Source organism: Barbus barbus (genome assembly GCF_936440315.1).
Source record: "Barbus barbus genome assembly, chromosome: 31".
NCBI lineage: Eukaryota > Metazoa > Chordata > Actinopteri > Cypriniformes > Cyprinidae > Barbus > Barbus barbus.
Window position 1 is genome coordinate 9,973,457 of NC_136759.1, and position 140,110 is coordinate 10,113,566.

Sequence of the window (140,110 nt, forward strand, 5' to 3'; positions counted from 1 at the left end):
GGTGCCGCGGGTTGAACAGACGCTTGCGAGCTATCTGTCTCCCTCCACGGCATCGCCTTTGAAGGCTCCTGCTCTGCTTACAACATCTTTGGTGGGCAGAGGGTATGCACGCTCTCTAAACTCAGGTGGCTGCTGGGCGGGCGCAGCCTCCTCCGCATACCAGCTCCTCGCGCAAAAGGTCCTGACGGGCGAGCCCCAGGACCGCGGAGGGCGACCCCTACTGGGGTGGAGTGGCTTGCACCGCCGCACTCGGTGACCACTTCACCTCGGTGCCCTCCAGGGACTTGTCTGCTGACCCTGCCGCTGTTCCAGGGCACGGCCGGTCCCAGCGAGTATATTTCAAAGGTTTGTCCGCCCGGCAGCGCGGAGCCGAGAAACTCGCCTCAGCCGCCAGATTACGCGTCTCATTCCGGTGCGCCGCATCGAGACAGCGGTCTGGCCGCTTCTCTGAACCCAGAGGTCAGTCTCGAGAGACTGATTCCCTTAGAAGATCATTGGGCAGCGAGCTGCCGAATGTGTCTCTTTGGGTCCTGCCTTGCAGGGTCTGGTTTCGTTCAGAGGTCCTGACGGGTGAGCCCCAGGACTCCGGAGGACGACCCCTACCGGGGTGGAGCGGCTTACACCGCGGCACACGGTGACCGTCTCCCCTCGGTGCCCTCCAGGGACTTGTCTGCTGACCCTGCCGCTGTTCCAGGGCACAGCCGGTCCCAGCGAGTATATTTCTCAGGTTTGTCCGCCCGGCAGCGCGGAGCCGAGAAACTCGCCTCAGCCGCCAGATTACGCGTCTCCTGCCGGTGCGCCGCTTCAAGACAGCGGTCTGGCTGCACCAGAGGTCAGTCTCGAGAGACTGATTCCCTTAGTAGAGCATTTGACAGCCTGGCAGCGGCTGCCGAATGTGTCTCCTTGGGTCCTGCAGACCGTAGCGAAAGGCTATCGTATTCAGTTCGGCGGGCCACCCCCGCCGTTCTGCGGGGTTGTTATGACTGCGGTCCGCCCCGGGCAGGCTCTGGTTATGGAACAGGAAGTTGGTACTCTGCTGAGGAAGGAAGCCATCGAGTTGGTTCCTCCTCACGAGACCCAGTCCGGTTTCTACAGCCGGTACTTCATTGTTCCGAAGAAGGATGGAGGGCTGAGGCCCATACTGGATCTGCGTCTACTGAACCGCTCAGTCAGAAAGCTGAAGTTCAGGATGCTTACTATCAAGCAGGTCGTGACTCAAATCAGGTCCGAGGACTGGTTTGTCACGATAGATCTCAAAGACGCATATTTCCATGTTTCCATCCTTCCTTCTCACAGGAAGTTCCTGAGGTTCGCCTTTGGGGGGAAAGCGTACCAATATCGGGTTCTTCCCTTCGGCCTAGCACTTTCACCCCGCACTTTCACCAAGTGTGTGGATGCGGCACTGGCCCCGTTGCGGCTTCAGGGCATCCGCATACTCAATTATATTGACGATTGGTTGATCCTCGCTCAATCAGAGCGGTTGGCGGTTCGGCATCGAGATGTCGTTCTCGCCCACATGAAAGAACTGGGGTTGAGACTGAACGCCAAGAAAAGTGTGCTTTCTCCGGTTCTGAGAATCACTTATCTAGGCGTGGTGTGGGATTCGACCACGATGCAGGCACGATTGTCCCCTGCTCGGATCGAGTCGATCCTTACTACAGTCAGGAGAGTGCGAGAAGGCCAGTCACTCACTGTCAAGCAGTTTCAGAGACTGCTGGGGCTCATGGCAGCTGCGTCCAGCGTGATACCTTCTGGCCTGCTGTACATGAGACCCCTACAGTGGTGGCTCAAGACCAAGGGGGTCTCCCTGAGGGGAAACTCACTCCGCGCTGTCAAAGTGTCACGCCGTTGTGTCCGTGCCTTCGACATGTGGAGGAATCCTTGGTTCTTGTCCCAGGGCCCGGTGTTGGGAGCTCCTTGTCGCCGCGTCTCGCTAGCGACGGATGCTTCCCTCACCGGTTGGGGTGCGGTCATGAGTGGCCACCCTGCCCGTGGTCTGTGGAGAGGTTGCCACCTGACGTGGCATATCAATCGGCTAGAGATGTTAGCGGTGTTCCGTGCACTCAAGCACTTCCTCCCAGACCTGAGAGATCACCACGTGCTGGTGCGCACCGACAGCACGGCAGTGGTCTCTTACATCAACCACCAAGGAGGTCTGCGGTCGCGCCCCTTGTACAAGCTGGCACACCAGATCCTTGTGTGGTCCCAGGGCAAGCTCTTATCTCTGAGAGCTATGCACATACCTGGGCATCTCAATGTGGGAGCAGACATCCTGTCGAGGCAGGGGCTGAGGCCCGGGGAATGGAGGCTTCACCCCGAGGTGGTGAAGCAGATTTGGGGTATTTTCGGCCAGGCCCAGGTGGACCTCTTTGCGACTCAAGAGTCAGCACAATGTCCTCTCTGGTTCTCCCTGACCCCTCCAGCTCCTCTGGGACTGGACGCTATGGTACAGACGTGGCCGAGGCTCCGTCTGTACGCCTTCCCCCCCGATCGCTCTGCTCCCTGGAGTTCTGGCGAGAGTGCGCCGGGACGAGGTCAGTCTACTGTTAGTAGCACCGTTCTGGCCGGGCCGAGTATGGTTCTCGGACCTGATATCTCTCCTTGACGGCACTCCGTGGGAAGTGCCCGTCAGGAGGGACCTCCTCTCACAGGCCGGGGGCACCGAGGTGCACCCTCGCCCGGAGTGATGGAAGCTGTTGGTGCACAGCTCATAGCTTCCGGTCTGTCAACCGAGGTTGTCGAGACCATCCTCCAATCCAGAGCTCCCTCTACGAGGAAACTGTACGCCTTGAAGTGGAGGCTCTTCACTTCTTGGTGCGGGGACCGCCAGCTCGACCCAGTCAACTGCCCCGTTGGTGCAGTACTGGAGTTCCTGCAGGCCCGTTTCTCCGCAGGGGTAACCCATTACACTGTTAAGGTGTACGTGGCAGCTATTTCGTCATACCACGCCCTTACCGGTGGCCAGTCAGTGGGTAGACACCCCCTGGTTACACGTTTCCTCCGCGGTGCGCTGAGGCTGAGGCCTCCGGTACGATCTCGTCCCTACGTGGGATCTGGCTGTGGTTCTGGAGGCTCTGTGCAATGCACCTTTCGAGCCCATTCAGGAGATAACTGAGAGACTCCTCACTATCAAGACCGTTTTCTTATTGGCTATCATCTCTCTGAGGAGGGTGAGTGACCTTCAGGCCCTGACTACGGCCTCTATTCACTTTGCGCCCGGTTCGGCGAAAGTATTCCTCTACCCCCGCGTGGGGTATGTTCCGAAGGTCCCATCGGTCGTTCCACAGCCGGTCGTACTGCAGGCCTTCTGTCCTCCTCCCTTCGGGGAGCCAGACCAGGAGAAGCACAACCGTATGTGTCCAGTGCGAGCACTAGACGCATACATCCACAGGTCCTCCCTGTGGAGAAAGCGGACCAGCTGCCCGTGTGCTATGGTCCGCCTAAGAGGGGTCTTCCTGCTACGAAGCCCTCCTCTTAGTAGGTGGATTGTGGGTGCCATGGCTTTGGCATACGAGGCCTCTGAGCTCCCCCCGCCGGTGGGAGTCAGAGTGCACTCAACCCGAGGTGTGGCGGCCTCCGAGGCCTTCTGGGCAGGTGTTCCATGCAGGACATCTGCAACGCAGCTGGGTGATCCACGCCCCTGACTTTCGTTAGGTTCTATGACCTCGACATCCGAGCCACTCCCGGCTCCTCTGTCCTTTCGTCCTGACACCAGGCAGGGACTTGTCAGTCTGGCGGCGTTGGTATCTCGTTCCCATATGCGTTTTCGACGCAGCTCGAAGTTCCTGGAAGGGAACGTCTCAGGTTACGTATGTAACCATGGTTCCCTGAAGGGAACGAGACGCTGCGTCGCGTTGCCACACTTCCGGCATCCCTGCCAGCGCTTGCTTCATGACTTGAAGCTGAAGCCGGCTCCGCCGCACGTGCTTATATGCTTCCTGGTCGTGACGTCACCCCGCCCGTGACGCCTCGCCCTTGTTTGACTGATTACACATCATATTCAGAGCCTGGTCACGCTGAAGGCGTTCCCATATGCGTTTTCGACGCAGCGTCTCGTTCCCTTCAGGGAACCATGGTTACATACGTAACCTGAGACGTTTATTTATATATAAATATTGGAATGGATTACTTCAACAATAACTATTTATGAATCTTGAAAATACAGATTATCTAGACTCTCAATGGATTAACAAAAAATTATGAGAAAATTTAAAATATATTCATTTGCGTTGTAAAGACAGACAAAAGTCTTATAGGTTTGGAATGACATGAGGGCAAGTAAATTATTTTTTTTGTGTGAACTATTCCTTTAAGAAAGGAAGACCAAGAATGATGACTCTCCAAATCAGACATCTCCAAAGTTGGTTTGAGTTCTGCAATAAAAAACACAGACATCAATGTTTACATAAAATATGAACACGTAAACACACTGTTGTTGCATCCAAATGTGAAATAAACAGGCAGGAGACAACAGAAACATTTATTTTCTAAAAAATAACTTGCATCAATCTCAAAAGAATGATGCCTCTGGCTTTCAACATCTACAAAAAAACAAACAAACATTATTTTACTCTTAGATTAAAAAAACAAACAAAAAAAAATGTTGATAACATAGGATTGTGAAGTTTACTTGCCTTATCTTTCCCTCTCTTCTGAAGAAGCTGAGAATATCGCGTCCTCACACGAGCAGGCCTCGGTGTCGTTAACTCCCGGAGCGGTCATTAAGACACAAGCTCAACAAGTCTGAAATATTACATGAAAAACATTACTTATAACAATTATCACTTCATCAGCCTCAAAATAATTAAGATAGTCTTTATTACATAACGCCGTTTCCTTTAGGAAACTAATTTACATTCAGTTTAACCGCGAAAAATAAGATAACGAATTAACATGTAAATGTGTTAATAACAGTCTATTAACACCTCGAAAGGTGCAGATAATGTAAAATTGTATGTAAATATGACATAAGACACTCACGGACGTTATATTAAATGCATCTCTTCCATTCAGTAAGTTAAAAAAAAGGTTGTTAGACCGTTTCTGAGGCGAAAACCGCGTCCGCGTATTTTTCAATATAAGCTCTTTTCGGACTATTTCCGCCTTCCATGAAACCTCAAAATACTCCCGGACACAAACTATGATTTATGACTTTACATTTTTAATCTTTACTTACCATAACGTCTTTCACTCGCTTCTCGCTTCTTTCAGGCGGAGAAAATGGCGGCTTCTCGTGCTGGTGTCGTCCGACGTTAACGTGACGTGCGTGCTCTCTTTCACGTCCGCGTTCCCAACCCAGCACCGCTGGGTTATGTTCAAGACCAATTTTCAACCCAAAACTGGGTTAAAACAACCCAACGTCCTACACAGCGGCCTCAACCCAGCGTTTGGGTTGAAAAAACAACCCAGTATTTTTTAGAGTGTAGCATCAATGACAACGGCCAACGTCTCCTCGAGTTGTGCGCTGCTCATGACCTATGCTTACCGGGTTCCTTTTCATCTGGACCTATTAGATCCAAGGTTACCTGGATGCACCCCCGGTCCAAACATTGGCACCAACTTGATCACATTATTGTCAGGAGGCGCCAACTCAACACAGGAGCATGCACTCTGCAGACTGTGACACCGACCATGCCCTTGTCCGCTGCACTCTAAAACTCACCCCAAAGAAGATTCACAGTGCCACTCCAAAGCCCACTCCAAAGCTAAACATGGAGCTGATGCGGAAACATGAATACGTGGCAAGATTCTGTGCGCGTATGGAGGGCCTTCACTTCAGAGTTGACGACACTCCTGAAAACACCTGGGCCGAGCTAAGAGGTTCCATGACGGAGGCTGCATCTGAGGTCTTCGGCCTTTGTAGAAGGAAACAGACGGATTGGTTCCCTGCAAGCTCTTCTACTCTGCTCCTGGAACTTGCTGACAAGCGTGCTGCCCGTCTCAGTGTTCTCCAAGATAGAAACGACTCCACCATCGCTCACTATCGTAAGGCCAGGTATGATGTGAAGCATCTCACACGCCAGGCCTACGAGCAGTACTGGTAGGACCTTAGTGAGAGGGTAGGACAGTGTGCAAGTACTGGGGACATGCGCAGCATCAATGAGGCACTGGGTCGTACAGTGAAAAAAACAGCACCTTTGCGAGCCACTGATGGCACCATCGTCAACGACCTTCCAGGCCAGCTTGGTAGATGGGTTGAGCATTACAGCTTGCTGTATGGCACTCCTGTGGGCACCGATTTGAACGCTGTTTCTGCTGCTGTACCTGTCTTTAACAAGCTGAATGCGGAGATCTCAACAATGGAAATCGAGCGTGAAATTGCAGCTATGAAGAATAACAAGTCACCGGGTAGCGATGGAATTCCAGTGGAGCTGCTGAAGTGTGGCGGGGCAGTGTTGGTCAGACGGCTTCACTGCTTGTTTCGACGCTGTTGGCAGAATAAATGCATCCCTAGCGAACTCAAGAATACCAACATCATCACTCTTTATAAATATAAGGGTGACAGGCAGGACTGCAACAACTATCGAGGCATCTCGCTCCTTAGCCTTCCGGGAAAATGCCTTGTCCGTGCAATTCTACCAAGACTGTAGCGCGTTGCTGACCAGGTGTTGCCGGAGAGTCAGTGCGGTTTCCGTGCTGGTCGCTCGACCTTGGACATGATTTTCTCGGTACACCAGCTTCAGGAAAAGTGTGTGGGGTTCTGCTGCACACCAGGTGTGATGGCAACTTCTTCAACCTGGCTCGTCTGAGGGCCAGAACCAGGGTGAAGCGCATCCTTGTGCACGCGTTGCTCTACGCAGACGACGCTGCCTTCGTGGCTCACACTGAACAAGAAATTCAGGAGATGTGCAATTTCTATTGCCGCTGCCTGCACAGAGTTCGGACTCACCATAAGCCTCAGGCTCAGAATGTTCCTGCTCCCCCTCACTTCACCATCAACCCTGACCGATGGCATCACATTGCGGAAGACCGGGCAGCTTGGCGGTCTGCGCTGACAGAGGGCACGACTCTGTCATGCCAAACTTACATCAGCTTCTGCACAGAAAGACGACATGTTAGACACCGTTTAGATCGGCGCTTGCGCTGCGAAAGGGCTTGATGAATTAGCATTTCAGCTGTAGGCCTACACATTCATTATTGTTATGCAAATATCCAAATCTCAAGAAAGTCACATACAAACCATATCCTATCGTAATCGTGTGTTTATTATCTTATATAATCTATAGTGACTGTTGTCATGTTTATTTCTGCTGTAAGCCTTAACATGTATGCTCTGGCTGAAACTCAAACTGAATGTTTGTGATGTTACAAATGCCTCTCCATTCTTCAGTTGCCAGGTATGCATTCCAGTATAATACACATTAGTAAAAGGTTCTATTTTAATTTTTATTTGTCTATAGCAACAACTGAACAATTTGTCTATACAATACAATTTGTATTAACAATTTGTCTGAGCAACAACTGAAAACTCATCTCTTTCGGCAGTACTTGACTTCATCCTAAACTCAAAAAAAAAAAAACTCGTTCCCTCTATCTTTCTCTCCGCTTACTAGCTTGTACTTATTTGAACAATGACTGAGACTTGGTGTTACGAGCACTTCCTCTGTCTGATTGCCTCTTCAAGATTATTGTATTCTTTTTGTCACCGCTTTTTGTATTCCCAATTGTAAGTTGCTTTGGATAAAAGCGTCTGCCAAATGACTAAATGTAAATGTAAATGTATATACACTTTGGGCGGCCGCGGTACATTATAAAAGTAGCCCAAAAAACCGCAACCCACGGCTCTGTAATTTTTCCCGCTACTGCATTTTCAAAATAGCTCAATTGTGCGTGCAAACCACAACCATGGAAACACTATTCCCTGTACCCTTATCACACAAAGATAGATAACCTGATGACGGCAAGAAGTTGGGCTTAAACCTTATCAAACGATTAATTTAGGTTAAAAAAAATTAACGCGTTAAATTTTTTAGATTAATCGCATGCGTTAACGTTGACAGCACTAATATATATATATATATATATATATATATATATATATATATATATATATATATATATATATATATATATATATTACGTATATATATATATGTATATATATATATATATTACGTATATATATATATATATATATATATATATATATATATATATATTACGTATATATAGTGAAGTACAAAAGACAATAAAATATATTTTTTTTCTTTTAAATCTAGTAAAAAGAATCCTAGTTTCCAGATTTTAAATGGAAAAAGTGTTCTGTAAATGCTATTATTATTACTTTATTATTATTCGGTCAGATGTTCTTGGCACAAAAGCACAAAATGATCTTTGAAAGTTCTTAAATCCACTGCAAAAAATGTGACAAACCAAATACTTGCCAATGCAAAATAAATTCATTTTCACTATAGTGGTCTCAGACTTTTGAATATTTTATAAAAGTTTTTGTTTTCCGATATTCACTGTACTTTTTTTTTTTTTGGAGATATTTGACACTTGCAGTTCTGAATAGCGGCTAATGACTCACTATATCCACATCCCTTTCTTTGTCTCTCTGAACTCCTATCTTTGCACTCGGCTGAGAGACTGTGAGGGGTTGTGACCTCTGTGGCCTTTTGTTCCCTCAGTGAGTTGGGTTACAGACAGTGCCTCATCAGCCATGCTGTAGATGACCTTCTGTACTCCTGTCCCTCAGAGCTATGTGGGGCCATTGGCCTCTCTGCCTCAGTGTTAAAGCTGCCTTTTATAGAGCAGCCTGCCCCAGCAGTATGCTGGGAGACAAACAGAGACAAATGGGCTTGGGTTTTTTTCTTCAGAATAGTTAAATCAACAAGTGCAACAGAAAAAATGAATGCAAGGTGAATATATATCAGTGTAATCAGGGTCTCCGATATCTCAGGCTTTCTTAAAAAAAAACTTTGCTAACTTTAAAATGATGGCTGTGCTGCTAAAGCTTAATGTCCTCTGTAAGAAGCTCTTAAAGCCATTCCAAGACCTTTCGGAGTCCCAGGAAGTATTTAAAGCTCCGACGTGATGCTGTAAAAATAATTCAAAGAGCAGGAAGAGGAGTTATTAAACTGAAAGGAAAGTAGCAGAAGGCGGGAGGGGTGTTCAGACAGCAGGGGTCTTTGATGAGCGTATCCGGACCGGGCCGGATGAGAGCTGAGTAATGTGGGGGAGCTTTATCCAGGTGCACACATTGTGCTCTTGAGTCTACTCCTTTCTGCCTTCATCCGTCTCTCTTTCTTTCTCTTTCACTCATTTGTTCTCGTTCTCCCCCCTTTTTCCTTCTCTGTCTATTCAGCTCAAGTGCCGAGAGTCAGATAGATGGTCCAGCTGCATCCTCTTGGTCACTATGTGCCAGTTTATTTAAGGTCTTCTTGGAACCGAGACCTCCCGGTGAATGTCTTAATATATAGCCTGTGTGTTCGTGTTTGTTCTCGGGAGAGAAGTCACAGTCCCTAAATACATATGTCCCTAAATACATCTCAGAGTCGGTTAGATTTAGAACGCTGAGTAAATACTACACTGATTTTTTTTATGAGTGTTTGCATGAAAAGGAGTGTTATCATGGCTTTCTCATTATGTTTCAGACCAAGGAGGTCTGTAGCACCTGGAGAAAGCCATTCATTAGCATTCTCATTCATCTCAATGGCAGTTTCTCAGAATGGAGCAAGAACAAGAAAGCACACAGTCCCACAAACATCACTTGTGACTATCTGGGATGTGACGTGAAAGGCAACAATGTAAGGCTGAATATAATAATAATGATAATTTATTTTTACTGCCATTCAAAAGTTTGGTGTCAGAAATTTCTTGTTTTTAAAAAAAAAGTCTCATGCACACCATGGCTGCACTTATTTGATCAAAAATACAGTAAAAACTGTGATATTGTGAAATATTATTACACTTAAAAAATGTCTTCTATTTGAATATATTTTAAAATGTAATTTATTCCTCTGATGGCAAAGCTGAATTTTCAGCAGCGATTACATCTTCAGTGTCACATGATCCTTCAGAAATCTGATCTGCTGCTCAAGAAACATTTATTCTTGTTACCAATGTTAAAAACAGTATTTACAGCTATTTAAAAACAGCTATTAATATTTTTGTGTAAAAATAGCTTTAACAGGTGCTTCTGACTGGGCATTTTGAGTAGACTCATTGAAATATTCTATATAATATATATATATATATATATATGTATATATATATATATATATATATATATATATATATATATATATATATATATATATATATATATATATACATTAGAATAGAATATCAAATAATATTGTTACACAGTTCGTAGATTCGCGAAGAAGGAGGCGGGAACCGGCAAACATTTAAAGAATTTAATAATAACAAAATAAACAAACACAAAAGTAAAGTGGCAGCACCTCACAGACGACTGCCACACACAAAACACAAAATAAAATCCAGGCCTGGTCCTCTCTCGTCTGACTGTCGTCACGCCTCCTTTTATCCTTCCGGAGCTCCTCCGTGGGACTCGAGACCGGTGAGTGGTGCAGGTGTTGTTCATTATCATTAACTCCACCGGCCTTGTTCCGTTCCCCGCCCCACTCACTACAAATATATTTACCCCCCCAAACTGTCTCACATCAACACATTTTTTTTTTTTACACAATTTCACACTTTTTAACTTAATGTATGAAAACTGCTCTCTAATACCCAGCGTGGTCACTTCTGTCCTGGATTGGCCTTGTCAAATGCATAGTCAGGTTTGCCATTTTTAATTTTGAATGGTCAGTCACACCATTTCTAATAAGATTCCTCATGCAATTTTGCCTTCAAAGCAGTACAGCCTGCATTGTTCTTTTTTTTTTTTGGTCCCTCACCAGTTTTCAGCTGCTATGGGCCATCCACAGGCCATCAATATTGATCACCTTGCTATATGAAAAAACCCTAAAATCCCCTCCATCCTGATGTAAATGACTTGAACTATCGATTAATTCATTTAGATGTTGACATCAGCAGCATTAACATTAGAAAAATGAAAGATGTTGAATTTATTCAAGTGAATTAATTATTCATTTCATTAATGTATGCATACTTATATATTCATTCATGTATTAATTTATGCAGATTTTTGGAAGCTGTAAAATGCCATATTCCTTCAATAGACATATGACTTCACATTATACTAACAGCTCAGCCTGTCCTGCCTAGGAGGAGGTGATTCACAACTTTTATTGCACCAATACTGCCTACTCATCTGGGCTAACCCTGAGAAGCCTGCGCTCTCCCGCGTCATACAACAGTGTCCTCCCTGGGACCTTTAACTTCTGATGACCCCTGAGGGGTGGAGCTCTTCATTTCCTGCCCTGCTGGCAACTCACACCCATCAATGAAGGTGTTTATCAGTCTGACCTTTCATGACCTCTCCTGTTTCCTGCTGATGACTGGATGACCCCTGTGGGTGACCTCTTGTTGATTTTTATCTGCTTTTAACACACATCCAGTTTATGCCTCAATGCATCTTGTCAGAAGTGTTGTGCTTGTTCATGATCCAAGCTTGTTCAAACTCATTCTTAATCCAAGTCGATATTTAAAGTCACTTAATATAAATAAAATTTAGGGTAATTGGGGCAGTTTTTGCCATTGAAATGACTGGAAATATATATATATATATATATATATTTGCACACTATATTGACAAAAGTATTGGGACACTCCCTTGTAATGAACATGTTTGACTACTTTAGTAATTTCCGTGAGAACAAATCTTAATGTTTAAGCATATAACGATATTCAAGGGAATTGTGTGCTTCTAATTTTATTCCAACAGTTTGAACCCTTTTCTATTCTAACATGACAGTGTCTCTGTGTATAAGGCACGGTTCAAAAAGACATGATTGATTCAGTCAGTGTGGAAGAACTTGACTGGTCTGCAGAAAGCCAAGTCCTGATCCCAGCTGAACACCTCTGGTGTGACTTTAAATGCAGACCTTGAGCCAAAAACTCATCACCAAACACCAATGACCTGTATATGGGTACAGACATTTTAGACACGTCCAAAACTGTTGCAACAGAGATGGAAATACAGTTTTTAAATACGTGAATTATGCTTCCATCTTTGTTGCCACAGTTTTGGAAGTGCCTTCTTCTGTTCTAAAGAAGGAGGTGTCCCGATACTTTTGTCCATATAGTGTCTATACAAATCATTGGTGTTTGGTTCAAACTGTTGGAATAAAATTAGAAGCACACAATTCCCTAGAATATCATTATATGCTTAAATATTAAGATTTGTTCTCATGGAAATTACTAATGTAGTCAAACCTGCTCATTAGAAGGGGGTGTCCCAATACTTTTGGCAATTTTGTGTGTGTGTGTGTGTGTGTGTGTGTCTGTGTCTGTGTGTCTGTGCATGTTTATGTGGTTTATGAGGACACAAATTTGTATAATGACATGGGTATGACAGAGGTATTACAATAGGAAGGTGGTTTATGAGGGCACTGCCTATGTCCCCGTAATTCAAAAGGCTTAAAAAACATACTAAATGGTGTTTTTTTGAAAATCTAAAAATGCACAAAGTCTCCTGTGAGGGCTAAGTTTAGGTGTAGGGTTGGTGTAGGGAATAGCACACACAGTTTGTTCAGTATAAAAACCATTACGCCTATGGAGAGTCCCCATAAACCACAAAAACCAACATGTGTGTGTATACCCACAAAATAGATATATTCTTGCCTAAATGAGACTAATCTGCCAAAAAATAGATGCACAATGATGTCCCTGCCTCTAGCAACTCATAAATGTGTCATCATGACAGAGTATAATAATGTTTGTGGAATGCATGTACATTTTAATTGCAAATAGATTTCTTTTACATGTAAGAGATCCATAGGAATTCTAAATAAGAATAAGATAAATGTGTGGATTATTTGTATGCGACACATATTAGTCCCTTTATGGGTGTTGCATACAACTAGAAATTTCTCTTTAAAGATTTTTTGGCTTCCATCACATATAATTGTTTCATTTCATCTAAGCATATGGGACTGTAATCGTTGCTTTTCAGGCAGCAGAAACAATAAGCTTTTTGATTAAGGATCCAATATTACCAATTACCACACTGTAACTAGCCATGTTGGCAGAATGTGGATGACAGAAGATCTTTAATGGCTTGTACATTGCATAACTGCATGAATGAACAAAATCTGTTATCACCATATTAAAATACAGGATGCACATATTTATCACCACAAAAATGAGTTTAAAAGCGTGGATCGCTTGGCAGTCAGCATCGTCTTGCTAGAAAATTACAGATAAAATTTACAAGGTGACCCTTAAAGCATCATTTGTAATGTTTTCCAGGGAAACAAGTTGCAATGAAAAAGTGCAAAATATGTCAGATATCAGAGTTGTGTATGTGAGTTTGCTGTGTATGTAAAAATAGCATGTACTGAGATTTGTCTTTAAAATATAATAAACATTATAGAGACATTACAAATCATATTATAGTATAATTTATATTATATATCAATATTTTTATGTCTGAGCATAGGCATGTGTTTGCCAAAACACTTGTTAAATCAGTTTAAATGCAGCTTAGTCTTGTGGAAAATAAACAAGTAAGAAAAGCTTTTTAATCCATGGCCACAACAAAAGGTGCATCTGCAACTGTTTGGTTCAGTCTACATGTCCTTGTGTTTTTTAAGTTACCTCAAAAGCAAGGCCAAGAGCACGGACTAGAGATGCAGGAAGAGGCATGGGAGGGGCAGAGCCTTCATTGTCTCCTTGAGGACCTTGGTACACTTCATCATACATTCCTTTTCATCTCCACGTCCTCAACTTCCAACGGTTTTCCGCATCGTCGGCGCTGGAACGCACGCTACGTGATCAGGGTGCACCTACCGGCTGTGGGAATTGACCCGCTATCCTCAGTTTAGATGTCAATAGTGGGCAATTTTTTCCAGCTTGCTCAAGGTCATTGTGACCTGGAGTGAATCCATAAGAGACTAGCCTAATTACTGAGCAACAACAGGCAGTGCTGCAATAACCTAATTATTCTCGGCATATATTAGATAAAGGGGCCTATTGCTGGCTTTCCTGCAAGGGGCCTATTGAAGAGGAATTTGATTTCCCCAAATACTTCTCCACCAGATCGTTCCTTGTGTTAACTGGGCATTTTAAAGCAATGAGGGATACCTCTTTCTTGCAAGCTGAGGCGCTCTTGGAGGTAAAGGAACAAAGCACTCAAAAATTTAAATTCTGTTATAATTTACTGACCCTTGCATTGACTTTTCTTTCACTGAAACACAAATGCTAATTTTTGTTAAAGAAATTTTCTGCTTGTTTGTTTTTCATATAATGATATTGTCATCACAGGATTAAATTAGATTTCAAAATATATTAATATAGAAAACCATAATATTTTTTTTAATAATATTTCACAGTTTTTACTGTTTTTTATCAAATAAATGACATCAAAACATAAAATCAATGTTATTCATGTAAATTATTCCAGAACAGTAGTGTGTATAAATTATTATTATTATTATTATTAAATAATATATAATTATTTTAATAATAAAATAATTATTTGATCGATAATATATATGATCATATATTATACACTGTATATATACTATATATAAAAATACATGCATAAATAAGTTCAATTATGAATAAAAAAATTTAACTCGCAAATTCCATAATTTATTTATTTATTTATTTATTTAATTTATATTTTATTTTTATTTAAACCTTTATTATCAGTACCAGAATATTCTTAATAATAATAATATCAAACACTTAACCTATTAGCTTGCAAGATTCTAAGGTCACTGTGCAAGACATACATTTTTGGAGCTCTCAGTTTGAAATGTTTTCCGCCCCAATTTGCTTAACCCCCACTAAAAGCTGACTTTTGGTAGATGTTGTGATAATAAAGTCAATGTTGAGTGGATCTATGTAGTTTTATTTATGGATCTGTTTCTCATCAGTCAGTCCTATAACCCCCTGAATAAGACACATTGTGCAGTGGACAGCAAACTAATGCAAGTTTCCCTGCAGGCCTTACCAGTGTGATCCTCATTGACCATGTCATGATGAATTAGCTTCAGCTATAGGCAGCTGGCTTTCTTATAATACACCTACAGGTCAGCAGCCAGAGTTCATCAGTTTGTTATGGCCACAGTAAAGAGAAAGGTCTTTGGATGCATGTTCTCATAGTGACTCACTATCTATAAACAGGCAATTAAGCTGGAACTTAGAGGACACGGTAGCTTATATTTGGATGTGCGCTGTCAGAAATAGAATCAGAGATATCACACGGTATTATTTGTTCTGGTTTAGACGATTAAAATGTCTGCCAGTGTGTTTACGGGCATTTTATCCATCCATTAAATTAACAGTACATTTGGACAGTACAACTTGGTAAATGCCATGCTCAAGCGTACAATGAAGATGATTCAGTTACTTGGATTCAGTCCTATAACCTTTAGCCATTAGTGGTTCTCATAGTTTTGCTTCAGGACCCAGATTTTACATTAGACCCAATATCAAAAAAATAAATAAGTAAATAAATAAAATGTATTTTTGTAACTGTGTGCATTCTATTTATTTATTTATTTTATTTTACCCTTGTGATGTGCTGAAAATCTTTTACCAAATTTGGTACTCCCAGTCAAAAATGACTGGCTTTTAAAAAAAAAAAAAATTCAAATTAGTACAGGTTTTGTATTTCTGTTTGGAACTAATTTATCATAGGCCTCATTGATCTGAGTTAATGTTTTGGAGAGAAAAAAGCATTATTTGTGTATAATTTTGGCACTCATGTTCACTCAAAACTGAGGTGCACAATCTAAGATCTGTGAGGCTAATTGAAAGAAAACAAACAGACCAAAAGACTGAATTTAATATTTGGTAATAATATAGAATAACAAGATATTTATAAGCAATTATTTGTAGGCTGGTAATATTTCAACAAGTGTAACAAAGTGAGAACATTTTTTACTTTTTATTTTAATTTTTTTTTGGAGGAAGTTGTTGTAAGTCAGTAAGTTTGAGTTCAATGTGATATCATTAACTAGCATTTTTGGGAAGAAGAAAATCCCCTCTGTGTCAAAATGACCAAAATACAACATTAGGGTTAATATTACTGAACTGTTATTTATTTCTTTTTAAATTTATAATTAAGAATTTTTAAATTAATATGACTTATTTTTATTAGTTGCATTTATCATTATTTTTTCCCTACTGTCAGACCCACGACCATTTTTTTTTTTTGAGTCTCACCTCACAAGTTGAGAACTGTTTCAGTGTGTTTATATAAGTGCATACCTCTGTCCTGTTCTGTAATGTCTGTGTCAAACTGCTGTCAGAGTATTAACTGACAAAGGCTGAATTATTCTTCCAGAGAGGAATGCTGCAATGTTTTCATGGAAGCACTGTTGCAGCAAGACTTCATATTCAGTAGATCAATGTGGCATCCAATAACATGTTGTGTTGCCTTCTGAATGTGTCTTGTGTCTGCATGACTCTGTGTGTGTGTGTGTGTGTGTGTGTGTGTATGCATACTGTGCATACTAGTGTGAGGGAGTGCGGTGTTGAACAGCAAAGGCTGATCATGGTGTTTGAGCTTGTAGCCGCTGATGCATGAAATGGAACTCAGACAAGCAGTCTGCTTAAGTCTGTCCCCATGTCCTGCTCCAGATACCTACATCACTCCATTGATTTTGCAGCAAGAGATGGAAATGGGGGTAGAGGTAAAGCTGGCCTTGAGTTTGTAAGTCCTGTAATTCAGACACAGACATGTTTACAGTCCAGAAAATGCTACACAAATTCTCTAATTAAGAACTTAATAAAGGAGGCCAGCAGGTTACGAAGGATCAGCCGTGATAAATTGAACAGCTTTAAAAAAGTCTATTTATTAAACAAACACTGTTGTTTAAAGCAAATAGAAATGTCTTTAGAAATATTCAGCTTTAAGTTCTAAATGTGGGTAATTTGTAGAATATATATATATATATAATATACAGTATTATACACACACACACACACACACTGTAAAAGAATATAAACACTATACATGTAAACGTTCCTTATATATATATATATATATATAGAGAGAGAGAGAGCGAGAGAGAGAGAGAGAGAGAGAGAGATAGATATAGCGTGAAAACTGTTTTCACTTAAATTGCTAGTAGATTCTTTTACAGTGTACATACAACGATATGGAAAATATTAAAATAGATAATCAACAACCTTTTAAAATGATCTTTGGTTGATTTGATTGCTTCTATATACAGTAAATCTATCATTAAATAAATGCAGATTTCTCTCTGTGGTGCAATAATGCCAAATTAAAGGTTGTTAATTAGGAAACTAGGTCAACACTAGTTTAGCATAATATAATAATGTTTGTTAATGTAATCAATCAAAGTTAATATACAGTGTTTCCAAGAAAATCTGGTATTTTCATACTAGGCTCAGAGTCTTGAAGGTGGTCCTTGGGACAAAAAACATCAACAACCACTATATTTAACATTAATTCTAATTTTTAATTCTAATAATAATTCTCATAATTCTTTTATACTTCTCATACTTTGTATTTCTCTGTCGTTCTGCAACTAAAAACTGACTTGTTTATGCTTATGGATGTGTTGTGTAATTACATACCAAAAATAACAGATTCTAAAATGTCGTAAAATAGGTGCAAAAGGCTACAGCCCTTGGGATTCTGGGATCTGTCTTCTGACCTCCAAAAGCAAAGTAGCAAGTTAATGAACACCCATTACAACAAATCACACATAAGCTTGGAATGCTAATCGGGTCTTAATTGCAAACCCACTACCAATGGAAAGTGCACACCTCTGCAAATGGCAGATGCTTGATCCTGATCAATAGCAGGCATGCAACTATCAATTGCAAAATCAACACTGTTGTATTTGGTTCTCCAATCTTCTGTCTTGTTGGAAATAAGGGCTCTAACAGAGTGGCCAAGGATAACGAGCTTGACCACTGAGACCATTGTCTTTATCTGTCAATGGGTCAATCCTCAAGTCTCCAGTGACCTGAGGCTGGTGTGGTCCCTCACCACATTATGTATCTTTTTTTCATTGCTTAAATGGTCAGTGCACCTTAAAACACAACGTCATTGTTCCAAATCTGCATGCATTTCTTTCTTCTGTGAAACACAAAGTAAGAATGACTTGATGAAAGCCAGTTTAGTCCAAAACAACATCCTAAAGTCACACAGGTTTTCAAATGACAAGAGGGTGAATAAATGATGATAGAATTGTAATTTTTTGGTGAACTGTTCCTTTAAGATATCTGATGACTTCAATGTTAGCGTCATAAATACCTGAAGGCCTACGGTGTCTTATTATTTCACAGTGCACCGAAAAGGCTAGATATTTACTGCTCTGTGTTAATAAGGAATATTTAATGAGACAACACAGGTCGTAAACCAAGCAAATGTTCATTTCTGAGTGCTGTCAAACACCAGAAGTGTTCCCTCTTTCCCCATATTTCACATAAGCCTATATATTAAACGACTTTCAATGCACCAATTTGTCTTTGGCAGATGAATGTCCTTGTTGGCACAAGATTGCCTTAGTCCCTGTTTTAGCTAGTAAATGCCATCTGTGATTGACAGAGAGATACGAGACAAGAGTACATGCCTGGGCAAATGGTGTCCAGTAAATGCTAAAGCAACATGGATTATGGTTTGATGCATTGAAGGATGATGTTTACTCAGGATTTCACATCAATTTTCCGACACTACTAATGTTCGACTAATGTTTTAAACCCTTAGAGGATGAAATTTTCATCTGATCTTTGAACTTTAATGCTCCATGATAACTTAAAAACAAGCATTACAGTTCAGGTCACACTTTTTGTTGGCATTCATAGTTCAGAATGATGCAGTGATTTGACATTAGACACCGTTAAATTGCTTGACGAGGGCAAATGAGTTAGGGCAGAAATATCCAATGGTTTGATGCTTGTTTTTAAATGGCTAGTCGGTTTAGAAACAATGTCATGCACCAAGATTTGATACTTGCAAATTTTATATATATAAAAAGTGAATAATAAATAAATGTTTGTTTTCTACATCATGACAGTTATGACATATTTTTTATTTTTCTATTTTGATTTTTCATTTTAATTTTAGTTTGCATTTTAGTAATTTTACTGAGATTTGTCATTTTAGTTTTTGTGTGTGTTAGATTTATTACTATGTCTAAAACGACATTTTCAGTCCAACATTTTTGTCAACAGAGCTTTTAACATTGTAGCATAAAAATGACCTCAAAGCGAACTGACTAAAAAGGCCCATTCCTGTAGCTTAGCTGGTAGAGCATAGCCAAGATTGTGGATTCACTTCACAATCGAAATGCAGAAAGTCACTTAGAATAAAAGTGGCTGCTAAATGCATAAATGTAAAACTCACAACCCCCAATTTTGATATCATGGAGCCTTAACTTCCTTTCCTAACTAGCTTACATGTACAGCAGGCGTATGAATCCATGAATACTCAAAAAACGCTGGCGACTTGTGAAGAGAATTAAAAAGTGAGCCAGCTTTCACAAGGCTTTGTTCACCTTGAGCACAAAGTTATTTTCAGAGAATAATAACGAAGGGCGTCGTAGATAAGGAGCTCGGCGGACAAGGACAAGTGAAAATCATGCTGTGCAAATGCGCCGCAATTGCGGAGGCCCTTTTGAGAGATCACCGGTGGTTTAAATTGCAAAGATGAGCGTCAAAATGGATGAGGCGTCTTCAGGCCGGCTCTGGCGCTCGCCTTTGCGATTTGCAGTAATTACTCATTGAATGGGGGACATCAAGAAGCTGCTGACGCCGTCTCGTTTTTCAGCAATAACAGAGCGCTTTCTACATCGCTCTGCGTCACAATCATTCAGTCACCTGGAAATGCGTGTCCCTCACCGCACAACAAGGCATACAAGCAAAGTTTTCACGTGCTTCTACTGTGTATTGATCAATGCGGAGGAGAAATGCAACATAATACTACATGACCTCTGTTGACATTATAATGTTGCATTATTTGGTAATAGTGAGGAAAGTGATGACAGCTTAAAAAGGCCGCTGCATGAGTATAATAGCTGACCCGTGTAAATTTTGCATAGACAAAGATAAGGAGATAGAAACCCCCACGAGGGGCGAGAGAGACAAAGAGAGCGAGAGAGAGAAGTGTGGGAGTGAAGCGAGAGAAAAGAGAGAGAGGAGAGAGTGTGGTCTGATAATGGAGGGCAGGGGAAGGTTGCTGACCTGCAGATCATTCTAGGGGTTGTGTTACAGAGGCAGGACAAGGTCAGCCTCCTTAGTTTACCACTGTGGTTTCATCATCTGTGTTTTATTTAGTATCACAAACAAATTCGGAGATACCCTTAAATAGACATTACAGATCATCTGACCCAAATGGCATTATTTCTTTTCTCTGTGATGAAAGGCGGATGTGGACAAATAACCAAGCGCAACAAAAAGCAGATTATTCATTCATAGCTAAATTTTAAATCAAAGTTGATTTCATTTATGTACATATGGATATGAATGCAATGGTACTGGAATGTTAACAAGGGTACTACCACGATCAAGGCCCAGAAACGTAGTAAGGACATTGTTAAAATAATCCATGTGACAGTGTAACGGTACGTCGTTCCAGGAAACACAGAACGAGGGAATATACCAAAAGGGATATTAATTTCTTTAATTTGTGTTCTGAAAATAAATGATGGTTTTACAGGTTTGAAATGACATGAGGGTGAGTAATTAATGACAGAATTGATCTATCCCTTTTTAATGGATGTTTCATTATAGACAGTACTTATAACCCTTATAGCTTATTTTTTGTTTTTTTTTTCAAAAAAATTTGAATTCAATCAACTTCAAATCACTTTTTTCAAAAAAAGTTTGAATTCAATCAAGTTCAAATCAAATTAATTATTTTATGTAATATTGCAGTATTTATTAGACAAGATTTTTCGATGCACATCACTACTTTTTCAAAAATATATATTTTTTAAATTCTCTATATGTTAAATCATTATTTTTGATTTAACATATCAGGTCATCGGATGCCCATTTTCCACAGTTTGATATGATTCTTTAGGGTCTTAATGAAAAGTCTATAACATACTTTGGTTAAAATTTCTCAATGGTATTGTAAAACCACCCTTTTTACCCTGTCTAAAACAGCAAGCCGTTTTGCTGTATGTTCCTTTAAATGCAAATGAGCTCTGCTCACCCCACAGCTCTCTTCCAAGCCGCTTTCTGAGAGACTGTAAACTTTAGCCGCATTCATCGTGAAACTTGCTAGCACATTATTAGGAAAGGTGATTTGCAGAGATTCATAAAAAAAACCTTATACTCACTTCTGTAGGTGAAGCTGGATCACGACTGATTTGCGCGAACATTTAGGTAGAACAGACGAATTTAGGTAGATCGGGGGCGCATTCCCTTCAGAAACAAAAGTAATCTGCTGCCTCTTCAGCAGCTCGGATATATACAGTATATATGTATATATATATATATATATATATATATATATATATATACTGTATATATATACAGAAGACTAACCAATCTCAAATTTGAAATTGTATTATTACATTTTATTATGACTTTAAAACCAACAGATTTCATTTTTTCTTTCGGTCCCACTTTATATTAGATGGCCTTAACTACTGTGTACTTACATTTAAATTAATCATTTGGTACAATGCACTTATTGTATACATTCATGTTTTTACATTTGTACTTATATTTTTAAAAATACCTATATGTAATTACATCTGTAATTTCTGTAATTACATTTATGATTACACTGTCGATCCATCCCTTCCACCGTAACCCACTCTTAAACCTGCCCAGACCACCAAACCTGTCCCTAACCTTACTCATATCCCACCTCAATAGCAGCAAAAATGTTTTGCAACACAATATGACCACAATAAGTACATTGTACTTATTTTTTTGATGCAAGTACATAGTAGTTAAGGCCACCTAATATAAAGTGGGACATTTCTTTCTTTTTGATATCTGATGGTCAGATTAAAACTGATAAAGGAGCAAAGCATTTTATTACAAAAATTATTAAAATTACATTTTCATCACAAAATGTTATCAAATAGAATAAATCACAGTGATGTGAAAATTACCAGAAAAAAAAAAAAGGTTTAGGGAGGAAAAAAAAAAATCACAGAATGATCAATTCTATATTATTGTCAAAATAAATAAACTCTCTAAACAGAGAGTGTAAAAAATTTACTGCAAAGGAGTCTCATTTCTAAACGTCCATAGATTCATAGCTGAAGAAACAGCCAGTTTCTAATTTCATTGTTGTTTTGAGGATTTCTAATCCAATCTTATAGTTTCATAATTGGATCAGTTGGACTCAAGATATCTACTTCCATTACTTCCAGTTCATAAAGTAACTTTATGAAGCTTGTCCCTTTCACTCAAGACCATTTTCATTCACACATACACACACTGCCACAATTTCCCAAGAGCCCACAAGTCACAAACCCCCTATTCCCCACAAAACATATTCTTCTTGCACTGAGTCACCAGCAGCGTTGCCCTTAACACTGAGAATCCCAGACAGACGAATTTTCAGCCCTGTGTTCCTTTGTAAGCGGTGTCAGTATCACCACAATGACTTGGTAGCAGTGGGCAAGGGGTCATTGGCCGTTAACCTTTGGACCTGTAATAGAGAGTAATGGGATTTTAGTTATGAATGGTAGGGCCTGTCCCGTATGCCAGGGCACGGCAGCGCTCTGTGCCCCAGACTACCTCCTGCTGTTATGTAATGAGTAATCAGGGCAACAGCATGTCAATAGTTTGCTGTGAACTGGACTGACCCTGCTTGCGTTTTCTCCCTGGTAGCTCGGCGGCAAGAGCTGGTAAGCGGACAATTTTTTGTTACATCTAAGCCATATATAATTAAACAATAAAATTATAAATTATAATTAAATAATTAAATTAAACTAAATTGTTGATTTGATTCAGTGTCTAAAATTGGAAAACAAATGCAACATTATAATCTATATATTATAAATGTATTTTTTATGTTATATCATTATTATATAATATCATAGCTTTGTGTACTAATTGAAATGACACGAGGAAAGTCTGATCTCCAATCTGTGGTGAAGGACAGAGGGTAAAGTCCTAGAAAACAGTGTGAGGAAGCAAAAACAACATTGCTGGGTAAATTCCACCAAGGTGCCCTCCCCGTCCTCTCTGTTAGTCCTCTCCCTCCTTTGATTTTTTGGCTCACTGAAAGAGAAAATGATGTAGGAGAAGACTGCATTGGCCACAGCTGGATAATTGTTCTCTTTGCCCTAATTAAAGATCCTTTCTGTAATTATGCTGGTTGCTTTGGAGTGGGAAGGGCCTGGGCAGGATCCAGTTTATTAACCAGGGACTCTGGCAATCTAAGAGGGATAATAAAAATCAGAACGATGAAACTTTTAATGTACATAATCAAGAAATCGCTCTGATCTGTTTGGAAGTTTTACATAAAAACACACTGAGCTTGTATTTTGTTCATAACTCAGTTAAAACATGCTTTGCCTCGTAAACATAATGAACGTTATGTGAGTAGGCATTAGTCAAAACTAGCATAAGATTACAATGACTTCACAATCTAAGAGCTCTAAGTAAGTCTGACAGATGAATAAAACCAGCCCAGATTTAAAAGGGTTATATTTAATTGAACCCTACACTGTAAAAAAAAATCCGTAATATTTACGGAAAAAAACTGGCAGCTGTGGTTACCAGAATTCTACCGTAAAAAATACGGTAGCAACGTTTTAGGTTTTACTGTTTTAACTTAATTTTACAGTTAAATACCGTAATTTCTTTAACTGATATAATCTTAATATACCAACCTATTAAAGTACTGAAATCTGTTTTGTTCCTTTGAAATACACTGATAACCACCAAATGCAGGTGATGATGAGAAAGTCACATGATGAGCCAAAGCCCATCACAAGCAACTTTTAAACAATAGCATATACAGAAGGTGCACAGTGTCATTCACACAAGCACTAAACACCATCATGGTGAGACTCATTAAACTGAAATATGCTATAAACATTAATTTAACAACATTAGATGTAACATACAACCCTAATAAACATAACCGATAAGAAAAAACTAAGAAGAAACAGTTATTTCAAAGAAAAAAACGTCAAATTCAAACAGAATTTGAAATGGAATGCAGGGAATTCTGGGAACGTCAGTTTACGGTTTTTCCCTGTAAAGTTTACAGGAACTTTCCGTTAACCATGTAACAGGTTTTTACCGTAGCATTTTCACAGTTTTTTACCGTTAAAATCACGATCATTTTTTACAGTGTACAATGCTGGGGACCAACTCATAGTCTTTCCTCTAAGAATAGTTAGCCTTACTCAAAAGCACAATGCATTGACTCAGAATAGTATTCGCGATTACAGGCCAAGGCCCTGGTAAATGAGTTCAAGCCCAGGCCCTTGAGACAATGCACATAACGGCCTTGTGCTCCACTTCCAGACAGTCCTTGATGATTTTCCTGTTTTTTCTCTCTCTCTCTCTCTCTCTCTCTCTCTTTTTTGGAGAGACCTTCTCCTGCTATCTGATATTCTAATGAGCGAAAGGCAAAGCAAAGTGCTCCACCCCAACCAGTCGTGGAACGAGCCAGGAGGATTACTCCAAGAGCGCAAAGTAGGTCAACAAGATGTGAAAACAAAGCATGCGAGGAGAATGAATGGCACGCCACAAAAGAGCGAGCAGGTCTGACACATCGCCGCAGAGCTTTGGCGGGGCTCCACTCCCCCTCAGCACACATCCACCACGACACATGTGGATCAGCGCCTGACCTGCTTCTCAGCTCCCCGTCTGCGCGAGCATCGGACAATTCTGACATATTTTTGAAAGAATATAGGACATGCCAGAAAAAGAAACTCATTAAAAAATAATAACAAAAAAATGAGCCAACTGTGGTAGTAATCTTTGGGACTCAAAGCCTACATTGTGTTGTTGACTAGTAAGATGACTGATTTTCACTTGCCACTGCCACAGAGCTGTCAACTTAATATGTTAATTAAATTAATACAATTTAATAGGCCTATACAAACAAAAGTTTTCCTTCTGAAATTATCATAAATATATGATGATTAATCATATGATTATCTTGATGAATATCCAAGTCAAAATTATAAGTTTGAAACACTGAACTTTTTGTGTGTTCAAATTCTTCTGGTAATTTTTGGGTTGTAATGTCAGGTGCGTTCAAGTCATTTGATCAGGAACGAGATGGCAATGTAACTTTTTCAGCAACATTTTTAAACTTTATTTTTTACAAAATAATGAATAAAAATGTGCATCAGTGTTTTTTCTTATTCTGTTTTTTATTCAATTTATGAAGATACTGTAAATTGATTCATTATATTTCATAATTGTATGATAGTATCATAATTTGCACATGCAACTTAGACGGTTTCATTGTAAATTAAATAGTAATAATACTTTAATTCATACAGACTCTGCATCCATTGCATACTAGGTTTTCTCACTGACACGGAAACTCAGGAGTCAGGAATTAAGTAAATTTCCTAATTTCCCACTAATTACGGCTTTACGTTAGCATTCATGTGCGATTAACTCGTAAATACGATCTTTCCAACATTAACTGAATGCACCATTTCTTTATTACGAGTGTCCAATTTGGGGGCATGTCAATGAGTGAAAAAGTTTTTTATTTACAATAAAACTATAGCTAAGTTGAATGTACAAAATGCGATAGTAAGGCACAACTATGCTATAATGTATAACAATTAAATTTTCAGCACCATTTCATTTGGATAAAACCATGAGAAAACAACACATCTGATGCACAGCCTTTATTCATCATTTTATAGAAGTAGTGTAAAGGTACACCACATCTGATGTCGTAACTTCCCTAAATATGAACTTCCCAGGATGACTTGAACACATCATACTACTTAAATCAATTGCGGAAATAAAACAAACAATATATTGTTTTATTTTTCTGCCAAAATAATTATGTAATGTTTTGAGCATACCATTTAAGTAATTTGATTATATTTAGCGATATATTACATATTAACCATCTGACAGGCCTAACTGGATAATAATTTTCAGACATTTGAGCCGAAAACATTCAGTGCCGCAAAGCCCTTTAACATTGTTATGAGAACTGACTATAGACTCAGTGAAAGTCTGGGAGTGAATAGCTAGATCTGGGATGTTCGCCGGTGACATTTACCCAGCGTTAAATCACACAAAGGGCTAAGATGACCCTCCACCTGATGACTTAGCAGCCCTGGCTCTGAGCACCTCACCCTGCGGTCCTATTCAACTCCAATCCTCATTCGGTCGGCTTTCCTTTAGCATGTATCCTAAATGGAAGGAGCGCACAATGAGAAATTAGATACTTGCTCCATTCAACGTGATCTGTGGATTATAATGTGAGATCCTTCACATGGAGGAGACAGTCGCCCAAGGCTAAATAAATGTGGGACCTCAGCACATTGATAAGAGGTATGCTCATGTAGAGATTAACATAAGCAATTTGTCACGGAAAAGTCCAGCTTTTGACATGGTTACCCCATTCAAATGTAGGATTATCACATGCCTTCCTCGGGACAAAGGAGAAATATTAACAATTTGTGCCACCGAGATTCAAGGGAGATTTACTCAAATTACATTTTTTTGCTAGGAGGAATCAAAGCATCTTTTGAGAGTGGAATGGAATGCCGATTAATATATTCAACATCAACGTTTTTAAAAATGCATTTCGGATTTCATAGTTTGACTGTTCGGTGCATTTGATAAACTGTGAAGCAGGTTATGCGCAGCTCATACATCCCTAACCCTTTAGATACCCCAAAGCTAGGTCAGTGATTTTCCATGCTTAAGCATTCGGATAAAAAGGGAACAAGGCCAATGAGAATTGGAAGTCCCTTTGGGAAAAATTGGGAGACTGTATATGGGTAAGATGTGAACTGTGGTGATGCCACACATGGCTGCACAATGTGCACACAGTGAGGCCTTTCCTCTGTAAAACGCCAAGTCTTCCGCCCCCGCTCTCCGTTCTGCCACACAAGCGCAGAAAGCCACAGTGTGTCACAACCCTGCACATAATACACTCATGGGGTTATTTCCTTTTTTCTCCATCTCTTTCTCCTCCACTTCCCTCTCATTTTCTGTCTTGAGATCTTTGGCCGCATTGCTCTGCTGCAGCTAGCCTGCATCTGCGATGTCTTGTAAACATCTGATTATTGTTCTCTGTTATGAATAATAAATGCTTTATTTGAGATATGATTTGATAAGTTCTCTTTTTCACATAGAACAAACAACATAATGCTCCCTATCCACTGAGGTAGGACGTTTGTCTTTTATTTTCACTGCTTCTTCTTTGGATGCTGAAACCGTGCCAGATCTTAAGCAGCCATAATAGCAACCTTACTTTCTCTGAAATGTAGTGCCGTATATGTGGGCCGCATGCATAAAAAGCAGTTATTGATCTGCATCGCTCAGGGAAATAACGAGGGTTACATTACGATACAAGGCCTAAATCCACAGGGTGTCTCACCTCAAACAAGCACACATCCAAAAGCCGCAATGCTTCCCCTGGCCAACACATCAGAAGATGGCGAAACCAACTAAAAGCCACTGTCTAAGTATTATGTCCCATTAACCAGCTAGTAGGGATATTGACATTCTCTAAACAAAAAATAAATAATTGACACTTTAATGGACAGGAAACACTCCAGTATATATGGACGCCAACCACAGGCTAAAACAAGCAATTAACACCTCGGAGCAATCTGAATGCTTTGCCAAATTAGTTGTAAATGCAACATCCTAGCACTTAAAAGTGATTGTTGTCACATTTTTTACTTCACTGAATATTTCTCAGGGTTGGTTTAGTTTTAAAAGTAAACACAATATCGGCACAAACCTTAAAGTCTTGGCTGCAATAAAGCTACTGAACATTTACATTATTATTAACCATAAAACATATTCATCAATAGCCAGGCATGTTGTACCACTACATGGGGTAAGTTGTCACAATGGAAACTGCAATTAAACCTAGACTTTTCAGCAATAATTGAAGCTGTAAAGTAATTATGAAATGCTATTTTTTTCTTAAAACTCCAAAAATATAATACACAAAAATCACATCATTATTCTGGCTGTTCTTGTTTCATTGTCTTCACTTGTTTTCTCAAAAACTAATTCTAAAATCTGATCATATCAGATTTTTTTTTTCTCCATATTGGGGAAAAAAGACATTGACGTATTTGGCACATACTTTTATCTGAAGAAACTTCCATTGCATTCAAGATATACTTTTATCAGATCTTCCTTTTCCTGGAAATCAAACCCCTGTGTTGCTAGAATCATGCTCTATTTTTTTAGCTACAGGAAGGCCATTTTTTGTCTGAAACCTACATATAAAACCACTGCTACAAAAAAAGAGAAAACATTTGTGTATTTGGACCTAAATCTTTTGCTGACATTGTGACCACTAGCCCTAGTTCCCCTATGCACCCTCAAAACTTTAGCCTTGGTTTGACCCAGTTCTAGTTAATTTAAAAAAACTTAGCGTGACAAAACATCTGTGACAGACATTAAAAGGCTACTGAATAATGTTTTGACAGCTTCACTGAATTGTTTGACTTTTGAACATATTGCCTGAGGAAATGTACATTGTCTTATGAAGATAAAGTGACAACCTCATCATCAGCATTTCAATAGTAACCTATCTCGCAGCTTGGTTCTGGGCATCAATTAACATAAGTTATCACGTAGCAATTTTGTGCTCTGTTAATGATATTAAATTGTCAGCTACAACTGACGTGGGGAAGACGTGGCCTAATGGTTAGAGAGTCGGACTCGTAATCGAAAGGTTGCGGGTTCGAGTCCCCGGCCGGCAGGGATTGTAGGTGGGGGGAGTGAATGTACAGCGCTCTCTCCACCCTCAATACCACGACTGAGGTGCCCTTGAGCAAGGCACCGAACCCCCAACTGCTCCCCGGGCGCTGCAGCATGGCTGCCCACTGCTCCGGGTGTGTGTTCACGGTGTGTGTGTGTGTGTGTGTGTGCATTTGTTCACTACTCACTGCTGTGTGTGTGCACTTGGATGGGTTAAACGCAGATCACCAATTTCGAGCATTTCGTGAATGCTCTCACTTCACAATGCCTATTTTCAGTGACTGTGTCAATATTGTGTTAAACAGTAATTTTCCTCTCAATGGTGGCCTCTTTGGCATGACAAGCAACCTTTGTATTTGAGTCCAAAGGGGAGATGGCAGTTTGCGCTTCTCACCCCATATCCTTGTTTGCACCTGCCTGCCCAGAGAGCCTTTGCTCTTCCTGGTCATTGAAGGTTCAAGGGAAATCAGCGGAATCAAAGGTCATTGTCTCCTGGCAGACCTAATGTTTCCCTTTGTGACCGTCACATGCTGAGGCCAAAGTCTCTTTGTTTTTGCCTCTGCTCTCTGGTCCGGGATCAGTGTTTGAGCCACTAGCCATTTCTAGAATCACACAGAGGAAATAGATGTGTTATTTAAACCCATTATTATACTTTAAAGGAAGCATAATTGCATGACTTTGATTTCGCTGTGATAAAAGGTTTTTGGTATCTGAGTGCTGGTAGAGTATTCTATAAATATACACAACTGAATTACAACCATTTTTTTTTTGTTCAAATAAAATGATACTCCTATAAATTTTGGGGGAAGTGCTTTGAGCATCTCATCATTTAATGTTCTAAATTAATAATAAAACCCACTTGGTACACTATAATGTCGAAAGTATATTGTCGCCCAGTGAAAAAAGTTGGAGATATAGTATATTCTACATACCTTTATACATACAGTATACTCCCATAAAGCAGTACAGCAAATCTCAGTTGCGTGTTTGTATTTTTGTAAAATGTAAGCTGTATTATCACATATCAGCATACATACAGTATACTCACATAGTGTGATATAGCAAATCTAAACCACTATTGCCCAGCACTTTATGTAAACTTGGATATGTATACATACGGTATATACTTCCATAGGGTGATATATAAACTATATTACCAACTCTAATCTGCTAAATGCTACTATAAGGCATTAAGCTATTATAATCATTAACATCCTGATTTTCTGTAAAGATGCTTTGAAACAATGTGCATTGTGAAGAGCGCTGTACAAATATAAAGACTTTATTTGGATAGTAACTTAACATTTCACTTTAAATCTTTATCTTTAACCATATCTAGTCAGCGAGCTCTGAAAATGTGTAAACATCACACATGAGCAAAAGGTTTTTCTCACAGCTTGTCACACAGCAGTGAAACATGTGACTGTCTTGGGAGGGAGAGGGAATCTACCGTAGTAAGGAGGGGCAGCTGGGATGTTAACATCTGTTTGTATGCAAGAGAATAACTGTGAAAAACTTGATGGCTGATATTATGTCCCATCAGGATATAGCCCATCTGTAACCCCAGCGGAGCATGTTTACTCCAGCCAGAACTGTTGACTGGTCATATGGGGTCCCAAGAGGTGTGAACTTGGTGTAAAAGCTGTGTCTTCTCAAGGCACAGAAAGGCTGAACTGCAGGCTGTGACATAAAACATAAAACGCTTTTCTTTTTTAAAGTTTAATATTTGTCAAATTCATTTTTACTATGACATACAGATTTTAGACTATATTTCTTCTTTTAGATAATGTTTTTTTTGTAATATCTATGAATTAAATTGAATTAAGAATAACATAATGCGGCATTTTCTGACACATTTGCAATAGATAGATAGATAGATAGATAGATAGATAGATAGATAGATATTGCTTTATGCAAATTGGAATGGGAAATGGGAAGGAAAAAACACTTATGGATTAAAGGATTGCAGGCATGAATTTACATCTGAGAGTTCAATCTGACAGTCATGTGTGATCCTTCTCTGCTTACATGTGATCATACAAGCCATGAGCTGATTTAATGCACAGGGTTAGCAAGAAACAGATAGTTAAGCTGTGGCTTTAAGGGTGGCGTCCATTAGCATTGGGAAGTCCGATTCAACTCAGCGATTCGATTCGCTCGGGTGATTCTTTGTAGTGAACCGATTAAAACAATTCAATAATTAATTTGAGTCATCACTCAAAAGTCTTCCCACGAAGTCAATTTATTTTTTTGTTATTGTTATAAAATATAGTTAAATATGGGTAAAAATTAGCTGTTTATAGCAAGATTTGTTATTAATTAGATTTAATGTGTCAAATGTTTGTGTTAATGTAATCCACCCCACAAATTTTCCATAGTGAGCAAATGGAAAGACGTGTTTCTTTTCCTTTCATTTTCTTCTCTTTTCTTGTTAAACAGACCACTATAATTAAAATTAAGTTAATTTAATGTCTGCGACTATAGTGTTGTTAAAAATGCAAGAAAACATAGCTACAGAATCTTTTTTTTTTAAATTTTTTTATACCTTTTTAGCTATCTTGAAACTAGCTATCCTGAAACCTAGCACAGCATGAATGTTAATTTACTATTTAGTAAGAAATGCTAAGGAATTAGGGTATTTTGTTGCAACTGTGGTTAACATAATAGATCTTTTTTATACACTTAGGTGATATGCAAACGAATCGGTTCTGCCGAATCATTACAAGAATGATTCTCTCGCGAATCGGATCTCACTAGAGTCCATGAGGGTAGGAGGAGTGAACATGGCATTGCAGAGTGCCGGGGATACCTTGAATAAACAATTCAGTCAAGCGACTGACTGCAGGACTCAAGAGCACTAGAAAACCGCACATGTGGGGAATAGACGTTGTCAGCCCCATTCACCTTTTTTTTTTTTACATCTCAATTGTTCGTAAAGAGAAATATCATATACGCGTATCCCACTATTCCCTGAATGCAGCATAATTTTCAACGGGATTCTCTCTTTTCAGCATCCGCGCAGGTAAGGCTGGGTGTGAAAATAAGATTTCTGGTATATGTATTTATTCGTTTGTTTTATCCGTGCATTAGCAGCGAAGCCAGAATCCGCTGTGTATTTGAATGGCTCGTGCGTCTATAAAATAAACAGGGGATATATGGGGTGGTGGGAGCTGACGTTTCCATTTTGAATCTTCATTTATTTCATTGAATGTTTACATGCGGGCATGCGCGTATAATATGTGCGTTATTTATTTATCTAATTTCCTCTATGCATGTGATCAAACGATTAGCCTACATGAAAGCGACAAGGACTTACTTAAGAATTCAGAATTCAAGTGATACTTAAGATACCAGAATTCAAGTGCATTTCTAGAGGGTGCTGGCAAGCACGTGAAATGTGATATAAAAGAGTGTTGTTGTGCTAATAGCAGCCGAACCGAGTTAAAGCATTAGATACATTGTTACTGTCGCTGTGATAAGAGGATGACTCTGGCACCATGCTTCCCTCATGTTTAGTCTAACCGAGACTCTTCGAAGTGTTTGTGTGAAATCTTTCAAGTGCTCCAAGATCTTGTGAACATCAACTTATCTCAATCTTTCTCATGACATCTAGTGTTTATTCTTTCTGAAAATATTATTGTGTTTAGTGGCCTATGAGATGTGTAAGAAGAACATCATATGATTAATTTTACTTTTTTTGAGCATGTGGATGGATAGTAGCTACTTAATGTTTTTGGATTTAAAGGTGAGTATTTTTTTTTCTCCATTTTGCTAATTACCAAAGTTATACAAATTAACTGAACTTTTGAGAAATAGCTTTAAAATTATGTACACTGATATGATGCTCTAGTCATATAGTCTATGCCTTAAAGAAAATGCAGTTTTATTCTATGTTGAGGTGGTCGCCCCAATGGGCGCAGCCATGTTGATATCACATGACCCACTGTCATCTCATGCAATTGAGTTATTTCTACTATTAATGATATTTACTTTATTTTACACTTTTAAAAAGCAGGTGTTTTGCAACGCATAGACATTAAAGAAAAAAAAAAATACGCTGAAATGCCAATGTTGGCCACTGTTCCATGGAGAGAAATCACAATAGTTTGTCAGCTGTTTTACAGCGTGAATCACCAACAACGCACGCACATGCATTGTGATTGAATCCAAGAATATGTATTATAAGTATTTATATAGTTAAGTTTGAAACAGAGAAAAACTAAAGATAAACCGATTTAGTGTAGCGGCAGCAGTTAGTAAACATACTACACTCCTCCAGGCCAGTGTAGGTGTCAGTATAATGTTACTGAGTGTACCTTTACATATTATACATTTAGGCCTCTGGCTTTTGTTGTGTTTCTCAAATCAGTGTGGAACTGTGAACAACAACAGGTCCTGAAGTATATAATGTTCAGGTTGTTGACTCATAGATATACCTCATGACATTTGACCGTATTGAATGCGCATGGTGCTGTGTCATTAGCCCAGCTGTATATTATGATCTGTAGAGACACTGACTCATTTTGAAGCATTTTTTTATGTTCACTTTTATGTTCGTGTAAAGCATGACTAAATAAAAACCACAGAGGTGGTTCTCTTTTTACATCAGACCTTACTCTTTGTTTGCTCTCGCCTTAAAAAGTCCCATATGTTTGCATTTCGGGAGGAACAGCTTGCTTAAGATCATGATAACATGTAACCCAAAAACCAGAGTACCCACTCACATTATGTTAAAGCTTACTTTATTACGTTGTGTGGTTTTGTTTAAAATGTTGCTCTTAGCCTTTCTTAAAAGGCTGTGAGGAAAGCTTTTGTAAACAATCTTGTCACTGAAGTCTAGATTAAAAGAGGTGAATATCTTGGATAGTGATAACAGCCAGTTAATACTAATATTTGTGGACTAAATTCCAACTCAAGTTGTCTGTATTTGTAAATGAATCATTGCTTGTAACATCGCTTGTTATTCAAGGGCTAGATAACCCACAATTGAAAATCTTTCAACATTTATTTACCTTCACGTCATTCCAAGACTTTCCATTTTCTGTGGAACACAAAAGATTTAATTTCATACAATGAAAGTCAATGGCATTCCATGTTGTTCTTGACCCCATTTACTTTCATTGCATTGACAAAAGCTGTTCTTTAAAATCATTTTTTTTGTGTTTCACAGAAGAAAGTATAAGTCATACAGGTTTGGAACGACTTGATTCGCTAACATTCCTGTTCATTCAAGTTCATTTTTGCTTAGTTTTGTTTTTGATTATGCATAGAAGTGCTTGTGGTCTTTTCTGTATATGGTTGGACTCCCAAATGATGCTCACATGTCCTTACGGAAATGTTTGCCAACTCTTGCTTTGCTTTTTTGTAGTTCTGAATAATATTATGATGTCAGTTCATCGCATTACAAATTCGCATGGACTTTGACAGAGTATGCGGTTGGCGTAGAGAGACAGAAATACTCCTGTCGCTTTGCACAGGGCAGAACAGTATATGCCATCTGACCATGTGGAAAGAAAGCCAGGATGAGGAGGGATGGAGTGAAAAGGTGAAATGTTTGTGTGTGTGCGCGTGTCTCCGTATGGATTGCTGGAAGGGGTTCATTGTTCATGAGATAATGACAGGATCATCTACCAGACAGGAGGTCACCACGCCCCTCAATCATAACCCATAATTGATTGACCATAATGGAGATTGAAGTACATTATTCATAGTTTGCGAGGAAAAAAATTACAGCCAGCCCACTGTGAGATCGGGGTCAGATAAATCAGGAGGAGAGGTGCGTGCGCAAGCAACGGCTTGTTGAAGAGACAACCAGCTGAACGTGATCTTGTAAACATCAGAGATCAATGAGATCTCAGCAGTGCACCAGCTTTTAAGAAAAATACATTTACAGTGCCTCTTAAATTGGCTCGTGTTGTGGTCCGTGAGGAGGGGGGGTGGTTAGAAAAAAGACAAATGCAAGCAAAGAGTCCTGTATTAAACTAATGGCGTAAGCAAAAGTGGAGTGCAAAAGGAATGAAGCATCTTAAATCATGTCTCCGTGTGCCAGCTCATCTATCAGCAGTACACCACAGAAATGATTTTACCATCTGTAGAATAGAAATGTCAGCCTGAGGCGAGCGATGTGTATCAGTGATGTTTTTATAGAGTAGGCCAATATTAGGTATGCAATTTATGACATATGTGCAGCTAAAAAATGCTCGCCCGTTTTGCGATACATGGTCAATACGTAATGGCGTTGAAAAGGTCACGCTTGACGTAGGCTCCATCTCATCTTCTCCAAGTTCAAAATCGTCCGACATCGTTGTTTTACCTTGTAAACTCGTTGAGTTGTAACTCCCTTTTTTTGTAAACTGCGTTTGACTTAGTATTTGCACGTTCAAATTGTAAACACTCGGATACTGCATATACTTTTTTTTTTTTTTTAAATGACCGATCGTTTCGATAGATAAGACCCTTATTCATCTTCTGGTATCGTTTATAGCCCTTTGAAGCTGCACTGAAACTGTAATTTTGACCTTCAACCGTTTGGAGTCCATTGGAGTCCTATATGCAGAATATTCCTGGAATGTTTTCTTCAAAAACCTTAATTTCTGTTCGACTGAAGAAAGAAATACATAAACATCTTGGATGACATGGGGGTGAGTAAATTATAAGGACATTTTAATTTGAAAGTGAACTAATCCTTTAACTTTAAAGTCTGCATGAATACTTAATGCATATGCTCACATTTATTTTTGAGTGTAACGCACACATCTTAACATCCAATCAACAACTAATGCATAGAACCAAGTCTCTGCCCTACATTTTACATTTTTTATAAACATCTCTCGTGTGTGCATCACAATACATAAGAAACGATCGTCCACTTCCGTTTCCTCAATACTTTTACAGTTTTAGAGGTATTGTAGTATGTCAATGTCCCAGAAGTATTTTACAGCAGCTACCCATATACCAATAAAAGCTCCGTTAAACACATTTTTACCATATTAAAATCCATAGCACAGAATTCTGCACCTTTTCCTCCAAAATCACTGTAGAAAGCGTGAAAAGCTCCTGCAGATTGCTACTTATAACTAAATGTCACAGTGACTTTTAGAACTTTCACTCTTTTAGTTGTTTTGGATGTTGGCTGATTCTGCAAATATTTTCCAGAAATATTCACCAAAACCACTACATTTTGGTTCTGCAGTCAATTTTGAATTAGAACGGCGGGTTGAGTCGATCATTTCCAACATGCATTGCCCTGGCTCCTGCGTCTAGGTCTCTAGACAGCTTTAATGGCCGTGGGGATAAAGGTTTTCGCAGGTCACCGTGTGGCAGGATCAGCATAATTGAAGGCTTGAGAGGACGCAGTAGGGGCGATAGTTAAATTGGACTTAAGACTGCTATTCAATGGTGTCTTAATTTAACCACCCTAGGTTACATGAAGCAAAGCCCACTGAGAAAAGTGGCTCACTCGAATGCCAATCATTCCTCACCGATCTTGAGACTTTTGAAGGTTACAGGGCTGTCTGTGGCTGGGCTGACGGATTGATGTATGTCCCCTGTCGAGCATAGAATTCAGAGTCCAAGGCCGCCGCAGTGCTGTCCTATTAGGGGGGATTGTCCTTCACAACTTCTTAGCCGCCTCCCCTTTCTGGAGCCTACAGAGCTCAGGCAAGGGCATTGTGTCTGCTACAATAAGCCGAGCTGTGGAGTGCTTCACCCTCACATAATTATATGGCTTTAATGCAAGCATCTTTCACCGTTCATCCACTCACACCAGCAAGCGCAAAAAGAGCGGTGTTATCAGAGAGAGTCTCTGGATGTATCCCTACTTCATTATGACTTGCTCTTCAGAGTGCTTTTTTAGAAATTAAATTGCTTTGGCAATTAACTAAAAGGGGATTTTTAGAATTTATGAATTACTGAGAAGATTGATATATGGCCAGAGAGGACAGCAGCATGTGAGATGGACGTGAGGCTGAGGTAATGGATTTATCGCCACGTTGAGAGCCACACGAAAGGAATCACCGTACCCACTTTTTGGGACCATGACGGTCTTATGATCGTACTCTTTGTGTTTGAGACTGGTTTCTGCCAGGTACTGTGAAAGTAAAGTATTTCCAAGGAGCTCTGTGGCGACATTACGACGCGGGTGATTTCACCGGCTGCATTTTTGTGTACCCAGTTCGATAAGATATGAGGTCGTGCTTGCTAGATGTCGTTAGGAAAATCTAATCCAACGGTTGCCTGCCGAGACAAAGACGGCTCTGTCGTGAGCAGATCAAGAAAATAATGCACAGCTTGAACTTAGACCTTCAAGGTGTTTCTTAAGAGTTAATTAAACTGAATTCATTGCCTTGTAATCTATAACATATGGTGAGAAAAGATTGTGTCACCACTTTGAATACAAACATTGGGTATTACCGTCTGCTCGTACAGTGCATTGGCCTTTTCAGAGTTTAGATTAGAGAAGGATGGTTTGATGATATATTATGTGCCACGGTGGAAATGTGTCAGCTGGTAGATATTCTGCTGTACTGTTTATACTGTGATTATATCCAGCCTGATTTTAAACCGATATATGTGCATATGTTTTATTTATCATTTTTAAGACTTCAAATGTGGCTCATTAAGTCATAGTTACAATGTAATATTCTTGTAATATTCAAGTGATAGATTTTGTAATTATTCCATATTATTTATTATTCAAACTATATTTAGCCTATATTTCTCCATTCTTGACAGTCACTCTGTTTTCTCAAATGCGTCTCTCTACAACTAGTAAATTAACTTCTTATTGCCAGAGGCACTGAGAATGAGAGGGAACACCATGTTCAGCCAAAATATGTTCTTTAAAGACATTTAATATTTTCTTGTATGCTTTGCTCATTTCAGAGTTAAATACCATGGCTGTTATTTCCGAAGGCGGCTGAAACTGTAAAATAGATGTGCTGTTATCAAGAAATATATCACTTGAGATATTATATTAAGTTCTGTGGCAATATGGGCATCACAGAGAAGTGTTCAAGGTTTTTGAAAATGTTTGAACAGTCAGACAGTTCATGGTCAAGGACTGTTTAGCGTGAGTGTCTGGAAAGTCCTCTGGCCATGATTTGGCAGAGAGCGAGTGGTGATGGGCAGCGGATCCACCGCGCTAAAGCATAAACTGGGCTAATCTGTTACTGAGCAACAGCAGGCACCCCTTCACAACATGTTGTGGGTGTGTAGTTCATGCCGTTACCCGGGGATGTGGTTTTGTTGAGTTCAGCTCATGGCACATTTTTTTTTGGCGTAGTCTGGTTGCCCTCCGTGTTTGGACTGTGGAAGGAATGAGTGATTGAGAGACAGAAACACGAGGGACAGCTGGGTAAACATTACAGTCCTGTGTTTTCAACATGCCACTTTGATATGTTAATTCTTGGTGCTTTTGCATCGCTAGAGAGGTGTAGTCTTTTTGTTGTGGTCATTGGTTTTATTGGTGCTTTGAACAAAAAGTGTCACCTCATTCATCACAAAGGGGCAGCTGTTTTTCCATCTGATAGTCATCAGTAAATCAGAACATTACCCTTCCCCCAAGTAGCGCATACTAAAGACAACAGCTCTGCGAGACCTTGGAAGTGGCGGACATGTCTTGGTCACAGCGTTGAGGATGACACTATCGTCACCCTCGTGCGCGGCCTTAGACCTGACCCAGAGGTCCAGATTGTTTCCCACCAGGCTGAGATAATTATCATCAAGGCTGCTTTGGAACAGCACTTTACTGTTCGTTGGTGTATTTTTAGTGGGCATCTCCAATAATGGGGGCCGAAACCTGATCCAGCCTGCTCTGTTGAGTGGATTAAGGCCGTTTGGCTGTAGTGTGTCATCCACAGTTCAAGGTTGACATCCACTTTAGGAGTCGCACCAAGGTTAAGCACGGTTTAATAAGCTGTTTTGTCAGGTTGGGACACATGATCTTCCCTCGACCAGTGATTTGGGTTAATTATGAACAAGGAGCTGAGGTGAAAACAAGGCTCCAGGAAGAAACCTGTGTGTGTCAGATCACCTGAACACATGATTTGTTATTTGTGGAAGGTAATAGCCTCAAGTAAAACGTTAGGCCAGGCTATTTAAGAGATGTATTGTACTGAGGTGAAATTGATCATTATTATCATTTAGAGGGGGGGGGGGTGATTAGTAAAGGTGCTGTGTTTATTTATCGCATCCAAAATAAACATAGACACACATGCATGTATATATTTAAGAAAAAAAAGTTATGTTTATATTTTAAATATATTTATATAAATATATAATATGAAATATATGAATATAAATATTTATATGTAAATATTTTTACATATATACTGTATGTGTGTGCATACATAAATATACACAGTACACACTCATATCATGTAAACAAAGTTTTATTTTGGATGTGATTAATCGTTTGACAGCAATAATTGATAAGAAGCAAGCAGCAAATCAACATATTAGAATGATTTCTGAAGGATCGTGAGACACTGAAGACTGGAGAACTTGTGCTAAAAATTCAGCTTCGCCAATAAATTATGTTTTAAAATATATTACAATAGACAGTACATATTTTAAATTGTAGTAATATTTCACAATATTACTGTTTTTGCTGTATTTTTTATCAAATAAATGTGGCCTTGGTGAACATAAGAGACTTCATTCAAAAACATTTAAAAAGCTTACAGCCCCAAAGTTTTGAACAGTAGTGTATGTTTATTGAGAAATCTGCAATATGTTAATAAAATATTATCAGTTTGTTATTGTTATTATTATATAGGCCTTTAAAGATAACATTATTCATATACTGTTTGTTTAGTATATATTCTATAACCATATGGTTCTATAACCATATAATGTCTTTTTTATATATATATATATATATATCTAGTGACTTCCTCATTATTTTGTGTGTGAAATAAAAATTATATTTGTATAATATGTTTACATGTATTTGATTGGGTTTCCACGCATTCAGAGTTGAGGTGACCAAATGTAATAATTTATGAATCAGCTGTCGAAAAGCCCATATTGGTAGTTAAAGAAGTTGAATATTCGGAAGGACATGTCCTCTGTACATGATGAGAGCCTGGCTATTTAAATTCCCCTGCTCCAAGACCAATTAACATCACCTTATGTGTTTTATGATGTATCCCACCAACAAAGTTTTGCTATAAAATGGCATTACAGAAAGAGGATTTTCTAAAACCTCCTATTGAAAACTGAGAGAAAAAAAAAAAAAAAGATAGATTTGGTCCTTTCTTCACCATGCTAGATGGGCAGACTGATGTGATTGTTCTTAGCACAAACCTCATGGTAACTTTTTTGCTGTGCTGTGTTCATTTGTGGCATCAGCAGAAAGGAACTAGAACACAGAATCAGAACTGCTATGCTAGGGTAGAATTATTTGGGCCAAAGTGCACAAAATGGAGGCCACTTGTTGGATTGTCGAATTTTGCTGATAGCAGAACCTTATTGTTTTAATCTGCGCATAGGAGTTTTTTGTAGGCGTAAACATCTATATTTTGACACACTATTGACTAAGTTCTGGTCTCACTAGCACAGTATGTTACATAAGATGGGATAAGTTGTATTAGTAGCCCACTTACAATCGATCTGTTTTCAGAACAAATCTAAGGGGATTTACGATAATCTATAACGACAGTTACTAAGTTTAGAACTCAACTCCGGTCAACTGCAGTGACACAATTTCACACATGCTTCAGTTAACCTCCATTTTATGCACAGCAGGCTGACAATTTTCATCTTTTATGTGCCATTTTGTTGCTTATGCAATTGTGGTTCGCCTGACATTCGCAGCTAGACGCCTCTGATTTTGCTGGCCTGTTTTTTGAAGCGATATGCACTTTTTTGTGGTTTGACCTCGCTGATTAGGAGGAGATTAGAGCTGACCTGAAAACATTTGAATGGCGTAAATAAGGGCAATGACATAATTGGCGCTCGGGTCTGCTCATCCACCATCCGCCCGCTTGGTTTGTGTGGGTGACGAGGCTTGCAAGGAGAGCTGAAGGTGATAAAACATCCAAGTTGCCTGTAAATGAGATGAAGACTGGTGCAGCACCGGGTTCAGCCATTAAAGATGTTTTATAGCAGCCCTGCGTACTCTTCCCCCCCCCTGAGGTGCACACACGTAAACCTATCTATCAAAGGGAATTGACCTGCCTTTGAGTGATCACTTCATAAGACCTGCTGTTGTCATGAAAACATTCGCATGTCCTCCATGTTCACGCCCACACCCCTAGTTTGCGCTAAAAAAGGGTGTACCTCCTTAAAATATGATTACGATTGCTAAAATTTCGAAGTTTTGAACAAATGTGGTGCTTGAAAGTTACCTCATCGAAAAGCGATACTATTATAGCGTATAAAACCCAAAATACGTTCATTTTGCAAACATTTTGTCGTGGGCTAGCATCCAACAGGCTATTAGCATGCAGAGCTGCCGTATTTCACGTTTGAGTGGCATTTATTTGTCTTTAACGCAATCTTCCACAGTGTTCCCAACCAGTTCGCCTGTATTCGGCGGATGCCCTTGTATGCCCTCGGTAACAGCGGATAGTGAAGCTGCCCTCTGAGCTCGTGGAACAAAGCAGAAAATAAAGTTGCTGCCTGCAAAGTGCTGCAGTGGGTGGCTTTAGCATTCCCATCCACTTTCAGCTCCCGCTAACCTTGCTGAGCTCTGACATCATCCTGGAACAACGTCAGATCCATGAAGATGAATATAATTAAACAATCGCTTATCATCCAGCCAGGGAAAGTTTAGTGGCAGGTCAACCATGTTTGCTTCTCTCTCGGCTGAAGGTCGGACGAGGGTTAGACGGGCAGTTTGCAGGCTGGAAGGTATGTGAAATACGCAAAACACAGACTAGGCCAACACAAGAACATTTTCCAGAGCAAAAAAAGCCTATTTTTACACTAGCTCGTTATTTACATTGAGCTCTGTCGGGCCAGACTATAATGGAAAGTGAGTACCAATGTCAAATTTACCACAGGATCTAAAGTTTCCTGCAAAAATTCCACACTTATAAGTATAAAACCAAAATAAATTAATGTGATCTCTAATATTGTTGTATTAATATAGTTGTAACAATAACTCAAGTCATCGTGTATTTTAGTGAAATTTATGGCATTTAAAAAGATTTTAAGACTTAACAAATTATATGGTAAATCAAGCGAATTAAGTAGCATGTATGTAATCATATTAATTACCTGATAGGAATGAATCAAATTAATCAATATTTGCTAAAATAAACCACAGTCAAGGTAATTCAATATCATTGTTTTGGCAGTGAAGGCATTGAATAGATATTTCATAAAGTGTTAGAAGTCAATATTGTTTGTTCTATTTCCATATCTGTGAACATAAACCAATCACTGGCTCTTGATTTAGTTGTTCTGCCCATGGTAGACTTGGGGTGTTTATACACTAGACATGTTTGTTGTATTCTGTCTGCTATGTTTTAAAATAGATGGTCTATGTAAAGTAGCGTCTTTGGTTATTTAGTTTCAAAATTAGTTTCAAATCCTCATCCATGCTGTTTCCACTATATTTTAATGTGAATTAAAATAGACCGCATTAACATATAGGTAACAATTGATGTTGATGAGTTGAAATTGAGAATTGTAATAACAAGCACCATTTGCTACCTAACAAGTGAGTAAACGTGTGACTCCAAAATGAGGCAACCTGTCACAGCCAAAGCCATGGTGTTAGGTCTCAGCTTTGAATTCTAGCGAGTTCCAGTGAAACCATTTGCTTAAGATAGCATGAGGCACAGTATGTTACTTAATAAGGCAAGGGATTTTTAGAGTCCTCCGCCATTAGCCGCTGAAATAATCTCCTCCCTGAATGGGAAAAGGCAGCAGTGAAGGGAGTAAAAACGAGTGCACTTCATAGCCTTTGGATAGGAGCAGTATTTAATTAAGATCAGCCTGTCTCACATACATGCTGGCTGATAAGGGCTCCAAAGCACATATGGCAATATGAGCGCTTGATCTCTCTTCGCTGGGGTTAATGAAGGTGGTCTCTGCTGAGTTATGTGATAAAACTCAGCTGAACTTTTCTTTTGTCCAGTCAAAAAAAAGTGGAAGACTATATGTGACCTATTTTCTCCAACACAAAGCAAAGAGTCCCAGTGAAATAAGTTTAAAGGGCTTGGAATGGAATTCGGAATCTTGTGGAATAGAATTACCTTGATCTGAAAGGTTATTACAAATATAAAAATATGACATTGATTCAGTACCGTCTACAGGAAATATTTCTAGAGTGTAAACCACACTGACTGGGCAATGTATTTAATATTCTTTTTTTTTTCTTTTTTTCAATGATTTTGATGATTTTGCTAGGTATGCAAATTATGATTTTGTGATGATTTTAATACACTTATGACCAAAAGTTTCCTAAAGAGCAAGTATGAGAATGTTAAGACAGATGTTTTAATACTTTAAGATACTTCAATACTTCAAACTTGAGTAACAGAAATATCTTAATTTTTATTTTTTAAATGCTATTGTCATTCTTCAGCCCATAGAGAAAATGCATAACATAAAGAAATTAAAGGTATATGACAATATATAAAATATTCAATACATATTCTTTATTTTATTTTATTTCATTTTTTTAAGCTTTGTTGCCCAGCATTTTGGGCTGGTTCTTTGTTCTGTGATGTTGCCCTTAATATTAAAGGGGAAGACAGACTAACTAATCAGCCTTTCTATTTTGTCGGCGAACATAACCTCTGATCTCAGGGTCACCTAGTCTCAGTTCCTTATCAGGACCCCTGGCAGTTGTTCAGCCCGTTGCCACATGAGAAATGGATACCACCATGCTCAAATAACCATACAGCATATTCCTGTTAAGAACAAGGATTCTTGCCTACGTTTGCCAATTTCAACATTTAACGAGCTCTGTTTTTTACTTACTTGTCACGGTATGCATCTTGAGTGTTGTGAAAGGCAAATGTGTCCTAGCATTCCACTGACTTGTGTAAACTTAGCTCCGCAGGCCAACCTGCATGCATAGTATTTTCAGATAAGATATCTGGCAACATGTTTTCAGCCATACCAGGCTGGGATGATGAACAACGCTAAATTCCGTCCCCTCCTGATCACCCTCTTGAGGTTAAACTAAAAACCGCTCTATGCAGGCTGAAGCACACCCAAGTGCAGGACAAGAACAGCTGGGTACCAGTGCGGCCACGATTGGCTGGGTGTAGGGTTTCATCTGCCGAGGGGGTCAACTCTACTTCCTCAGAAGGGGGCCCGGGCCTCTGAGAATCTGTCATCGTTCACATTGTAAAAGCTCTGCATGTATCTGTTTTTGACCTCCCAGAAAAAGCCACCTATCTAGGGTGAGCATCTACGAAGTGTTAATGCAATAGCGTTCAGAGTAGTTCATACCATTCTTTGAGGTGGGAGGGTGGAATTATGAAAATGGTGTATATTTAATTAGTAAAAAAAATGAAAAAGGGACATTTCTGAGCTGAAATTAAGAATTCTGAAGGCTTTTTTTTTCACAAATATTATAATATAAATATTATTTAACTTTTTAATTGTCAATTTAAAGTAATTCCTTTTAAATGCAGTTAGTATTTTGATGTGCTTTATTTTCTTACCAAAACCAAAAATAAAATTTTTAGCCATTTTTGTAACATGCATTTCACTGTTATGGATGGCAATCTAATTAGGTGTAATTACATAAAATGGTTTACATTTACTTAAAAATATACAATAATTAAAAATAAAATTTTATGGTTTACATAAATTCTGATTGCAGTATTATTTTAAATTAATATTTTAGTTCATTATTAACAATACATTTTAAAATTAGCATTTTTTGAAAAGCCAATGATTTTGATATTTATTATTATTATTATTATTATTATTGATCAACATTTTTTTTTTTAACCCAAACCAAAAATATTTTTATCAGTATTTAGTATTTTTTTTTTTTTTTGCCATTTTTGGCCAAAACATTGCAGCAGAAAGGCATTTCCGCACGTCCTTTATGTAATTGGGTGGCATGGCATGCATGTCCCTGTTATTGATGGCATTCAAACTGGAGAAACACTACATCAGTGTGCGTAAGCTATCTGACCTCCTTTTAAGCTCCCTTATACTTCGATTCCCTTCCGTGTGTCATCTCTTAGACGATGCACTGCCTTCATATTGCAAATCGTATCTTTGGCTAGACAAGCAGATAACTCTGCGATTCCTCTGTGGTGTGAGGTTAGAGGTACACGGGCTCTATGAAATTTTTCATCACAGGGACTGATAGCGAGAAAGCCAGGATATTTGAGATATCTATCTGGGTACCGTGAAGGTTTTTTTTTTTTTTTGTCTTGCAGATGCAGTTCAAGGACGCCTGTAGGCAGCACGACCCTCGCTGTGCTTCTGACGCGACTCAAGGCCATGCACACTCACCCTCTGACATTCACTCACTACAGACAGTGAGAGAGAGAGAGAGAGAGAGGAAGAGTTTGTGTTACTGAGAGAGCGAGTGGGGGAAGGGAGGGAGCGAGGATGGGGTTGCAGTAAAAGTCATCTTCCCCTGTGTGCTCTGAGTAAACCGTTCACTTTGCTCTGTGTGAGCGCAGCCAGGGCCTCATTTGCTCAGCTGGTTTTACTCATCTCTCCCATTTGCCGACAACTTGAGACATGCTGTTCTCTGGCTGCCTCTCGGTAGGACCATTTGTCACGTCAGGGGGTTTTATTTGACTTAAGTATGAGTTATCTCAAACTCGGCTCCGAAATTAATGCACCTTTAAATTCTGTGCTGTTTCAAGCCTTTATAGTCCTTTTATGTGATCAGTGCTGAGCACTCAGAATATTGAGATGGCATACGCTTACATTCTCTGCTAAACGGATGCTATTGTGATGTACATACAATACCACAAATGATATATTGATATTTTACCCAAAATAGAGGTGGGCAAAACAGCAATTTCTTTCATAGTCGACTAGTCAGAATAAAGATTTGTATTAATGGCCTGATTTAGCATGTTCACTACATGCAATTCTTAAAGGGATAGTTCACCCAAAAATGAAAATTCTGTTAGTAATTACTCACCCTCATGTCCAAACTCGTAAGATCTTCGTTCATATTCGGAACACAAATTAAGATATTTTTGATGAAATTCGAGAGCTTTCATAGACAGCAATGCAAATGACGCGTTCAAGACCCATATAGGTAGTAAAGATTTAATTATAATAGTCCATGTGACATCAGTGGTTTAACCTTAATGTTATGAAGCTACGAGAATTCTTTTTGTGTGCAAAGAAAACAAAAATAATGACTTTATTCAACAATTTCTCCTCTTCCGTGTCAGACTTTGATGCATGTTCACGACAGTACCGCGATATTTGGTGGGAAGTCGTGGCCTAATGGTTAGAGAGTCGGACTCGTAATCCAAAGGTTGCGGGTTCGAGTATCGGGCCGGCAGGGATTGTAGGTGGGGGGAGTGAATGTCCAGCGCTCTCTCCACCCTCAATACCACGACTGAGGTGCCCTTGAGCAAGGCACCGAACCCCCAACTGCTCTCCGGGCGCCGCAGCATAAAATGGCTGCCCACTGCTCCGGGTGTGTGTTCACGGTGTGTGTGTGTGTGTGTGTGCATTTGTTCACTACTCACTGCTGTGTGTGTGCACTTGGATGGGTTAAACGCAGAGCACCAATTTCGAGTATGGGTCACCATACTTGACAATACCTCAAAAAAAATAGTGATGCTCCGATCAGCATTTTTGGGGCCGATCACCGATTACCGATCACCAAAATCATGATCTGCCGATTGCCGATCACTGCCGATCACAGAATGGCAGGGGAATGGGAATCTTTTATCAGTAGAAATATGCTAGAGTCAATCTTAAAGAGCCAAAATCTTAAAGAACCACCAATATTTATTTGATTGTAGTTAGAAAACAAGATAACATAAGGCTACTGTATGCCATCTTTTCCAAATAAGGCAGATTAACATTTTTCAAAACAAAGACATTTTTCAAAACATTGCGTGGATTTTCTCTTTTTGGATCCCCCATGACTGAAACATGCCGCTAAATGCGTTCACCAAAGCCTCCGCAGAATGTGACCCCGTGAAATCCTGACAGTGTAGCACAATGTTGTGTCTTTTGAAGTTTGAGTCAATAAAGTGCGCTGTTAAGCTTAGCAGGGACATTGGACAGGCGTCTGCACTCCATATATCGCTTGTGAAGCTAATATGTACGCTATCATTCAGAAGCTTGTCAATGTGTGTGTGCACAGATTTGTACAACGCGGGGAGACACACATCAGTTAGATATTTCCTGCCTGGGGGGTCGTATCGTGGATCAAGGCATGTTAGCAAGCGACGGAACCCTTTATCCTCCACAACGGATAGAGGTTGTTCGTCGAGGCAAATGAATTCCATGATTCTGGACGTGATGTCTTTCCATCTCTTACTATACCGGCTGTATGGTTCACGTCTTTTAAAGGCATCACTCACAGTCGGCTGATTGAGGGATGGGGATGTTTGCGTCGGCTGGTTTAGTCTCTCATACTCTGCATATTCAGCTGTTGTATGGCGTGTTCGAAGATGCCTAATCATGTTGGTTGTATTAAAATGCCGTTTATGTATTCCACCTCGAGGGATTTCAGCACGACATGTATTGCATATGGCTAATTTTATGTCTTTGTCTGACACTTTGAAAAACCTCCAGACGGGAGAAGGAGAAGTCATTTTGCTGCTGTCTGGCCAGCTCTGCTCTGCTGTTGTGTTCCCGCGCGCCACATGCAGAAAAGTTGCGCAAGTTATTTACGTCACGTGATCGGCTTTTTTGATCGGCGTTTTTGGGGGTTGCCGATTAAGCTATTTTTAACCAATATCGACCGATCATGATCGGCGGCCGATCAATCGGAGCATCACTAAAAAAAAATATATATATATTTGTTGTGCATGTGTTGCTGTCTATGCAGGCTCAGAAAGCTGTCGGATTTCATCAAAAATATCTTAATTTGTGTTCCGAAGATAAACGAAGGTTTTATGGGTTTAGAACGACATGAGGGTGACTAATTAATGACAGTATTTTCATTTTTGGGTAAACTATCCCTGTAAGGGATGTTCATATGTACATTAATCAACCAGTATAATTGTAAGTACTAATATAATGTTAATTGATATTTTAAATTGGCTTTTATTTTTGTATTTTTCAATTTTGAAGAGTTTTAGTTAATGATAACAATGCTTTAGCGATGAATTGGAGACTTTTAGAAAATAGTTTGATTTTGTTTGGGCATTGTACAAAGAAACAAATTGTAGCCGTAATGTTGTTTAACGTGAACAGATTTGCATACAAATACAAAAAATATTTATCAGCACAGCTGTTTTCAGTGTTGATAAGAAATTTTTCTTGAGCAGCAAATAAGCATATTAGAATGATTTCTGAAAGATCATGTGACACTGAAGACTGCTGTAGCCGTTCGCATTAAACAGTGTCTTGAAGAAAAACAAGTGGAAGCTTCTGGCACCCAGTGCTGGCAGTGGATTAAACGAATACGCAAATGGTAAATGGTAATCATATCATGGCTAGCACCAACGTAATTGCCTTTCAGAAAATGTGTTCGGATAACTTAGCGATCTTTGTCACCTAATTAATATTCATGAAGCAAGCCCAGTGTTTATATTATATTCCCACCACTTTTCAGATCATTCCTACACCCCTGATTATTAGCATGCTAAAGCAAAGCACACGTTAGCACTCTCAAGAAGGTTGTGTCCCATTTCTGGTGCCACTGTAAAAAATAAAATAAAGGTTAAATGCGAATCAAATAGTCGGTTGTTGGATGACTAGTCACTCTAACCCAAAGCTACCAGCAGAACATGGATTGGTGGCAGACATGAGCAAGGCCATGTTATCATTTGAAAGTGTTTCTGCTACTGTTTGACGCTCATTAATAAATAACAAAACAGAAAATAGGACAAGAGGATAGAGGGAGAGAAAACAACTGTGTAAACGTTGCTTTTAAAGAGACAGCCTGTCAAGGGTTTGCTGACTCGTTTAGCTTTGCATCTTGCTTTATCACCCCCCCCCCCCCCCCCCCCCCCCCATTAAGTTTTTAATCCAACTTCATTTCTGCTAATTAGCAACTGTAGAACTGACAGGCCTCGCCATGTCCATCCGTCTGTGTCAGGACAGCGATTGCCTCTCCTGAGTTGTGTTCATTACTTTTGTCTTTTTCAAGTCCTTCAAAAGTGCTTATTATTATTTAAGTCAAACCGATGGAAAGTGTACTGTCAGCTCTTTTGGGAGTGGGGCGTAGTACAGAGCGCAGGCCAGGAACACAGGAGGGACAGTTGGAGGTACATAAAAAGCCCATGTGCGGTGGAGGCCTACTGCTAGCTGCTCCGTGGGTAGCCGCTGCGCTGTTTAGATGCTGGGTTACCATGACGATCAGAAAAAGTATAGCTGCTTCCTGAGGCTTTATGATGGTACTGTGGTACTTTGATATATACTGTATGATCATATTCATTGTATTTCTATAGTACTCCAAAGCACTTTAAAGAATACCAAGGTATAGTGTTGGGGTAGCTACTTTGAAATTATATATAAATTATATATATATATATATATATATATATATATATATATATATATATATATATATATATATATATATATATATATATATATATATATATATATAATATATATATATACACACACACACACACACACACTATATTGCCAAAAGTATTGGGTCACCCCCTTCTAATGAACATGTTTGACTACTTTAGAAATTTATATGAGTACATATCTTAATGTTAAAGCATATAATGATATTCTATGGAATTGTGCGCATCTAATTTTATAGCATCAGTTTGGACAGGACGCTTTTCTATGTCCTAATCCCAGCTGAACACCTCTGGTGTGACTTTAAATGCAGACCTTGAGCCAAACACTATATAGACACTATAAGGACAAAAGTGTTGGGACACCCCCTTCTTTAGAACAGAAAAAGTCACTAACAAAACTATGGCAACAAAGATGGAAACATAATTCATGTATTTAAAAATTGTATTTCCATCTCTGTTGCAACAGTTTTGAAAGTGTCTAAAATGTCTGTACCCATATACATGTCATTGGTGTTTGGTGAGAAGTTTTTGACTCAAGGTTTGCATTTAAAGTCACACCAGAGGTGTTCAGCTGGGATCAGGACTTGGCTTTCTGCAGACCAGTCAAGTTCTTCCACACTGACTGAATCAATCATGTCTTTTTGAACCATAACTTATACACAGAGACACTGTCATGTTAGAATAGAAAGTAATAGACTTTTTCTGTTCTAAAGAAGGGGGTGTCCCAACACTTTTGTCCTTATAGTGTCTATATAGTGTTTGGCTCAAGGTCTGCATTTAAAGTCACACCAGAGGTGTTCAGCTGGGATTAGGACATAGAAAAGCGTCCTGTCCAAACTGTTGTTATAAAATTAGATGCGCACAATTCCATAGAATATCATTATATGCTTTAACATTAAGATATGTACTCATATAAATTTCTAAAGTAGTCAAACATGTTCATTAGAAGGGGGTGACCCAATACTTTTGGCAATATAGAGTGTGTGTATGTCAGTTTTTTTTTTTTTAACATTTACTCAGCTAAATTTATTAAATTGACATGAAATTGATTTAGAAGTTAGGCTATAATGTTAAACTGTAGTGTCTATTTCAAATAAATGTTGTTCTTTATATTCATAATTGTCCATAATAATACATTTTTTTTTTGCACAAGTACACAAATATTAATCAACATAACTGTTTTCAACATGGATAATAATAAAAATCAGCATATTAGGTCATGTGACCGTGAAGACTGAGTAAAGACTGCTGAAAATTCAGCTTTGCCATCGCAGGAATAAATTACTTTTTAAAAACTTTAACATAATATATGTTTTGCATGCACTGACATTGTAATATGGCGATTTACTCAAATGTATTACTGTTTGATATTATTGCATGAACAATGTTTTGAAGAAAGCTAGCAGGAAGTTTTTAAATTTAGCAGATGGTTGGTAGTGTATTATTCATAGCACCTACATGACACAAAAAGGGAAGAAACTTGCTTATGTAACTTGTCAACACATCTACAGTACATCCAGTTTTATTGCAGTGTCAGCTTGTAGTCCTCACAGAATTCCCTATAACAAGACCTATATTTGATAAGCCCCTGGATCTCTAGACTTAAATCTCATGAAATATGGAAATCCCTGTAGGGATCAACTTCCCATCTAGTTGTGTATATATCATGGTTTGTTGACATGCTTTTAAATGAAACGCATACGCTTTTAAATGAACTGCTTAGATCAGAAATACTACATCAGTGGTACTGCATTTTCACTGTACTGGTTACATACTGAATTAAATCGTTTTGAAGCTTTGCAATAAAGCTGCAGTTTTGGTCTTCTAAGGAGTTGCCTTGTGTACCTTGTCTTAAGTTAACAGTTGTCTCTGTCCGGTCACATCCTTGAAAACTCTCTGCCCCTTCTCTAGACTCATGCGCTTGGCTCTGATGACTGCAGAGACTTTACTGTGTTAATAACTTTTCTCTCATCTAGGGAAAAGGCAGGGGACCGAGGCACTGTCTTCCTTTTAATGTGCTGGCTTTTCTTCAATCATTTAATTAAGAAAAGGAGCGATTATTCAGCCTCAAGTCAGCTCCTTCTCCCTTCCAGCGCCTCATTCATCTCTGATTAAACTTGTAGCATTCGGTAACTGTACTTGCCTGCTCTTTCTGGGGCATGTGAAACAGGAGGAGATTGTGACAGTAGAGAAAAGAGGAACCTGAAATATGTTAGCGAGTTGCAGGATAAGAAAATGGTCCCCTTTGGTCTCTTCAACTTGATAAAGGCCGTGCTTGCAGCTGTGTTATCTCTTTTTACGTTTAAGTTTGGGATATCTCTTTTTAGGCAGCATAACCTGTCTTAGGGTTTCGCTGCATAGTTTTACCCCCTTAATTAAGGGCTGACCCCTTATGGGAATTCACAATAAAAGGCTCAGTAATTACAGTAATCAAAATAGTTGACAATTTTATGTACAAGATTGCATTTATTTTCACTCGGTGCAAAATAGGCATTCACAAACAGAAGATGCAATTATCTGAGAGGGTAGTAGATGATACAAAACATTGACAAGCATAAAAATACTAATTATTTACATTTCCGTTCAAATGTTTGGTGTCAGTAACATCTTTAAGAAATTACTAATTTTAATCAGGAAGGATGCACTAAATTTATCAAGTAAAAGTGTAGACATTTATAAAATTAAAAAAAAAAAAAATCAGTTTATACAAATAATCAAGCAGTACAACTTTTTTTAACATTAATAATAATAAATGTTTCTTGAGCTTCAAATCTTCGTATTAGAATGATATGGGAAAGGTATTCGAGCTCAGGATGCCTGGAGCGCAACGGCGCTATGCCGACGCAATGCCGACAAGGCTATTGACACCAAAAACATTTTAGGTTTTACGGATTTAACGTAAATTTACATTTAAATATGATAATTTCTTGAACTGATAAAATGTTAATATACCAACCAATGGAAGTACTGAAGTATCTATTTTGTACCTTTGTAATACACTGATAACCACCAAAAGCAGGTGGTGATGAGAGTCATATGACGAACAAAAGCCCATCTCAAGCAACTTTTAAACACTAACATATATAGAAGGTGCACAGTGTCATTCACACAAACACTGAACAGCATCATGGTAACACACAGGAAACTGAAATAATGCAATAAACATTAATTTAACAACATTAGATGTAACATACAACCGTAATGTACACAACTGATAAGAAGAAACATAGTTATTTCAATGAAAAACCATCAAATTTTAAATGTAATTCTGGGAATGTCAGTTATTCACTGTAAATTATACATTTTTTTCATTCCCAAATTTGTACTACTGTAAAGTTACATGTAATGTCCAATACAGTTTTTCACCATATATAGTAGGGGAACTTATCCTTAACCAATTAATATATTTTTATTATAGCATTTTTACAGTCTTTTACCATTAAATTCACGGTCATTTATGTTTTTTAATTGTGTGGAATTATTTTTATAAATGTTTTGGCTGTTATGAAATGTAGACTTTACCTATAACCTTAAGTTGACAGAACATTTTTTAAAATGGCATCTAAACTTGAACACTATTCATTTTCGCTGTATGGAAAAACGTGAGGAAAACTCTTTTACTAGTATACTAGTTTTGAGCAAGGTTGAGCTTGAGTGGTTGTCGAATATCCACTTGGCTTGAGTTTGAATGAGCATGATGCTTTCATTGACAGCTTTGTCTTCATTGTCTAGATGTATAGCAGTATCTCTTTGCACTACTATAAAATGCATTACTGTTTCATTAACAGAGAGGGACACAAACACACAAATACAAAAGATATACAGGGAGGCGTTTCCAGCTCAGCACTATTAACAGTTGAGGTGCTATAATTCGAGTCAAGTTCCTCATCCGAATGTGACGGCGGTTGTAAACATAGACCCCACGAGAGGAATTCCACCGGGAGACAAAGCAAGGGTTAGAGAGCCTTGTTCCCCTCTCCCTCTGCTCTAGGGTGGAAATGGTTAACATATCACTGTAATTGGCACCCGCAGCTGCTTGCCCTCTCCACAAACAGAAGGGGATGATTTTTTTCCCCCGGTCTCCCCCTCTCGTTCTCCCTTCTCCTCTCTCACACTCTTTCTGCAGCCTCTGCTTTGTGTGACAGCTGCCTAATTGGGCATTCTCCCCTCGTAGCGAGGCTGCCTCCTCCGGCCTCGACTGCTGACGAATGGCAGCGGATTACAGATGAGGACACGATGACCTGTTCGACCTTCCCGCAGCAGGGGGAACAGAGGGAGGGGCCTGACGGGCCGGGCCCAGAGCCTCAGGTCACTGGAGGATGAGGTCGTGAGAAGGTGGAGGATCTGCCAGGTGGCCAATGACAGAGTGTCACATGACAGTAGCTTGATGTCAGTGTGTCAAGGCAAGGGTAGACCGGTGGCACAGCATCCTCAAAAACACTTGCATGGATGCACGGTAGCTTTTGCTTTAATCCCCAGCTCTCAAACTGATCGAAAACATCAGAAGGAGAGGCAGTGAGATATATATATATATATATATATATATATATTTTTTTTTTTGTTTGTTTGTTTTTCCTCTCATTTACATATGATTTATCTTCTGCTGGAATTGTAATGATGCTCATTATGCTCATAATGGTCTCCTGGGTCGGGTATATAATTATATACAGCAGACGGATATATTAAATACATTTTTTATATTTCTAATACTTAAAGATTCTAATGCTGTTGTTGATTAAAATTGATTTGTGCCTGTTACATATGTATGTTGGCATTGGTTATTTAGCATTTAAAGTTAAGAGCGACAGTCCTACTTTAATAAAACTACAAGTAAGCCATTTGTAGTTAAAAAAATGTAAAAACAAAGGATTTGTGGTACTAGATCTGTTTAATTGAGCATCCGGACCTCCTCGACACAGCAACATTAGCTCAACCAATGATGTATCTTTGGGACGGAGCTATCTGTTTGTTCAACAAATGGGTCACAGTGGGCGTGTTCTGGGAATGTGTTTGAAAACTAACTCCAAACATCATTTCCAAACACTTTAAAATTCAACAGCCCTTCCAAGCTGACAAAAATAAATTATATAAAATATGACTGGGGTTATTTTAGTATTTTTTTCTATACTGTTACAGCATTTATTAATATTTAGAATTTGCATAGTTTAATTGTTCATTTTCATTTTTAGTGTAGGTTTGAATATTTTTTATGCACTTAAGTGTAGGTATTTATCTAATATATATATTTTTTCATCTAATACTTTATTTAAATGAACAAAAATGATTTTGAATATTTTTAGTTTTAGTCAACAATAACAACACTAGATTATGGGTTCACAATATATCCGTGACCAAAACCTCTAGTACTGGCAATTTTTTTCCTTTTGGCTAATTTTTGAAGCAGATCAAACAATGCCATACAAAACAGGCAGAACATTCTAGATTATAGACTTATAAAATATATCATGATCTTATCAGGCATAACATAAAAAAAAAGTGTTGGTTAGCACTTTTTAAAATCTTGTTTTTATTGTTTATTGACTTATTTTTCTGTATCGCCTACACATTGCTGATGCAGTTGATTTTTTTCTGTGCACTTTGCCCAAGCAAAATTCTTAAAATATAATATTTATTTCCCGAAGTAAAAATAGTTGCTAGTGCGTATAAATACCAAAACAGCAGCTGGTATTTAAAGGCGCTAGGCTAATGACTGTATTTTTCTTAATGCCAGCACCTTCAGAATTTCACAGCATATGTGCAGCAGACTAATGATCCAAATGAGCCCTTTTTTCTCCAGGTCATTTACTGCACACATTGGAAAGCCATTGGTTAAACTTTCTCCGTTAATAAAGAGGAGGGGAAAAAAGAAGAAATTCTATCACTAACCGCTGCAAGGCAAGTTCAAGCCGTAAAGGTCTTGTCAGCATTTCAGCTTGACTTAGCTTTCTTAGCTGACTGTAGTAGTCATGAAGCCATGACCAGTCTCTGCTCCACTTCACCCACACACACACACACACACACACACACACACACATGCTCTCGCACTATAAAATCAAGCGTGCGGCGACAGAGCGGAGCATCTTCTAAGACACAAAATGCAGGCTGTCAGAAGGGCTGGCACAGCCTTGTTGCTGTCACGCTGCCAGGATGCAATATCACTCAGCTGAGGTAGAAAGCCGTCAGTTGTAAAATATGATGAATTATCCCTATTCGGCAGAGAGTGGGCCGTCTGTGGGCGTGTGCCTCTCTGTGTGTACGCGAAAGTACGTGAGGGTGCATAAAGAGAGGCTATGCCTGTGTGTGTGTGTGTGTGTGTGTGTGAGAGTCTGTTTTGTGTGACTGAGCACTGACGGTGTAGTTACAGCACACATAAGAGTGTGTGGGTGAGAAAAAGAGTGAGAGAGACCAGCCACGGGGTTACTACAGGTTTAATGGTGACCTTGTTGTACACGCTCTTAGCTGCTTTCAGTGTTGATTTGCTCAGAGCGAGCGTCTAATCCCCCACCCGGGTGCTCACACACTTGATTAGTGGCCTTGGTTATCTGCCTAGAGGACAAGTCGCTGCCCCCCTCTTTCACTGGTCAGGGCTAGGGCACTGAGGGTTGTCAACCCCAAAGAAAGAAGAAGAGAGAGACAGAAGGAGAGAGAAGAGAGGGGCAGGATGTTGTTTAGGTGTATTAGTATTCAGACAGAGCCTTACAGCCTGCAGAGCAAATTGATTACTACACTGTACCTGTTCTTGTGTCACAGCTCTGGATGAAGGTAAGATCGTATATTGTATATCAGTGTGGGCAAGGCAGAAATATCTCCTTCACATTATGGGACCATTATGAATTTGAGCTTTCTGAAGTTGTGAATGAGTCTGATTACTGTCTGATTTAAATAAGCAGTTTCATAGAGTTCTGCAGCGATGACATATTTCTGAAGGCCAACCTAAAGGTTGCAAAACCCTGGTTCCCTTGAAGAATTGGATTTTTATTTTGGCTTTTGGATTACTGCAGAAAATAAGATCTGTGGCCAACAATGGTTTGAGATTCTTACTCAACTTGTTCATCAAGATAATTTTCTGACCACAAAGTTCATAAATTTTGAAGCCTAAATACAGTCGCCGGAAGTAAAAAGCTGAAGTTAGCAAACAAACTACACCATGGTCACATGACTTTAGCATCACCCCCATCACCCCCCACTCTGACAACTCTTTAAATATTTATGTAAAATCCAATTCAAGTTGGAAAGTTTCAGTTATTCTGTATGAGATTTTTTTTTTGTCCTTATCCATAAATTCTCATCCAGTAAATCATGAACATATGGAAAAGTCATGGGGCATTTGAATATTGTTGTGGACAATGGGGGTCCGTGGAGTCAAATTGCTGAGATCCACTGGCCTAGGCTCATTGTGCATGACATTTACCGTGTATTGCCAGTAACTTATAATGATCTCACATCCTGGAAAAAGTGGAAGCTTGTCTTTTTTGGATGAGGACGTTGCTGAGTTATCTCTAACGACTCAAACAAATGATGTGAGGGTCATGACGCACATGCTGACCCTTCATTTGACCCTTAAGGCAATGGCGCAGTGAATGTTTATTTGTTTTATGAATAATAAAAGTGGTCATTGCTTCCCCCTCGATTTGGACCATTAGACCAATGGAATATTGCACTTTAGACTGTGGCTTTTGTTTATTTTGTCATGCACTTTTTGTGTTTGGCTTTGCAAGTACAGATGTACTTTGCTTTACTGGCAGTCGATGTGCTAAACTTGGTCAGAGCTGTTTACATAATGACTGGCATAAACTATGATCCCGATAAACATGATCTCTTGAGTTAGGGCGAAGGGTGACTTTTAAAAAGCCATGGGCTCTCGTTGTATAACTATTAGTTTCTAGCAGCCTCTTTCTCACAGAAAGTCTTCTAATGCAAATTATTTTTTTCCCTATGTGGAGCCTAAAAAAAGGTCACAGCACTTGTTTTCTGAAGGTTGTGTAGAAGTTCACAAAGCCAAAAACTTCCACTCAAGTACTTGAAGTGTTTTTTGGTATTTTCATGATCTGTTTTTTTGGGCACAGACTGATTCCCATGCTCACGTTCCCCAAGTCATTTCCAGCCCCGGAAACTGGGCCATTTACCACAGTCAATTAGGAGTACAAATATTTAGTTTGTTCCCATTTCCTGGTTGTGGACAGTAATTACATTTTTTTTTTTTTTTTTTTTTTCCTTGATGAGCTTTAGCACACTCAGTATCACTTCAGTATGTCATTTGTTTTTAAGCTGAACCGACAAAGATACATGCAATTCTGTAGCTGAAAATGAACCAGCTTGGTCTTCTCTAAGTGTTCCTGTTAACATTACTCTGCCATCATAAATCTACAAGTCTAAGGTCAAGACTATTACTTGTGGCAAGACTCTGGAATTATGTTTGGAGTCTTGTGACAGTACACGCAGGGGCCCCCCGTATATATTTCTGCTGTCTGCTGGGAAAGGGTTCCTTCTGCTTGGCTAAAACACTCTGGTATCACCCCGTGCTTGCCCATGTGAAAAGGTAACTCATCTTAGGGTCATCATAATGTAGGTTGGACTCATGCTTTTACTAAGAGTCAGAGATTGCACTTGGCAACGCCCTAACTAAAGGGGTGTGCCTCAGCTGGGAAATGTCAATGCCTGATGCCCATAATGCTTGTTTGGAAGTAGGTCACAGTGACCTAGTTTGAATGGTGCATGGCCCTGATTGACTGAGTCACCACCACAACATTATCTTAGGAATGTGTTGTTGTAGTTCCATGGGCTTTTGTGCCTACGTGTGCAACCAAAGGATAACAACAACTTAGCAGTTGCAGTGGCACAACTATGTCCAAAATTCTTTTTTTATTTTGAGAGCTAGACGGCGGGTATGAACGCACATCGCAAGGGCAGCTTTGTTGCTTTTTTTATTAGGACCTAATGCTTTGTATGGACGCCAGCTGTTGCATCAACTCAAACGGCCCCGGCGGAGTGAGTGACCTTGACTTCAAACAGGGCATGCGGCAGGTTTTGCTCCTTTTGCCTCATCATGCATTTTAAATAGCCTAAATGGATTACAGTTTCTGGACAGTGGATGTAATTTATGATCTGGTATTTTTTTGGGAGGTCAATTAATCTTCCAGCCTTGCAGTTGAGAAATGAGGGATCCAGTCCAGATATCAGATCCTCTCCATTTATATCAAGCCAGCCGTTTTTCAGGGATTTATTTCTCGGGTAACTCATTCAGGAGCCTCGTCACCCTGCACTGATGGTGATAGTATTGTGACAAAAAACTCTGAAAAGAACTGAGAGAATAGGCTCATATATAACCGTTTTTTTGTCAAAGATAGGCTACTACAGTCACTTCTTACACAGTTATTCTGAAGCTCATAGCTGTCAGAAAATTTTAGCTTTTTCATATTTGCAAAGCTTTGATTTGAAAGTTTTTACTGAATACATTATTAAAACAGCTGATTTCTTTAAAGATTTCTTTTCTCATGTAAGATACTGAATATCTCTTCGGAGATGAGATAAGTGTGTTAAAGTAATTGTTTATCTGTTTAACCAGGTGAAGGCGTTGTCAGTATTGTTTCCTCTTTTCATTGGATTAGGACAACAAGCTACTGTGGCCTATTGACAGAAGTATAGGATGAAGTGTTGTTGTTGTTGGCCCAAATCAATTACCTTCTCCCACTCTTTGACGCATTAGATATAATGCTTTGTCAGACAAAACGTACATTTTCACAGTCAGATTCAACTTCCAAACTATTTTCATGAAATTCCTCAACTATTTCATTGACAAATATTATTATACTATATCATTATCATAACGTCCATACATTAGAGCTGAAATATACTTACATAGGCAATAGACATTTTATTTTATTAAACAGTTCCATTAATGTTTAGAAGTCGGTTCTATAATGATTTGTCTTTAGAAATAATATCCAGATTAGAGCTATTTTGATTGTGTAGTGGCATAGGAGTTTCTCAGGCCTGTCACTCTCACACCCCTGTGACCGATATCTTGATAAGGTCATCCCGTACTGTCCACCCCCTGTCAGCCCCAGCAAAGTAGAGCAACCAGGGGTGCCAATTAGGAGCAGAACAAATCAACCATAGCCATTGACCTTCACTTTGACTATAGAGCACTGACAAGGTCAGCCTTGTGTGTATGATCAAGTACTTACAATTCCATCTTATGTTTTCGTTTTCCTATGAAGTGCAGACATTATTGTGACATTGGTAGTGCTGTACCAAGAGGCTCGAGTTGTGTTGGGAGTATAGTGTTTAGCAGGCTTATACACAATAAATGTGTCAGTCTGCAGAGCCAATGGCACTGTGTGATCCAGAGGTGGTATATTTTGAGATAATGTAGTGAGAGCAACTACGGTAACATAGAAGTGAAGGATTAGGCTGCATCATGTGGGCGTTCATTCTCCAGGCACTGACACTGACTGCAGAGAGGGTGAGAGAGATACCTATGTCTGTCAAACCAGCCAGCAACATCTAGGCCGAGTAAATGTTTGTCAGAAATCATCAGAAATGAACTTTTTGCACCCTGAATAAATATATAAATTCATATATCAGATACTGGATTTAATATAAAATTGGTCAAATGTAAGATAACATAAAACAGAAATATTGTTTAATAATAACAGCCATTTTCGTCACTTTTGCTCCATTTTTGCTCTGACACCTGTTCAATTTCTAAACCTGCCAGTTATTATAGATAATTAGAAAAACCTTTTCCAAATACATGTTAGCTTTCTGTGGTTGTCTTACAAAGAACTGAGTTCTCAACTGGCAGTTTTGTGGGTCTAACTTGGCAAGAGTTCTGTCAAAACATTTAATCCTCTTCAGGATAGTGTTTTTTATTTTTTACCTAATATCTGTCAAATCAATCAATTAGGGTAAACGTACCTATTAAGCTCACCAAAATCTACATTGAGACATTTTTAGTGCACAAGATATTGGTTTCAGTACAAAAAGTTAGGTTAAAATATAATATTAATCTCTCTCACAAAAATATTTAATTTTATTTTAAATGACAAAAACATTTCAATTAAGATCATTAAATACAAAAAGTCTGGCTGTGCTTAATGGGTTCCCATTAAGCTCGCATCATATTTTATTAAAAATTCTTGCTTATTTTAAGGAAATTTTTTAATGAATAATTGTAAAAATATATATTTCTTGAAGGTACAAAGTCAATCACAAAGCCCCCCCCCCCCCCAAAAAAAAAAAACAGAACACTAAAATCAAGCAACAAGGCATTCAAGTCGATAAGTTTATATATTCATAGTGAAGTGTCATTTAAGCACATTGCAGCATCTAGACTAGTCCACTTTCAGCTAACACATTCAAAAAACAAATAAAACAAACCAATAAAACATTTCATTCATGGGGATGAACACAGAAACTAGCCTCATTATCAAACGTCTTTTTAAATAGATGTCAAATTATCTATAGTCTCTTAAGGCTGGAATACACTACATGATTTATGCCCCAATTTTCCACAGATTTACAGTCTGGAGAAGTCGATGATAGCTGCCAAAGATCAGAGCCAGTCTGCAGATTTTAGTCGACAGAATCCATAGAAAATCGATTAACTTACCTTAAAGTGACAACCATCAGTTAATATTTAAAGTCTGTTTATGAAGTATTTACATAGACGTTTAATGTGGAAGAGCTTAAAGAGAGCACATTGACCTTAACTGGAGCAGCAACAATTTTTTTATACATTTCATGTAATATTTATTAAAATGACAGGATTTTGCTAAATAAATAGTCTAGGTCATGTATAAAGTTCATACATATTTTAATATGAACAACTATTATTAACTATATCTATGAAATTATACTTTTTCTTATTGATGTCACACTGAAGCTGTGTGATTTTCATAGTAGTGCACCCTTTAAGCTCAATTAAAAAATATGAAATCTTTAAAAATTACAACACTGTAAAACCACAGACCAGCAATAAACTGTCAATTTATAATATTATGGATATAAAAGTACAAGCCAGTAATGCCTGTGAAGTAATATGTTAGCGTAGCACACAATCTTATACAGCGAGTCAGCTAACTGTGTTCTGTAGCATCTGCGCTATGTTGCTAAAACTATCTTTTGGATCTAATGTAATTATTTCCCACATCCATGTTCCAGGTTATAATATGCAAAAGTTTGAACATTAATCTCTTAATTATACAATAAGTAGTGCAATTTACCCAAAATAAAGGCTTAAACATCTAAAAAATGCACATGTACGGTGCTCCTCTTTTGGTGAAAGTTTTTAGACAGCTTTCAAAATGGCCGCCAGACAGTGTGAACATATGGAGACCCATATATCTCAGTGTCCAATGATCTGATTGACTTGAAATTACAGGATGTATGTAATAACGAACACATCGTTTGGTTAAGACTTCAAGTAGGATAATAAATAATTTTTTCTTTTTATAATCTGATCTCACAAATGGAAGTGTGCTTAATGGGTATGTGAGCTTAATTGGTACGTTTACCCTAGTCTTTAAAGCCCTGTGTATTCAGTTTTAATGAGATTCAGCAAGCTAATTCCTACTGCTTAAGAGTCCAGAGAAGAGAAGAAAAACCTTAGGAAGATGGTTATTGCTATGATGGTACAGAATGAGTCTTAATTGAATCCCTTTCTGTATACGAGTGAGATCCGTCTATAGTTCATACCTTTTGGCATGTGAAAAAGACTGTGAAAACACTTGCATGCAATAACAGAGGACATTATGGCCTTGCTTGCTAACACATCATTTATCATAAAAATAACCCGATGGTTAGTCTTTAAAAATTCAAGGCTCGAAGGTAGAAAGACTTTTTGTTTATAATCTCTTTTGCCCGTAAAATTTATCAACATAGGAAATGTTAAACTACATGTTAAAGATTAGCTGAATTTGCTTTGTTGAATACAATGATGTGTTGTATACAATATCTAGCTAATAATTTTCATAATAATTCATGTTTCTCTCTCTTGTGCAGGACCATCACCAGCTGACCTTGTGGACAGAATTACTGGATGTAAGCAGTGATTTCACTCACAGCCCTGGAGCATTGAAGAACAAAACCAGTGCCATGGAATCCTACAAGACTTGACTGCATTACGATCCTGTGCTTATCTTAACAATGGCAAACATGATTTTAAACTCCATTCATGCTTAGCTCTTGCCTCCTGTATGGGGGGAAGGGCTTGTGAATCTACATCATACCTTTCTTTTACCCAAAAAAAACAAGGTTTGGAAGCTAAAAACTGTAAGGTCTCTTGGCAGAACGTAACAGAACAAGTTTTCCCTCTATTGTGGTGGCCAACCATACAAGGGACTATAGTATTGAACATGACTCATGGGGAAGAGCCTGGCCCTGAAACACACCAGGATTCTGCTGTATTAACATATCTGGAAGGCTTACTCATGCATCAGGTAGCAGGAGGACAGGGTGCGGCAGCAACACAGAGTGGAAGCCAAGAGCTGAGGAATAAGGACGGGACAGGGCATGCACAGCCTAGTCATGGCACTCGACAGGAGCAGAACCGAACAAATTCCCACTGTGGAGCCTCACAGCACCTCAGAAAGGCTCGTCTCCTCAACTCGGAGGCCTGGACAGAGAGTGAGACTCAACGGAGGTTAGCACCCTCTGTTGCACTCAACGGGCAAAGTGAAGACCACCACAGTGGCCAGAACGGTACCTACCAGGATAAAGGGGAAAGTACACTTCTAGCTAGTTTGCTGCAGTCTTTCAGTTCTCGACTTCAAAACGTGACCCTGCCACATCAGATTATCCAAGGCTTGAGGCCACCAGATGCCCCCTGCCAGATAAGCAAGCCTGTACAAGAAGACAGGGCAGATGTGCCTTGCCACGGACCAGCCTTGAGCCACCTCAAAGGGTTAGTGAGCAAGAGCAAAATGCAGAATCACAGCAACAGTGTGCCTTATCAACGTCGACGGTCTAGCCAGGAAAGTTTTTCAGAATCTCCCAAGGCAATGCAGAGCAGTTCTCCATCCCCATCTCCTGAGTCTCTATCTTGTACGGAGCGCCTAAAAGCTGTGGCAAACCTGGTAAATATCAGATCAAGCCCTGCTCCATCGCCCAAACCAAGTGTGGCCTGTAGTCAACTGGCTCTGTTGCTCTCTAGTGAGGCCCACCTGCAACAGTACTCTCGAGAACATGCCCTGAAAGCCCAACTCTCTGGACGATCAGCCAGTGAAAGACTATCTGCCATGGTCACACAGCAGACACAAGATAAACAACCTACAACTTCTGGCCAGACTCATGGACTAAGCCTCTTACACACCAAGAATGGAATACCTTCACAAATGTCAACCAGCTCCAGTCGACAAAGTCCAAGCCTGACCTCAGGGCAAAGAAGGACAGAAGGTTCCATGCGCACAGGACAACGATTTAGAGAGCGTCGACCTTTCGAGAAACAAGGCAGACCATCACAGAACTGCAGCAGTCTTCTACTTCAGCTTCTCAACAGTCACAACACTTCACAGCGAATTAATGGACAGGGTCACCTGAAAGACGACCTCAGTACCTTTGGCACTCTGGCCTCTCCGCTTTTTTCAGATAGCGAGCACTCAAACCCCGACAGCAGTCTCACAAAAGACAGCAGCGATGCTGAGAGCACTTACTCTAGTTGCTCTCCAATTGACCTTTCGCTAAAGAAAAGAATAAATGTACAAACACCTGTATCTACTTCATCCTCACCTGTACGGGACAGAGTCCGAGAGTCTTCGTTAAACAGGTGGAAGCCTGAGATTCCACCTGTCAAAATTACCTCAGATCACAGGGAGGTGGACACCTGTTCAGAGATGAAACCTCATCACAAGGTCACTCTATTACAGTTGCTCTTGGATCACAAAAATAACGAGAGAGTAAACAAAGGTCTGGATAATCCAGATTTGCTGCAAACTGTAATCCCTAAGGTCACTAGTGCATCTACAAGTAGCCAGAGTGTTTTCAGTACAGTTAGGTGTAAGGACATAAGTGACCTTAGCGGACACTGTGGATTGAGTTGTAGAAGTCCCAAACTCCTGCCAACTTTCTCCCAAAGCAGAGACTCCAACAGCAGTGCATCTCCATATACACTTTATGGGTCTCCGCATTCTCAGTCTGTCCCATTGGATCTTTGTAAAGCAAAACAACCTGCAAGTGATGTAAGAGTAAAAGAACCTGCCTTTAGTGCTAGTAAATTGTTACAGAATTTAGCTCAGTGTGGAAAACAAAACCCTGATATTTCTCCTTCAACACAGGCACCTTTAGCCCCTATCAAACTCATGACCCAAGAGCTGAAAGTTAACCATCCTCCAACTTTACTTGAGAGACTCACTGCACCAATTCAGAGAAATAATACACTGTGGGAAGAGGCCAAAGCAAAAACTTCAGCTGTGCCCGAAGCAACACAGCATGTCTCTGAGATTGAGAATCTGCTTGAAAGGCGTACAGTTCTACAACTTCTTTTGGGCAATGCTCCTCAGAAAGAAAAGGTAGGCAGTAAACGAAAACGAGAACATAGCAAAAATAGTTCTGTGGAAAAACCAACACATCAGGCAACTGGCCAACCAAATGGTTCTCCTTTGGATATTACAATTAAAACTGAGCCTGTTGAAGAGGGTCATACGTATGACTATGACAAAATGTCAGTACTGGAGCCTAGAAAAAGCACCTGTTATCATTCTCATGAAAGCATCAAACAAGAACCATTGTCCCCAGAGGCTCCCACCAGAGATGGTCTTCTCTGTCATCTCCTAAAGAAACGAGCCAAAAAAAACTTTCAGCCAAACAAAGTAGAAAACCTAAACAAGAGTTGTGTCAAAGAAGAATCAGTTGAAACCCAGCGACCAACAATCCCAAAAAAGAGGAAATTTTCAATAGAACTAGAATATCATAACTCCTCAACTCAGCATACCAGGGATTTGGACCATTCTGGTAGCATGAAAGAAGACAACAGTGGTTGTTTTGCCACCAGAGATCTAGAGACAAGAGAGGCCAGAGACCCATCAAGCCCCCCAGAGGCTGACAGTCCACCAGCTAGGTTTCCACCATATGAGTCTAACGAAAACCGAAGTTTCAATGTTCTAAAGCAGCTGCTTCTTTCAGACAACTGCCTGAAGGAACTGTCTCAGCCAAGGGGTACATTCAGTTCACCGTCACATACTGTGCTGAATGGGAATACAATCAAGCAATCATGTAATTGGGAAATTCAAAACTTTCACCAGAGCCTGAGTCCCAGCAATGCATCTTCTAAAAAAGCAAGCAGTCACAAGCAAGAAACTCCCCATGTTACACAGCAGGAGCCTGCAAGGTCAAAAATCAATTACAGCACCACAAAGGATTTGAAGGGCCCTGCAAAGATGGTTAATGGAGATGATCAAACACACAAGTATGGGCCAGACTCGCCTCGGTTTACTAAGACTAACCCTATTTTGTACTATATGCTCCAGAGGAGCAATGCACAACTGGCTAAAGAGAGCGAGGGCTTGGAAGTAGGCTCGGGACAAATACAGACAAAGGTAAAAAATCAGTCATCAGGTGATACTGAGGCCTTTGAACTTTAAAACAAAATTCACAGAATTACAATGGAACACTTAGTTGTGACTCAACACGGCTAAACGGGTCATTGAAGAAATACTAGTTTTGAGACTGAACCAGCATCTGTGCTTCAACTAGAAATGTGCTTCTTTTTATTCTCTCTGCTTCTTATCTACTTTTGTTTTTATGGAGGCATCTCACATTTTTCACTTGAATTACGTGTCATTTAGTTCACAGAAAGACCATGAAACCAAAGTTCATTTGAATATTTATAAGCACTACTTTCTGGCTGATTTCTTTCCTATGTTCTAAACGGCAAAGAAAATAAGTTTTCTACAAAAGGTGTGTGACAGATTTGCCCTCATGTATTTGTAACGATATCAGTTCCCACTCCGTTTTCCACACATGGGTAGAATTTTGGCCTCAGGCCAAACTATTGAGTTATGATGCACCGATGCACATGATAATCTGTATAAACAGCCTCAGCAGTTGTTAGTGAATATTCTTCAATTTACCATGCTGAAATGAAGAAATAACTGTATTGTTACTTTGTCTATGCCAGGAAGGCATTAAATGTCACCGTATTTATACATTCAAATAAATGAAATGGTTGCCTTTTTAAAAATAAAGGCATCTCTCATTGGTTCTATACTGTTCGAATAAACTAACAGCAACGTTAAAGCTGTATATTCATTATCATGTTTAGATAATATGGAATATGAATCCATCAGTATTACAACATGATATCTTGATATCTATGGTATGTGAAGTGTGTATACTTTTGTTATATTGTTCTCTTTAATTTCTCTCTCTCTCTCTCTCATTGAAAACAATGTTGTGATGTGCTTTATTCTTTATTCTGCATTCTCAGCATTTGCCCGTGTCAAGACAGAAATGGATTTTTACAATAATCTAGAAGATGATGAATGAAAATCACAAGAGTTACTACAAATGACTGCTTTTTGTTCATGTTTTGTATTTGTGTATTTTATGAACAGGTCTCGGTATTAGCATGTCATAAGATGTTTGTTCTATTATGCAAGAGATTGTTGCATCGACTTGAGACAAATCAGTCCAATCTCAGCTGTCTGTCATGTTAATGGAACACATTGATCTAATAAAGGGAGTGTTTGTGGTATTAAGGCCATTCCCACAAAAATATGTTTGCTCGTGATGTTTTACAGTCTTACGTTTGACATGTGTTGTTTTTCATCAATCTTAAAGACTCGTTATAAACTATATTTATGTACATAGCATATTCTTTATGAAAGACAGCTATTTTGTATGAATGAAAAGCATTTTAGTTTTGAAATTTCTTAAAGAGACTTCAAAGTAAATGCCATGTGAATATGTATTCTAGAGGATGATTTTTGTCCTCCTTTTGCATGTGTCTCCTGATTAAACTATGATAATCTGTTCTGCAATATCTTGTGTTATGTCAGATATTTAAGAGTACACTGCTGCCTGTTGCATGCAGATGCATGAGAAGGTTCCTATGTATTGCTGAACATGGGGAAATTCAAAGTCTTAAGCATATATATATATATATATATATATATATATATATATATATATATATATATATATTTTGTCATGGAGCCCAATACATAAAAATGTGATCTGTATGTTTGTCATGAGAAATAGACTGCTGGGCAAAATGTTTAAACTTTTGAAACAAATGTGCATATGAAGATATTTATTTTGTTTTTACTCAATTTTATTTTTTACGAGGAGAAAACCAAACAGGTTAAACAATCATGTTCCGTACTGTACAGTACAAAGATGGATTACACTGACACTTCAAAGACTTCTATTGGTTTTGAAATATTGTTTTGATGCAGGCTAACTGCGATACGTTTGAGTATTATTGTGTATCATTATTTCTAAAAAATACATTTCATTTGGGTGTTTACTTGCACAGATTTCGAATAAAGATTTGAAATGCACAATCAGAATAAACCTGTCGTTTATGTCTTGCAACTGTTTTTTCCCCTTATACTGTCCTGATTTATGTCTCAATTAGCGTATGACCTGTGCTTGACCCCTGGTTGCACAAAAACTGATTTTACATGCAAAAAAGAAGTTAGGAGTGTGTTTGTTGTACATGGAACCCTTTTCTTTGGCTGAGTAAACCTTGCTCTTGGCCTAAATTTTATCTGCTGTGCCCCGAGTCATGACCTTAATTCCTGTCGTTTGCGGTGACAGATGTGAGAGGAAGTGATAGGACAGATGACCTCGTGCATCACTGGGGCCAACATCAAGACAGATCAGTGGCCTATAAAACGGTATTCTGGAAGAAAGGGACATTCTGCAACAAAGTACAACCTGCCTCGGGCCTACAGGGTTGCTTTTATCAGGAAACGGAGGAGAGAAATGCGATTCCCTCACCTTCTGCTCACTCGCATCTAAATATTGAAATTCTTAAAAGCTCAAAAATGACATGCAGACAATTTTGAGTGACAGACAGCGGAGCACGAGGGGTTTTAATAATCAAGCTGGGAGAAGCACGCAAGCCTGTTTTTGAATATGAGTTTCTATTATGTTTCCCTCCAAAACTAGGTCATATAATATAGGCCTACACCTCCTTTTATGTGTCTGTGTTAAAGTGAGGGGGTAGGGGGTAGTTGAAGTGAGAGTTGATGGGATTAATTTAAAGCTAAAGCAGGTCTGAGTTGTACATGAGTGTGAATCAAAAATGCTTTTGGAGTTTCAGGGTAAACTAACAGATCAAATCATCCTCTACAGTACTTTGAAAGTTAAAAAGCATAATAAATGGCGTCATTTTGCTTGTAAAATAAGGGATGATAAACCTCTGAACAACTAGAAAGTGCTGTCGGGAGGGTCGGTAAAGCAGCAGTGCCACTGATTAAGTGGAGGACACTCTTCGCATTCCTGCTGAGTTTCTTTTACAGATCCTCTCCCTCGTAATTGGACAAGAGCTTGCGTGCATTTTTGATGGATCAAAGGAAGTTGCACAGTTGGCATGAATCCGCTGATGTGGAACAATACATAAAAAGTATGCTGTGCTTGGCTGATGATAGTTAATGCCTCATGTGCTTAAGCGGGAAATTCTAAATCATACCTGTGATTTATGGATCTCCGAACTCCTCATATGAAATATGGCTTCTTGGCTCCCTTACAGCCAATGCATGCGCTCCTATCACTGACGTCTTCACTTAAACAGGCCCTGTAACCTTAAGCAAAGGATTTCACAGTATGCATGTACGCATCCATCTTTACTACGAATTTAACAATGAAATATATATATATTGTCCTTGCTGATGGCAAATTCCTCAAAGTTTTATTTATTTGTTTCAATGTAATCAATATTGTTTATTAAGTGAAGTGAAGTGACATACTGCCAAGTATGGTGACCCATACTCGGAATTTGTGCTCTGCATTTAACCCATCCAACGTGCGCACACACACAGCAGTGAACACACACACACCGTGAACACACACCTGGAGCAGTGGGCAGCCATTTATGCTGCGGCGCTCCGGGGAGCAGTTGGGGTTCCGGTTCCTTGCTCAAGGGCACCTCAGTCGTGGTATTGAGGGTGGAGAGAGCGCTGTACATTCACTCCCCCCACCTACAATCCCTGCCGGACCGAGACTCGAACCCGCAACCTTTGGATTACGAGTCCGACTCTCTAACCATTAGGCCATGACTTCCCCCCTTAAAGCCAAGTATCTCATCAAGTTGGTGTTTTTTAAGTGTTTTACATTTACTCCAAAATAATTTATTTGTAAACTTATGTTCAGCTATTCATTTTAATAGTTTACTTTTAGCTATTTTTGAATTTTTCGGATCATTATCAAAGCTGGGTAAAATATTGGTCACACCAAGATTTACTTAAAATTTCACCAACCTGATTACTCACTAAAACCTCCCACAGATCCTGCTTTTAGGCCATTTTAAGTCTTATTTTGATGTACAAAGTGGTTATAACTAAGTGTATGAGTTGTTTACTTACTTTTTGAAATGAGTCTTTCCCATTAACGCCTTTTAATTGTTAATTCAGACTGATTACTAAATGCGAAATTGCACAAACACAAGAGGTGGGATTTATCGCATGAACCAATCACAGACGAAAATAAACATATCCAATCATATCGCGATAGAGGCATTAATGCCTCCTCTCATGTGACTTTCCCACGCTTTTTAGAGGGTCTGTTAAAAGTCAATGGGCTCAGGGGAGGTGAGGGAAACACAGACTCCCGCTGTAACTTTACCTGCTGGTGTTACTGTTGTATAATATTTCTTTAGGAAAAGAGTGGTATTTAATGTTATATTTTGTAATATTGGCGTTAAATAATTTTTTTGTACGAGTGTTTTTTTCTCATCCAATATTTTGAGGAGACACTGCCTCCCGTCTATGCCTGATCTAAAGGTTTTTCTGTTCATTTCACAGACACCACATTGTATAATCCTTCTGAGCCACCACAGTGTGTCAACACAGCAGGATCTGATGCTATCCTGGTATACATTGTTCTTGTGGTCAAAGGGAAATAACTAACCTTGAATGTGTTGCAATAGCTTGCTTTAACTAGATGGTCTGAGGGGTTCAAAAGGGCAGCAGAGGTTAAAAAAGACCTCGGAGATTGTACGTGTGCATGTGCGTAGGGCAGAAAGGGGAACAGTGGGGTTTTGTTTGCCGAGGAGAAGGCTGACTGTGTGACACTGTACACATTCCCCTCCTCTGACTTCCACTTTATTTGATCTTCCAAAGATTACCCTTTCCTTCAACTTCTCATAACCTTTAGTCTGGCAGCGAACCCTTCCCAGTGTAGATGTTTGTCAGGCTTGAACTGACAATAACCTCTTGCTTGACTACAAAAAAGGAACAGAAATTAAACAAATAAGTCTGGGACTAAGACCGAGGTCAAGTTTTGGAGCTTGACAACTATTCGTTTGTCAGAGAACACAGAGGGGGGCTGGAAATGCCGCACAGAGAACACTGGCTTTGATGTCTCAGTCTGCGGTACAGTGACCATGGACTTAGAATACGGTACAAAGGGTCACGGATAAAAAACAGAGCTTTGATAAACAGTCAGGTTAACTTAGTAATGAAGTCGGATGCCATGCATGTGAATGAATGCTAGTAGCATACAATTCATTTAACAGGCCTGAAATAATCTATATTTATGCATATGCAGGCAAGTTAAGTAATATAGTACATTTCATACAGTGTTAATTCATAGTGCATTAATCATTTATTAACATAAAAAGAGTAAGGAAAATATTTTTTTATTTAGTCAAATATAATTTTTTTAGAAATGTATTGTTAAATGTCCTTTATTTACAGTAGGTGTTCCATATGCATCAGTTAGAGTGTACCATTTATTTTATTGCTTTTTTAAGGTCAAAATACTATAAAAACCCAAACTAGAAAACACTGAAATTAGCTGGAGACTCATCTCTCTGAAAATGTCTCATCATTAATAACAAAGGCCTTTCAGACTCATCCCACAGATATTTGCTTACAACGGGGTGAAACCAGACATACTTGGACCACCCTTTAATCAAAGTACAGGCTGTTGTTTGGTAAAAGACTCAGGACTCTGAGGGCAGAGTAAGGTCACAGCTGACTGATTCTGCTTAATGTCAAGCAGGACACTGTGGGAAGAGTTTTCCAGTTCCATGCACACACACACGGGAGAGCAACAATGTCTGTATTCATCACAGCATGTCAGGCCTCTTCTTCACACCACTGTCTCATAACTCTGCCAAGACTTTCTGCCATCCATACTTCACTCTAGATACACACTTAAGAATTACAGATGATTTCCTGGACATTATATTTGACAAAGCATCATTCACTTATCTAATTCCTACTCTTACTCCAAAGGTAAATGATTCCACAATTGGTCTGGAAGATAATTTATGGAATCAACGAATAGTCACAGAATGCTGCACACTAGTTATTAAACATAACTAGTTATTATGGAAGAGGCATAAGACATGTTATGGTCTTTGAAAATATGGACGCGTTGCGCCCTCCAGTGGTATTGTATGTTCACGTTGATTGTTTATTTCTGCAGAAACAGTTTGTAGGTAGGACTTTGCCCCTGAAGTTGTATACACATAAAAGTATTCTTTAGCTGTGCAATACACACTAATACGTCAGATTCGAAGGCGTTCACAAAACTGCAGCTATATTCCATTCGGTTCGCATTTATGAACTACGCTGCTACATTTTTACGTTCTCTGGTTGTTTGGCGTAAAGTACAAACCCTTAGCATGTCTTCTGCTGTTCATGAAAACGTGAAGGTAAGCGGTCATGTTTACGTTCAACGACGATACATTCCATTTAATCCCATCGTTTACACCTGTGATCAAAATATAGCCTACTTCTGCGTTTGGGGGGTCTAATATGAGATGTTGATGTATTTCATGCAGAGTTGTGCACTATAACAAAGTCCGAAGTCACATGATCCGAAATGTTTGATACCAGTTTGTCCTTAAAGATGTCCCAATAATGTTCCTCAATACTACCATATTAAGCCACTTTCTCAGGAACTTTTTTTTCCCGCTGACCTGTCTGCGTTTCCATCGCGCGTTTCTCAATACAAAGTACGCACATTTCAGACTTAAGTCCTCGGTAACGTTAGTTTGGACTTCAAAAGTTCGGGTCGGGAGTATTTCTGCAAAGAGCAGCGTGCTTGATAACATCAGTCAGCTCGCCTTGTCTACTGCAATTATACTCCTCGTATTTACAATAAGACGAAACATGATATCAAACACCACTGCCTCTTTCGTTTTCATTGAAAAGTATTTATAGCCGCATAAATGCAGTTCAGGGAACGTACATACATTACAATGCAACTAAATTATATCAAACAGCATTGCATCTAACATATGAATAAATTAATAGAATAATATAATAAAGACCTAATATTACCTGATTTATCCCAAAATGATGTCTCATGTTTAACCACTACAGAGACATCAGAGCCAGCGGCAAATGTCAGAAGGAATAGCCGAGTTGAGGCTGCTCTCGTCGGGAAACAGGAGCGCTGAGCGCCCGCTGATCCGCTGATCGCATGGAGCTCACGACCCACATTTTCAAATAGTCTTTGTCTTTAATAAATAAACCGCAGATTTGAGTTTTACACAACGACATTCTCGCCAGAAGTACTTTTAAAACTACATTCCATGACACAATAACATTATATATATATATATATATATATATATATATATATATATGGTGCGATTTGTGAAAAAAGCAGAGGGGGGGGGGGTGCTTTTGAAAATTTTAATGAAATGTTTTTAATACAACGAAAACTGTAATTAACGTGATCGCAGTTTCATAAAAAACATTGTAGGCACTCGGCCTATTAATTGTAATGATTTCATTTCCACAGTTATTCACACAACGAATAAATTATAAGAGAAAGCGAGCAAAGAACACAACAGAGCTTTTTGAAACTCCGACACAGTTTAAACCAAGCGTTCCAATCGAATCACGCGCGAATCATTTGATTCAGATCAGGACTTCAGAGCGGGTTCGCGGGATGTTTTTATCCCATTGTGACATCAACAGGGGAAACAACTGAGTCCAATAATTATATAAACATTCACAAATAATGTGGAAAGCTTTGTAATCTGTTTCGGTGAAAATTCCCTGTGACGAATCTGTGGAGGTCCAACATCTGTTTGAAATCCAGGTAAAAGTATTAGCGTGCACGCGCATGTCCCCAGGTAACACGATCCCATCCCAGTTGATCCGTAACTCCTGTCCAAAGTCCATAGTTCCTGGGTAAAGTTCCTGCGTTGGAAAAGGGGCTTTTCTCTTGTGCATCTCTTGTGATATTTGATTGTTTATTTCTTAAAATTACAGGAGGTCAAGTAACCTTCATTGTTGATGGATTAACCTAGACTTTTTAGTTTATAGGTTATTGCTGTTTCATGATGAACTGAGCAATATTTGTTTCTGTAGTTTCCCCTCGGATTAGAGGGATATGTTTGCAAAGTAATAACTATTATTCATTACTTCATATATTATTAATAAACATTTGCATGTATTTAAATGTCAACTAGCAAAAACGTAATCCCGTAGTGTACACTGCAAGCATGTAATGTCCCTTCATTGGAATGTTCTACTTTGGCCACATTTATGCTTAAGCTTTCAGTCTAAATGGGCTTTAGCATTTCTTTTAGGCCACCACAACATTGCTTTGGAAAGCTCATTCCTTAATACTTACAGAATTATTATGGCTCTCGGTTGGAGACTTCAGATGACTTACAGACCAATGCTGCTTGTGCCATGCCCTCCAGACCTCTGCCCAAGAGTGCATGTGAGGCCCTGAAACAAGTCCACCCAGATGTTTGCAAGAGGTACATCTTTCTTGAGATTATGTCTCATAACTTGATTTGTCTGAGTTGTGCTAGTAGTGAATGAAATGATGTAATCTGCAGGTATTTTGGCTGTGGGCTGGTGATTCCAGAGAAGCTGGAAGGATGTGCGGTTCTTGATCTGGGCAGTGGATCAGGCAGAGATTGCTACGTTCTCAGCAAACTGGTGGGGGAGAGAGGTCAAGTCATTGGGCTGGATATGACTGATGAGATGGTACTTCACACATTGATTTTAACCTGTTTTGTGAAAGTTAAACAACAAAAGATCTGAAAAATAAAATGATCTTACATAATCATATGAATAAGTGTTAACCACTGTATAAATGGAATAATTTAAAAGTTTAAATAAAATGAAAGGAAGTGAAACCTTTAACCTTTGTGTTTGTTCCAAAATTAGATAGTTGCCTCGCAAAAATATGTCCAGTACCATCAGGACAATTTTGGATACTCAAAACCAAACACTGTGTTTGTGAAAGGATACATGGAGAAGCTCAGTGATGCAGGGATACAGAACAACTCTTTGGATGTAGTTGTGTATGCACATCCTTAGGTCATTTATGACATTTTTCATAATACATAACCTGAGAAAAGTGTTTGTTTTTTTTTTACAAAAAGGCCAATTATTTTCTCTAGGTCAAATTGTGTGATATGTCTGTGTCCAGATAAGAGAACTGTGATAAGTGAAGCTTACAAAGTTCTGAAGGTGAGATATTTCCATCACATACCTACTGATTTCCCCTCGCTATTGCATTTATGCAAGAAAAAGTTTTACAAAATTGTGCACTTTGCAAACGCTGTTTCATATGTGAATGATCTCATAGGAGGGTGGAGAGTTGTACTATAGTGACATGTATGCAAGCAAAGTAGTTCCAGACTCTTTCAAGGAAGATCCAGTTCTGTGGGGTAAACATTTTTTCATTTAATGCATTTTAGAAATGTAGGCTATGCTACACTACATTAATTTATGGAGATGATTAGAGTGAAGACTTTGGGGGCAAAATGATGCCAAAATTTGTTCTCCCTGGGTTCACACCAGCCTTATTTTAGTATAATTCAGATGCTATTATATATTTGATTAACTTTAATTACATTTATAGTAAATATAATACTTTTATTAATATTAATTATTATTTTATTTTCCTTTTTTTGTGTAATTTGTTAGATTGTTTTTTTGATGTCTATATAATTTTAAAAAATATGTCAAGTTAAACTAAATGAAAATGAGAAACCTTTTTTTTTTTTTTTTTTTGCAAATAGCTGCAATTAAATATGATTTTTTAAAAATGTTTTATTTTATTTAACATTAATTTTATTTCAGATGGTTTTAATGTTTTTAGTTCATTATAATAACCCTGGCTCACGCAAAGAAAGCAGTGGTTTCCAAACAGAAATGCACCCCTCAAAAACATATATGAAATGTGTACCATCAATGCAAAATTGAAATAAGAGTTGGTGGACTTAGATGAGTGCTTGTTCCTATCAGGTGAGGGAATGGCCGGCGCCCTCTACTGGCGGGATCTCATCACTCTGGTGAAGGACATAGGCTTCAGCACGCCCCACCTGGTTGCAGGCAGTCACATTGTGGTTCACAACCCAGAACTTCAAAGAAAGACCGGTAACTGTTACCCTCTGATTTGCGCATGGTAACAGCATTATTGCTGAACCACATTTGTTTTCATGTGCTTTTCTGTGACTTGGAGGCAAGGAGATGTGTTCAAGTTTAATCAGTGGTGCTTTGACCTACAATATGCCACTATAGGTGATGTTAAATATGCATCTGGAACTTACCGGATCTTTAAACTACCTCAAAACTCCATCAAGACCAAAGCGCTGGTGACCTATAAAGGCACCGTGCCTGACTGTGCTGAATGTTTTGAGTTTGATGCCTCTCATTCCTTTAAGGTAAACTCATGTTTTATTTATTAATTTTAAATATGTTAATATGACTTATTCGGTGGTCAATTCTGTTACTTCTGTTCCAGACAAATATCCCAGTGGAGGTGGGTGCAGAGATGGCTGCCATTCTCCAGAACACCCGTTTCTCTACAAACTTCAATATTACAATGTTAGACACTCCAGATCCAAACCAGAGCAGTACTCCACAGGTAAATGTGATGTTCTGTGTTCATATCTTATTCATTCTTTTGATACATAAGGTTTTCTTCACTTTAGTTTTTATTTTTCCAGTATTGCCACCTTAGCCCGTTCCTTATTGCGGATAAACTGGGCTCCTCAGTCAAACAGTGCTCGAAGACCGGACACTAAGGTACATGTGGAGAGTCTGGTGGATCATGTGATGTCTAGATCACTTGATATGATGTGATGGGAAGTGAGAATATATGTCTTTAGTGCTCAAGTGATAATTTCTTAAGTTCTAGTTAGCTCTAGTTGTTAAATGTTTGAAAAGCAAATTTTACTGGCCTCTATTTCTTTGTCCCTTATAAGATAGTAAATCAACTCAAAGTATTGGCACTTGTTTTCCATTCTGTATGAAATAAGGTGGTGCTGATATTGATATCGATACACAATCTCTCATTACTCTGTTAAATTAATCTTTCAGCAGCACAAATGATTTGTGCATTTTTCTAGATGACTTCTTATTTCAGTTGATTTAGTACCAAGCTTAATTTGTTAATTCCACACATGGTGCTATAGAAATATAATTGTTCACCATTTTACTTTTATTCTTTTTATGGCCTTGCTGTTGGATATATGAAAATAATCTCAGCTCTGGTGTCATTTATTTGGTAAATGTTTCCCAAGAAGACAACTGTGCCAGTGAGGAACATTCTTGAGATGACATACTGTATGAGACATGATATGTAGAACAAAATCTATTTAAGATAATATTTTTTATTGCGCATCATTTCAAGCTGTAATTTGCCAAAAAAGTGTGAAAATATTTAATCCTGTGTATTTAGTGTGAATAAAATACTACCTTTGAATTTAGCCTTATAGCACACAAAGAAGATGGTTGTTTTATTTAAAAATATTTAAAATGTAATTTCCACTGTAATTTTATTCAAAACACATCATTTGAAATGTGTTTGGAAATTGCATTTTAGAAAAAATTGCAAATGACAGAATTTGTTCTTGTGACGGATAGATAATTACTGTTGGACAGTCTTGGTAGATAAAAAAAAAGTGTATAAAGTATAGTTTAAGCAAGTATATTTGTAGTATCAAAAAGTGCCCAGTAGTTGAAGAAACACATTACATTTATAAGCAACATGACATTGATGCTTATTATCAGGAGGGATAGAATTTACTTCACTTTTTGATTTCCCTTGTTCCTAAAAATCATGTGATATTTTTAAGGTCAGGATGTAGACAGATCAGTCACTTTCTCTGAAGTCTCTTGAGAAAGCTTTGCCAGTAATAGGAATTTCATCATACTTTTTTCTCACTGGACTGTAGGTGGCGCCAAAATCCTCAAAGTGTTCCCAAAGTAGCTCTGCTCACTATGCCTGTGTCCCAATGCACATCCTATCCATCCTAAATTCTATGTTATAGTAGTAATTTTCAATACTATTTAGGGCAGATAGGGTGGATAGTATGCACATTGGGACGCAGGGTATGTTATTGCATTTTTATGGTTTTGCAGCTTGCAGTGCAGAATCAATATGATTAGACAATGATAACGGCATAAAGCAGTCATAATTACCTGCACAACAATTCATCCCAAGCAATCAATGAGCATTTTCTGAATCTCATTTATAGTTATTTACTTGGAGACTTAATTTGCTAATAAAATCCTACAAGAATAAAGAAAAATGGTCATGATGCAAATTCTTCCTTTTGAGAAGTCTGATCCTTGCATTATAAACCGGGCTGAGTTGTATTAAACTTTGCACATGACAAATTGAGCATGCAAGGTTTTATTTCACTTGGATTCGCAGACATTTATCTCTAGAAAATGCTTATATTGGACTCTCCTGTCAAAAAATTGAACTCCCGGACTTCTTCTCAAGGCTCTGAGAGGGAGTGCTGTGATATTCAGAGTTGTGCGGAGGAAGCAGGTGGGGTGTAAATGTAAACACAGCACTGAGGAACAGATCTCATTGTCCTGGTTTCACCTCTGCTAAAGTGCTGGTCTTCTACCGCGTGCCCAGAATGTATCCCATTACTCTCAGCCACTTAATGCTTGATGATATCCAGAGCTAAAAAGCCTCTACTGTCAAGAGACACTGTGAATGGAAGAGTAAGCTTCAGTGAATAAGACCACACACTGATTCCAGTATGAAGCTCATCTTCTGAGCTTGTTCATGTATCGTGTATCAATGACAAAAGCCGGCGTATTGTACCAGAGGATAGATAAATAGGAACTGTGCCAAGTTATGTTTTCAAAAGTGAATCTTACATTAATGACCAACTTCCTTTACAGACGAAAGTCCCTGTGATTTAAAAAAAAAAATTGGTGTTTGTGGATGCTGCTCCTACTCATACTGGTCCTAAATTCATGACTGCTCAAAGGTTTGGTTAAAAAACAACAACAGTAAAAACAATGTATATTACAACACATTGAAATTTAAATACATGTTTAAGTAAATGTTTTCCATTTTAATATATTTTACAATGTTTTTCCCTGTGAATATATATATATATATATATATATATATATATGTAAATGTAAATATTTTCAAGATATATATTGTTTTATGTATTTATATATACATAAAAATATACAATGTACACACGATATGTAAAAAAACTTATTTTGGAGTAATTGTAGTTAAGCGTTTGACAGCACTAATATACACACACACACACACACACACACATAGTATATGTATTTATGTATTACTATCTGCATGCCAGTTTTTATAAAGGTTAACAAATCTAATGTTTTACATGATTATAGAATTTTTAATGCTTGTTAGAATGAGAATGTCCCCTCCTCCTTACACCACTGGCATTCATTAACAATAGCTAATGAGAAAATTGTCCAGCAGTTCCATGCACTACATTGACCAAGTTATGGCCACTGTTCTACAGAGTTTAGCTTCAAATCTAATTATACACACCTGATCCAGCTGACCAAGCCATTTAGAAGTGCTAGAAACTTCCAGGCAGGTGTCTTGGAGCTCTCCAGGACAGTGGCCCTCCGGGAGCTGAGTTTGACACCCCTGGTCTAGATCTATATTTGGACGCCTTCCAAACCTTCCGCCTCATATCAGAGCATTCTTCTTACCCAAAATGTCTGAGGCAATACTGGAAGCTACGGGAGCTCAACCGGGTCAGAATGGGAGTGAAGAGGAAAAATAGAACAATGCTGTTGACCTGCCCTCAGCCTCGCTCCCACAGAGCCCGACCTGCAGGGGAGACTGAGATATCTTACCCATGCTGCTTGACTAGCCAACCGAGATCAAAAGCGCTGGCGGCTCCCCTCCCCTCCTGTCCCAGCCAGGAGCTGATTGAAGCGATTCATGACCAGGTCGTGACCCCTGCTTGCCAGGCACGGCTGAGGATAGACAAGCAGCTTTCCTAAGCAGGTTTCACAGACTCGAACTGAAGCAACCACATCTTTATCATAGAATTTCACCTTTCCTGGCTATAAATCATGTGGTTTCCGTTTTCATTCACCAGTTTTTCCTTTTTGTTTTAAATTCTATTGTGTGGCAAATGAAATCACAGTCTTGAAGTCAACATGAAACAGTATTTGTGACCCGTTTAACTTGAGGAGTCTGATGATGTATAAAACAAGATACACTTCTCAATAATGTCCAAAATAAATTAACATTAACTAACAATGGGCAATACTTATGTTGCACTATATATATTAATCTTTAACACACACACACACACAAATCCTTTCCACAGAATTTTTAAATAGAATTTGCATTTTTTTTTTGTAAAGGCAACGTTTTTTCTTTTTTTGAGGGAATATATGTATGTATGTATAAATGTTTTATTTGTACACCTTAAAAAAATCTACCTACTACAGCTTAACTTAAGTCCAGTTGCTGTCTTACATTTTTAAGTATAATTAAATTGTACGAGTCATTTCAACTTTTAAAAAAATTTTTTTTACATTTTTGTCTAGCTGGTTTGAACTGGTTTCATTATTTTGGAACACAAAAGGAAAAGGAACACAAGTTTGTGATGACGATGTTATAAACCCACCGTCTTCCTTGACAAGTCTGTACAAAATATTACAAAGGTTTCACACTAATAAACACTTTGATGCATTGATTTAGCTTTGATCTTTTTGGATCCTTTGATAAGCAAATATTTTTGTTCCTCACTATCTGCCTTTTGTGACATTGTTCACTTCACACAGGCCTCTTTTTTTTTCCTCAAACGTCCTTTCGTATAGTCTGTGAGTATACATATTGATTCTCGTTATACTTCCTAGCATGGGGCAGCTTAGTCCTTGTTCAATAGTCCGTTCTGTTTTAATTAAAAGGTTATTAATACGGTATCAGGCGAGGAGATTAGCCCCGCGGTTATTGAGGGAGAGCTTTGTGGAATCACAATGTCCATTCTCTTGAGCCCTGTCAAATTTATCAGGTTCAAGGGCAACAATAGGCACTAGAATATCAGCTAACAGATCCATGGACGCTTTTGTCTTGGCCGGCGAGAGATCTAAATTGCCCTGTGTTGTTAAGCTAAAAGCTTATTCAGAAGAATGCTAAAACCCTCGCCTTTGATCTTTCAAGCAAAAAACAGATGAAGGAGAAACGGAGGAGAAACAACAATAGTGTTTTGTTTGAAGGATTTCATTATTCCCATTTGATCGCATGCAGTTTGGTCACTGGTTTGATAGTAGCTCAACATATTCCATTTCATATCAATGCAAGCATCGGTTAATAAGGGAAATCCCAAGTTTGTAAGACAAGCTGGAGAGTGGAAATACAGGGGCTTTCCTGTTCCCTTTGTGAATTTTTTTTTTTGATGGTCAAGGACCCTGCAGACAGAATGTCTTGGTTAAACATGACTGCTTCCAAATACAACCATAACTGTGCTTAAAACACCAAATAACCTTTTATTGTTCCACTGTCTAGACGTTCCGTGGTTACAAGATCATTTAATAGCTGATTCACACAGGCTCTAAATACTATATTATTGATGTAGTTGTTCATTTTTTCCTCTATTAGTAAAGATGATGAAGTGGATGACAACCTGGGAATGATAAACCAGATTGTTTTTATTAAAGGAGTGTCAAGAAAGACCTGACCTCTGTCATGCTGCTCATTATCACAGGGGTCGTACCCGAGGTGAGAAAGCTTTATCGCAAAACTGCACCTTCCAATTTACCTACAATTCATTCTCTCACACAGACAGGCTGTTTACTGTCACAAAAACATCTAATCAAATTCACTGCCTTCACAGTATGGTAGGTCTTCCAGCCAATGAGATCTTGTTGTTGAGATGCTCATAAATGTGTTGTGCCCTAACTACCTTTGTTTAGTTTTATAGTCTTTGTACGACAGTTGAAGAACACGACAGTTTTATTATAGACTCTCAATAGGCATTAATGCTTGTCAAATGAGTCTGTGCTCACTACAGCCTAATATTTTCTTTTCAAATTGATATGCATTTATTTTATTGACTATTTGTAGATCTTTTGACATAGACTTACACATGACTTACATTGAGAAGTATTTATAACTTTCCGATGTCAAAGTAAGTGAATAATTTGAATTTGAAATTAGAACAACTAAAAGACTGAAGAAGGGACAATTCGTCATCTGAATTTTGCATACATTTTACCTATGCCATCGATTTATTTCACAGCGAGCAGGCTGCAAATGTTATGATGTGAACTGCACCTCATGAAATATTACCCCACTGCCATAGACCGTATGCAAATGGATAGACCATAAGAAAAACAGACAAAAAGCCGAGGCCTGCTGATTGCAAATTGGTGTACAGTAGGACAGATCCCATAAGTCAATGTGCTATTAATATTACTGTACAAAAAAACCTCTATATTTCATGAAATTGAAGTTTCATGCGCACCTGGTGGGTGGGTTATCAAATTCATCATCCTATAGAGTTACATGCAAGCGTTACTGTGTCAGTTTGTGGGTAGAGCACTCAAAGATTTATATTTCAGCACTTCCTTATATAAACATCTCAAGACTGAGGATACACAGGCTAAGAAAATGCCAATTCCCTGTGGATTCTGTTAAGTTTTTTACTCTTTCATGTCTAAGACTGGAAGTCTGGTGTGTTCAAGTAGAATTTTAAATGAGTGTTTACAGAAACAATCCAAAAAAAAGTATGAAGAAGAACTGTTCACTAATGTTATTGTAATTGCTTTCAAATGAGACTTTTCACTGTATTTGCAGTGAAATGTTTTATACGACTCTTTAGCATCATTTACATAGATTAGAAATTTAGACAGAAATAGAATTATATCAATTAAGAAATAGAACGTAATTTTAAAAAAATGTTTAATCATATTCAGTTAGTAATCTAGTGTTTGCTTTAAAGAAAGGCAGCAGATAAAAGATCCGATTCTTTCCTATGGGACTCTTTGTGTAAAGCTTGTCTGAGCGAGCAACAGTAACCAAGGGGGCGGAGTTTAACAAAGGGTCATTTGGTGCACAGCTGAACAAATCCAGCTGCTAGTAAGGTGTTTATTTACTGTTTACTCGTCTATTAGCTCTTTGACTTCTTCATTTATAATATTTGAAAAATCTTGTCAGACATGACGTTAGGCGGTTCTGTGTCATACTGAAAAGCACTTTTTTCATAAGGGCCTCATGGCTGGAGCAAACACTTACTCCACTTGTCATGTGTGCTGGGTTTGGCTTGAGTCCAAATGGACGTCTAATAGACCCTATTCTAGGCCCTCAGCACTGTGGTCTAGATCCCCAGGGTCTGATTAGTCTCAAGAATAATTCTCGAAAAGGGCACAGCGAAGACAAAGTTGATTCTAATTTAGGTTCTAAGCAGCACAGGAGTGAGTGTGTGGTCTGGAACAGGCATGAGCAGTTGATAGTGTTCTAAAGCCCACTTGAGTTCTGTATATCTCAAGCTTTGACTCTTAAGTGAAAGTGTTAGTTAGCTAGAAATAGTATTGCTTTCGTGAGAGGCTGGCTCAGAGGGATATTTGTGTCTTGTGATTGCATGAGGAAGGCAAAGGCCAGAGGAAACGTATCCTGATCATATGAGCATGAAGTTTGTGTTTATGGTGAAACAGTGATGTTATGTTCACTGAGCGGCCGTGAAACCAGACGGAAAAGTCTGCCCGGGTTCACAGCCTACCTCGAGGCACGGTATCTTATTTTCACTGCTGCAGTTGGACATGGAAAATGATCCTTGTCTCGTTTGACATCCAAAACATACATTTGAATAAAAGTGAATGGAATAGAGCCATGTGATATAAGTCAAATCCTGGAAAAAGATGCTAGAATTTTTTTGTAAGTTTACAAAAGTAAAGAAATGTGTTTTTCATTTCAAATGAGTTTCTTGAGTGCAAAAATGACTTAACAAAATGACAAATTTTATTACTACAATGCTGTCCTAGGGTCATTTAGTTGTTTGGGGTTAAAAAGGAGGAAATAAAATTCTAATTTTGCCCCAAAACACAATTTTGCATGAAACACTTACTGTTGTAAAGCAAATCTGCTGCTGCTTCTTCTTAAAAAAAGTTAATGTTTAAAAGTTTAGGGTAATGAAATATTTTTCCTTTTTTTTTTTTTAAGAAAATTATACTCATATGTATGTGAAAGTAAAGACATTTGCATTGATACAAAGGATTTCTATTTGTATGTTTTTTAAAAACTTTCTATTCATCTGAAAATTCTAAAATAATTTTACGATTTCTACAAAAATATTAAGCTGAATAACTATTTTCAACATTAATAATAATAATAAATATTTCGAGAGCAGAAAATCAGCATATTAGAATGATTTCTGAAGGGTCATGTAGACTGGAGTAATGGCTATAGAAAAAGAAAACACTTATTTTAAATTGTAATAATATTTCACAATAGTGCTGTTTTTTTCTGTATTTTTGCTGTAACTTTTAAAAATGACTGATCTGAAACTTTTAAATCTAAGTGTATATACCACTAGGCAATACCACAATGAAACATTAGATTATTATTATTAACAAGCACATTATATTTAGGTACCTCCCACCTGTCTCCTTCTACTTTTAGTTAGTTCATCTCCAACCCTGACTATTAGCAGTTTTTGCTTTTAACTAATCTTAAAAAGTCTAAAAGAGATAATAGAGCTCTAATTTGGTTAAACGCACATCCATGCACACGTGTTAGTGTTAAGCTTAAGGTCACAGAGGAGTGACTGACTTGGGCTTGTCTGCCTGGGCCTCTTGAAGCATGGCCTTTGCATTCCAGCGCCCAGACAAGGGCCAGCAGCTCCTATGAGAGAGCGAGAGAGAGGAAGTTTCTGCAGGGAAGGGATTATTCACAGTTTCCTCCCCCTCCCACTCGCTCTCTCCTGGTGCTCCATAAACTAAGTCGGAAAAGCACTAGAAACTTAAACCTGCTCCTCAGGTACACGACCCTGCAGACAGGATTATGCTCTCCCCACATTTGCGGTGTCTTTTTCAGCTCTTCACTTTCTAGCCTCTTTTTTTGAGTGTGTATGTGTGTGTGTGGGTCATGTGGTGAAGGATGAGCCAATCTCATTGGAGAACGGAGCGGGGAAACGTTACAGCTGCACAATGCTGAAGCCGGTTTTCTGCCTGACAGGCACTTAAAGCGATTCCACTCATGGATGAGGTAGGGGGTGCCGGGTGGGGAGGGGGGTAATAGATCGTTCGCAGGAAGGGGGAAGGTCGTTTCACTTCTTTAGCTCCAAGTTTCTGCGTGGTCTAGACAGCAGTTATTTCAAAACCTTAAATGGAATAGACTATGATAAAGGAGGATGTTTTACTTTCTTTATGATACTCAGAGGCTAAAAGCATGGTAAGTGTGTTCTGCCTTCTTTGTCTACGCAGTTTTGACATTTAGAGAGAATAAAGTGCATTTGTGTCATTATGTGCATGTGCGCACATGAGAATGGACATTGACTTCTAAATATCTCCAATTTTTCCCTTAATAATAGTTTTTTTTCTCTCTCTGTGCTCGTGTTGACTTTTCAAACAAGCTCTGTGTGCCTTATCAGCTGAAATAGAGAATTGAGGCAAAAAGCCAAGCTTTGTGCTTGAATTCCAGACAAGTTCAAGGCCTAGTCTGGATTTTCAGGCTGAATTTACTTTCGACAGTTCCTGGTTCCGTATTGTCATGTCTTTCTTTCTTTGTTTTTGTTTTTTTGTGTATATACAGATTCTATCGTTGTTTCATATGTATAAAATCTCTTAATAAAATAGATAATATGTTATAATGCTGTTTATATGATGCATCTAATATTTATATAATTCTAAAATATTTATATGAATATTGTGTATTATTATTATTAAATAGCAGCTCCGCATTATATTTCTTTAGTAGATATGCAAAATAATATCTGGTTTTTATAAGCGTATTAAGAATGCTTTTAGCTGTACATGTGTCTAGTCCAGTTTGTCTTTGGCGAGAACAAACACTAACCAGCAGGCTCCGTCACTTTCAAGGACTTTCTGGGAATAGCTTTCAATATTTACCTGTGTGTGCTGTTCATCGCTGCATGAGTCCTCTATGCTGTTTATTTGTGTAGTCTGCTAAGTCATCCAGTTTAAAGTTTTATGTGAATGAGGAAAAAAAAGGTAAATTAATTTAATTTTGTTGTGCTCTCACTAATTCTTCAGTACATCTAATGCTTCGGTCGAACCAGTTATGAAGTTATTAACCATTAAACAGATATATTACATTGCGCTGATGATGATTGACATTCCTGTGGGTGTGGAAAAGCTGTTTTCCTATTCAGGCTTTTGGTGAGTTCACTAAACCACCCTGCAGGGAATGCTGTTTGAAGACCTACATTCATTGAGACGGCAAGATGGCCCAATTAGCCAAGTTAAGATTCTTGGTCTGAGGTGCCATGCATGGGAGTAGCAGGTCAAGTGTAGATCAAGAAAACTCTAATTGGAGTTCACAGAGGATTAAGACAGATTAGATCCATTGTGTTCAAATTCCTCTGGTGAATGTGGAATTTCTTGAATCATGCTCACACGTTATGCTGTTGAATGTATTTGTAAAACCTTCTAAAACCATGTTGTAGTTTTGTGTGAAAATTGCAAATTATTATTCAATTCATATAATCCTCTCTAAATTGGCTTTCAAATCTCATTCAAAAAATACATGCAAGCTTGGTGCGTTGCAGTTGGTTTAAAGGTAATTGGCCTGTTACAACAGTGACGTCAAACCTGGATCAAGAAGGTGGCATATTTTGGATTGTGATTGAAATTTGGCTGCAGAGATCTGAATATAATGCATATAAGTTGTAAGGACTACATTTATGGTGCTTTTGTATGTTTTGTATTGTACTGTTTTGTATACAACTGACAGTGGAAATCAGTGTCAGACATATTATCTTTGGTTGTTGCTGAGTAAATGCAGGGATAATATATAGTAAATTATCAATCTGTTATTTGCTTTGTAGGTTATTTTGTAATATAAGGACATCCTGATGCTTTGCTTGGCAAATTTTAAATCAGTAATAAATACAATAAAATGATTATTACATGCCATAGAAAAGGTGGTTTAAATATTTATTTGAAATTACTGCTTAAATGTTTAAACATCAAAATCAATTCCTGGCATGTTCATTTATTTTTCATATATCTTTCTGGCTGATATCCCAGTCAAAGTGAAACATTACTTTTTACTTTGAATTGTCAGAACATGCTTCTGCTTATGTATCATCTCATTTGCAAGGAAGCTGTACAAACACCTGTGAGGAAGCATAACATTTCCAAAATGTTTTTTTCCCCCCAAAATCACAGGACACTTGTTTGGGGAAATGACAAGACAAAAGAAGCAGTATGTGTGTAGAATGGCTCACTGATATCCACAGGAAATGTCTTGTGCTGTGCTGAAGAGACAGCCAGAGAATTTGTACTCGGGTTCAGCAAACAGCAAGTATTGTCAGACTTGTCACCATTAGAGTCTGTTTTGCAGTGAAGAAAAACAAAACAGTTTTTCTTTTCTCTCTCTCTCTCTTTTTTAAATAAATGGTTTAAGGTGATTTGATACGTGATATTCTGCCAGCCAAAACAACCAGTTTTCCCAGCAATACTGTCGTGAAAAATAAATTCTTGTGAATATGACATCTACAGGACTATGGATGTTTTCATGACATAAAGCAAATAAAAGGAGTAAATCGATGTGTGCCATTCCATATAATGTATATGAAAGTAATACATAATCTAGTCTACTTCATTTGTTTGATAGCCAAGAATTTAGCTTATTTGAACTGATTTTTTTTAATCTTAGCTTCCCAGAAATAGTTTATAGTATCAGTGTTTATCAGTTCAGATTCTGATTCATTGATGATTGCTTTAATTATTCTAAACAATCCTTCTTTCTTAATTCTTAGATTTTAAGAAAGAATTATTTAGAATAAAGCAATGTAATTATTATTACATTTACATTTTCGGTTCTTTGCAGTTTGCTGCCAGATGATATTGGCTGCATAAATTGGTTTCAGTGTTCCTATACTGGCAGTGTGAAGTGGCAGTGGCCCAGGGAAAAAAATAGTTCTTAGAGAACTCATGTGATATTATTATGCAGCCACACAGCCTCTTTTGTATTTTGAAGTGGCGCCCAAGGGTTAAAAGTCTCAGATTTGAAATAGGAGGTACACCTCATGTCAACTATAGTACTCTCCCAAGCTACCTACTTCCAGAAGTACTTGGAGAAAAAAATGGGTAGTGAGAAGAGTTAGGGTTTCAGTGAAGTAAGCCTCCTCCAGACAGGGGCTCATTCTCCACTGTAATCCTTGAATAGATCTTCCAAATGACAAAACCCTGATGTCATGCTCTCCTTCTGTGTGTGTCAAGCTGGCAGACATACCCTCGATTCACAGCACGATCTGTCCGCAAGTCCAAAAACACTGAAGAGTGAGGACATCCATGTCCACAAAGAGATGACTTAATCACGAGAAGAGCGCTGTTTGAATAACAGATGTACAGAACCACAAAGCAGGATTGAGCAGAAGAAGAGCCCTTCATTCAGATGCACGATAGAGACGATAACATGAGTTATTAAGAAGGAGATTATGAGATTTGACATCCTGTGAAATGGAGATTTATAGGATTTAAACAAGACATGACAAAGATTTTTATAGAATCTTTTTCATATATATAATTATGCAATTAAATACATAATATTCATTGATTTAAAAAACACTATATAGAAGTATTCCAGGGCCTGAGCACTATATAAAATTGTGGTGTATAATTTTCTTTGAAGCAATTGCCACTCAGTAATTGCTTGTCAATTTCACAAATAAATACAAATAAATGTCATGTAATACAGTGGATTAAACATTTAATTTTGAAATAGTATTTTAGTATAGTATTTTCATTTAGTATATTTATAGTATTTTTTTGAAATAGTATTTTCTTTTAAAACATACTCCAATAATTTTTGTTTTATTTACAAGTAATGTACACATTAATTAGTATAAAGATTGGTGTTGGCAATATTTTATAAACTTGTAATCAACAACAAAAAAATTCAATATATGCTTAAATAAATGTGTATACATAAATACACATTAATATATAACCTTAATATGATGGAAAATGTATAGAAATATTACAATTTTATTTAATCAGGCTATAAATAATAATAATATTTATTTCAGCTACTTTTGATTCTCACAAAACATTTAGTGAAACATCACTGAAGCAGATGTCCCGTATAAAGAACAGTCGAAGCAGGTTTATTTGGTCCAATTACCTCCCATCGTCCCATCCTGACCCTTCCTCGCACTCTAATAATTGGACAGCAAACCTCTATGACATCACAAAGGGAAGTCGTGCACATGGCTGCTGTCAAGTGTGATGGCCGAGGCTGATGGGGGGGAATTAGGAATGTCTGTTAGAATAGACGGGGCATTGGAGGGCATGGGAAAGTGTGGCGGGGTCACTGGACACGTGTGTTGAACCCAAAGAATAGTCAATCAACTGGCCAGCCCTTCAAGATGCATCCTGCTCCTGTCCAGAAGGCCCAAACTGTGACTGGCTTGAGAACAGCTTGTTTTCCCAAACTAAAAATGAGGATCTTTTTTTGGATCCCAAACTTTATTTTATTGTTGGCTAATAAAGAGTGTTGCCTTTTATGTGAGAAACTTCAGATGTAACTGTTACACATAACAAAACATTAAATATTATATGGGTGTTTCTCAAATCCACGTTATTTACATTGAGCTATTAATCTAAATATACAATTTCCACTAGTGTTTGTTAAAGAAGAAGTTCACAAGTGGTTGGGTTGCAGTAAACGTTGAACGTCCAATAATGATGACATATGCTCGTTTTGGACCGTTTTGGCACCAAAGGAACAGAAGGGATGAGGCCGTTTTAAAACCAAGGTTGCTTTGCTTGACTTCCCCTCCTGGACCGATCTCCCCCTCACAGGACTGCTATTTTATTAACAATTCATATGGAAATGAGGGGCAAGGAAGGACCAGATTCTCACATAAACTTGATGTGGCCATGAATGTGTCTCTGTGTTTGCCATGACCCTGCTGTGGCATAAGACACTGCCTGCTAGGGCCTGAGGGGCAGACACAAAGAAAGAAATGAAAAGCAAGCACATTCCTGCACGGCCACAAAGGCAGCAGGAGAAAGGGAGAGAGAGAGGGAGAAAAGACAGAATGAACCCCATCTCTCTCCCTCTCGCTTTTTTTTTCTTCACAGTGCGATACCAGCATTTTCTCCAAGTCACCCTGCCTTTGGGTCTTTCATCCTCTGCTCAAACTCTGTCTCCACTGTTTTATTCTCATCTAAGATCAATAATCATATATTAGGGTTCAGATGTCTACACTGAAAATCTGGGATTTTTTTCATTTATGTCTAAAAAATAAGCAGTTTCAGGATTTAAAAAATAATATGATATATGAAATGAAAAATAAATATTTAAATTTATGAAAAAATCAACCATGCGAAACATTCTTAAATCATGAATCAGGTATTAAATTTGGTTTACTCTAACGTCATTTTTTTGTCTTGCTTTAGGTAATTTTTTACTCAATTTGTTATCCTGTAATAAACATCCCAATATGAAATTGTTTGTAATGAAATATTTAATTTAATTGTATCAAATTAAAAAGTAATACAGAGTAGAAAAATTTTTTTTCTAATGATCTCAGACTTTTTGATCACACTGTGTCAAAATAACCAAATCAAATTCTTCTTATAGAACTGTAGCAAATATGTTTAAACATATTTTTGTGTTTGCTTAATTACAGAACATTGTATATTTGTGCATCGGCACTTTATATATTTTGTATGTGTTTTACATTTTTTATATCTTTAAAAATTACACAAAAATGTATACATATAAAATATAAAATTGTGTACGTATAGTAAATTTGCATACATATTTTTTTACACTCTAAAAACTAGAATATTGTTAATCTGTGCATTTGTACTTTACATATTTTGTATATATATATATATATATATATATATATATATATATATATATATATATATTGTTTGAATTGTACAAATTTATATTGTATAAAATGCATCTATAATATAAAAATGTGTGAAAGTCTAAAATTTGTATCCACATTTTGTTCATGTTTAAAATGTATAAAATATTTTTATATTTAAATATACAAATTTTTTTTATCTTTAACACACACACACACACACACACACACACACACACACACAAACACTTATACATATAGTAACTGTCACACTTCTGTGGTTGTTTCTTTAACATCTGTACAGTGAAGTGTGCTTCTGTCTTTGAATGTTGGAATTGATGCTAAAGCTCTGTTAACCTGCTTAAAAAGCAGTTAGGTTTGTGTGTGTGTGTGTGTGTGTATGTTTGCTCAAGGTGCTTGTTGCAGCACTGTCATTCATGAGCCGGACTCCTGCCTTTGGGGGGTGCAGGGGCAGTGGTGACCGCCGTCATCTTTTGTGTATTGACTCGTTTGTGTCACGCTTCACAACAAGCTGCATCTTGTCATGTAAATAGAGGGTATTTAACAGTTCTCAGGCAATTAAACAGATAATGGTGTTTTGTTAGCTTGTGTTATGCAGAGGGGACCTTTTTTTGTTGTGTATATTGAGGGGGAACTTTTGGAGTTCTTGTTTGTTTTAAGAGCGACAGTGTAGTTGAGGTACAATCCACAAAAACTAATGTATTGGGCCAGATTTAGTTTGGTAAATTCTATACAAACCTACATGTGGAAGTAGGAAAAAAAACAGATTAATGTGAAATGGACAGAGCGATCGTAAATGCCTTACGAAGACGGAAAAGCAGTGGGATTATTGGCAGATAGAAGAGGTTATCATTTGTTAGCGGTGACCAGAACGTGAATGGGCTGGAGACAATGTCGTGCGGTAGGGTCAATCTTTCTGCCTAATCTACTGATGTGACTATAAATAATGCATAGAGTGGGCTCAACAGAAAATCACAGCTGGTCTTGGCTTCATTGTCTATTGTGAGTCACACGTTGGAGCGAGCCAAAAGAACATATTGAACGGCTATCTCAAAGTCAAAACACTAAGATGTACATCACAAATGACACTTTGGGACATGGCCGTTTAACGCATACCGCAAGTGATGAAATTGCATTATAGTGAAAGTCATTGGCTGGGTCACGTTGAGACTGTTGGTTTTCTGTGAGTTTGTTCCATTGGCAATGCAGTTTCTCTCTTTAAATGATTATTATTTTTATTTAAAGTTACGTTTCTTTCTTTAAATTACATTTGATGGTTGATTATAAATCACTATTTTAGATTAATTAAATGCTGTTCAGACCTTTTCTTAAAATGATTTTGAAAGGCACAGTATCTGTCTCTTTCTCTCTCTGTTTATATTTTTTATAGAAATAATGTAATTTTCTAATAGCTTTCTTAATGAGTCTACAAATATACATTGTAAAAACAAGCACCACAATTTGGCATTATTACAATATGTTGTTCTATGATTGAAATTTGCATTAAAATTGTATAAATTATATTAAAAAAAGAAAATGATTGAGTGAAAATCATATATTCCAAAGCTCCATAATTAAAACAAATGCTTTGCCTTCTGAGCAGAATGTTCAAAATGCAAAGACGGGAAATAATTTTCCAATTACTTTTTAATGTTTGTTCATTTAAGGCCTATGTTTTTATGACAATAGGCAGTAAATGGAATCAGACAGTGGGTAATTTCCAGACTCAACTCAGACCTTGAGCTTCCATTTTCTGTGACCTCGCCACCAGCTACTGACATGGCGTGTGTGGTACACTGCGTGGGGCTCCATCCAATCAAATTTCTCAAAAAAAATCCCCCCTTCAGCACCCTTAAACACCCAGTTTGGTGCATTCTCAATCTTTCACCGAAACTTAATTGAGCAGACAAAGAACAAATGTTCACAGTGGCTGATAAGATACAAAACTATTCCTTTATATGAAACTGCATTGACATTAAATTGTACAAATTACATTGTAATGTATGTAAATAAATATATGGGATCAGAAAAGCAGTAGCACAAGAATATACTTGCTAGCATTGCTTTTTTTTTTTTTTTTTTTACATTACACAATTTCATTAATCTTTTAAATAACATTTTTAAATATATTATATATTACAATATATTTCAGTAAATACTTTTTCCCATCGTGTATATGGGATATTTTTGAAGTTACTATTGAAAAATTTATGATTATATTTGTACTATTTAATAATCTTTTTTTTTTTATATTTTGAAACGCTAGATAATACCGAGCACGATTATAGCCATAAATGTTTAGTTAACAAATGTTTTAATATTACTTAAATACAGTCTAATAATATTGAACCATAATAATATAGAATATCATCGTCTTGTCATTTGTGCTGTCATATATTCTTAGAAAAATATGATGAATTTGTTGTGCTATTTAGTATGCTTTCGGTATTTATATAATTTATCTGATATTATATTGATGCATATATATATATATATATATATATATATATATATATATCATACTTCTATGTAATTTTCATATATAGTGAAAATTCTCTATATAAATAATTTCAACACAAATTAAAGAATGACATTTAGCATCACTAAAATTATTTTAAGTGTTTTATTTGTAGTCTTTTTCTGTCTCTGAACAGAAACAGCCTAAAATCCTAATGAATACAATGCATTTAAGAACACATTGTATTCATTAGTATTTAAGAAGTCTAATACTAATTCAGTTATGTTTGACAAAATTCAGTACTCAAAAAATTTAATCACAATATGTACTCAGTGAAAGCCCAATAATCCCACAATAATTGCAACACGTCCAAGTGCCGAGAGGCACAGATAAGTTCAGAGACTCACAGCTTTAATGCCAACATACGCAGCATAAATGTTTTAGGTAGATACATTAAACACCAGAAAAAAAGATTCGTTTTTTTTTATTATTATTCTTTCCATTTAATCTTTTACATCAGCTTTTAAAAATTCAGTTATACTAAATGCAATATATGAGAACACAATTATACTCACCTTATGAGACATCAGTATGTAATTTAATATATATATTATATATATATTCTTTTTAAAAAGAAACTCTTCCATTTGCCATCCATGCATGTTTTAAGATGGAATGGAAACAAAAGCAGTGCATTTGCCAATTTTTTGTTTAAATAGTCTAAAAAGTCCCTCTGTGGTTGGTGGTCATCCCAGTTGAAATTGAAAATGCAAACAGTTGTATAGCAGCATGCAAAGTCCACGGGTAACACAAAGCTGAAATCACTTCAGGATCAATAACAGATAAAAAAAATAGATATTGATAAGAAGTATCACAACATACTTATCCAAACGTCCCAGATAATCAAAACAGAGAAGCGTAGAAGAGGAAGAGAAAGAGGAAAGAGGAAAGAGAAAGAGAGAGAGAAATGGAGAAAGAGGGAAAGAGAGAGAGAGGGAAAGAGAGAGAGAGGGAGGGTTCGAGAGCGACTAAGTACGAGAGAGAAAAACGAGAGAGTTGGCCCACAACGCGAGCTTGATTAGAAAAAATGCTTACTAAGCTATCCGTTTCACACATGCACCGACAGAGGGTTCGATATTCAGTCGATCAATGAGGGAAAAGGGACAAAGGCAAAATCGGACGGAGCTCCTTTTCAAATTCACATCTCCGATGTCCCTCCCTGCAGTCTGTGCTGGTGCGACGCACGGGGAGCAAGGGTTACCTCAAGGCTGATCCGTGAACCACGCAAACAAGTCTAGACCAGTGACCTGCTCAATCGCTCCCTTTGAGGGCCAGGCAAGTTCGGTCAGGAAGAAGAAAGCGAGGCGTGCCCTGTTTTCATTGAGGGAGCAAGGAGGTAAGGAGGGCAAAGAGAGTAGGCATCTGCTTCCATGGTTACTAGCCAAGCATGAGGATCCTGCTATTCAAAAGGCTCCATTCTCATGCTCTCAGCCAGCCAATGTCACACGTTCTGAGGGAAGGCAGCACAGGAGGAGACCCGCAGCTTCTTTTAACGCTCTAATGATACGTGCACGGGCTGCTCAACCGAGAAAGGAGAAATGATGGAGGATAGAAGGGCGACTCTATGTCACATGACTGCGTAACATAGCTGTGTTATTATTTATTAATTTAAAAAAAATTTTAAAGCAAGGTTTTATTTATGCTATTGCTTTGACGGGTCCAATTTCACTCCAAAAGAGACAAACTAAAATCTTTCAAGATGAGTGTGAAGGTCAAATGTTGTTGGATACGTTGCAGATGTTGTGTTATTGTGTTCCGTCGGATACTTGACAATTTTGGGCTCTTTTCTCTCATTGGATGTATTATGTGCTATTTTAATTAGTCAGAAAAATAATATTAGAAGAGGTTGATGCTTGATGATGGGGAATCGTTTTAAATAAGCACAGAGACTATAAAAATACGCTTACCTCTTGTCAGAACGCCACGGGTTTCTTTCTAATGAGAGACGGACAAAAAGAAAGAAAGGTCATTAGGTATTCCAATGTTTTAGTAATGCATTTTATTTTTTTTTGGATCAAAATATTTGTATTTCTGGCGTTATGGTGAAATCTGTTTTGGAATCCTGGACTTGTCCCAGCAGCTGACACTTGCTCCACCAGATGCAATCAAAAAGATAGACAGATGGCTGGGACAGAGCAAAGGGGCAGAGCAAAGGGAGATTTACTGTGGGATCGTGGGAAAGTCTAGAGCTCAGTTCACCTGCTTAGAGGGAGGCAAGAGCGAGAATATATTTTCTAACCAGTGACCCATGATTAAAGGGAAGGCTAAAACTGTCCTATAATTCCAAGCACTCAACTTATTTTAAATCTGTGATTTTATGATAAACATTTTTTATGATACAGAACTGTTATTTAATGACAGACTATTTTTAATTTCACACAGATTTCATTTAATTTTTCGACAATAAAAATAGCTACAAAATTATGAAGGAAAAATAATTTGATGCTACCAGTATAAGATGCATTCATGAGGCTGCATTGATGGTATCTATTCATTTGTGGCTCTGGCAAGTACGGAGTTTATTAAATATGGTCAATTTAATCTAGACAGGCAGTTTTTATCTGTTTTTTGCTGTCTGTTTTTCTGTAATAAATCCTTTGACATAAGCTGCAGCCACGTTTAAAAGACACTGTTTTCATTTGTATGAAAAATGCCAAGCTATTTAATGTATTTTCAGTGCACTTGGGATCAAACAAGTTCCCTAACATTAAACAGGAAAAGGGGGGATCAATCGCTCCAGGCACTTGCCCTACCAGTGTTGAGAAAGTGAGAAGACTTTGGGGGAAGTTAGGAAGTGCTACTGGTGTCTTATCCTCTTTATGTCTATTTTTCTTAACAAAGGCCAGTCACAATAACCCCTGGGGTGGATGGCACTCCACTGAATAGCCACTTTGGTGGGATTTAACGGGTTAACCCTACACAAAGGGGGTTGAGGCCATGTAACACAGCAGGGTTAGAACGTCGGAAACACCAGGAATCTACATGCTCCACTTCCCTAACAGTTGGCCTTAATTTAACTCTGGCTTTTGCATATTTTCCATACATTTTGAGCCCCCCCCCCCAATCAACATACTATAGTAGCTGTGAGCGATGCAGAAATACCCCCAATTTGTTTAGCCCCGGTGCTGAGCATTCGCTGCCCTCGAGTAGTGTACTTGACCTGGAAAATGATTTAGACAAGGTTTGCTTTTCTGCTGCACTCTAATTAGGTTTTGGCAAATATTTATTATTGTAGTCTTGCTCTTTGTGCTACTGGCTCTGATTTTGATTGCAAGTTTCTTTGGTTTGATTTTCATAAAACTGGATCATAACCATTTATTCCCTGTTTCCCTGGAGTGATTTCAGTTTTGGAGTCTGCTCCGGGGGGAATAGAGGGAGAGAATGAAGCTTAAGCCTGACCTGAGATTGATTTCATTTCAGAGGGTTTGTTGCTATAGAAATTAATTTGTTAGAGACTAATTTAATCACACTTTTGAGCACCATTAAAACATGATGAAATTATGAACCATACATATGAAACTATAATGCAAACGTGCATTAAGTTACAAATCAGTATAATTTATTATGTAAGAAAATGCAATTTCATTGTAGCAAGGCATGTATGTATGCATCAAACTCCACACTGAAGTTCAGCTAATGCCTGAGAAGCAACATAGAAGATAAATATTTAGATCAATGTTTCCCATATTTTTCATGATCTCAGTGTACTGTAATTTCAGAATCTTGTTTGTTTGTAACAAGCATTGATCACATTATATCATATGAAGAAAATGTACTCCCTTCTCAACATGTTACCGTAATTATGAATATTATAGTAGCACTGAGTGCTATCACACAATCGAATTGTGCAGCATTGAAATCTGAGTCTGAGTTTCATGCGGCTCCTTGTTTTGATTTCGCCCCTGAGGAATCGTTCCCCTCGTTTGACCCCAGCTTTCATTATGATGCATTTCTACTCTGTTTCCATTAGCCGTAGTGTTGAGGGATCCCACTTTGCATTGCCTTTGCCTGCCACAGAGACTGTAGTGTGCACAGATTCTTACATGCTAAGCAATGCAACTGTGAATTTGAACAAAGTCATGAAACATTCAGTTTCTAGGAACTAGTTGGATACAAAAATTTGATGTATCATGCAGTTTACAATATAATGCCATCCTTTCAAAAATAAAGGTCAATTCACAAAGCACACAATATAATTTGCATTTAAATTTTTTATTTCTACATTTGTGAAAGACAAAATAATATTTCTATAAAATAATAGCATGGTATAATTTTTTTCTCTTTCACAAATCTAGAAAAAAATCTGCAACTCAAATGAACACAAAAGAAAGCTAAATTTTCTGTGTGTGTATATATATATATATATATATATATATACATACACAGAAAAATATATATATATATATTATAATCAGTAATTATAATCAGAACATAATGCAAAGTGTATACTTGAGCAGAAGTGAATACAAAAGTTGAGAAAGAGAGAAGGTTTTGTCTGCAAACTGAAGTGTAAAAATACAACAATATACATAAAAATGTATCCTTTTAAATTTTAGCATAATATATTATTGTAATAATTTAGTAGAAAAATAACAATTAAATAGAAAAAAGGAACAAATCAACAAAACATTTTAAAGAGGATAGTTACAGTAGTGAACAGTTACTTAATATTGAGTGAAAAGCATTAGATTGGTCACTATTTTTTGATTTTCTGAAGTGGATTTAATAATTTTATTTTCCAAACATTGTCATAAAAGCAACTGTTGTTGATCTAGCCAATGCATGGCTGGTCAGATCCTATTTTTCATTTATTTTTAAAAACCCATTCTCATGACCTTCTGAATGGCATTTAAGTTCTACGCTTTACCAATGCCACAAGACATTTTAGTCTCACCCCTTGTGGTACTGTGGTAAATGCTTTCAGAGATCTGAAAATTAAGGTGCATAATTCAGTGTCTGTGTTTGTGGTCCAGGCACAGTCCAAAATATGAGCCTGAGTTTCCTGAATGCATTTACAATTTCCATTGATGTCCTGAACTCAATGAGTTTTCTGCGGTTTTGAAAATGGGGTTCACCATTTTATTTCTGTCCTCATTTTAGCTCGCCAGTGCTGTTACGATGGTGCCACCAGCACGTTTGGTAATGTGGTCATTATTCTTTATTGCAGTCTCGCACTAAGGTGCTCTTTAGTGAGAGCAGCCTGCTGCAATAACAGCAGTGCTGTTCAGAATCTGAATAAATTGATATTTTCATCTGCTGTGATCTTGAATGGATCTAGAGGCCAAGGGATAATGGTGTTCATGAGTCATTTGACTTTTTAGAAACTTACTAAGCACGCAAGTTGCAATGCATTAAAAAAATGAAGGTTCTTAAGTGGTTCTGCAAGACCCTAGGTTAAAAAAACTCTACTTATCAAGAACTATTTTTCAAATCTTTACTTGGTGATATGGTTCTTTGGAGGTGTTTCATGCAAATCACATGTCTGCTGTTTTTATTGAATTTCCAAAATTGTAAATATTTATATTCAGCCTGTCATGTTAATCATTTGGCATTCTGTTTGGCCGATGTGGTTTAGTCCAATAATAATACATACATTTTAATTACATGTTTTGTTGCTTCAGTGAAACTTTTGTAAAAGCTACTAGTTTTTTAATAAACTAGTGTTGTGTTGCCGTAAAATACATTTCGAAATAAATATATATTTGTGAATGGAACAACATTAATTTGAACCTTTTGATAAAATTTTGAGCTTTTAATGTTGAATATACAAATATTCTTGTTTGATCAGCTTTGGTTTAGTTTGTTTTGGCTGGTCTGTTTGATAATGTTTGATAATGAGTCATTGGTACTGGATCACATTCTCCAGCTCCCGGAATAAGGATTGCATATAGTAATTAAATGAAATGGAGGGAATTTTCATTTGTACATGCCAGCTGTTGAAACTGAGGCGTGAGCATTAGTCTGGCTCAGTCTTATGAAATTTCCAGACTTTTGCAACTTCAATACAACTTGAAATATTTAGAAACAAAGTCAGAGTCAGTTTTCTAGATTAAGTTTATATCATTTCAAGATGAAGACTCGCTCGCTCCGTGATGAACTGAAAAACCTTAAGAGAGAGAGAAGGGGGGGGGGGGGGGAGACCAAAATTTCAGTGCAGATTGCAGTTGGTATCATATTAGTTAATTTGCATTTCACCGGCGTTTAATGGATAACATACTGTACACACGCCTATGGTAAGCAATTAACGCTAAGCATAGTTGATCCGCATACAAGGAAAATAACTAACAAAGTAAGTAATTAAACTGAAATAGCATTTGATTTTTTTTAAGGGGATTCTAATGAATGCTTTCACAAGCTTTTTGCTTGCATTGATCCTGAAATAATGCTTTATTTAGCCATATTGATGCTTATGGTTATTTTCAAGCCTAGATCATTTGAAATTCATAAAGTATTGATGTTTTCATAATCATCTAATATTGTGCTTGGCAGTAGTCTTTTATACGGTGAGAAATTATCAATTTATACTTTACACTGGCCTCCACACTTCTGAGATAAATATATATATTTAATAAAATGAAGGAAAGCTGCCCAGCTCAGGTTTGAAAACTTGTAATAATTACTATAGTATGTTGATCAATCGATGGAAATGAAATGCATTTATTTAATAAATTAACTACTCAGCCTTACTGATAGTCTAATGACTGTATGTGTTGTATAACCAGTTTAGCTGTCAGAATATTTATATATATATATATTTAAGTTTGTTCTATAAATGAGAAAAAAAAAGTTTATCTTTATCTTTGTGTAATAATTAACATTTAAGTCTTCAAACATGACCATGACACCTCAAACAAATTATATTATAAATACGGAAATCTCTTTGTGATGACCAGCTTGCAGGCCAAATGTAACTTTGCAGACTTCCTACTATTTTGCAGTCATGTATCCACAGACACCGGGGTGAGTGTGTGTTTACTGCGGCTTCATGTAGTTTTCCCCTCAATCATCCGGCAACGGCCGCCAACAAGTCCCGCTAAAATACTGACAGTGTTTAGTCTGGCACTGTGCAAGGAGATTGATTGGCAGCTGGGTCAAACAAAGTCATTTTCTTGGCGCCTCTCCCCAGCAAATCTCTACTTGATTTGAACTATCAGGTCGCTTTCCACAGGGGCTGACAAAAGACCTTGCGTGCCTCAGGCCCGTAGCCTCAGCTCATCCAATCATCCATCAAAGCAATAATTGCTTAAAATGGACATAAATGGATGGGTGAGTGAAGGGTAGTGAGACAAGAAACACAGGTGTTAGTCTGAATTTTGAAGTAGTTTAAAAAACATTTTTGTGTGTGTGAAACAAAACTTCGAAACAATTTTACTTTCACTGCTGCTAAATTTTACAAATACAAAGAAACAGCAAGTAACAAATTGAATTTACAGTGAAACTTTGAAGTAGAAATACAGAAATTGTATTTTCTTGTAAAATGTACTCTCAGTAAAGTCATTACCAACAATCAGTGTTGGGAAGGTTTTGGAAAAAAGTTACCCTATGTAACAAGTTGTGTAACTATATACATATATATATAAATCACCAACATATATATGTATTGGTGGGAATATGTATAATTAGTAATATATATATAATATATATTCAAATATGTAATTTAATAGTTCTAATTCTTAGGGCTGGGCGGTATATCGAGTTCGTACGATATATCGATATATTCTTTATAAGCGATACGATATAAGGCAATACCGTTTATATCAATATACAGTAGTTTGAAACGAGCGCATCTGAAAATATAGTGGAGGACACAGGCTGAATTGCTGCGGAGAAAGTGTATAATACAATTTGTTCTAATCATGTGACAAACTTTATATGAAGGGCTTTAAAAAACTCGCAAGAGATAGAAGCCTATAGTTATAGTCTGTGCTTTTTATTATTTTCATTTTTAGTTTAGTAAATTTAACTTCTGCTTTAAAAGCATTATTTTTGTTTTTAGATTGCAATGTTATGTTAGAATGTAATGTGATTTTAACCCTTTTTTAACATAATATATGCCTATGGTTACATTCACTTTATTTGTTTAATCCAAATACAAAAGTGTATAAATACCGAGATATATACCGTATACCGCAAATCAGCCAAAAAATACAGAGATATGAATTTTTGCTCATATCGCCCAGCCCTAATTCTGATTCTTCTTAACAATTCCAGTTCTTTTCCACTCTTTACATACTTAAATATTTGTTACAAAATAGTCGAATGATAAGATAATTTGCGAGAATAAATTATGATAAATGTAAAACAATTCTTGCAAAAGGTGTTTCCAGTGATTCATTCCTTTTAATTACTTTTCACAGTAATTACTGTTGTTTCAACTACACATTGTGATATAAACAACAGTTGGGAATTACCTTAATTGAAGTCGCCGTTAGTTATGAGTAAAGTATGTGTTCAATTCATGAAAACCAACTGGTTCATAAGAGACATTTGTTTAGGAGTTAAACTAATCTGGATTTTGATTGCCTGCAAAGAGAATCAAAATTTGGTTCCACTATTTTTAGGTTTCCAAGCTCTATATAAGCATGTCATGGATATCTACCTCCTGTTGCTGTACATCGAGTATGGGTTAAGATTTGACTATTTATCAAGCAAGAGAGGGATTTGCTCTTTGACATCTCTACATCTGGAAAAGTGCACCGTTTGTCAGTGGTCTTTGCGTGCCACGGGCCACAACTTCCTCCTGGACAACCACACACAGGTGCATGATGCTGTTAAAATTGCCTATGAATTATTACAGAGAAGCACTTCCCATAACCTATATCCAATTTGTCTTAAGTTAGAGTGGGTTGGCTCAACGCAGTTGGCTAAACTTCAAACTGGTATAGGACCTGATTTTTTGGCCTAATGTATTTTATAATGATTCAATCCTTAGTTGATCTTCACTTTTTGATTAATTATTTACAAGTTGGCAAAAAGGAATATTCAATAAAACAAGTTTGATGAGACAGGTGAAGGCCAAATGCACATTGCTGGTGAAATACAAACTAGATATTGACCTCTGTGGATCATAAGTAACCTCCATTAATGCAAAGGAGCTTTAATTAAATAATTGAAAGAACAGGCTTTTTCCTGCTTTCAGTGAAAATATTTTCTCCAAACAGCTGGAGAATTAAATCACATTATGGCAAGGGTTCTCTTTGTAAACCTTTTTAGGTCAGGTCTGGAGAGTTTTCTCCGTGACTAATAAGATTCAGACCAGTCTTGTTTTCACTCAGCAAAATGCGGTGCAGTGTGTGAGTCATGAGTCCTGTCATATGTTTGAGTAATTGCTATGAACCGAGTGACTCCTTGACGCATGTAACACTGCCTTGTAGCCAAATGGCACATGAGGGGCCCCACTCAACTGCTGCTCGCATTTGCTTGTTTAAGACTAATGGCAACATTGCGCACAAACAGTTAGTCTGTAGCCAAAAATATCTCCCTTTTTCAGATAAACTGCCACAGCTATCCCTATCTGTCCTTGCTTTCATTAATTTTGTTAATGCTTGGGATAAAACTAATCAATCACTCTAGGTTTCCATTCTCACATGTCAGACGGTACAAATCAGCTAAGGGATGGAATTTATGATACATGGAAATATTCTCCATAAATGAACTAGGATTTATCACATTCTAGGCTAATCTTTATGTTTACAAGGCGAGGTGAAATAATTTCGAAAAATTAACTATGAAATTCTGCCATCGTTCCATGTCATTCCAAGTGTAATGTAATTATGTGTGACACACAAAAAAGTTGTTTAGCAAAATGTTCACGTTGTTCATTTCCGTGTAATAAAAGTAAATATTGACCAGGGGCTTTCCAGTTCTAAAAATGAAAAAAAAATAATAATAATCACGATGGGGCCATTTTATGGTGCTTTTAGCCATTTTTTGAGCTTGACAAGTTTTCCGAAGTCTTCTGAAGCCATAAGCCAACTTTGAGTAAGGAAAAGGCCACAAATGAATCATTTTCATTCATTTATAATGACTGAAAGGGTTAGTTCACCCAAAAATGAAAATTCTGTCATTAATTACTCACCATCATGTCATTCCAAACCAGTAAGACCTTCGTTCATTTTCAGAACACAAGATATTTTTAATGATTTTTTACTGATGTCACATGGACTATTTTAACAATGACATTACTATCTTTCTGGGCCTTGAACTACCACATAGTTACATTGCTATCTATGCAGGGTCAGAAAGCTTTAGGATTTCATCAAAAATATCTTCATATGTGTTTTTTGAAGATGAACGAATGTCTTATGGGTTTAGAACGACATGCGGGTGAGTAATCAATGACAGAATTTTCATTTTTGGGAGAACTATCCCTTCAAATTGCCATCTTTGTAAAATTTACTAGCAATTTCAGAGTGAAAAATTGTTTAGTGTATTTACCTTTTTTCCATTTGGCTTTTATTCAAAACAACTTGCACTGCTTTCATGGTATACATTTTATCATGCTTCCCCTGCTCTAATGTTTGATGGAACGTTTCTCACACAAAACTAAAACTAATGGTATTTTTATAGAACATATCGTCCTTTTTGGAGGTTTACAGGTACGAAAATACTGCTGTATTTCGGTTCGCAAGAAGAAAAAACTCATGGTGTGGAATGGCATCAGGATTAGTAAATGATGACAGACTTCATGTGTTTGAGTGAACTATCCTTTTAACTGTCAAAACTACAAAATACTACCGTCACTGAAGAATTACTCAGTGAGAACATCCTCTCTTTTAAAGGGATTTAAAAGATCTTTTTGTATTCTCTATATAGATATATACATGTTGACTATTAATGATACCTGAGTTTTTCTTTGGCGTGGGGAGCATGAAATGCTATTTTATGGCCAGTAGATTCTGACATGTCCACATTCTTTATTTGCAAAGCCTCATAGCTTGGTTCCTATTCACCATGCTCCATTTAAATTTACTGGTAATGTGAACCAACTTATGGGCAAGGTTAAACTTGGAAGCTGACCACAAAATCAAGGAGCCATGTTTGACCTTACATGGCCATTTCAGTGGAAGATGTTTTCGGTTCATCATGTTTTGTTATGGAAAACAGTAAAGAGCTCAGATGGTGGTTGTAAATTTCTCATTCCAAGCCCAACATTGTCTACCACTGTGCGCCCATACAATGTTGGCTCTACAAAAGCTGTCAGTCAAGCGAGAGGTCAAGAGGTAATGAAACTGATACTGTACTTAGTGAGTCTTTAGACTGTCATTACAATGCTGTTTGATGTTTAGGATTAGTAGCTAACTGTGGTTTAGTTAGGGTTACTAAAAGTAATGCTAAGATGCAGCTTTGCTTTCAGCTTAGCAAGAGAGATCAACTCTTTTCCTCACAGAACTGAGTTTGACAGCCCAGGGCGTGCCGCTATTTGAATTTCTGGCATTATTTTTGAAAGAGCAAGATTACCTCAGTGACTCATGAGTGGGAAAGGCTGTTGAGGTTTTGGACTAGACAAGAGTTCTGTGTTATCAATCACTGAACTTGTCAAAGATTTTAGCGGGGAACATGATCTGTTGAGCTACCAACTTTTTTTTTGTTTTTAAATGATGCAATTTCTGTGAACAAAAAAAATTCTGTGAACATCAAACAAACTCCCCAACCCCAACCATCATAACTGCTTTACATTTATAGGGGTGTAGGTTGATTTGATTTTATTTTATCATAAGTCTGTACACGTAAGGAATGCACAATAATTACAATAACAGTTATTGATGCTAGTTATTGTTTTGCTATTATTTCCCTTTGGATATGTAATATGCTGATACTGGAGTTAATTTTTAACAACAAAAATAACATTGTTAAACATAATCTTTTTTCTCATTTAAAATCTCTTTCTGTCATAATGTTGTGGTGCGTAGCATTTAAAACTATAGATTTTATTTTAGTGCATTTTATTTATTGAATTATTTTACACAAAATTGTATAAAATTTAAATCTAATCTATTTAGCTCTTGTTGGCCTAACATCACAATAATTATGTGCTTTTCTGTATTGGACATTTTAATAAAAGTGCATCCTTACTGCAATTTTAATAGCAACGTTTTTTTTTTTTTTCATGTAGTTCATTATTTTTGCAGGTAATAAAACTGCAATTCGGAAAAAAGGAATTCTTGTGTTCAGGTATAGCAAATTTACTCATTCATGTTCTTATATGCATTTTGCATTCGCACAAAAAAACCCTGAAAGATCTTGTAAGAGCCATTATGTCTCCTGTAATTCTGTTTTAGACCACTGGGTGGAGTGTGGGCCTTATTGAGTATATAAGTAGGTAAAGAGTAAGAAAGTCAGGTGTGTAATTAGAGGGAAGCATAACATTTTTTGACCGTGTTTGGAGGTAAATGTGTGAAGGCATCCGATGGGATCTTATGTGCATTGTGCAGAGGAACTTGGAGTGAAAATGACCTGTACGAGCTGTGTGATGAATAAATCTGATAAAGCAGTAGTATTTGGAGGATGATTTTACATGTTTGGATCTCACGCGTCAGAAACCACCCTACAACACCTCAAGTGACAAAATGGCTATTTGTGTCACTATAGATCTCTTCTCATAGTGGCTCATACCTTTGCCTACATCACAACAAAGTAGTTTGTATATTTATCTGCATTATGTTGCATGTTTGCAGGCCCAAATTAAAGGAAATATTAGTTTGCAATGCAGGTCTTGTGGCGGTCAAACATTGATGTGCCAGATATTAACATAAATCTTTATGTCTCTAAATAGTGTAGGACAATCACTGCAGTGTTTTTCCAAATCCATGATCAAATGAGCAGCCACTTGTCATTAACCCGTAGATCCGATCTTGTGATAAGTTTGATGGCACAAGCTTGTTTCTATGGGTCTCTGTCTCTGTGGTAGAAAGTCGTCCAACATGTAAAGCAAGCCTTCTTTTGCTTTTTCTGTACATATTGCACTCTTTTCCTTGCTTGCCAGGCATCGAAGTTGCTCAGACTTGTCTATTGTAATTTATTATCAACTGACGTTTATGTAAACATCTTCTAAAGGGATGACAGCAACCGAGATTGTGTGCATCCAGGTTGAGGTAGTAGGTTGTATGGTTTAGAATTTTGCCCTGGGAGTTAACTGTACAACCTTCTAGCTTTCCTTGGAGCTCACAAGCCACCGATCAGCATAAACTAAACTAAAAGAAAACTTTTATAAATATCCTAAGGCAAATTAAGTAATGTGATGTAATGCATTTTTATTTGGAATGAGCATTTGAATTACCTGAGTAGGTCTTGAGAGATGGACTTCTATATATATACTTTCACTAGTATTGAATGAAATTAAAGATTCATGCATAACCTTGCCAGTCATCGAGGATTATGTCTGTCAGATGCAAAGCTGCAGCCTATCACTTCAATCGCAGCTGAAATCGATAAAATATTCTGAAATAGAATGTTTTATCTCTTACAAATGCTTTTAAAACCAAGGCCTATTGTTAGCTTCCTTGATGTCTCTGTTTTTACAGTTCCTTTCATGCATCTATCTTTGCACTAGAATGAGACTCATATTTCGACTACAGGGTCAACAGAACTGAATCCTGTGTTTGTCTACATCTCAGTCCATTCGTCTTGTAAAACCACAAGAAAGCAGTTGCCCTTCACTCATAATTTCAATGGCAACCCAACAAGTTTCCATGAGGGGAATGTTTCACTCATCTGTTCACCCTTTAGCCATTTCATGAGCACAACAGAATTGTTTTCTGAAACTTTAATATGAATTTTTCGTAGCTTTGCCGTACCTGACAGACAAGTGATAAAGCTGGCTTTTGCTTCATGTCCAGTAAATAACCATATTGTATACGTGGTGCACTGAGGTGTCATCGATTTGTCTGGAGCTGGTCTTTTCGGTGCTGTCAGAGAGTCTCATGGATCAATGCTGGCTCGTCCTTTGACCCCTAAGAGAAATCAATAGCATTGAGCGCAAGGGGCATGGGCAGCGTCGATAGAGTAGGCTGTCATTTGGTGTGACAAGACATGATAGTTATTAATGTTTGCACACTCTACACTGTTGGCCATTACAGTCAATAGTTTTCATGGCCTTGAAGATATTTCAGTAGAGCAGAGAAGAAATGCTAAAAAAGTCCAATTTTGATTTGAATTGAGAATGACTAATTTTTAACTAGAAAAGCAAATTTGTCAAGACAAGCAATGAATATTGGCTTGCTTGAAAGTTCTGAAAAATGTTTAAAAAGCTTTGATAGATTTATAGATAGATGCACTTATGAACTGAAAGAGAGCCAATTCTTATATTCTGAATGTTGCACAATTCCGATATAGTGTTAAATAGTACATTAATTTAATGGTTTTGTATAACACTCAACTGCACAAGGACTAACAAGCTTTGTGAGGCTGGAAATGTATTCACTGCATCCTTAATGTCTAAAGGTGAAAGTGGGGGTCAGCAGTGTCCAGACGCTGAGGCAAAGGCTGTAATAGAGTTGATTGATTACAGGCTCTAGTTTAAGGCCCGCATTGATTTCATTTGGTTTAAAAGTCCCTTGGCCCTGCAGAGTCTCCAGCGTCTGCAGTCTGGAGTCCAAGCGGACTTGGACTTGAATTATGTGTTGCTGTAGAAATGGCTGTGTTCCTTGTGGTGCAGTGGAGATTATATACTGACATTCAGAGCGCTGCGCTCCTCTGAGGATGCCTGCATAGGGCAGGAGTGTTAATGAAACGGGGAATGAACTGAACCGCAGGATATGCTGTTCTGCAAGTCATTATATCGTTACATGCATCCTCTCTGCCATTCTCAGTGTTTGCGCTATAATGTTAGATGTACTTAATGATGAATTAGTCATTAGGCATTGACTTATTCATAACATGCTAACAGCAGTGGTGTAAATGATTGCTTAATAGTCAATTTCTCAAAGAATATGTCAGCGATTGACCTAGACCAACCGCAGAATAGTTTGTGCGAAAGGTTTATTGCTCTCCTCAGTCAATTAAGGTTAGCGTCCCCTGAGCCAGGATGGGGTTGATGACAGGGTCGGCTGTCGGGAAGATATCGAGTTTGTGAGGTCTTTCTTTGGATCTTCAGCTCAACTTTTCTGCCACCGGCCATTTGCCTTGTGCCTGAAGAGAAGCGGTCGTCTCACTCATGCGCCACAGCCTCCTGCCACTGCGGGACAGGGTGATGGATGTCTCCCATAAGCCAATGGCAGTGAACGCCGGGGCGGGAATAACCTGCGCCTTCCAGTCCGCCCCCCGCCCCCCTCCTAAGACCAGTCTGCATCTGATTCAGCACCCGGCTCTTCTCTTCTTCACCTCCAAATCTGATTTTTTCTCTTCTTCAGAGATGGATGGTGGCAGCAATGGCGTCTCGTTTGTTCGGAAAGCCAGAGGTAAATTGTGAACGCCGATAATAATCTACTCATTCCCAGGAGCATCACTTTGGTCCGTCCCCCCCTTTGTCCGCCTCGGGGCAGAGGTGTGGGAGGCGGGAGGAGATTGGGGGAGGAGCCGGGAGAGGCGAGGGGAATAACATCACTCATGTTTTGGCTGGGGTGAGCGACTGAACTGCCACAACAGATGGGAGAGATTTCTTTAAGCATACTGAATAGTGGCGGCAGAGGTAAAAGAGGGGGTGGGGTTCGGCGTTTGGATGTTTACCACATCTGTATGTAGTTGCCAACTAGTCGCATCTCTAAATAACCAACTGACATCTTTGTCTTGAGGCGGTTCGATGTAATCGCAATCGGGTTTGTGTGTCCGATGCAGCGTATTTGAAAGTATTGCAGAGTTTCGCTGGGGATTTCTGTGTTTAAAGCTATTGTCTGATGTATATAACTGCAATGCAAGGTCGTTTTGTCCTACCTGTGATGTGGACTAGGCACCTTGAGTCTCTGCTGGGTTTCTACGGGATTGCAAGTCCTTCATGACTTAGAGAAGACAACAAAGAGGAAGGACTGACCGTCTGGCTCTGAGATGGAGGTGGGGAGGGGATGTGTTTCCTCTCTACACACAAAGACTGCAGAGCAGAGGGCATTTGTCTATCGAAAGTCCAATCCGAAAAAGAGGAAACAAGTCTCACAAGTTGTCATTTAGCTCTTTGCCATTACATTCTTCTTTTCCGCCCCATCATCCTATTGTTATTTTGCCTTCCATCTCGTGCATATTTGTGCAAATGTCTTTGTATTTTACTTGCGACAAATGTCTTTTCACAGTGATGCTGTAGGACACAAAGCAGATGTGATGCAGCCAGACACAAACGTTTGGCAGTATAGGAGCTGCTGAGTTCAGCTCTGATGAAAGAAACGAGATAGGCTTAGCTGGTTATGGCTGCCCTCCTCTTGTTCCCTGAGACCCTAATTCGTGAGTTCTTCTTTCAAAATCACGGGTCAGGAGCTTGGGAGACAGGTGGAGGGCTTTAGCACCTCTCCAAAAAATTCTCTCTCACAAAGTCAAACGGGTTTGTGCAACAGTCGGTTTGTCTACTTGGCAAATACTAATCATATTGTGTTATGAATATGGACTTTTCACACTGCGCTTGATCCAAGGTTAACGCCACTTTTAACCCTGGGTAGAGCATTTCTCACTTCTGCTTTTGAAAGAGAGTTGACCCCTGGGTTAGAACAGGGTTAACCGGGATTTTGTGATGTTAACCCTCTAATTGTTGTGCCAAAATGTATACTATGTAAAATAATGCAGTGCTCATGTACTAAGATTTGTTTATCATCACACAACCAATCATAAATTGCTTCACTGAGATTTAAACAGTCAGTTAACAGTCAGAGTTTTAGCATCTGAGGGGGAAAAATGTATACTCTTGTACTACAAATTATTCTATATTCTTGTAGTTTATGTATTTTGTAAAAGACTTTATAGCAGTTTATGTGGCATTTCCACATATTAAACAGGTTTACGTGCTTTGTTTTGATTTTGCAAATAGGAATATTAATGTTTAGTTTCCAGATATACTGTGTGAAACTAACCAAGAATAAACAAGTGAAACTGGAATTACATTAACGGGTTCAGAATGACAAGTGTGAATATCCCACAGGCTATTTCTGTATTTTAAACTCTGAACTTGACATAACATTTCACACAATTTAATCACCTTGAGGCACAACCGTTTGTAAATCGGGAAATACCACACATCTGGCAGCTAAGGTGTCTGATTAGGTGGTTTTCCATCTAACAAGTTCTCAAATGAGAGCATTAATTTATTACAATACTAGAGTAAATGTCTAATTTAATGCAGCCAAATGTGCATGTTCCTTATATGTAGTTTCGGTAAACCGAGATGTATCTTGTGGCTCTTTCACAAGCACAGCTAATGCATTAAAAGGCGTATCAAAAGGAGAATTTACTGGGAATTTAATATGCAGGTAATGCATTTGGTTTGCTTCCTGCTGGGCATATGGTTACTATTACAGTATATTGGCAGAGACAGAGATTGTCGAGAGTGTAGGGAGGGCAAATTCTGGTTTCAATAATTTTTTGAAGAAGTTCTCTGGCAGATTAATTAAAAGCAGATTGTCTTCTTTATTATGGATTTATCACTGAGACAAGAAGTACAATGGAAATAAAAGGTGGAAAAGGTCAGTATATTCCATTACTGCCCATGTGCTGTCTGTGAACAATGAAGGATTAGGAATGTATTTTTTTATCTAAGGAGCAGGCGGGATTTATTACCGTCACTCAAATATTTTACTCGTCGATAGAGTTTCCAATCAGACTCCAGGTCTGAGGATAATTGTTTTGCTTCAAGATGTCATTGCTTGGGTTTATGACAGCTGTAAGCGAGTCTTCAAACCATTTATAGATTAATAGCATAATTCTGCACAATGCCTGCCTGCTTCATTGAATTCATATTAATAATTCTCTATTCTAGTACCTGCTTTTCCATTTGCATTAGCCTATATTTAATGTGGCGGTGTAATTATAAAGCCACTGGCTGAGTAAGATTTTGTTATTAATAAGCAAGAAAAAGAAATATATATATATACAGTAAGTTTTATTTTTGATTACATCACTCAGATTGACTCTTGCTCCATTTTTGTCATTTTTTTTAAACCCCTGACTCTCTAGAATGAGTTAGAAAAGAAAAGAGGAGCGTCTAAAAATGCAACCTCAACAAAATTGATTGTCCTCTGACGCTAACCATCCAATTACGCACGGTATAGCTTTTATATATTTATTAAACTTCACTCCAAGCCATGGCAGTTTTCCAGCTAATAGGTGCTTGCTCCACAGAGCCCCCAGCAACAGTAGTGAGATAGTCATCCACCATGAATACAAAACAGTTAGGCATGGCACAGTAAGCCCGAAGTCACTCAGCCGAATACGCATGCCCACTTAAAACCAGCCACTGTGCGCCAGTCAAATAAAACATTGGAAAGGACTTAACTTTGGAGTTGCGTACCTTTGGGTTACTATTCAAAAGGGTTTCAAAGTGGAAAACATCTAACTTGATGCTTTACAGCTTGCTGGATATTGGTAAGATGGTGAATGATTTATGAAACTGTAGAGTAGGCGCTTTTCTATGTACTGTGAAAATTACGAATCAAATTGGGGAGGAAATTGGCAGTAAATCATGAGGCTGGTTGGACTGTTTTCTTGGGAAATCACAATCTGATTTATTTGGAATTACAAATTGAATAAAAGGTCTTGATTGTGGACTTGTACAGTGATTTACCACAAAGAGCAGTAACAGTATGAGTCATGAATTGCGGGTAATTTCTATAGTGCAGAGCTGGCACGATTTCTGCCCAATTTAAGTGATGCATTAAATATGTACTCCCATGGAGGTCAAGGAAGGCCTCAAAGTGACTGAATTTCTTGACAGATATTGCAAGAAAGATGCTTGAGGTCGAAGCTATTGTCTCCATTTACTAAATGAGAGTCAAATAAGGACACACCAGTTGCTTTGGTCGCAGCTCTTTTCTATCTTTCTTTTCCCCTTTCTCTTCTATTCTATCTCACACACACGTATTTGCAAGCACACACTTGGGGGGTGATCAGAGTTGGCTGATGTCTGGGTTTTTCAGACACTGCGGCAGGCGCCCAGACAGTCACCTGAAAACTCACTCCATCTTTGAGAGCGCTGCCACCAATTGCTTTCAATACGCTGCATATAGATGACAACATTTTCATTTCATTTTCACATTTCAATTTCTTGCTCAACTGTAATAATCTCTTGAAAATGTGCTGTTGCAAGGCAAATCGATATTTTATGATCTTTTTCGCCTAATTTCAACCATGCGTCGTCAGACAGCTATTAGCGCCTGTGAGATTCACTTTAGTATTGTCATTTGGATCCAGTCTGTAACTGATGCAAATTATATTCTGGCTCCAAATCTCCCATTGTCCCTCTTCAACTCTGTTCCATCTACTTGGCGCCCTCTACTGCATTGCTTTGTAGGTGTTGCCATGACAACCCAATCCCTGTGCACCCACATTTCAACTCGCAAGCAACAACTTGGTGCACCATGGCATTATTTGTATCGGCACCACCAAGGTCACTTTCTCTCAGCAGTCTGTCTCTCAAAGGCGGCAACCCTCATGTCCGTGAGCTACTGAGCAGACACGATGCGCACGGACACTATTTGATTTGAATACACGGTATCCTATGATTAAGTTTGTCTGCACTTCGCCACCAGGTCACATTTTGCTGACGTTTTCTTGAAACTGGCTAAATAATCCTTCAATGCAGGAAAACCTCAATGCGCGTCTCATATACTGAGCTTTAACTTCACTATAATTGTAGGGGTATTTTCATGGGATGCTTACCGTAATTTTTCCCTGTTAGCGAAAAACTGTGCATATTGTACCTCATATGGAAATGTAACTGTTATTTATGGCCGATATGTAGGTTTACCGCAGATGAGTCGAGCGCCAATCTCTAAAACCCTAAATGTGTGGTTTTGGCTCGAATTGAAATACCACAGGGCCATTTGAAATGATGTATATGTGCGATTGTTGCTGAAACAGTGCCGTGTGTTTCATTTGCAGGCAGTCGGCGGTGTTTAACCGAAGCTCCTCAGACTTAGCACATCTCCGTGCAGATGAGCTGAGAGGTCAATGAGTTCCCGGGCTGCCACAGCGACTGCCAAGTACAACCAGACACATTCTATTAGATGCATTATAAAACTGTTGAAACTCTCTGTCTCTTTCTCTTGCTCTGCTTCTCTCTCACACAGAATACAAAAGAAATGCACCCTTTTATTTCTTTCAAAATGCTTTTACCAGACTTTGTTCAATAAAGGAATAAAAGTTGAATAACTTTGTTCTCCTGCTTGTTTTCTTTAAAGAAACATAATTAGACTTTTCTACACAGGACATACCTTACAAAAATTAACCATGGTTTTAATACAAATAAAACAAACAAAAAACATGGTTACTATAGTTAAACCATGGTAACCATAAATGAACCATGCTTTTGCTACAGTATCCATAGTTTAACCATGGTATTTGTAGTAAAACTGTGATTATAAAAATTAATCAATACGCCAAAAAACCATGGTTACTACAAAACCATTGTTCATTTATGTAAGGGATACTACAGATGATTTTAACAGTTCAAAGTTGTCCTTGCTGTTTTAGGAGGAGGATATGATGGCATTGGAGTATACAATATGCTATATATTTTGCTCAGACCAGTTAATCTGCTGACATTTGGCTATTTTAAGCATTTAACTGTATTGCCCTATGCCTGATTGGCTGACAGAAGTGGTCATTTTACAATTAATACATTTCAACAACAAAAAAAATAAATACAAACTTTTTTTTCCTGTGAATTTTGTAAATACTGTGTAAAATATTAGATATATTATTTTATTAATAAATATTATTTACTGCTCGTATTATGGAACATTATATAATATTTTGTGTAAAATAGTAAAAAAAAAAAAAATAAAAAAAAAAATAATAATAATATATATATATATATATATATATATATATATATATATATATATATATATGTGTGTATATATATATATATATATATATATATATATATATATATATATATATGTGTGTGTGTGTATATATATATATATTAAAGTTTTTTTAAATATATATATTAAAGTTTTTTTTATTTAATAATTTTTTTTTTAAAATAGCATAAATCATCATTAGCCTGACCTGACTGGACAATTGGACTGGTCATATAAAGTCGTCATTTTATAATTAAAAATGCACTTAAAAATCTTGTTGATTTAAAATATTCAAATTTTTATGTAAAATATTCTAATTTTAATATTAATTTAAAATATATTATATTATAAATATTATATAATAAAACAAATAATTTGAAATAAAAATGTTTTTATTCATTATTTTTATATCAATTCAGCATTATATTGGCCTGTTCTTTTGATATCAGCATCAGCCTGTCCTGACAGGGCTAATTACAGAATTGGTCATTTTTCAATGCATTTTAAACTGTTAAAAGAGTTTTTTCCCCTAAAAATAAATATTTTAATAGATAATAAAGCATTATAAAAAATAAAAACAAAGTAAATATAAATAAATATATAAAAATAAATATATTTTTCATTATTTTATTCATTAGAAAAAAAACAGAAATCCTTTGACCAGTAGAATACACATCATTCTGCCTGCTTTACCTGCTTGGGATCATGGATCCAAAGAGTAGAAAAACTGGCTTGCATGGCATTCTCCCGTGCAGCTAAAATCATTCATCTCTCTTCCACCAGTGAGCTGAGGCAGTGAATGAGAGCTGCATTCTAATAGGATGAATCCGGTCACTGCTGTAGAGGGGTAGGGGGGTACTGAGTGCTGTGGGAGTCCAGACAGAGAGCCAGACGCAGATAAAAGGCCCATGCATTGCCAAAGTTACCTGCCACAGACACTACCTGCTACACAACCTGACCTTCTCTCCACAATACCGCCTCTATTGTTCGCTTGTCAAAGGCAACGGAATGAATAGCTCCTTTTTTCCCGTAAGTGCTTTTTTCATATGTCACATTTTGAGCATTAGTGCTTTATTGAGACATCCACTGAAAATGAATGAGACAGATTAAACCGAAGCGGCGCTTCTTTTGGTTTAGATTTGGCAGACTGGCTTAGTAGCAGCCACAGGTCTCCAATGTGTATTATCATATGTCTCAAATGACAATTCAATAGTTAAGTTTATGCGTCTGCTCTGGCTGCATGCATCAGATTTGCATCAGGCACGACAACTGTGAGATTTAGCCTAAGCTTACATGGAAGGACGTGAGGTGGCAATATCAAACATTCTTTGAAGTCATGCATTTTGCAAAGATATTAAGCAATCTAAAACACAGTTACAGCTTACACTCTGCAAAGCATCAGATAGCATAGACAGGTCACAAAATATTTTTAAAATGATGTGTCGTAATCAAATATACAGTGCCATAAAGCTTCACTCATATTGTTATAACTTTGTTATTGTTGCTCAACTAATATTATGTTTGAAATAGTTCACCAAAAAAAAAAAAAAATGTACATGAGCTTGTTTCTTCACTGGAATGTAACATTTCATCACTTGCTTACCAATGGATCCTCTGCAGTGAATGGGTGCCGTCAGAATGAGGGTCCAAACAGCTAATAAAAACATTACAATAATCCACAAGACTCCAGTCCAGCAATTAACATCTTGTGAAGTGAAAGCTGCATGTTTGTCATAAACAAATCAATCATTAAGGCATAAAAAATGGTCTTGTCTGAATCAGGAGCGAAATATGCACAGATCAAGCACCATTTACAAGCATAAACAGTCCAAAATATTTCCAAACAAATAAGTTGCCGGTGATTTTGATGAGAGAGAACAACAGGGGATGGATGTTCTTTGCTGAAGGAAGTGTTGTTATGGTTCACGGTTTAAAGTTAAAACACCTTTATGATGATTGTTTCAGCTTTTTGCTTCACAAGATGTTAATTGATGGACTGGAGTCGTATGGATTACTGTGCATTATTGAGATGTTTTTATCAGCTGTTTAGACTCTCATTCCGACTGCACACATTCACTGCAGAGGATCCATTGTGATTAATTTCTCTAAAACTGTTCCAATGCAGAAACAAACTCATTTTGGATGTCCTGGGGCTGAGTACATTTTCAGCAACTTCTCATTTTTGGATGAACTGTTCCTTTAATATGCTCATCTGCTAAAAAATCAAAGTCATATACCCAAATAAATGTGGAATATACCAGCTACTGCGTACTGGATGGAGTTATGAATGTTTTGAAGCTGGTAGCCTAAGGGCTGGAGAGATGCCTACCTCTCTCCCTTCACAGGCCTCTGTCTAATTATACATTCCACTGAGAAATCTCCACTCAAATGGCCTGATCCCTACATTTGCAAATTCATATTTCTATCCAAACTTTAAACCAGTCCCAAAAGACCCAAATAAGATTTTTTTTAAAGAAAGATTATTTCTACTATAAACGGTTATATGAACAGAATAAATATCAGTAATCACATTTTTTTAAAACCAAATGAGTGCAAATCAAATCAACCTAATGCTCAGAGAACATGAACACTTGTGATTGCTGAACCACAAACTTGCCAAAACCACAGAAGCAGAGGTCCAAACCTCATACTGAGTCCACAAAGAGAATTCGTTGTTGGAGGGGAGGCAAACACAGTGTTCCTGCCTCTATCAAAAAATGCTGACGTTGTATTTAGTACTGTCAATGAGGGCTTGCATTCATCCCCTGTCTAGTTTAAATATCACAAGTAAGTTAGACTCATACTGAAGAAAGGATATAGCAGAAAAGAAAATTATACACAGAAATGACAGATGTCACTTGGAATAAAATGTTAAGATATCGCACACACAAACTTAAGGATGGTATACAACTACTCTTTATACATGTTAAAACTAAATTGGTCTCATTTGTAGGGTTTATGCTTATTTACTCTTTCTCAAATTGATTAAATGTAATCGATACAGACGGAATCAACAGTGACCACTGAAAATGATTAAATAATAACAATAGATGAAGCTGTGTTGAAATAAATGTAATAAACTTAATATTCACTTGCCATTGCACTTCACGTCCCTAACAATTTTTTCTTTAAGTAGCCTATAAGGCACAGTGGAGGTGGAATGCTGTTCTATTGTAATAATCTTGTGTAAATGCAGCAGAAGAATCCATTGTGAAGTTAAAGCCTGCCATCTAGTGGAGTACAGCATGGATTGCCAAATTTTTTTAAATGAATGACATAATGTTTATAATCCAGCCTTGTTTTGTTATTTTGATTAGTTTTATGAGAAAATAAGCCTTATATAGTTATGGCTTTACAACGTCTTAGATCATGGACAATATCTAACATGAGTAGTTCATAGCCTTAACTTCACTGCTCTAAAAAATATTGTTGATATTTCAGTTTTCATTTAATTTAATTTCCATTTTTGTTACGCAGCTGCCAGTTCAAATAAAAGACGATATTTTGTTTTATTTTATCTGTTATAATAAATTGAAATGTATAATTTTTTTTCTCAGAGTGGCTTTAATCTCCCTATTTGAGCATTTTTGAAGGATTGATATGATACCTGTTTAATATTTATTTCCTCAACCTCCAATGGATCAGTGATTCCAACCTAATCAATAGAGAAAAGGCTACTGCTCCAAGTCATTTGGATGTTAAGGTAAAAGAAAGTAAGTAAGCCAGGATATGCTACCCGTGTGGATTGAAATCCTACCCTGCAGCTGGTGGAAGGTGGATTTATTGAAATTAACATTAACATTTAAATTTCAGCATGTTTGCTTACAGGAAATGCCTTAATAGAGGTCAAAGCAACTGTGCCGTAGGCTCTCACATATGCACATTTTCAAGCAGTACAGGCAGACGGGATGGAGAAGGAATATGCCAAGCTCATAAGTGCGTGTTGGGGTCCTTTGAGATAAACATATTCAAATTTCTGCCTCCAGCTCACTGGAATTTTTTAAAGAAAAAGCAAAGAAGGTACGTGGTAGGCCAAAAAGTGAAGAGCGATTGATGCTTCTAATGCTGACCTTCCATAAAACCCCTCCTTTCAAGCTATAAGGCTTTCATATTCTCTTCACATATCCCCTCTTTCAAACATGCCCACATGTACAGAGCTGGGTTGCTCTTGCATTTGTAAGTACACAGGCATTTATTGTATTTTACAATAGTAATAGATTCTTACTGAATCTGTTAGGGAAAGTGAGGTAATTTACTTCATATATCTATCCTACAGACCTCATTTATGTGACCTGACCAGGATAATAGTTACTATCCTCACAAGGTCAGGAATTTTTGGTGGGCCCCTAAAAGCATGAAGCCTTTTTTCTATATATCTTATATTTTAATAATCAATTCAGTGTTATTTATAACTTACAATTATTTTCAACTGCTTACACACAACATCTTTATTTGTCACACAATTTCTTAAATCTGACACTAGAACACACTAATTCTCAGACTTTCACTCAGTTTTCAATTTCATAAAACACTTTTTAGAAAACACAACACAATTCTCTATGTAACACACAAAAATCTAACAGGAAGTATCTTGATTTCCTTTTTCAAACACAAGCAATCAAAATGCCACACTAATTTCTAAAATTGCTTTACTTAACATGGTAACACCAACCAATCACGGCTTTATAAATACACATCTATACAAATATGCATGGTTGATATATTTATTTTCTTTCGTACTCTGTAATATTATCTTCACAACCACAAATGCTTACAGTAAAAAAAAGTTTGGTTTCAATCTTGCTTTCATGTTTACTGTGAATTTTGTTTTGTCTCTGCCAATTAGCCTACTTTCAATCATGTAGGCTACATAAATGTACACATGAGCTCATGAAAGAAGAGCTATAGGTTTTGAATAACTGTGTATGATATATACAAAAATATAATATTGTGGCAAAGGTGTTTGCTACGTAAGACAAATGATTGCTTTTGAGATGCGTTACAAACACAGAAATTGAAAGTAGAATTGAAAGTAGGCTAATTGGCAGAGAGATGTTGAAATATTCACGGTTTACTGTAAACTGTAATAACATCTCTATGGTCAAATAAGAACATTATGCCTCCCATATGTTGAACAGCACAGCTTGAAAGAAAGAAAGAAAGAAAGAAAGAAAGAAAGAAAGAAAGAAAGAAAGAAAGAAATGTTCAAATGTGCTGACTGTAGTTGGTTTTTTTTTTGTAGTGTCTTTTATAGCCTATATATATATATATATATATATATATATATATATATATATATATATATATATATATATATATATATATATATATATTAAAACAATAAAAAAGTATATTAAAATACAAAAATATATATTAGCCTACACCTACACAAAAATGTTTATTATCGTATCAATACTATCCATGAAACCACAAAGCTGAAAAAGTATTTACAACAAATATACATAGATATAAACATATTATTATTTTAATATCGTCAAAATCTTTTCTAAAGCAAAGATACCTATTTTGGGCTAGGTGACGAGTAGTAGTAGACCTACCGTCGTTCCCTCCTTTCCGAAATTACTGTAAGAAATAGCGAATGAGTGAGCGATATCGGTAGTATCAGTAGTCTTCTTGAGCAGTGTTCCCTAACAAGTGTTCCCAAAACTTTATCCATTAATAAGCAAAGATGGCAGCCTTGATCTCACGTACCAGCCTACATCCAGGAAGTCCTGCGCCAACCAAACAACTGCAGTTGGAATGAATGGGAACGTAAACACACAGCTTTCTCCAGGTATTTAATAGGCTATAGTCAGTGTTTTTCATTTTTTCTGTCACAGGCAGATGATTAGACGACAGATAGAAAGAAAAACACAAGAGGGCAGTGTTTGCTCATATTATTGAGCAATGTGCTAGTATGAATGAAAACGCTATCAAACTCTCAGTGTGACAGGTATAGGGCTACAATACAAACCGAAATATATTTTGATTCTGACTTTTTGATTCTGACACTGTTTGACAAATAGCTTAATATTTGTGCAATTAGTCCAAATTTGAATATAATTTAAATATAATCCCTTGGTTGGTTTCTCACAAACATGAGATTGTCCATAGTGATGTGTGTGGGAGAAAGATCTAAGAATAAAAGCTGGCACTAATGGTGCCCACTCACACAGAGAAAAATCAATTAAAATGGAAAACAACGACACAATAATTATAATAATTGATCTCCTGCATCCTGTTTTGCATATTGATACACAAATATTTGCACAGATGACAATAATTCATTCAGTAATTTCATGGCTCACAGTTTCCCATTTTAATGAAGGCAGAAAAATGATCTCTGGAACAGCTTCATATAAATACTTCCACTGTATGTGATCAGACAAAAAGATAGTATTATATTATAATTAACTCTAATGAATCGTCTCTCTTTTCCTTATGTCATCAATTCAGTCTTGAAGGGAAATATTATTGTGTGCAGTATCTCTGGAGCCTGTTTACATGGCAGCGTTCAACAGAGCGTTCTCCACACAAACACACCATGATACAGTCAAGTGCTTCCTGTACACTGACACCTCCATGTCCTTGCAAGGCTAAACCATGTTATAATAAGATTCAGGGTTACACGGTGGCGTGATGCTGTCAAACCCCTTCCGAATTCAACCTTGAATACCTCGTGGTGTTCTGCTCTCCTGCAGATACGATCAAACTAGAGCTACAAATCGAGAGCCCTACAGCAAAAGTGCACATGCTGTACTGTTCCTGCTATACAGATTGGAGGGGCTTGTTTATTAAAATGAAAGTGAATCAGGAGGAAAAGAGCCGCCCGAGCCTCTTTTTGCTGCTCTTTTGCTTTCTTCATTTCCTTTCATCCATCTTTAAGTCCATGTAATTTACAGCTGCTCATTTTAAAGTGCAGATCGACAGAGCCTTGATCATTTGAAGATGCAATTTCGACCGTTCTCTCTTCTCTCCTGCTGTCACCCATGCGATATTAGATGCTTTTTCACTTCTGCCTTTCTCACTGTCTATCTCTGACAAATCTCTGTGCATCTGACCAAGAGCTACGGCCTCTGCGCCCCAGCCTCTTTACTTAAGGTGCATATCCAATTCAGAAGTGTACATTATAAAAATTCTCTGCTATTGTGGCTTTTTCTCAGGTGACACTTCATTCCTTTACAGTGCATGTATACCACCTCTTTAGATATATTGTATAGGTTTTTACTGTGTTTGATGTTTGAAGTTTCAAAGCCTTCCTTTTTTTTAGGAAGGTCCTTATTTCAAAGATTCAGCCCCTGCACCTTTGATAGATCTCGTTTGAAAGGCTGCTGCAAAATCTTGTTAGTCCTTGAATGTTCTTGTTAGATTTTTCTGTTTGTATTATCTTTTTTTTCTAGAAAATCGTTCTGCCTTTTGACAGACCTTTGTTAACTATACACCTTATAACTTATTGCTTTTGGGCTGATATTGGATTTTTTTTTATTATTATTATTTTAATTCAAATGTATGGATGATGTTGCATGTTTAATTGTACATGCTCATTCCCCTATTTTTACATTTAGATTTTAAGTGTACTTTTAAGTGAGCATTAGATGACATAATTTAATTTGCCTAAGTGTAATCTCTAGCAAATCTAAAAATAAATATACATTTTTAATGCATAATAATGTTGTGATACCTAAATTTGTTTTTAGCATTTAAAATGATTAATTTAATTTTAGTGTTTATATTTATTTAGACAGAATATTATATCATTATTATATATAATTCTGTCCTTTTTTTATTTTTTTATTTTTTTATAAATGAATACTTTTATTCAGCAAGGACACATTAAATTGATCAAAGGTGACAGTAAAGACTAAAATAAAATAAAAAATGCTGTTTTACTTGCTATTAATTAAAGAATCCTGAATGTGAAATGTATCATGGTTTCCACAAATAATATTAAGCAACACAACTGTTTTCAAACATAGATAATGGGAAAGGTTTCTTGACCACCAAATCAGTATATTAAAATGATTTCTGAAGACAGGTCACGTGACACTGAAGACAGAGTAGCAGTGGCTGCTGAAAATTCAGGTTTGCCATGACAGGAATAGCTTAAATTAAAAACGTATTAGAAAGTGTATTTATTTTAAATGGAATAATATTGCACAATATTGCAGCTTTTTAATCAAATAAATGTAGAATTCCAAAAGCATAAAAAATTACCAATCCCAAACTTTTCAAAAGTATTGTGTAAGAAAGTATAAGAATTTAAGCATAAGAAAGATAAAGAGAAATTTGATTCTCAGTGTAAAAAAAAAGAAATAAAAGAACATAGTAGCTCAATGTATCATTAAAGAAGTGTTGCACTGAATTGTCTTTAAGACAAACAGATCAAATGTTTTTAATGTATTAAGTTAAAGTACACGATCTCTACTTTGTGTCCCTCAAGTGAATAATATTCCTTGGCTGTTATTGTATTTTTCCAGTTAGTTGACAAGGGGGGTATAAATAATTCATGTTTCTCTGAGGGGACGAGAGTGTTATTACTTTTTGTCTTGTTTTGTTTTTCAAATCCTCTCACACTACAGATATGCACAGATTGCATATTTGATGTCAGAAAGCAAGCTTATGGTGTTACGGGCTATTTTTGCATACATTGCTTGTGAGTATTTTGTCAATGTAAATCGCCCCTTCAACAGAATCCACAGAGATCAATACTACATGACACTATGTGCTTTACATTTGTTCTTTACATTTGTTCTTTATATAAACTAATCTAACATCCATTTTACATGCATCTTCCTATATTGTCATGCTAAAATTAACAGCAGGGCAGTGAGAGTTCAGAGCTGACAGTCATAGTCACAGTTTCATCCACAGGCATCTTTTTGTTTTTTGTATATTCTAAATCAACAAGATGTCACCCATTGGAGGACCAAATATAAAAACCAAATATAATTAAATGTGCATATACAGTATGTACGCCCTCTGACAATGATGTAAATAGAATCTGCTCTCGTGATGTTTTGTTACAGAGTCAACAAACACCAGGTGATTTTGATGGACAGGGGATCCAGCAGTGTTTGCCCAGCTTCTAGTGAATATTGGCGAAATTGGATTCGGAGTGACAATTGAAGAGGGAGCTGGGGGACGGCAGTTGGGTCATTAATGACCTCTCCATAACAGGGGTCTCGTCTATCTGACAGAAAGGAGGAGGAGAAGGTACGGAATGTATTTACAGGTCTGTAGTGGAGAAACCACAGAGCACTTCTCAGGAGATGACACTGTCACTCAGTGTCATCCAAACTCATTTACAGTGTCATTTATTGTTGTCTCCAGGAGAGTCGAGACCGGGCTCTCAGTTGCGGTCAGGCCGGAAGATATTCTCAAGCTGATATGTGTCAGGATGATGTTTTATTTTGGGGTTTTAGACACAGTGTGAAATTTAAATTAAATTAATTAAATTAATCAAAAGTGACAGAAATGTCATTTTTGATATTACAAAAGATTTATTTTTCAAATATTGAAAAATAAATCTGTCATGGTTTCTACAAAAATATTAAGTGTCATAACTGTTTTAATAATAAGAAATGTTTCTTGAGCACCAAATCAGCATATTAGAAGGGTTTCTTAAGGATCATGTGACACTGAAGACTGGAGTAAAGAAAATTCAGCGTTGTCATTGCAGGAATACATTCAAATAAAAAAATATTATTTTAAAATGAAATAATATTTCACAATATTGCTGTTTTACTGGATTTTTTTGGAACAAATAAATTCAGAGAGCAGCAATAATAACCCCCCTAGGGTAAACAGAACAGAGCAAAGCAGATATCATTAATGTACTTAATGATATTTAAGTGTAACACATTATTCAAGATAAAGAAATCTGATTCAACAAGGAATATCTGAAAGCCAAGTCCTGACTTTGGCGAAAGCAGGAGTTGGGGATGGAGGAGGGTAATTTGCTCCCGAGCAAGCAAAAAGCTGCTGAATAATACTGAATAGAGCTTATAAAATGCAGTGATAGGTGTTGTATTCTTATAGATAGATGTAATCAGCTGAAAGGCAGCTGATGCAAACTCGACTCACATGACCTGCCAGAACTAACGCTATACGCTTAACTTGTGGTTTGCAGTTTTAATTTTTTAGGCAAAATGAATTTTTAATATCGACTATTTATCAATTATCTGCCATAATATGAAAATAGTTATCAGTTTATTGGTATTCTCCTGATGCATCCCTGACAATTTGTGTGCACTGAAAACTTACATTGCACCTGAGTGGAACATTCATTACACAAAATAATACTGAATATCAACCACAAGACTGAACAATAATCTACGTTCATATTTTAAGTCTAGGGGAGTAGATTTCTTTTCAGAAGGTTAATATCACTTAATATAATCAGTCACATGTCCTTGCAAGTACACTGTGTGCCATTTGTTGTTTTCTAGTGAGCACTAAAGCAATTTCACCCATGCTGCTTTACTATGCTACCGTAGTGAGTGTATTATGAGGCAGTGATCAGGAATGAAATGATAGAAATGATACCCGTCTGTTTTTCTGCAACTGCAGCCATTGCTATATAACGTGTAGCAAACAGAGATGGATGCTTTTCAATGGTAATGAAGCTCTGATGCAGGCTGAATTAGAAGCATTTTGAAGCATTTGATAGATGATGAAAGCCCTAGCATGCAGCACTCGATTTGGATGGCCTCAGTGAATGCTTTTAAAAATGACTCTGGTGGAGAACCCGATCACTTTAGTCCTGCTCACGACAGCAAACACTGTAAATAACGCACACAACATAATAAGCAGGATTTAAAACCTTTCCCATATGTGCTGCATTAGGACAGCATTTAACATGTGATCTTTACTGTTTTGACTAGATATGAAATAAAAAATGCACGCCCATCCATCCGTTCACCGTTCTATCTGTGTATCGTTCTATCTATCATTCTATATAATTCTATCCATTGTTTTATCCATCCATCCATCCATCCATCCATTGTTCTATCTGTGTATCGTTCTATCATTCTATATCATTCTATCCAACATTTTATCCATCCATCCATCCATCCATTGTTCTATCTGTGTATCGTTCTATCTCTCATTCTGTATCATTCTATCGAACGTTTTATCCATCCATCCATCCATCCATCCATCCATCCATCCATCCATCTATCTGTGTATCATTCTATCTATCATTCTATCCAACGTTTTATCCATCCATCCATCCATCTATCTGTGTATCGTTCAATCTATAACTCTATATCATTCTAGCCATCATTTTATCCATCTATCCATCCATCCATCTATCTGTGTTTTTTTTATATCTATCATTCTATATCATTCTATCCATCCATCCATGCATCCATCCATCCATCCATCCATTGTTCTATCTGTGTATCGTTCTATCTATCATTCTATATCATTCTATCCATCCATCCATTGCTCTATCTGTGTATCGTTCTATCTATCATTCTATATCATTCTATCCAACGTTTTATCTATCCATCCATCCATCCTTCTGTCTAGCATTTATCCATCATTTTATCCATCCAGCCATCTGGCCATCTGTCGTTCTAGCTATAATTTTAGCTATTGTTTTATTCATCCATCCATCCATGTATTGTTCTATATGTGTATCATTCTATCTATCATTCTATATCATTAGCTATTGTATTATCCATAATTTTATCCATCAATCCATCATTCTATTATCGTTTTATCGATCCATCCATCCATCGTTCTATCCATGGATTGTCTTTCTGTGTATCATTCTATATCATTCTATCTATCATTTTATCCATCCATTGTTCTATCTATGTATCATTCCATCTGTGTATCATTCTATCATTCTATGCATTGTTTTATCTATCCATCCATCCATTGTTCTATCCATGTATGTTCTATCTGTGCATCATTCTATCTATCATTCTATCTATCGTTTTATCCATCCTTCCATCCATCCAACCATCCATCCATCCGTACTAGGCTTTTTTCTAGCCAGTATTCAGTTTATTGTGACAAACTTTCTAGTTACGAATTCTTTGATTTTCAATTCATTTGAATTCTACTTCCATACATTTAAATTGCAATTCTGTGTCATGTTTGCTACCTCAATTCAAATGCAGGAATTGAACTGGAATTTAAAAGGCACTTTTAATTCAATTCAAAATGAATATTAAAAACACTGTCTCCTATCCCAGACAGGGATAAGGAGAGATTTCAGGAGTGTTCAGGAAACCTATTTGAAAACACAATTTTCATTTGGTGGCTCAGAAATTACACACTGCAGCTTTAAGTAATAAAGTGCTTTCAAAAAATGAAGTATTCACTCAGCCTCTCTCAAGCTGCTGAGTTGTTTATGCATATCATAATGAAGAGGTCCTTCAAAATGTGTCAAGAATAGTGTGCTAGAACTGCCTTTTATCTAGAAAACTTGCATTGCAGATTAGCACACACTAGTCTTTAAAAAAGCCCTGCATTTGTAAAAGAACTGCATCCTTTTGAAGATTAAAGAATGGATTTGCAGACATCCCTGAAATGCTGAGACAAAAATTAAAGCTAAGCCATTACAGTTTTTCTCAATTGCTTTGGCACATTTTTCGAAACAGTCTTAACATTCTCTAAACTGCGAGTGCAAATGTCACAACTGTTTGCTGGAACTTCAGAACTTTATTGCATGTCTGCAAAATGTAGTTACTCACCCAAAACATTTCATTCATGCTTCAAAACCTAGTTATCGTGTCAGTAATTTGGCCAAGGCCACCAAAATATAAAGTATTTTTGTCATTGTGTGAGCCACACTGGTCAAAATGTTTAGTTGTTTTTTTTTCACCAAATCTGATATTTGTTGAGAAGAGTAAATAGTACATAGAAAAAAAAAGAATATGAACATTTGTATTTATACAGTACATTTATTTTTGTACAAATGTATTGCATGTAAAGTAGTGTGAAGTGTAACAGTGCACAGATGAAAACTATGGCAACAGTTTGGTTGACAGTTACTGTACTGAAATGCAGAAGGCTGCACTTCTTATGTATGCCATATTTCCTTTCAAAAGAGACTGTTGAAAAAGAGACCGTTGAAAGAGACTGTTTCGAAAGGTTTGAATTATTGTGGATATGGTCGATCTCCCAATTTTTAGCTGCACCCTTCAGCCATTGTAAAGCCATGATTGACAACATTATTTCATCTAATATGCACCTCTGTCATTGGCCTCTTCTTCCTCTTCCTCTGTTTTGCCTCTGTACACTTCCATGCATCCTTACTCCTCTTCTTCCTCTCGGATGTTGACCCTGATCTTTTTTTGGATGTTCATCCATCGACAGAATTTGTAACTTTTGTGTTGTCCTCTGTCTATATGCTTTCCAAATGAAGGGTCATGAAATGCGCCTTTGAGCTATTTCAGAGAATTGGTTTATAATTGGTTGATCTATAGTCTCTTCATTAGTGAGAGTCAAGATTCGCTTGCACAATTAATGGCAAATTTACAAAAAGTCTAATAGAGATGTGTAGAAAATATGCTTGACAGTTTATGACAACTAGATCAACCATTTTGCATTTTATGACTTATACGATGAACTAATGACTAGATGTTTTGAGGAGTAAAACAATAGCACAGAGAACTATATAATGCATTTTGAGCAACATGACAATAGCAACTGATAATGTAGGAAACAGCAGATAAATATACATAATCAGTTGCATGAATGTACCAAAGCAATAGCAACTTGTTCAAAAAAATGAGAAACTGCTTTTATGATGTGCACAAGTGACTAGATGATGTGAAGGTTGAACAAGTAGTTTTGAAAATTTCATTTCTGTTCTGAAAAATGCACCAAAGCAACTGAGAAAAACTGTAAAAAGCACCTGTTTGTGAGGAAAAATGAAATATTGATTTGAAAAGCCACTCAGAAATTAGACAGAGCTGCCCCAGTTTTGACAACTCAACGGAATATGATACAATTATAAAACTAATAGCAGAATCATCATATTCTAAAAGTCAAAGGTCATAGTTGAAACAAATCATTTGAATGTTTAATTTAAAAGCTTATTTATAGCTAATAAACTGAGGACAAGTATCAAAAGAGTTGATTAATGTGCTCTTGCTGTTCTGTTACCACATAAGACTTGATGTTGAATAAAATCCACTGAGAATACATAATTTACCTGAATTTCTAATTCAACCAGTCATATTTTTCCATGTGCAAAACAGAGTATGATTTAAATTATTGACAAGAAGACACATGAATGAAATGTTTGAATTTCTTCTCAAATGTACTCACGCTAGAGGGTGTTTTCACATCTAGGGTTCATGGTCTGAGACTAACTGCCAGAGACAGGAAACAGGAGTGCAATTAGCACTTAAAATTTTTTATTAGGCCTATAAGGAATGCTAATTATAGAGCTCTTGAAGTGGAAATTTCCAAATGAAAATCATTTGCCAGCTTTAAGTGGGTCAATTAGGGGAAAAAGATTGTAAGACTGCTCCAGTCAAGAAATCGCTTTTCAGAGTGAGTCCTGAATTAGCACTGAGAAATAGCTATTGACTGTGTATGTTATGCATAAACGGGGCTTACAGTACCTCTCTGACCTTTTCATTCTGTTTCAGCCAGTCCTGTGAAGAACAAAAGAAGCGAGCTGCAATCCAAAGCCTCACGAAGAGCTGAAAGCATAAATATGCAGTCTTATTTTTCCGAAAATTGCATCATTTAAAATCACTAACATTTTATAGTTATAATTTACACCAATTGATATAGCTACTATATAATCAACAATACAATCTTTCAGCTCATTCAATCAAGCAAACACTGTAAATAATTATACAACAGTTGCAATCATTTCGGTCCTCTAATCTAAAGACACTGTTTATCACTTGAATAGTTTGTGCCCTAAAAACAAAATGGAACAATTGAAATAATTTTCATTCTTCTAATAATTCATAAAGAAAAGGTAATATTGAATTAAAAATGACATTTTGAAGTAGAATGACTTTATTAATATTTTCTTGTTTTTTTAGTTTCAGACTGTTGATGATGCTTTGGCTTCTTTTTGAGCTATTTTCGTTGGCAAAATAGTATAATATTGTGTCTAAAATTTAACTTAATATCATATGTAAAAATAAATTTTTTTACAGTAATTTTTACAATATTTATTAAATCAGCACACAAATGATATGATTACGTTCAAGTTGTTTTTTTTGTTTTAAATAACTGTTGGTAATTTAATTTTTTTTAATGTACTTATTTAATTTAATGGGCTTATACAACAGTCATAATGTGGTCAAGGTGATTTGATTTTTTTTAAAACATCAGTTTGCTTCATCGGTGCTTCATTTACTACAAAAATAGTATAAGCAATAAGTACTGTCATAAGCAATCATAACCCTTTCTCGTGAGCTGTTTTTCTGTTTAACACAAAAGTTCCGCTTTCATAGACTATCAGTGAAATGGTACTGAGCTGCATTGCATCTATATGGAAAAGAGGTACTTGGTGGTGTCTGTGTAGTGGTTACAAATAAGAAACCACTACACAGTATATTTGTATATAATTCAATATATTATATAAAATATATTTTATATACTCAATATATTTTAGTTATCATATAAAAAAAGATTAAATGTCATTCATGTGTGACCTATGTTGTGTACTAACTAAGTTTGATCTTTGTGGATAACGATTAATATTTCCTGCCAAGATTGGTATGGACGATCGATTACTTCTGTCTTTGGGACTCGTTCACCTGCTGGGGGAGGGGGTGCGCTGCTCAATACAGACTCAGAAGAAGAAGCAGCAGCGCCGTGCCCTGTGTCTTTATTGATTGTAATATCTTCCCTCACCAGGCGGTGAGGGTGCTACATCTGCCTTCTTTGTATTCACACCAGTGGGGATTTCTTTAAGACTGCAAGGGAAGCTCGGCTTCCCCTATAATGTCAAAAAAAATTAATGGTCAAATATGTACTATTGCGTTAACATTTTATTGATTAAAAATGCGTTAGAACACGTTCATCTCGAAGACCAGTTCGTTCAGAATCAGCTGCATACAGAAGCTGACTCGATTTCCTTCTCATATATTCCCGTAGTGCACAGGATTTATGGAAAGAAATGTCTTGGCTTGTTTTTTCAGCTTACAACAAACTTTTTAATTTTGAAATAAGTAATGTACTGTTTTTGATTTGGGAATCAGGATCAAAGGAGCTGGATGATATCTTACAATTATTAACTCTTTGTGGCCTATTTCATCTTCATAAATCTAAAGTTACTGATTGTATGCCCAATTTTAGGATTTTTTGTATTGATTTGAAATTATTTTATGAATCCCTCTGCTCATCACTTAATAAGAAAGCTGTTAAAACAATTGTATTGATGAAAAAAATAATTACTTTGTTGTAAGGATTACCTCCTGAGTATTTATTGAAGTTGATATTTTATGTGTAATTTTTCATTTTAGTTATAGGTTATCTTAATTTTTATATAAATTATTCATTTTAAAAGATGCTTATAGTAACTATTATTTATTTCCTTTTTTTTGTTTTTTTTTTGTTACTACTTTTATTCAGGTAACTAATGTTTTGTATTCTGATTGTGTGTGTATTGCTTTTACTTTGACTGTATCCCCTGTGAATGTTATCTGTTTAATAAAAAACAAAAAAAAAATATTCCCGTAGCGTCACAGTGTATTTCCCTGTTCGAAACTAGACGGTCATTGGATAAATGCTGCGATTATGTCCCGCCCCCGGACGCTCAGCGTCTCTGGGGAGTGAATGGAGGAGTGGGCGGGGCTGGACTCCGGGCTTCTGCGTGATGATTGGAGGGTCTGTCGAAAGACTGCATCTCCTTTTGATTGACAGCGATTTTGTCCTATAAGAAGACATTGAAGCTATTCGAGCTCAGTCCCATAGCAGATTTTTGCAAGTCTAGTCGAAAGACAAACTGCTGCAACCTATTTCTTGGTATTTGCTTGGCGAAATTGCCAGTTTTCATCATAACAGGAGAAAGCTGTGTGATTACTTGGTGTTCCTTAACCCACCGGTGCGGGCTGTGTCGTTTTTTTTGCGGGCTGTGACGCGAAACTAACTAAAATACTCCACGAGTTTTGATGCTGTTCTTCTGAACTTTCTATTCATAAAAAAAAAAAAAACTTCTTAGCTCTTTTCAACAACAATAATAATAATAAGAATAATATTTTTTTTAGCAGCAAATCAGAATAGAATGATTTCTGAAGCATCATGTGACTGGAGTAATGATGCTAAAAAGTCAGCTTTGAAAGACAGTTTTGATCGTTTCTAATAAAATGTTTAACTGCACTCACAAGTTAATCTCAAGTTATTTTGTGTGATAGCTAAATATATTCTTAATAAACTACAAAAATAAATGTATATTATTTTGTCCTCATATTCCTTCTTGTAACTCTTCCTCTAAGTCATATACTTGACTAAATGGCTCATTATGAAGCTCATTATGAAGCTCATTATGCAGGCCTGTCTTCTCAGGTGTGAATGTGAAGGTTGACGCCTTCTCGCATAGACCCTTTTTACTCAAAAAGTGTCTTAGGAAATTTAAATCAATATATTGTTTTCTGTGAGCAAATAAACAAGATGATTTTCACGTTATTTTGAAGCAAAAATTCTAGGCTACAAGATCCAGTTCTCAGAAGTCTTGTGAACAAATGTTCTGTATGTGTTTTATGGCCTTATTTTAGTGACTTCATAAATTTAGTTTTTCACTAACCACACATAAACGTTGCTTTCTCGAAAACAAAATCAAGTACATAAGTGCTGCTAACACTGGTCAAGTCACTGGAAAAGACGCCTAGTTGGTACGACAGCGTCACAGAGCATTTTCATGAAAAGGAATATAGGGCAGAATTTACGTATAAATAAATGGACAATTTGTATGATGTAGGCCGAAAATGAGCTTCCCCTCTTTGAAAGACCAGCAGCCGCCACTGATTCACACCCACATTTCATTTTTCCAATGAAGATCTAGGGCCACAATAATTTATCCATCATTGCTAGGGGAAAACAAACAACTATACCCTATAAACTGGAGTTGAAAAGTGTGGCGCTAAAATAAGATGATAGGACTTCCTATCTCTGGGGGATGTATACATGTGCTTTAATATTAATGAGTGCATGTTTATGTCTGCATGTTTAAATAACACAGTGGCTCCAGCCTCCAGCCTGATCTGCCATGCATCTGCCATTAGCTAGGGTCCTTCCTCTTGTTTTATCATTTTGTTTACTTCTATGATTTTTGAATAATTCATAAAGTTGAAGAGCTGGGGGTAGTGACATGGGAATGCGGACAGTGGCCAGCAAATGACAGCCATATGAAGCAGATTTATTGAAAAGGGGTAAACTATTCAGTTGCCAGTTCAGCAAACTCTTTAGACTACACTTGAATATGTCGTGGGGCAGTCGTGGCCTAATGGATAGAGAGTCGGACTTGTAACCCAAAGGTCGCAGGTTCAAGTCTCAGGTCCGGCAGGGATTGTAGGTGTGGAGAGTGAATGTCCAGTGCTCTGTCCACCCTCAATACTACGACTGAGGTGAGACCCTTGAGCAAGGCACCGAACCCCCAACTACTCCCTGGGCACCGCATCATAAATGGCTTCGGGGGTGTGTGTGTTTGTTCACTACTCACTACTGTGTGTGTGCACTTGGAAATTCCGAGTATGGGTCACCATTCTTGGCCACACGTCACTCCTTTCCTTTCCTTAATATGTCTGAATGTCTTTTCTTAAATATCAAAACCAAGTGGCACAAAAGCTTAAAATTGATGACATTTCAAATTATGAAAAAATAGATATACTGCTCAAATTAATATAAAAAGTGAGAAACGGAAAAGAGCTTGTTGTTTGTGGAATTTGGTTTGATAGTGGTTTGAGTGTTTTTATCAGTCCAAATATTTTTTGCACCAGAAGGCTCAGCTAGACTCATGTACAGAATATAAATCATGATCAGGCCTGCAGATGGGTTGATTAGAAGTCTGAGCTTTCTACTCAAAGAAATATAGAATTATACAAAATATACATTTGTTTTTTTCAGTTATACTTCACTTTGTAGTATGCACCTTACAAATATTATATAATATAATGAGCTACAATAGCAACAACAGCCACTTGTAATCACATACAATTACAAAATTGCTATTACTAATTACATATTTAGTAATAACAGTTAATGCATTTAAGCTGTAATGTAGATGCAAAAGCAAGGCCCAGTGTGATATAAGAAATACTATTTAATGAACGGCTATATAGTGGCTTCATACATTGTATTCAGTAAAACTGAAATGAAAATGTCACAGGAGCCCATAAAGGGCTTCCATCAAAGCAGTAAAAAGCCCCGATTACACAGCAGCCTCGTGCTTAGTGATTGTACATGTTTTCTGAGAAGAAATCTGTATGAGTGCTTTAGCAGGATTCTATATGTGGTTTAATATATTCTGTGCCTCAATTTAGTGAGTCAATTTAGTGTGTACACACATCGTAGGACACACACATTGTTTTGTTTCTCCTCTTTTTCTCTTTTAAAATGAGCTTATGCTAAAATGACTGCATTGTTGTCATTTTACCAATTCTGACTGCTGTCATTTAAAAAGAAAATTATATTTTCAGATGATTTAACTCTGTATAGCAAAAGTTAAGTTACTTTGAAAAAAAAAAAAAAAACTGTGGGAACTTATTGTATTTTCAGCAACATTTGCACTATTTGCAATACCTCTGACCTTAGCTATGAAGGTTGCTTTTGATAGACAGTCTGTATCTTTTCCTCTGACCATAGACATATGGAATATCAGATATGCATTTAAATGTTTTTTTTTCTTTTCCAAACTCTTCTTTTCTTTTTTTTTCCTTTCTGGCTCAGGCAACAAAACTCTCCTTTGACATAATACAAGGATCTCTAGAAGACGGGAGCAAGCTACCTAAAGCCCTTTAATACATGGCTGTTGTTGTTCACGCTGACACCACGGCACCCGGTTGGCATGAAGCTGCCTGTTCTGTATTTTAAATGAGGTACTTTTTTATATTGACTACATACTCTTCCTGCAGTAAAGCTATTCAGATGTTCACATCAAAATTAGGCATCAAGAGTGAATGCGTTATTAGCGTTTCACTGTTAAATAAGGCTATTCTAATATAACAATAATAACAAATCACTCTGAAAAATGTATCTAGCCTTATGTTACAGTAAGTGTTCACTGTGTCAAGCACTAGAAAGTGAAAATGAGATCCCAAATTAACTTTAATGGCTAATATTGCCTTTGGGAGCAGAATCATATGCTTTTCGAGAGCCAATTATTCCGGCATTTTATCTTAAAGACCTTAGATGCAAAAGCAATTTTGGGTTAGTAATTATGCAGAGCATGCTGAAATAGCTTTTCAGTTATTTATACACCTGTGTAGTTGTTATTTGTATAAAGGAGGTAAAAATGATGGCCACCATCATGTTTTAAGAGAGAATTATACTATTCACTGTAGCTAATAATAGCAGTCTAATGCAGTCTATGTGGAAGCACATTTTAAAAAGTAAAAGCTCAAGTGTTTCTGGTTAATGGTGCTATCTCCATTTTTTCCATGCTTGACTAAAGCCATTGAAGTCTATTAATTTTAAATGCAATGAATGCAGTCTGTTGAATGAAAGAGAGTATCGTAAAAATATTCCATAAAACTTGTACACAATATTCCAGGTCTTCTGATGAACATCTGCCCTAACTCCCCTTCATATGCATCATGGAAGATTGTCAGTAAATATAGACATACATTTTAATTTTATATGATCATATGATATATGATTTCAGAACATGTTGTTATTGTTAACTACAAAAACTAAAACAAGAACAACTGTTAATTGATATAAAGCTGAAATAAAATAAAAGACAAATATTAGATTAAACAAACTTAATACTTAAATGAAAATTAAGCCTAAAATTTTCTTGGAAAGTAACTGAAATAAAATGTTAAAAATAGTACAAAATTTACTAAAACTCACATAAAAAGCACATAAAAAATTACTATCATGGAAAAGAGTCAATTGATTTCAGAGTCTAAATGTGTCTTACATTATTTTATGGATGCCGAATTAACTCCCACCCTTCTTATTCATTTCATATTTATTTAGGATGTCAGTGTGTGTGAGACTGTGGTCAGGAGATGGATGCACAACGTGAAATAGCTCACGCTGATGGATCAATGCAAACATCTCTGTCGACAAGGATGAATGTGAATATAAAACCCACCCGTTACAATGAATCACTTCTGATATCTGAGCAGCGTAGTCTCCCTACTGAGACAGTTTGGTTATTTCAGGGTGATATTTGTATCAAAACAGATTAGCAAAAATTTCAGAAGAGATGAGCCACGCTCTGCATGCTAAAACGTCCCCTGTGATGATCGCATTACAGTGTACAGGCAGGGATCAATGTTGACTGTTATTAGCATAATTACCTTTTGTCAGAGACATGAACAGATACTTTTTGGGCCAATTATTCACCACCTGCCCATTTTATACAGTGCCCCAATATAAGTATTGGAACAGTAAAGACAAAATTGCTCTGTTGGCTGTGGAGTCAAGACATTTGCAAATATGTTTAAAAGATGAATTTGAGATAAAACTACAGAATGTCACATTTTATTATTAGCCGTTTCAACACATACATGTTTTACCAAATAAAAAGAACAGCACTTTTAGAGTTCATCCCACTCATTGATATGAGCATAAATACTGGGACAGTTGAACATAAGGCAGACATAAAGATTAAAAGCTATTATTTAGTTGCAGATCCCTTGTGCACAAACACAGCAGTGAGTCTGTGACCCATAGACATCACCAGACTCTTGGTCTCTTCCTTTTGAAATGCTTTTCCCAGTCTTTAATGCAGCCAATTCCAATTGTTGCTTGTTTTGGGGGATTTCTGCCTTTACTGTCCTCTTCAGCTGGTGAAATTCATGTTCAATCAGATTTAAATCTGGAGATTGACTTGGGCAATCTAAGATTTTCCATTTCTTTTCCCTTATAAATTCCTTGACTGAACTGGCAGGCTATTTTGGGTCATTGTCCTGATGCAATATGAAGCACTTCCCAATGAATCTGGTGGCATTTTCTTGAATATTGGTAGGCAAGATGGTTTTGTACCCTTCCAAATTCATTCTGCTACTGTCATCATACATTAAGTCATCAGTAATTTTGCCTTTCTATTTTTGGTGCTGGTCAGAGGTTTGCATCTTGCTGTGTAGCATCTGTAATTCTGTGTCAAAGTCTCCTGAGGACAGTAGATTGTCAGAGCATCACTCCAGCTTTCTGGAAGTTGTTGGTGATTTTACAGACAAGTCTTTTAGGGTTAATTTTCACAGCTTTTATGATTTGTCTGTCATCAACTACTGTTGTTTTCTCAGCCGATCAGGTCGTTGTTGGTTGCTGGTGGTTTCCAAACTGTTGATTTCTCCATGCCCTTTGTTTTTGCTATAGCTCTAATTGACTTCCTCTTTTCTTTTAGCATTCAAATGGTTTGCTTTTCTCTCAAAGTCAGCTAACTCATCTTCATCCTGGTTTGTGTGTGTCATCATTGATTGCAGGATTCAAAATACAGAAGTAATGGATATAACTGATACGACACATTCCCTGCTTTTAAAATCTGAAGAATTAATGCAACTTGACACAGCTGATCACTTAGAAAGACATGTGAGGCAACTGTCCCAATATCTATGCTCACATCAGATTTGTCACACTTTAATGTTTCAGATCATCAAACAAATTTAAATATGAATCAAAGATAACACAAGTAAACACAACATGCAGTTTTTAAATGAAGGGGTTTTTTATGAAGGGAAAACAAAATCCAAACCCACATGGCCCTGTGTGAAAAAGTGTTTGCCACAAGAAGATCCAAAGAAATTCAGGAACAAATGAGAAAGTAATTGAGATCTATCAGTCTGAAAAAGGTTATAACACCATTTCTAAAGCTTTGGGACTCCAGCGAACCACAGTGAGAGCCATTATCCACAAATGGAGAAAACATGGAACAGTGGTGAACCTTCCCAGGAGTGGCTGGCTGACCAAAATTAACCCAAGAGCGCAGCGACGACTCATCCAAGAGGTCACAAAAGACCCCACAACAACATCTAAAGAACTGCAGGCCTCACTTGCCTCAGTTAAGGTCAGTGTTCATGACTCCACCATAAGAAAGACTGGGCAAAAATGGCCTGCATGGCAGAGTTCCAAGACGAAAACCGCTGCTGAGCAAAAAGAACATAAAGGCTCGTCTCAGTTTTGCCAGAAAACATCTTGATGATCCCCAAGACTTTTGGGAAAATGCTCTGTGGACTGACGAGACAAAACTTTTTGGAAGGTGTGAGTCCCATTACATCTGGCGTAAAAGTAACACAGCATTTCAGAAAAAGAACATCACACCAACAGTAAAATATGGTGGTGGTAGTGTGATGGTCTGGGGCTGTTTTGCTGCTTCAGGACCTGGAAGACTTGCTGTGATAAATGGAACCATGAATTCAGCTGTCTACCAAAAAATCCTGAAGGACAATGTCCGGCCATCTGTTCATGACCTCAAGCTGAAGTGAACTAGGGTTCAGCAGCAGGACAATGATCCAAAACACACCAGCAAATCTACCTCTGAATGGCTGAAGAAAAACAAAATGAAGACTTTGGAGTGGCCTAGTCAAAGTCCTGACCTGAATCCTATTGAGATGCTGTGGCATGACCTTAAAAAGGCGGTTCATGCTCGAAAACCCTCCAGTGTGGCTGAATTACAACAATTCTGCCAAGATGAGTGGGCCAAAATTCCTCCACAGCGCTGTAACAGACTCATTGCAAGTTATCGCAAACGCTTGATTGCAGTTGTTGCTGCTAAGGGTGGCCCAACCAGTTATTAGGTTTAGGGGGCAAGCACTTTTTCACACAGGGCCATGTGGGTTTGGATTTTGTTTTCCCTTCATAATAAAAAACTTCATTCAAAAACTGCATGTTGTGTTTACTTGTGTTATCATTGATTAATATTTAAATTTGTTTGATGATCTGAAACATTAACGTGTGACAAACATGCAAAAAAAAAAAAAATCAGGAAGGGGGCCAACACTTTTTCACACCACTGTACATTTGTAATGAAAACATTTCAAATATGCTGGTCTTTTCAATCTTGGGGGAAAAAATGCATCAGTTCTCACAAAAAATATTAAGCACAACTGTTTTCAACATTGATAATAATAAGAATTTTTCTTGAGTTTTTAACAAATCAGCATATTAGACTGATTTCTGAAGGATCATATGACACTGAAAACTGAAGTAATAATGCTGAAAATTCAGCTTTGCTATCACAGGAATAAATTACATTTTAAATATATTAAATTAGAAAACTTCTTAAATTGTAATAATATTTCAGATTTTACTGTATTTTTGATTAAATAAATGCAGCTTTCATTCAAAAACATTTAAAAAATTGTACTGATCCCAGACATTTCAACAGTAATGTATCTTTACTTGCAAATTGAATGTAACTAAAACCAGTTTATAGGGCAGTCGTGGCCTAATGGATAGAGAGATGGACTTGTAACCTGAAGGTCGTGGGTTCGAGTCTCAGGTCCGGCAGGGATTGTAGGTTGGGGGAGTGAATAACCAACACTCTCTCCACCCTCAATACCACGACTGAGGTGAGACCCTTGAGCAAGGCACCGAACCCCGAACTGCTCCCCGGGCGCCGCAGCATTGGCTGCCCACTGCTCCGGGTGTATGTTCACTACTGTGTGTACACTTGGATGGGTTAAATGCAGAGCACAAATTCCGAGTATGGGTCACGATACTTGGCCACACACCCCTTTCCTTTATGAATTTATGATTAACCAGAAAATAACCAGATTTGAAGATTCATTTGTTCGCAAGTCAGACATTGTGGCTCACTTTGTTTGTTGATGAGGACAGTCTCTATGATGCATGCCAGTCTATTTTTGTAGTATCGTTAATTTCATATTTACCTGCCCCTAAATGTCACATAAAAATGAGCAGACTGTTTTGGCTGTTTTATATGTCACTCACACACCCCCTCATCTGAATAGACAGTTCTTGGCCAGAATATGCACCAGATTTAATGCCAAATATCTTTGTCTGTCTTGTCTCAGACTGTCTTGTCACGCTGGGATTGAAAAGAGTACTGTGAGTTTGCGAGAGCTGCCAACATGCAATAACAATTCCCAGAACTGCGAGTATCTTAGCATATCGTCATCTATACCTGTCTGGCCTCATACTGACATAGTCCAACAGGGCACATCACATCCTCAGTCAGCTATGAGAAAGTATTTGCACCCAGCGGAGCACTCAATCACATCATAACAGGCCTACTGACACCAAAGCCACCATAACTCTCCTCAGAACAAGAAGCTTTTGCTCCGGTCCTGCAGTCACACTCGTCCAGGACTCCACTAAGATTCAGAGCATGTTCCCGCTCACCGATCAGTCTCTTGGCTAATGAGTCACGGAGCTCTTGTGGTGCGATCGAGAACCCCAGCTATACCTCCACTCGTCTGCCAATCGCGAGAGGTGGAGGGGAGGGTCGGCTTCTCCCGGTCTGAAACACAGCCAAGTCTTTTCATTACAAAAAGTGGTCTGAGTCTCTGCTCTTAGGCCGACTCACTCAGTCATTTCTGTC

The 140,110-nt window shown here is 37.6% G+C and overlaps 2 protein-coding genes across 4 annotated transcripts; both read left to right on the plus strand.

Annotated features, from left to right (window-relative positions):
- The first annotated feature begins 31,726 nt into the window (after positions 1-31,726).
- Positions 31,727-67,264, plus strand: LOC306851816 (nuclear receptor-interacting protein 1-like). 2 transcript variants are annotated; one of them, XM_079388263.1, is made up of 2 exons: positions 31,727-31,960; positions 62,562-67,264. In XM_079388263.1, the coding sequence occupies exon 2, from the start codon at positions 62,756-62,758 to the stop codon at positions 66,134-66,136; it is 3,381 nt and encodes a 1,126-aa protein (XP_079244389.1). In that variant the 5' UTR covers positions 31,727-31,960; positions 62,562-62,755; the 3' UTR covers positions 66,137-67,264. The 2 variants fall into 2 exon arrangements, with proteins under 2 accessions (XP_079244389.1, XP_079244390.1); XM_079388264.1 differs by lacking the exon at positions 31,727-31,960 and adding an exon at positions 41,700-41,793 and having other exon boundaries at positions 62,562-67,258.
- A 4,931-nt stretch (positions 67,265-72,195) lies between these two features.
- LOC306851817 (arsenite methyltransferase) lies at positions 72,196-113,789 on the plus strand. 2 transcript variants are annotated; one of them, XM_079388265.1, is made up of 11 exons: positions 72,196-72,381; positions 74,321-74,451; positions 74,533-74,683; positions 74,867-75,003; positions 75,103-75,172; positions 75,291-75,372; positions 75,953-76,084; positions 76,229-76,371; positions 76,452-76,574; positions 76,657-76,735; positions 113,525-113,789. In XM_079388265.1, exons 1-10 carry the CDS (start codon positions 72,289-72,291, stop codon positions 76,732-76,734), a joined length of 1,140 nt encoding a protein of 379 aa, XP_079244391.1. In that variant the 5' UTR covers positions 72,196-72,288; the 3' UTR covers position 76,735; positions 113,525-113,789. The 2 variants fall into 2 exon arrangements, with proteins under 2 accessions (XP_079244391.1, XP_079244392.1); XM_079388266.1 differs by lacking the exon at positions 113,525-113,789 and adding an exon at positions 77,198-77,419.
- Positions 113,790-140,110: the final 26,321 nt, after the last annotated feature.

Bases quoted from the DNA above. Each gene is read 5' to 3' on its own strand.
- LOC306851816 (XM_079388263.1), top strand. From the start codon at position 62,756: ATGGGGGGAAGGGCTTGTGAATCTACATCATACCTTTCTTTTACCCAA.
- LOC306851817 (XM_079388265.1), top strand. From the start codon at position 72,289: ATGAACTACGCTGCTACATTTTTACGTTCTCTGGTTGTTTGGCGTAAA. The intron at 72,382-74,320 runs GTAAGCGGTCAT...TAATACTTACAG, and splicing joins CTGTTCATGAAAACGTGAAG to AATTATTATGGCTCTCGGTT. The intron at 75,004-75,102 runs GTATGCACATCC...TATTTTCTCTAG, and splicing joins AACTCTTTGGATGTAGTTGT to GTCAAATTGTGTGATATGTC.